This window comes from Entelurus aequoreus, linkage group LG02, assembly GCF_033978785.1.
Source record: "Entelurus aequoreus isolate RoL-2023_Sb linkage group LG02, RoL_Eaeq_v1.1, whole genome shotgun sequence".
Lineage (NCBI taxonomy): Eukaryota > Metazoa > Chordata > Actinopteri > Syngnathiformes > Syngnathidae > Entelurus > Entelurus aequoreus.
In genome coordinates this window covers 65196551-65340729 of record NC_084732.1, presented here as the reverse complement: position 1 = coordinate 65340729, position 144179 = coordinate 65196551, and the positions used below count along the sequence as shown (strand labels likewise).

The 144179-nt window shown below is 40.4% G+C and overlaps 1 protein-coding gene and 1 long non-coding RNA gene across 2 annotated transcripts; one reads left to right on the top strand and one right to left on the bottom strand.

Moving 5' to 3' along the window:
- Nucleotides 1–23025: 23025 nt before the first annotated feature.
- Nucleotides 23026–110033, bottom strand: c1qtnf4 (C1q and TNF related 4). The gene is made up of 3 exons (XM_062030576.1): nt 109908–110033; nt 37857–38220; nt 23026–26074 (listed from the first exon to the last, which is right to left on the bottom strand). The coding sequence occupies exons 1-3, from the start codon at nt 110012–110014 to the stop codon at nt 25274–25276; spliced, it is 1272 nt and encodes a 423-aa protein (XP_061886560.1). The 5' UTR covers nt 110015–110033; the 3' UTR covers nt 23026–25273.
- LOC133638215 (uncharacterized) lies at nt 35690–36116 on the top strand. The gene is made up of 3 exons (XR_009823598.1): nt 35690–35741; nt 35818–35904; nt 36000–36116. It is a non-coding gene; the product is annotated as an uncharacterized LOC133638215 (long non-coding RNA).
- Nucleotides 110034–144179: the final 34146 nt, after the last annotated feature.

Genomic DNA, 144179 nt, shown 5'->3' with positions numbered 1-144179 from the left:
GTGTAATTAAAGCCTCGCTCTTCTATGACCTAGAGGGGGAGAGGTTACTAGCACAATCACCCCTTATGTGTGTTACCTCGTTAACACACACACTAAAAATGAGTCGTTTTCTGCTCCCGTTCTTCTTCAGATGCCTCAGGCTCAAAAGGCGCTGCTAGGGGGTCGAGTGGGGCAGATGTAGTGGCGATGTCAGCAATGACATCCGCTGGTAATCTGTCAGGTTCTTCAGCAGGAGTGTAGAGGGAGAGGTGGTACCAGGTGTCCCTTTAACCAGCCAACCGAAGGGAGTGGGACGTCCGTTCCACGACCTTGAAGGGACCAGTCCACCCGGGCTCCGTCCACTTGCGTTTGATGACCTAGATCTTGACCCTCTCAGCGGGCGGAAGGGAATCTGGAGTGGCGGACTGTCATCCTCGTATCTGTACAGAAGAACTGGCACACAAATTCTGCATTTTTTGTGTTAAAATACCATTTTGGTTTTACGCTGAGTCCTCCTTCCATGGGGGGCTGCTGGTCCTGTGAATGGCTGACCTGTATGCAGCTCATAGGGTGAAAAACTCAAAGGGCGGTAAAACAGTTTTATTCACGGACCTTCGAATGATCATTAACGCTAATTGCAACATATAAATCCAATTAAATTTGGTCTGTGCACAGATTTTAGCCAATTAGTTTTTAATGTTCTGGTCCATCCTTTCAACCTTACCTTGGGACTCAGGATGGTACCCCAAACCTGTGTTCTAGTCCGAAAGCCTTTTCGACCAAGGCTAAGTGAGTATTTTTTTTTTTTAATGGTTGCCGTTGTCTGACCTAATCTTTTTGGGGAAACCATGTCGGGGTACTAGGTCATTCACAAGTCATTTAATTACTGATATTGCATCCTCTTTTGAGGTTGTTGTTGCTTCCGGCCAACCACTGTGATTGTCAACACAAGTCAGTACGTACCTTTTCCCTTGTACCGTATTGATCATATCAGTGAAATCAAAGACTACACATGGTTCACCCTCACCTCCTCCACATTCTAAATTTGATCTACTAAACTACTATCGATGTGTAAAATCGTTATTTTCAAATTAAAATTAGTTATAACTTCTTACCCACGGGAAAAATGTTAAAACTATGGAATGTGTCAGAGTCGGATGATTGTCGATTTTGTTCCAAGGAGTCTGTATCCACCCTCACTCACCCCCTTCTGTTTCTGAAAAAGGACTGTGTTAGTCATACTATCACTTTCAGAAACATCTAAGAAAAAGGTCAGCTAATAGTCAAGTAGCGGAGGGCAGGTCATGTTTGAGGTCAATGATTGTCTCTTTAGCCTCTATGGTCCACTGGGGGGTGTTGTTAGGGTAGGGGACCCCTTAGCAATATCACAAATAACTCAAACTCAACTAAACCCTAACTTTTATGTAACTTATTCAATATGGTGAAAGTAACAAAATATGCTTATATTTATATTGTCACCAATACTAGAAAAATACTACCCTTATGGCGGATGCTTTATCAATAGTATTTTGAAATTTTACCACACCTGGTGGCCCCAATAATTGATTAGGTCAAGCTCATGTTGTAGAAAGTCGAATGATGCGGACACATTTGTTACTGAATACTTTCTATCAGACGTCTGCCATGGCAACTTTGTGTATGTAATGAGCAACTATAATTATTTGATATGCTTAAATGTGTAATGTGTCGTTTTAGCTCAGCTGTTGTGTAGCTGCTAGCTCCTCGTAGCCTACAGGGGTCTAAAGTGCAGCCCATAGTTATGTGTTTAACACAACTATGTGCTAAACCTCAACAATTGAAAATGTGGTATTTGGGTGTCGGTGTAATGTTTGGCAGCTACGCCGTGTCTTATCATTGCACCTAAGTTCTTTGGTTTTGTAGGCAAGACAGAGAGCAAGGGAACAATGTGGGACACTATTGTGTCCATCTTATACCATGCTAGCTGTTGCAAAGATAGGTCAACATGAGCAGCCACACCTTGAGTTCCAACATATATAAATAATCATAACATATGGCGAGTTGGGTGGCAGAGCACACGGAAGCATCTCAGTCAGTCAGGGTTTTCACTGTTAGAGCAGTTGGATGTCAGCCATTCCTGTTGTTTCAGGCTGTGGTATGAGCTCATGGAGGAGCCTTGGTAGTGGTGTCGCAGCTTGGTGGTTGAGCCGTCAGGTAACACCAGGAAGGTTCCTTCTGTGCGATATTGAATGTCAGGGTACAGTCTGTAAAGGAGGTCATTACCAATCTGGCAGGGTGTGTGCAGGTCAATCACGAAGGGGTGCTTTAGTGTGTGTCCCGCAATCTGAACCGGAAGTGGTTTGGTGACAGGTAACCTTCTTGTGACCCCAGCGAAGCCTTCGACCTTTAAAGAGGAAGCACACAGTTTCTTTGGTACCTCTGCATTCAGAATCGAATGGGTGGCGCCAGTGTCAATCACGAACTGATAACATTGTCCGTTGACACTCATGTCCAGCAGGGGGCCAGTCTGTATCTCCTGCTGGGGCTCCTGCTGTGGGCGTCCTTTGCCACGCTTTTGTGTTCGTTTGTTGGCACTACGGAACATTTCCTGTTCGGAAATGTTCGGACAGTCACGACTCCAGTGACCAGGCTGGTCACAGCCGAAACAGTTTCCACCCCGGACTGGCTTTGAAGCACCGTGTTGTCCACCACCCGAGTCCAACCGTCTGGTCGCACGTCTGTTGAGGATTCTTTCCTCCACCTGTTGGAACTCAGAAGCAAGGTCACCCAGTGCTGAATATACCCTAGCTGATTTTTTACTAATTAGTTCTTTTGACCTTTTATCTTCAGCGATCTGTAAATTAAGGAGTCGTTTCCTTGTTGCTCTGTCATTAGCCCTATTTTGCATGGGATGAATAAAATGTCCTGCCATATATTGTTTTTGGCACCGTGTATATCAGTGTTAACTTTGTCCAAAGTGTTTGGCCAAAGGTTCCCTCCCGGAGGTACAGGTGGGAAAGCAAGGTCAACAATGGCTTGCATGTATGCATCGGCAAGAGACTTATATTGTAGTATGTCCAAAGTGTTAATGTCATGTGTCAAAAATGTCTGCCGGAGAAAATGGTCAGACGTGTACAAGGGGTTAATTTTCGGAGGCAGGATTAAATTTAGAGGGGCCGTGTTAATACCTCCTTCTCTTGTCACTGGAGTAGGGGGCGGTGGCCTAGTCAAAGTCTGGGCGGGTCGTTTGAATTGTCTTGCGCATGCGCGGCAGACAAAAAACCAATCAGTCAATTCTGTCATTAATCATCGGTTCTTTTGCTGCATTTCGTTTTTCCACGTAATCCCCGTTTACTTTTATCATACGCCAAACTCTTAAATTCTCTCCCTGAGTGTTCCATTTTCACCAGCGCACACACACACACACACACACGCACACACACTCAGCAGCACACACACACACGAGCATGCGTAAACACTCCCGCACACACACACACTCAGCAGCATACACACACACGAGCACGCGTAAGCACTCCCGCACACACACACACACACTCAGCAGCACACACACACACGAGCACGCGTAAGCACTCCCGCACACACACACTCACAGCAGCACACTCTCTGCGTTTCACTTTACTATAAAACTTCCAGTTACTTTTTAAAAAAAAAAGTTTTATTTTATTTTACCAGACGTTTGAGTTCACGACTTTTCGAGTATTATACACTCCCTCTTAACCCTTTCAAGCAACGTTCTCCTTTTTTTTAAATATTATTTATTTTATTTTTTAATTTTTTCCCCTCTACCTGCTAGTTCCATTGTCGACAACCGTCCATTCAATTGATCATTACACAGTAATGATTAATCACATTCTCCCCAGCCGCCATCACATTCTTGTCTGTCACACTCCTTGGCCATTGTGTCCATTTTTTTTTTCAGGGGCCTCGAACCCCTGAGGGCCTTTAACCCCCAAACCATACGGCGGCCTTTAACCCCGTACTTTTATTATACAATACGCAGCTAGAGCCTCTAACTCTAACCCGTGCAATTTATCGTACAATACGCAGCTAGAGCCTCTAACTCTAACCCGTGCAATTTATCGTACAATACGCAGCTAGAGCCTCTAATTCTAACCCGTTACTCTTTTAGGCGGCGACCAACTACCCAGGGTGAGCCACACCCGACTATTTGCTTACTCGTCAGTGAAGCAGCCCGTCACGGTAATCTTGACACAATGACGTGAGTGGTATTCACAACTTTTATGCAATGGTGGCTACGACAAAATGCAAACAATCTATCAAAATGCAATCAATCTATCAAAATCACCACTCTGTGTCTGGGGTACAATTCTGTGTTTGACTTACAGACCTCAGGACAGACTCCTAATGCAGATTTTATCTAAAAAGAAAGGTTCTGCTTACCTTGAATTATGTTTTGGCCATGTGAGTCTGTCCAGAAGATTGCAAGAGAAGGTCCAATTGTCAGCGTGTCATCCCGGACAAGCCCCCAAATTGTTGCGTTTGACCAGATGTTCCTCCAAGTGGGATGTAAAACGCTGGTCAGTCCCAAGTTCCTTAGATGACATAGAAACTGAACTCAAATGTACCACCAAGCACAGGACAGGTATTTTGTAATTTATTTTCAAATATTTGAGAATAGAGACCAGCCTCGAACAACACATACAAATGCATAGCCCAAGTTGATCCGACAACATCCCGGAATGCACTCTCCTCTTCAATATCTCCCCCCCCCCCCCGCCCTCACGGCCGCACAGATGCCCATTGTGTCCGTTATCTCAAGTCGGCCCGAGAAGGGAAGCAGGGAGGACTCCTCTTCTCTGCCTCCTACTTCAAGGCCGTCCACAGTGCAAGCACTTTGTCATGAGACGATCAAAACAATGAAAAGAGTACAAGATGGAACATTAGCTATTTAAAATATGACTATAGAAATATAGAAAGAAGTAACCCTTAATTATGGATAAATGTGGATATATGCATCCGTCAGTAATCACAATAAAAATAAATAAATAAATAATAGTAATAATTTAACAATAATAATTGGTGAAGTAAGTCATATTTCATATGATGCGATAAGTAAGATTACTTTAAGAATGAATGAATGAATGGATGAAATAAATTGAGAATGTTTGTCATGGTTCTTCTTCTTTGTACTTTGTAAACACTTTAAGTATGAAGAGTTTCTTGAAGTGGATCATATTAGTACATTGTTTGATTGCTTTGCTTAATCCATTCCATAATTTAACTCCACATACTGATATACTGAAGGTCTTAAGTGTTGTACGTGCATACAAATGTTTTAAATTATGTTTTTCTCTAAGATTATATTTTTCCTCTTTTTTTGAGAAGAATTGTTGTATATTCTTGGGTAGCAGGTTATAGTTTGCATTGTGCATAATTTTAGCTGTTTGCAAATTCACTATGTCATGGAATTTCTGTATTTTTGATTCAATATAAAAATAGGGTTTGTATGTTCTCTATATCCAACATTATGTATTATTCTAACTGATCTTTTTTGTAACACCGTTAGTGAATGAAGTGTACTTTTGTAGTTATTTCCCCATATTTCTACACAGTAGCTCAGATATGGTAACACTAGCGAGCAGTAAAGAATATGAAGTGATTTTTTGTCTAGAACATGTTTTGCTTTATTCATTATTGATGTGTTTCTCGCTACTTTATGTTGTATATTTTTTACATGAGATTTCCAGTTCAATTTATCATCAATTATTATACCTAGAAATTTGGTTTCATTTACTCTTTCAATTTCTACTCCATCTATTTGTATTTGTGTTTGACTTTCTCCTCTATTGTTACCAAATAGCATTATCTTAGTTTTACTGAGATTCAACGATAATCTGTTTTTGTCAAACCATCTTTTTAATTAGTTCATTTTTTCCGTTATTATTTGTATTAGCTTCTGTGTGTTCTCTCCTGAGCAAAACGCTGTTGTATCATCCGCAAATAATACTAACTTTAAATCTTTTGTAACTTTACAAATGTCATTTATATAGAGATTGAATAATTTAGGTCCTAGTATTGATCCCTGAGGTACACCACAGGATATATTTAGCGTTGTAGACGTGTGTTCGCCTAGCTTCACGTATTGTTTCCTGTTTGTTAGATAACTACTTATCCAGTTTAAGACTAACCCTATGATGCCATATCGTTCTAGTTTTTTGATTAAAATATTGTGATTAATTGTGTCAAATGCTTTAGTTAGATCCATAAAAACCGCTGCCGCACATTTTTCACTATCTATTGCATTGGTAATTTCTTCTGTAATTTCAATTAAAGCCATTGAAGTTGAAACATTAGCTCTGTATCCATATTGGTTCTCTTCGAGTATTCTATTTTTATTTATGAAACTCTCTAATCTGTTATTGAACAGTTTTTCAATGATTTTAGAAAATTGTGTAAGTAAAGAAACAGGTCTATAATTTGTAAATGGATGCTTGTCTCCAGTCTTATAAATTGGTGCAACTTTAGCAATTTTCATTTTGTTTGGAAATGTACCTGTTTGAAATGATAGGTTACTAATATACATTAATGGTCCTGAGATCTCTTCAATAACCCTTTTTATCGTTTCCATATAAATTCCGTTGCAATCAGTTGAAGTCTTAGATTTACATTTTTTCACGATTGTAACTATTTCCTCCTGTGTCACATTACTGAGGAACATGGAGTTGGGAATTCGCTCTATGGTATCATTATAGTCCTCCATTGAAACTGGGTCTGGAATCCTTTCTTCCAATTTTGGTCCAATGTTTACAAAATAATTATTGAAGCTTTCAACCACTTCCTTTATGTTGTCATTTTTTTTTATTTCCTTCTAAGAAGTATTGGGGGTAGTCCCTCTTAGTGCCATTTTTAATAATGCTATTGAGGATGCCCCATGTTGCTCTCATATTATTTTTGTTCCTGTCCAATAGTTCACTGTAATATTCTTTTTTACATGATCGTAGTGTGTATGTTAACTTGTTTTTATACTTTTTGTACTTAATTTCTGCCTCTGTAGTTCTTTGTGCTATACATTTTCTATATAGTGTATTCTTCTTCTTACAAGCATTTTTTAATCCTTTTGTCATCCATGGTTGATTATTCTTTCTCTGCTTATTACTGAGTTGTATCCATGGATAATGTTTGTCATAAAGTATTATGAACTTGTTTAAGAAATGTTCATATGCTTCATCAACCTCTTTTTCATTGTACACATTGTCCCAATCTTGCTTTTGTAACTCGATTTTGAAAGCAATCATCCTCTTTTCTGTGCATAGTCTTCGAAATGCCTTTTTGTCTTCCATGTTCTTCTTGTAGTTTCCATCAAATATTGTAAAAACTGGCAGATGATCACTAACATCGGTTATAAGTAGACCACTTGTAGTGTTATTATCAGAATCATTGGTAAAAATATTATCAATAAGCGTGGCACAGTGTGCTGTGATTCTGCTTGGCTTTGTGATTTTAGGATATAAACTGATGCTGTACATTGTATCAATGAAGTCATCAATAGACCTTTGCTTGTTAGGGTTCAATAAGTCAATATTAAAGTCACCACATAAGTAAATTATTCTTTGACCATTGTCCATGTAAGTAGCCTTGATCCATTCTTCAAATGTTTCTATACTTGACTTAGGTGATCTATAAATACAACTGATGAAAATGTTTTTGCTTTTTTCCTGACATATTCCAATGGTTATACATTCTAAGATATTATCTATAGCAAATGACATGTTTTTTACCACTTTGTACTTCAGGTTCTTCATCACGTACACAGCTACTCCTCCTCCATTTTTGTTGGTTCTGTTGATGTAGTTTAGTTCATATCCTTCCAGATCAAAATCTATTCCTTTTTTATCATCAATCCATGTTTCTGTGACCGCAATCACTTTGAAGGGTTCGTTGATGTTTTCCAAAAAGTTCTTAATGTTGTTGTAGTTTGCATACAAGCTTCTGCTATTGAAATGAATAATTGACAATTTGTTATCACATGTAATGTTGCTATTATATTGATCATCTGTACAATAAAAACAATTATTACTGATGTGGGAGAAAACATTTGTATCTGGATCTATATCATTTTCCAATTCCTGATTTTTGTGATCTTCGATGCAGAATTTTTTTAGTTCCATATTTTCTTGTTCAACAATCTTTGATGTTGTTTCAATAATCTCTATAAGTGTAGGTGGATACAATCCTGAATCTAGGTCCTCTTGTTTAGTCGTCTCTTGGAACATAGTACTGTCGATGCTGAATTTAGGTGCTTGTTTTCTGTCAGAGTCCATTATCATCGTTGTTGTGGAAGCTGTGTAAACTTTAAAAATTGTCCAGGTCCTTGATGTCATGGACAGCTAGTACTCTTGCTTCTGGACCTCCATTCAGCTTGATGTAGATTTTACAGTTGATGCTCCAAGTTCCCTGGATTTTTTCCTGCTTTCTCAAGTCGCGTGCTTTCTTGGCGATTCCAGCATTACGTTTTGTGAGATGCTCATTCATGTACACATTTGTTCCCTTCGGCTTCTTTCCCTGTCTCTGCAATGCCATTTTAGATTTTCTGTTTACGAGTTTCACGAGCACGACTGGAGTGGCGTTGTTGTTTCTTCCGTTCAGTGGGATGCATGTTTCGATGGTATTAATGTCAATTTCAATTTCTTTTGATTGCAGAAAGTTGACCACTTGCTGTTCTGCTGAGACCATATCCATTTAATCTGGTTCACCTTCATTATTCACAGCTTTTGCATAGGATCTTGGTTTAATTCGGTGCCCTGTCACGATGATATCATTAATTTGTTTGTCCTGATCCATTTCATCTATGATATTCCTCAGCATGTTGTTGTCTTCTTGAAGGATCTTCATTTGTTTGCTCATTTCAGTGGCTTCATTATTTCTGGTGTTATTCTGAGTTTGCAGACTTTCTATATTTTGCTGCAGACTTTTCACATCTTGTTTGTATTCTGTTGTTGCTTTTCTCAGATCTTTTTTCATTTCTTTAATTTCTTCTTTCATTTAATTAATTTCTTCTTTCATTTCTTCTCTCCATTCTTTAAATTCTTCTTTCATTCCGTTAAGTTATTGTAGTATCGCCTCTTGATTCCCATCATGTCCTGTGTCCAGCCTCAAATCTTGTTCCCAGTTGTGTTCTGTCAGCTGACCCCGAACGTTTCGGGATTTCAATCTTTCTTTTAGCTTTTCGCATCGCGGCAGTCGCTGACGTCAGTGCCTCTTGTATCTTAACGGCAGTTACTTCTTTAGCAAATTGCGGCACTATTAACTTGTTTTTTCAACAATTTCGTACCTTGCGCCGTTCAGAGATCAATTTGAGGTGTCAGCCTGTCAACTTATATCACTCTGCGACGTCGGAATCACTTTAAAACAGCTGTAAACTCGCCGTAGCTTTTGGTTGTTAAGCAACCGCTTTGAACTGCGGCAAGGCGCCGTTGGCTTGAGGCTAACGGCTCTTCCAACTCACCTTATTTCAGCGTATCAGTGCCTCTCAACTGATCAAAATCAGATCGAAGATGCCAGGTGACTCTCTTGTGGCTGTGATCGCAAATCAGTGGTCAAAATCTTCAGATTTAACAAAAACTCCGGTAGCAGAAGCGGAGCCTTTTTCTTTGCGTCCTTTCTCATTGACAGGAAGTGAATTTTACTTTTACTTGAGTATATTTATAGAGAAGAAATGCTACTTTTACTCCGCTCCATTTATCTACATTCAGCTCGCTACTCGCTACTGATTTTTATAGATGTGTTAATGCACGCTTTGTTTGTTTTGGTTTGTCAGACAGACCTTCAAAGTAGGATCTATGGCATGCCTGCGTTTCACCAATCACATGCAGTCACTGGTGATGTTTGACTCCGTTTCACCAATCAGATGCAGTCACTGGTGACGTTTGACTCCGTTTCACCAATCAGATGCAGTCACTGGTGACGTTGGACCAATCAAACAGTGCCAGGCGGTCACATGACCGTCACACGTGGTCCCCGACTTAAACACGTTGAAAAACTTATTCGGGTGTTGCCATTTAGTGGTCAATTGTACGGAATATGTACTGTACTGTGCAATCTACTAATAAAAGTTTCAATCAATCAATCAAAAGTGTGAAGGAAAAAAGACACTTTTATTTCAACCTTACCTCTCTCAAAAGCCTAAAGACTGACCGCACAGTTACTGTTTTCACAATAAAAGTCCCACTTCATCGCGCCTACGCTAACAAAATAAGAGTCTCCGAAAGCCAACGCAAACAAGCTAGCAAGCTACGGAGTTTGCCGCCAATGTATTTCTTGTAAAGTGTATAAAAACGAATATGGAAGCTGGACAAATAAGATGCCAAAAACCAACCACTTTCATGTGGTATTAGACAGAAAGGAGGAACTTATTTTCTCCTCCATTTGAAAACGTGGACGTTATCAGCACTACTGTCTGATTCCAATCAATGCAAGTCATCAGAATCAGGTAATACACCAACTTATATTTTTGTCTTCATGAAAGAAAGGAATCTATATGTTAAACATGCATGTATATTCATTAAAACACCTTTAACATGTGAACAAAAACGGCAAAATAAATAAATATAAATTATATACTGTATATATAAATGTATATATATATATATATATATATATATATATATATATATATATATATATATATATATATATATATATATATATATATATATATATATATACTGTATGTGTATATATATATATATATATATATATATATATATATATATATATATATATATATATATATATATATATATATATATATATATGATATGTGTGTATATGTATATATGAGGTAGATCACCTCGACTTGGTCATTTATTAAGTAATTGATTAACGTTGAAAAACTTATCGGGGTGTTACCATTTAGTGGTCAATTGTACGGAATATGTACTGTACTGTGCAGTCTCCTAATACAAGTTTCAATCAATCAATCAATGAATGCCTACAGAGCCTATGGTGCTGTTAAGTTATTGTGGCTCAATTTGCCTTAATTTTTTGTATCTTAATATATTATTATTTAATATATATTATTGTTTTAGTTGCTTAAGAGATATACCTGGCTCTGAAATTGCTCATTGCTATTTTTATGTTTTTGTGCATTATTTGTTGCCGTCATCATTAAACGAACAGGTTACTCATCAGTTACTCAGTTCTTGAGTAGTTTTTTCACAACATACTTTTTACTAGTAAATATTTGGGTGACTACTCCTTACTTTTACTTGAGTAATAAATCTCTAAAGTAACAGTACACTTACTTGAGTACAATTTCTGGCTACTCTACCCACCTCTGTGATGTATCATGTTGTATGCTTGCATGTTCGAAATAAACTCAAACTCAACTCAGCTCAACTCATATTACAAAACTGTTGTATATACTAATTCACAGATATTTTATTATAAAAAGGTCAGTAAATTATGTATATATTTGTAAACGCTATGAAGTGGGAAAGGGGTAGGATTAAATAAGCTTTACTTCTTCCTACTCCTGTAAAATGAAATGATATGAAACTGTGATGTATTATACTGTAAGTGTGTTCATGTTCCACTTGCAAACTTTGTAGTGGTGTAGGCTACAAGATACCGTTAACGTTATCAGACACATACAAAAAGGCTAACGTTAACGTTACCGTTAGCCACTGACTATGCTTAGGTAACGTTAGTCTAGCTAACATTACTGCAGTCCTGGTTGACATAAGAGGCAACGTTACTACAAGTGAGCAGATATGGAAATTAACCGGCAACAGTTAACGTTAGATACTCACCGGCGTCACCGCCACTGTAACTGGGACTGGGGCAGCTGGCAGAAGAAGAGGGCCGTTCTTCGTTGTCTCTGTCGCTGCTTCTCCATGTGTGGAAGACACGACACGGTTCTCGAACTTTCAGGTTATGCGCAGCCTGAACATCTTTCAACATGCTTGTTGTGCTTCCCCCCTTACACGATAGCGAAGCCTGGCAATAATTGCATATTGCCGTTTCCTCGTTGTATTTTTTTGTGAAATGAAGCCATGCCTTGGAGCGCTTTTTACGGTCCATTGTTTTTCCTGGTTCCCCTATCCGCGCCTAATGACTGAGCTATGTGACGTCATTTCTTGTGATGTCCCACGGGGCATTTCTTGTGGGACGGGATTCGGTCCCAGGGATTCGAATAAAGAACCAACTCTTTTTCTTTACTATAGTGGCATCGATAACGGGTACCGGTTCTCAAAAAGGGATTCGAGTCCATGGAATCGGTTATTTTCTTATCGAACAACCGGGAGAACCGGTTTCCAACATCATCCCTATATATATATACATTTAAATAAAATAAATACTTGAATTTCAGTGTTCATTTATTTACACATATACACACATAACACTCCTCTCTACTCATTGTTGTATTTGAAAGTGCAATGCTTTGCAGCCAGTAACACAGCCTTTGAAGGAGCGTAGGTATGGGCAGTGTAATATTCTGGGTTGGAGTCAATAACCAGGCGAGGTGACAACGTTACGTCTCTTTACTTCATACTTCAGAACCGACTCCCACGCTTGCCGTCAGGGTGCGCAATACAACGTAAACGGTTGGCCAACCAAAAAGTAACCACAGAACACTATTGTTCTGTGGTTACTTTTTGCGGACGTGACGACAGGCTGTCCTCACTCAGGTCCGCAGGGACCTGGAGGGGGCGTGCCTTAAGTCCGGCTGGAAATCGGGAGAAATTCGGGAGAATGGTTGTCCCAGGAGATTTTCGGGAGAGGCACTGAAATTCGGGAGTCTCCCGGAAAATTTGGGAGGGTTGGCAAGTATGCTCCCTGATCAGCCACAGGTGTGGGGTTGTGCTGTGTGGTGGTGTGCTGCCATTCTCCACCAGATAGGGCCAACACTCTTCCAGCTTGGAGCCATCTCAGGGAAATGTACTTCCCCTCCAGGACACAGCCTTTTCGTGATGTCACAATATTATTTGGTTAAATTCAGATAAAACTACTTTCATATCAAACATGCTTGTGCTCTGTATTGTAACTGATTAAAATCGATTATTTTCTTAGCTTTCCCATGAATCGGTCAAGCCCCACCTTAGCCCCAAAAGAGAAAACATTCTGGAGCCGTCCCTGCTTGAGCTTGTGACCATAGGTGAAGGTATGAGTGTGGATTGACCGGTAGTTGGGAAGTTTGCTTTCTGGCTCAGCTTTCCCTTATCTCCAAGTACGACGGTCCGTTACAGTGACCGCATTACTGCAACTCCTGCTTTGATGCATCAGTCAAAATCAATCTTTCTCTCACTCTTATACAAAATACTCAAGATAACCAAGGAATCTCCTCTCTAGCACTCTGAAATAGACTCTTTGAGGGAAGGTGAATATAGTGTGATTTCCCTTAGTAAGACAACACTCTCAAGTCCCCCTTAGTAAAAAGGGAGCGAACCAAATAAATGTCTTGCCCCCTCAAATCAAAATGTTTAAAAGTTGAGAAAGTACATTTTCTTATACCCACAAAATGTATATATGACAAGTTGCCAAAAAAACCCCAGTGTTGACGAATTAAAAATGAGACGAAGAGTTGTCAGAAACAAAATACAATCATATTTTGTTTTGCAAATGCCCATCCATCTATTTTCTACCGCTTGTCCCTTTTGGGGTCGCTGGTGCCTATCTCAGCTGCATTTGGGCGGTAGGCGGGGTACACCCTGGACCAGTCGCCACCTCATCGCAGGGCCTGTTTTGCAAATGGGTGATACACATTCGGAATACGTCCAATGACAGTTCTTTAATAGCGTACAATACGGGAGAGGGTGGGAGTTAGCGACGAAGGAGAGCCAATAGATGCTTTTTCCGTGCGATGAAGAAGACGGATTTCTCACTGGCGGCGGCAAAACAAAAAGGTGTGCATTTAACGTGTTCTACATTGCAATATGTGAACACCTGGGAGAAAGTGAGTGGGACACATTTTATTTTTGATACTATTGTTATGGTTACTACTAAGGGGAGGTGACGGCAAAAAGACACCAGGGGACAGTATGTACAATTATTTATTATATATGTATAATATATAATAATAATAAACAATACAACTAAACTAAGGAAATGGAGTGTGAACTAGAATACGATTGTGTGTGGTGTAAGACTATGTGTAGAATTTAACTGAAGTGTGTGTTACCAAAGTGTTGAACGAGAGACGAGGAAGTCCAGTCCTTGTGCAATTGAGAGTAGTGTAATTTAAAGTGCTAATTTTTATGACTCTGACTTGTAAGAAGAAGAGTTTTGGTCAGAGTTTGGATGGAAAAACATTTAAAGACTCATACCAAATGCGATCCCAAAAACCAGGAGCAACCTTTGAAAGAAGAAAAACTGCAGAGAAGAGCTGACCCAAAACGCTAGTATTTTATTCTGCGTTCTCTTCAACTGAAGTTTTCCTCATAAAGTTGAAAGAGTATGAGGAAACGAGGAAATGGTGATTCTTTTATATTTGTTTGCTCATAATGTTAACCATATCAGTTTTGAAGTAATCATGGACCAGGGTGACAAAACATGCAATTAAGTGATCAAAATATTAGTTTTTCCTGCCTTTATCCACACTGTCTGTGCAGGGAAATGGGCTACAGTTCTGTAGGTGACGTCACACCAATGGGGGGCAGCATATCAAGTCTGGTGATGGAAAAGGGGCAACCAAGTACAGTTATTACTCAACAAATTATTGATATTACGGGAAATTACAGCCAGATTAATTTTTGGTGGCAAAAAATACAATATAACTTGTTAATGAAATTTCAGCCATCTGGATGATACCCAGCAGCCACAATAAATTAAAACAACGTTGAGAACTTGTTGAATTAGGTCCTGACGTTGAGCAACTCAATCCTAACGTTGGGACAACATGCGTTTTGACGACGTTCATTCAATGTCGGGTTCTGACGTTGATTTGACCGTTGAATTTTGGTCATTTTCTAACCAAAATTTGACAACACAAATAGAACGATGAAACAACATGCTTTTTGACAACGTTTATTCAATGTCAGGTTGGGACGTTGATTTGACAATTGAAATTTGGTAATTTCCCAACCAACAACGTGGATCTAACGTTAGCTTTCTCACTGGCACTCATTGAGGGTGGACGCTCCCCTTTCCTCTCCCTTATCTCTCCTGCTTGCTTCTTTTTTTGTCTTGTCTTAACTTTCTTGTTGCCTCTTTTTGCACTGCTCGTCAAATCTAAACGTTGGAACTAATTAACTGGCCTCAACAAAATTGACAAGATCTTGGGTTTGGGGGAACCTGCTTGTCTTTACGGAGCGGTTGTTGCTGGACACACGACGGACTCTTGGGAGAAGAAGGAGTGCCGAGTGCCTGGCGACCCTTTCAGTCGAGGACGTGAATATACCCACCTATTCGCAATTGTGACAACAGGACATCTGCTGATTGGAGTAAGCGTTGCTCTGGTTTGTCGACAAATTGGAAGTTGCTGTCAGTCTTCAAAGTACCCCAAAGCTGCCACAAATGATTGGAGGATGCGGGCAGAACTGTGGACACTCTTGTAATTTGGATAACATCGGACTGTCTGCCCTGCAGGATGAATTTGGGGACCAGTAATGGAAAATTTAAAGTGAAAAGCAAATTTTATTTTCACTCGCATACAAAACATTCTAACTTGGATTGTTTCCCTGGCTTTGAGACTCTCCCGAAGAACAGTGCGGCGAAGACACAACACACTCCCTTCTTGTGTCTCATGGACACACACCTGTTGTTGTTGACTTTGGACTGACCGGCGGCTGCAAGAACACCAAGGCCGGCTTACACACACACATGCATCCACAAAAATGATACGCCACACACACATACCCCACCACCCATCCAACGCCCTTGAAGAGCTGCAGCCTGCCACGTAACCCCCACTCCCTCCCCTCTGTTGCAAGTCTCGAGTTGTATGTTGTAATATGTATATGTGCTATGGAGTTTTTTTCCCACTCTAGATTGTATTTTTTTACTCATCCTCCCCCAGCGTTGACCTTTTCCCCATCTTTTACGGGGTGACTTGTGGCAACCCATCAGCGTTCCTGTTCTGTAACCCTGTACACTGTTTGTTTGTCCAATCTTGAAAGGGTTTGTCCTGAAAACAAAGTTTTGTTGTACTTGTGCAATGACAATAAAGACTTACCTACCTACCTACCTACCTAGACACCAACGTTGTCTCAATTTACAAATACAACTCTTTTGCAACGTTGTTTCAAAGTTAGTTGAAGGACATTTATGTATAATCAACATTGTATCAATGTCTTGTCCCTGCTGGGTATGGGTCTTTTACTGGAATATAATTCACTTGCTGGATTCATTGGCCGACGACCACTCTTGACAAGGCTCTATAAACAATTTCTGTATTCTTCCCAGTAAACCAAACATTCAAGTCAGTTTGATTGAAGACTCTTGATTACCACAGATGACATGGTTGACGTTGTCTGTCCAACAGAGGGCGATGCAGAATCAGTTATCAGTTTGGAAATAAGTACTTAAATACATCTGCCCGGGTTTTATTTTTTTCCAAGATATTTTTCTGTGACAAATGACATAACCAACACATGTTTTTTCTTTATTATTTTGTAGAACACTAAAATCAGTGAATTCAATTAACATGAAATAGTCAACGTTCTCATGACACAAGCCACATTATCAAAACAGGACATGGTAAAATGCACACACCGAATGTATGTACTCTGTATATTTTATCAGGTCAATTTAGTTTTGAGAGGGTTTACTTTTGGACCATTTTAAGTACAACATTGTAACTAATACACAGTAATAACCCTTTCATCATGAATAAATATAGAACAGCAACATTCAACACATCAGTAAGTGAACTCGACTTTTATAAAAAAATACAGTAACAGGCTTTGGCTGGGCCTGTGATCTTTTTAATTCATTGTATTTTCAGTTATATGCATGCACCACATGCTGCTGGATGTTTTAAATGACAGCGGTTAAGTCACTTCACACACTATGATTTGTGCCGAGGCGTGATCATGAGGTCCACTGTGGATGTCTTTTTTTAAGTGACTGGAGTGGAAAAAGCACAGACGTTAAGACAATAACAGACAACATGATTGGGTAGAATGTGCTTATGGTGTTATTTCTTTAAAAAGGTACCTATGGCAAAAGGTTCATTAGGACCATGGAAGGGGAGAGAAGTGATGTGGGAGTGTGACACAGGACACTCATCACATATTAGTTTTCATCAAATGTGTCTGGTTAAAATCCCTTGTGTGACAACAAGAAACTGTGTGTGTCCACAATCAACTCTGAGCATGTCGAATATTATACTTGTCACGCATACTACACACACGTGTCCACCTTTGTCTGTATTGCCTATTTTATTTGTAACTATGAACGCTATGAACATATTTTTTCCAAATATTGTTTACGCACCAAACAGCAGTTCAGAGTACCCACCCTTTTTGGATACACTCGAGGGAGTACTGGAAAGTGCTCCCCCGGGTGATTCCCTTGTCCTACTGGGTGACTTCAACGCTCATGTTGGCAACGACAGTGAAACCTGGAGAGGTGTGATTGGGAAGAATGGCCGCCCGGATCTGAACCCGAGTGGTGTTTTGTTATTGGACTTTTGTGCTCGTCACAGATTGTCCATAACGAACACCATGTTCAAGCATAAGGGTGTCCATATGTGCACTTGGCACCGGGACACCCTAGGCCGCAGTTCCGTGATCGACTTTGTAGTTGTGTCATCGGATTTGCGGCCTCATGTTTTGGACACTCGGGTGAAGAGAGGGGCGGAGCTTTCTACCGATCACCACCTGGTGGTGAGTTGGCTGCGATGGTGGGGGAGGATGCCGGACAGACCTGGCAGGCCCAAACACATTGTGAGGGTCTGCTGGGAACGTCTGGCAGAGTCTCCTGTCAGAGAGAGTTTCAATTCCCACCTCCAGAAGAACTTTGAACATGTCACGAGGGAGGTGCTGGACATTGAGTCCGAGTGGACCATGTTCCGCACCTCTATTGTCGAGGCGGCTGATTGGAGCTGTGGCCGCAAGGTAGTTGGTGCCTGTCGTGGCGGTAATTCTAGAACTGGTTGGTGGACACCGGCGGTGAGGGATGCCGTCAAGCTGAAGAAGGAATCCTATCGGGTTCTTTTGGCTCATGGGACTCCGGAGGCAGCAGACAGGTACCGACAGGCCAAGCGGTGTGCGGCTTCAGCGGTCGCGGAGGCAAAAACTCGGACATGGGAGGAGTTCGGCGAGGCCATGGAAAATGACTTCCGGACGGCTTCGAAGCGATTCTGGACCACCATCCGCCGCCTCAGGAAGGGGAAGCAGTGCGTTGTCAGCACCGTGTATGGTGCGGATGGTGTTCTGCTGACCTCGACTGCGGATGTTGTGGATCGGTGGAGGGAATACTTCGAAGAACTCCTCAATCCCACCGACACGTCTTCCTATGAGGAAGCAGTGCCTGGGGAATTCTGTGGTGGGCTCTCCTATTTCTGGGGCTGAGGTTGCTGAGGTAGTTAAAAAGCTCCTCGGTGGCAAGGCCCCGGGGGTGGATGAGATCCGCCCGGAGTTCCTTAAGGCTCTGGATGCTGTGGGGCTGTCTTGGTTGACAAGACTCTGCAGCATCGCGTGGACATCGGGGGCGGTACCTCTGGATTGGCAGACCGGGGTGGTGGTTCCTCTCTTTAAGAAGGGGAACCGGAGGGTGTGTTCCAACTATCGTGGGATCACACTCCTCAGCCTTCCCGGTAAGGTCTATTCGGGTGTACTGGAGAGGAGGCTACGCCGGCTAGTCAAACCTCGGATTCAGGAGGAACAGTGTGGTTTTCGTTCTGGTCGTGGAATTGTGGACCAGCTCTATACTCTCGGCAGGGTCCTTGAGGGTGCATGGGAGTTTGCCCAACCAGTCTACATGTGCTTTGTGGACTTGGAGAAGGCATTCGACCGTGTCCCTCGGGAGGTCCTGTGGGGAGTGCTCAGAGAGTATGGGGTATCGGACTGTCTGATTGTGGCTGTCCGCTCCCTGTACGATCAGTGTCAGAGCTTGGTCCGCATTGCCGGCAGTAAGTCGGACACGTTTCCAGTGAGGGTGGGACTCCGCCAAGGCTGCCCTTTGTCACCAATTCTGTTCATAACTTTTATGGACAGAATTTATAGGCGCAGTCAAGGCGTTGAGGGGATCCGGTTCGGTGGCTGCAGGATTAAGTCTCTGCTTTTTGCAGATGATGTGGTCCTGATGGCTTCATCTGGCCAGGATCTTCAGCTCTCACTGGATCGGTTCGCAGCCGAGTGTGAAGCGACTGGGATGAGAATCAGCACCTCCAAGTCCGAGTCCATGGTTCTTGCCCGGAAAAGGGTGGAGTGCCATCTCCGGGTTGGGGAGGAGACCCTGCCCCAAGTGGAGGAGTTCAAGTACCTAGGAGTCTTGTTCACGAGTGAGGGAAAAGTGGATCGTGAGATCGACAGGCGGATCGGTGCGGCGTCTTCAGTAATGCGGACGCTGTATCGGTCCGTTGTGGTGAAGAAGGAGCTGAGCCGGAAGGCAAAGCTCTCAATTTACCGGTCGATCTACGTTCCCATACTTACCTATGGTCATGAGCTTTGGGTCATGACCGAAAGGACAAGATCACGGGTACAGGCGGCCGAAATGAGTTTCCTCCGCCGGGTGGCGGGGCTCTCCCTTAGAGATAGGGTGAGAAGCTCTGCCATCCGGGGGAGCTCAAAGTAAAGCCACTGCTCCTCCACATCGAGAGGAGCCAGATGAGGTGGTTCGGGCATCTGGTCAGGATCCCATCCGAACGCCTCCCTCGGGAGGTGTTTAGGGCACGTCCAACCGGTAGGAGGCCACGGGGAAGACCCAGGACACGTTGGGAAGACTATGTCTCCCGGCTGGCCTGGGAACGCCTCGGGATCCCCCGAGAGGAGCTGGACGAAGTGGCTGGGGAGAGGAAAATCTGGGCTTCCCTGCTTAGGCTGCTTCCCCCGCGACCCGACCTCAGATAAGCGGAAGAAGATGGATGGATGGATGGATAAATAATTATTCAAAATAATTATTTATAAGGTAAAAACTTGTGAAATATTACTAATTTTGCCAGGTAAATTATGTTAAACATTAAATTCCCCTTGTCACATACTTTGCTCACAAAAAGTTACAAATATTTGTCCATTGGGTGAAATTTCAGTATATTATTGTTTACGCATTTGAATATTACATATTTTTCCGAATGCTGTAAAAAAAAAAAAAAAAAAAGAAGAACATTTTTTTAAAATTAAAGATAATAATTTAACGTGCCCTGCGATGATGTGGCGACATGCGTACCCCGCCTTTCGCCCATGTGCAGCTGGGATAGGCTCCAGCACCCCCACGACCCCGTAAGGAGCAAGCGGTAGAACATGGATGGATGGATGGATAATTTAACGTAAAATTTGCGGTGGGTTTTTACAGCGTATTGCTATAAACGGAATAGAAAAACAGTACCTTTATTTTTTTACGATAAAATTCCTAACTGAGATGCCATTTTTTTTACCGTAAAGTCTATGATTGTTGGTTTGATAATGTATTACTGAAAAAGGAAAAACGGTACCAAAGTTGTTTTTACGGTAAAAAAAACAAAAAACAGATAGCTAAATTGCCAGAATTTCTATTATCATTTTTACTGTTTACAGTTTGATTGATAACTTCCTTTTTGAAATCATGAGTCAAACAGATATTTATGGGGTTTTTTTAAACAATGTTTTGGAATGCAGGAAGAAAATATATTTTGCTGCTTTAATAGATAACAGTAGATAATATTAAAGTTTAAAAGATATGCATTTGCCTGTAATATGTGTATTTTTTTAATGTCAAAATGCAAAGTACAAATACATTTACATAAAGTACTTTACGTATCATTTCCAGGCTTTTGCGGGCCACATAAAATGATGTGGCGGGCCAGTTTTGGCCCCTGGACCTTGAATTTGACACGTGTGGTTCAATGTTTCACAACTTGCTGTTATTTACAAAGGGACTGAACAGCACAATTCATAAAGATGTGTGATCCTTGAATGGATGACAATACATGTCCTGGTAAATGTTTCAACAGTGCTGTTGCTTATTAAAACAGGACCACACCAAACAATCCATCAACGGTACTTAACCATTGAGAGGCTTCCAACAGGATGTTCTTAGAGAGAATTGGCCACTGAGCTTAGAGTGTTGCTGAGTGTAATCAGCAGGTAGCAACTGATGTACAGAGAGACTGGAAAAGTCACAGGATTGCAGAATGTATGCCATTCTGTGAAATTGTAAAAACAAAAAAGTCACCTTCTGTGAATTTGCTGTTGGAGAACAAGTTCTGTAAAAAGTAGAGCTGTCAAACACTACATTAATTGTAATTAATCACGATTAATCACTATAGATTACATGACACATTCAATTTCATTGTCAGGATGTCATACAATAAATTTAAAAGGTTTTACTTCAATGCACGTCCTTTATTGCTTTAGTAGAAGGGGCACAGGGTCTACTCAGTGTTGCCAAAATAGCTATTGGCTGTCATAAAATTAGCTAGAAATTGCTTGATGAAGCCATCGCCTTATTTGCGGAATTAATTGCAATCGACGCGTCGTGGGAGTTTAAAATGGTTAAAACTGCAAATTATCTTTCTTCTGTTGAGCCTTAGATTTAAATTTAAATACATTTTGTTCTGCTTTATTAAATGTTAGAGCATCAAATGTGATCAAAACACTAGAGGGTTGTGAAATTCACAAACTAACCGAATCTAATGACTGGCTCATTAACATGAGCGATGGGATATTGCAGTGATTCATTTTAGTGTGACATGACAGTGAAATAACATTTACATTTATAATTTGCTCTGTAAGCCAAGGCTGTAACAGCGGTAGCTTTACACATTCACATTTCATTTGCAGTCTGGATGCGCAGGGGTCTTCTCTCTGCTCTGACAACAGCTGGGACAGCTGCGCAAGGCAACTGTCAACCTCACCTGTGATTATTAATCATCATGTTTGTACTGAAGAAATTTCTCCATGACTTTTGTTCTCGACTTCTTCCGATTTTATGAGCTTGTCATGTGTCATTCAGTCAACTGACAGAGGCATTATTGCCTCAAGTGGTGGAAATGGGTATTACAACAAAGTACCACTGCAGGCCATACTGACCACAGCTAAGAAATATATTTCTGGCAGACTTATAAGGGACGCTAGCGGCCCTAGGCCCTAAGGTTAGGAAACACAGATCTTAATTCCGCTCGTGGAGTATTTTGAAGCCAATTTTGCCAGCAAACACACCAAGTAGGGTCTCCTCAGTTATCTTTGTACTAACGTATGCATTGACCTTTGTAACAACCAGAACCGCCTTTCAGTAAGGTTAAGGTAAAGTTAAAGTTAAAAAGTAAAAGTCCCAACGATAGTCACACACACACCAGGTGTGGTGAAATTATCCTCTGCATTTGACCCATCCCCATGTTTACCCCCTGGCAGGTGAGGGGAGCAGTGAGCAGCAGCGGTGACCACGCTCGGGAATCATTTGGTGATTTAACCCCCAATTCCAACCCTTGATGCTGAGTGCCAAGCAGAGAGGCAATGGGTCTCATTTTTATAGTCTTTGGTATGACTTTGGTATGAATCAGGGTTTGAACTTACGACCTTCCAGTCTCTGGGTGGACACTCTAACCACAAGGCCACTGAACAGGTCAGGAGCATTTGCTGTCAAAAACAAATTTTACAATGAATCTACGTTTATACATAATTAATGCCATTATGTATGTGAGATTAATCATATGCATTGACGCGTTAACTTGGACAGTAGTGGAAAAAAAAGTAGTGGCACAGTTGGACATGTGAACTCGAAAACCTAGAGATTAATTGAAATTCACTTATAAAGGTTATGGTAATTCTAAATATATGTTCATGCTGAAATTTTACTTGAAAGGCCAAATGTTTTTGTCCTTAGTAAATATTGATTCAACCATCCATCCATCCATCCATCCATCCAACCACATGAACGAAATGTGACATTTATTTTGAAAACTGTTTTCAAATGCGTCCATCATGTATTCTTTGAGTAATAGCTAGCTATTTCTTGTGTTCATACAAATATATATATATATATATTGAAATAAAGGTGTTCTGTTACCTCTGATAGTTTCAGCTGTAGCGTCAACCTTCGTCAAAACTGCCACTCCTTCCTGGAAACTGGTTTCCTGCGCAAACATAGGAAATCTCAAACGGGTAACGTTTTCGATGGCAGTTACTGCAGACTCATTTCATTTCCTTCCCCGCCTGACGCTAAATGTAACTTTTTAGAATCTGCGCTTATAGTTTAGTCGCTTAGAAATACTGTCTGTGTAATATATATTATTTTGTTTTACTGTTAAAACGTCGACATTTTGGTCCACTGAAACTGTTCTCCCCTAAAGCAGAATTACTTTAGCATACCGTTGACACCGGAAAATGTTTAATCAAAGAAAAGCGACATTTCGCATTGTACTTCTCAGAAAATGAAAGTCATATCATAAAGTCGAGGGTCATCACAATTTCCAATTTCTCCCCGTGGTGTGAAATGAAACCGACATGCATATTAAAGTGGCCTTGAAGAGGAAATTCAATTTCCCCCTTTCTGTTCCCTAACTTAGGAAATAAATTAAACGCTGCCTGGATTTGAAATCTAATTATGGTGCACAATCATGCAGGCTCGGAGATGCCGTGTGGTCAATAACACCCTTAGGATGAATATAGAGTTGGAACTTTTCCCTAAAAAAATATGTTATTTTTATCCTCTGCTGCCCCTGTGTCTCGCTTCATGAGAAAGACAAAGAGCCATTTTGTCAACAGCAAACACACAGTTCACATAGTCTTTTGGACTTTAGTTGAGGCAGAAAATTGATTATAAAGACTCTTTGAAGTCTTTGAATGTTGAATGAAAAAGATGACCACTACATACAAGCTAAAAACACCATATGCAGACCACAAATGGATATAATGGAATGCTATAACTACAGTGAACATCTTCTCCCTACTTATTTATGATGCTGAGGGACACTTAGGCTCGTTAAAATTCTGCTACACACTGTTCACACTCGTTATGAGAGACAAGAAGACCGATATATTTTTTTTTTATGCATTCTAACACATAACTAAAAGTCAGTGTACAATGGAGTCAATGGGAGGTCCTCATAAAACACAATAGATAATCATCCAAAAAGCACCAACAATACTCCCTTTGCCATTCGTGACCTGAATATTAACATAGTATTGGTGATATTGTTATCATAAGCGCTAACGCAGACAATCTATTCTTAGCGGCGCCGTGATCAGAGAGGTAACTAGCTTGTGCTGACATATTGACATCATAAGCTGGTGAGCTGCTTTTTCTCCTGGGAGCTCTTGAAAGTTTATTGTAGATCATAAATAATGCCTCTCACCTTGATAGTAGAAGGATGAAGGCATAATCTGGCAAATTGATCAACTTTGTCATCAACTTTAGACCCGGGAATGGTGAGAAATATATTAAATGACGCTAGGTTTCTTTGCAAGGATTATTAGTCATCTAAATTGGAATATATCAACATCCCATCAGTCGGCACTACGGTGACAGCCGACATTGTACAGTACGTGATTATTAGTTATGTTTTTTGGCTGTTATGAAGTCAGTTTGCAGTGAATAGTAATCAGTGATGATGCACCGCCGTATGCTTAAAATTAGTATAATACCTAAATATTAAATGCTATTATGAATGTGCCTGTCACTACATCACATATGTACTAACAGCATGTATTTAAAATGATGATGGAAGTGTTTGAATGTTTTTTAGAGCACTTTGTTGACTCTTCTAGGCTCCATTGTAAGCAAACTTTTGCTCACTTTTATTTGCTAGTTAGAATGCATAAAAAAAGAAAAACATTTGTGTTATTGTCTAACATAAAGATTGTGAATGAAAGTCAAAATTCCAAAACAAGTGCAGTTTCCCTTTAATGATGTTGAACTAGAGTTCAAACCTAATTCAGCTGTGCTGTTTAATTTGGGTGTGAGGTCAACTGACACAGAAGTGCACAGATAGCTTGGATTCCTAATATCGTCGTTAAACAGTGATAGCAAACCAATGTTTGAGTTTGATCAGAAAGGATTAGGTCACATTTGGGGATTTCTTTTGCTGGAATTGAAGTAACTAGGCATTGAATTCTCACTCAGTGCAAGGTCTCAGTGACATTACAAAGACATTCATATGAAGTGGATGCGTGGAAGAACCATGTAGAATCATTCATGCCCACCAGTTTGCATGAATTCCACCATCAACATTTAGTCTGTAGCCAAGATGTGGCGACTAGGGCTTCTTATCTGTTTGTGACTGACTCGTAACATTAATTTTAGTCATAGGAGACATTTCTGGGTACACAAGGAAGCCGGTGAAGGTGATGTATTTGGCATGGTTGCTGTAAGCTCCGAAACCATCTCTCTGGTGGGAGTACAACCACACGGTGTCGCCTGGTTTCAACGACAGCATCAAACTCTGACTCTGCAGCGCTTTCTCTCCGTGACTGTCGTCGTAGATCATTGCCTGCACTTCGAGGTGGTTCTTCATCAGCTTGACGGAGAGAGTCTTCTGCGGAAGCTTGCCTACGTTGAAGGAGAAGTAGTAGGCGCCAGGAATGCGACAGGTGAACATCCCCTCGGTCACGTTGAAGTCCTCCCCGATGTTCACGAATGCAGTGTCAAAGCTGACTGGCTGGTGCTGTGGCACTCCTACTTGATTTACTCCGATTATACTCTGAGTGCGGCCAGCTGAGAATGCAGATCGTGGATCAGCCTCCTCCTCCTCGTCATCCTCCAGACGTTGCAGCCCCTTCTCACCCATCGGGTTCCTCAGTTCAGACCCAACGTCTACTTTGGCTTGGTTATCATTCCACAGCGGTACATTGTCCTGCTGGAGTTGCTGTGGTTTGTAAGCAAGATGGTGCTGCTGCTGGTGTGTCTGGTAGTCGTAGGTGTCGGGGTAGACGAGGTAACCATTGAAGGTGGTGTAGTGTCCAGTGTTGCTATAGAGGGCATAACGAGGATCGCCATGAAGACGCAGCCAAATAGTGTCACCAAACTCCAGTTGCAGCATAACACTCTGGCTCTGTACCTGTAAGGAATGCAAGCAGGTTTTACATTGACTTTAGATTAAGGAATCTGGACTGTAGCAACCGTTGTTTCCACTGTCCACCAGAACACAACCCCATAAACCAGACCTCGGCAAATTATGGCCGGGGGACATTTTTTAGATCTTTAAGAGCGAAACTGTAGCTGCCATTATGATGTGCAGTGATGTTTTCAAATTACCGTAAGTCTTGAACTATACAAAGTATTTCAATGGTTGGAATCTGCGCTTTTGCATGATATACTAGTGACTATGGTAATCTAAGTCACAGCATCTAAGATGAGGCACCAAGCAGTGTGGGTGGGGAACGTTTCCACAGAGTGTTTCCAGAGCGGCCAGCCTGGGTGTCAGGAACAGATGCGGAAGGAGATTTTTACAACAAAGTTCTAAAGCTTAGTGATATATCAGATTTTTCATTTTTTTATTTTCTCCATTGCGTTCATATTTGGCTGTTTGTTGCGTTTCGCTTGATTGTAAAATATGACGATCGAGAGGGGGTGTGACATTCATATGTTGTTAATATTCAGTGCTTTATCGTTCATAGTTAACATTGTAAATCCCACATTCTTTATTTTCATGTATATTCTGGGTGTCTCAGTCAGTAAAAAAAAATAAAATTCCGTTCTATTTTTAAGGCGGTCTGTCATAACATTTTTAGCATTCAATTATTAAAGTTAAAGTTAAAGTACCACTGATAATCACACACACACTAGGTGTGGTGAAATTATTCTCTGCATTTGACTCATCCCCTTGTTCCACCCCCTGGGAGGTGAGAGGAGCAGTGAGCAGCAGCAGTGGCCGTGCTCGGGAACCATTTTGGTGATTTAACCCCCAATTCCAACCCTTGATGCTGAGTGCCAAGCAGGGAGGTAATGGGTCCCATTTTTATGGTCTTTGGTATGACTCGGCTGGGGTTTGAACTAGAGATGTCCGTATCGGCCGATAAATGCTTTAAAATGTAATATCGGAAATGATCGGTATCGGTTTCAAAAAGTAAAATTAATGACTTTTTAAAACGCCGCTGTACGGAGCGGTACACAGACGTAGGGAGAAGTACAGAGCAGTTGCGTCTCCCAGTCAGCAGCCCCTCCCCTCTCCCCTCTCCCACACACAACACAGGAGTTGCAGTACGACTGCAGCATGAGAGGTTTTCTGGCGACGCTTGATGACCTCATCAAACTGCCGCGAGCGGAGCATAACAACAACAAGAGTGTGTTTTTGCCGGTGCTGTAGCCTGGCTAACAAGCGAGCTCGCTCAGTGACTGACTAACGACACCATGTCTATGGTTTGGGATTATTTTAAAGTGTGTCTGACGGATAAAAAACTGGCAATTTGCAATGACTGCAAAAAGTTTGTTATGCGAGGAGGAACCAAGACGTCTTCCTTTAATACGAGCAATTAGATCTCCCACCTCTTCAAGGATCATAAGGAGATACACGATGAATACAAGCGGAAGATGGATGAAAAGCAAACACGGAAAAAAAGTAGTACCACACAGTTGTCGCTTAAAGACAGTTAAAAAACAAAAATACAACAAAAAACACCCCAAGGCGAAAAACTCACGTTGTGGTCTGGGACAACGCACGCAGTATGGCAAAAGCTACGGTGGAGTTTGGTGTGGCTAGTCTGCCCTGCATGGCGCACACTTTGCAGCTTGCAGTGAACGGAGGTGCTCTGTCTCAAAGCAGCATTTCAGAAGCTCTGGCTGACTGGTAGGCCACTTCAAGCACTCACCACTAGCATGCAGCACATTTGTGTTACTCATACAAATACGTTAGAGCAGGGCAGATTGAGCTCAGTTTATAATTTCCTGTTATACAGTATGCCAGGCAGTCTTGCACTAAATGAGGACTATGTTATTGTTTACTTTATTATCATCTAGTACACTCTGGACTGAAGCTGTGTGCCTTCATTGTTTTTGTAGCTGTTGTTTTGAGGCATGTTAAAAAAAAAAAATCACTTTGTGAAAGTCAAAGTATAGTATTTCCCAAAGTTGTAGTGGGTATCAGGATTATCTCAGGGAGAGCATGTCCCAAATTCCAAGCTGCTGTTTTGAGAATTGTTAAAAAAAATAATGCACTTTGTGACTTCAATAATACATATGGCAGTGCCATGTTGGCACTTTCTTCCATAACTTGAGTTGATTTATTTTGGAAAACCTTGTTACATTGTTTAATGCATCCAGCGGGGCATCACAACAAAATTAGGCATAATAATGTGTTAATTCCACGACTGTATATATCGGTATCGGTTGATTTTGGAATCGGTAATTAAGAGTTGGACAATGTCGGAATATCGGATATCGGCAAAAAAGCCATTATCGGACATCTCTAGTTTGAACTCACGACCCACCAATCTCAGGGCTGACACTCTAACCACAAGGCCACTGAGCAAACCTCACACATTATTGTGAGTCTTTGTATTACTGTTCCTAAAAATCAGATATACCGGCCCCCAGACACATTTTTTTCTCTAAATTTGGCCCCCAAATCAAAATATTTTCCCAGGCCTGCCATAAAACTAAGAACACATGGCTCTACTCAAGAGTTTTGACATAAGAAGACCAGGGACGTTTTAAAGGAAAGTGATGGTACTAATGTGTCTGATGTGTTTTCTAGTACAGTCTTTGCTCGCTACGTCACGCTTCAAATATCGCGGCTTCACCACGTTGCAGATTTAAAAGAAATAAATACCTTTTTCGTATTTTACGTATTTTTTACCTAAATTAAGTGTTCAATTAAAGGGGGTGTCTGCAACCTTTACACAGATGCCAAATGGGCACTAACTTCTCCAATGTGTTTTAAGTATTATACTTAAAACCACTTACGGCTCTTTAGATGTAATGACGCACACTATGTACATACGTAACATATTTTAGCTTTGTGTTTTGTTAGCTTATAATAGCGATTTGGATAGCTAATGTTCCTTGTTTGTATATTCTGTCATAACAACAACATGACTGCAAATCCTCCATTGCTTCTCTTAGACTGCCTTTGTATATGGGCACGCTATCCAAGCGAAGCGACAGTATGAGTGACAAGCCTCAACCTCCAACAATGTCTTTGACCGGAAGTGTTTTTTTCATTCAATATACGGTACATTTTTAAAACTATGGATATTTTAAAAATATTTATGTTCTCTGTCTATCTGTGTTGGCCCTGTGATGAGGTGGCGACTTGTCTAGGGTGTACCCCACCTTCCGCCCGAATGCAGCTAAGATAGGCTCCAGCACTCCCCGCAACCCCGAAAGGGACAAGCGGTAGAAAATGGATGGATGGCTGGATGTTCTGTTAAACCACTAAAGGTAACATAAGCTAGCCGGTCATGTTCTTGTTGGATTTTTTGGTTTGTGAACAAGTTGCAAACATCACCTTTAAGTCTTACTAACATCTTAGCCTTACGTTTCCCACCTAGGCCTTCAGTGATGTCCGACTTCAACGATTACCTCTCAAAATACCATAATTGATGTCACCACATGACCATTGCTGGATAAATACTATATACAGGAACACATTTACGCACTACTGCGCATTGAATGACCTCAACAGTGTACAAAACAGGTTCTTTTCTGGTGCATTTAAAAATAAATTAAAACGCATCAGCAATTAAAACATATCTTATGTGGTACTGTCAAAATTAAAATTGCAGAAAAACATACTAAAAGTGAAAAAATAAAATATGTGAACTCACAATTTGTAACACTATTCGACGCTGTATATGCCAGTGGTACCCCTTGTCGTCTGCTTATTTGAGTAGAAATTTCATCGCCAGAACAGCTGAGCTAGCTTCCGGAGTTGGCCGACATCGTATCACTAGATGTAGTTTCTTTTTAAATATCCTTCTTGAAAATGGCCTTGCAAATATATATATGCCACTTAATCAACGTTCTAGCTACGGCACAACACTTCCCGCTTCCTGCTAAATTGAAACTTGTGATTGGATACTCACTTTGGAATGACAAGTGAGTATCCAATCACAGTCTCGTTAACATCAGGTTACTTAGATAGGCTACTGTCAACAACTTGTGATCTGATTGGCTATCCCAACTGTCTCTCAACTCTATGTGTTCTGAAATTAATCCGCTAACGGTCCCAACGAGTATCCAATCACAGGACACGTAAATGTCACGTTCAACGTGAGGCCATCTAGAAGGCCTTACTGACAACAACTCGTGATCTGATTGGCTATCGCAACTGTCTATCATCTGTATGTCCCCGTTCGCTTACAGTGCACAAACGCCCGTATTGGCGACAGCATGGCAACATAAGCTAGCTGAATTCTGATTGGATACAAACTAAAACTAAAAACAACAGCACTGGAAGGAGCATAATATGACATGAAGAGAATATGAATACTTTTAGATATTTAGGGAAAGTAAATAAAAAAATAATTGTATCTTTAACCATGATCATGATTTCTGGTTATGTTTGGCCAGCATAGAAGGCCTCGCTGGCCCTGACGGCACACCACTGCATTTTAGGTTATATGTAATACAGTATTACAGTGCAGTTTTTGTCTTATTTTTGATTATTATGTTGTGGCGATTGATTAAGATAGATACCAGACAGGACTTGTGTTTCCAGGTTAGGGTTGAACGCTGCCAACAACATGGGTGCTAATGTCGGCGCTACAGTATCTTTGCCGCGACAATCAAGTTGACTAGCTTTTGGCAGGCCAACATTTTGATGCACTTCATTTTCGACTCCTGCTTCACCCTTAAAGGCCTACTGAAATGAAATGTTCTTATTTAAACGGGGATAGCAGGTCCATTCTATGTGTCATACTTGATCATTTCGCGATATTGCCATATTTTTGCTGAAAGGATTTAGTAGAGAACATCGACGATAAAGTTCGCAACTTTTGGTCGCTGATAAAAAAGCCTTGCCTGTACCGGAAGTAGCGTGACGTCACAGGTTGTGGAGCTCCTCACATCTGCACATTGTTTACAATCATGGCCAGCAGCAGCGAGAGCGATTCGGACCGAGAAAGCGACGATTACCCCATTAATTTGAGTGAGGATAAAATATTTGTGGATGAGGAAAGTGAGAGTGAAGGATTAGAGGGCAGTGGAAGCGATTCAGATAGGGAAGATGCTGTGAGAGGCGGGTGGGACCTGATATTTAGCTGGGAATGACTACAACAGTAAATAAACACAAGACATATATATACTCTATTAGCCACAACACAACCAGGCTTATATTTAATATGCCACAAAGTAATCCGCATAACAAACACCTCCCCCCTCCCGTCCATATAACCCACCAATACAAATCAAACACCTGCACAACACACTCAATCCCACAGCCCAAAGTACCGTTCACCTCCGTAAAGTTCATACAGCACATATATTCCCCCAAAGTTACGTACGTGACATGCACATAGAGGCACGCACGTACGGGCAAGCGATCAAATGTTTGGAAGCCAAAGCTGTACTCACAGTAGCGCGTCTGCTATCCAACTTAAAGTCCTCCTGGTTGTGTTGCTGTAGCCAGCCGCTAATACACCGATCCCACCTACAGCTTTCTTCTTTGCGGTCTTCATTGTTCATTAAACAAATTGCAAAAGATTCACCAACACAATTTTGCGATGAAAACAGACGACTTAATAGCTGGCCACAATGGTGTCCCAATACTTCCGTTCAATCCGTGACGTCAAGCGCAAACGTCATCATACCTAGATGTTTTCAGCCGGATATTTCCCGAGAAATTTAAAATTGCACTTTATAAGTTAACCCGTATTGACATGTGTTGCAATGTTAAGATTTCATCATTGATATATAAACTATCAGACTGCGTGGTCGGTACTAGTGGGTTTCAGTAGGCCTTTAACACACCTTCACATTGGTGAACCTTTGATGCGATCGATGTCAAAAGACTCATATACCGGCACACCACTAAACCGCCTAAAGCCTGCTGAGGCCCATGATATTGGTTAGCTATTTATATTTAAAGCGGTAACCTGTTTGGATTAAGTTTGCCCTCATCCTTTGATTCTATTGGCATTTGAAAAAAATATTTTTATTCTCTATCAAGATTTCGTGCCGACCACAACTCTGAAAGGCCTACATTTTCAATGTAGCTTGAGTGGTTTATGAGTTGTCGAATCTCCAAGCAAAATCTGAACCTTGTCCCGAAGCGGTCACGTGGTACAGCCCTGTAGCGAGGCTTCACACGTCGTAATTTCCTGCTCCTCCCCTACATGAGGCAAGCCTCGATACACGCTTTGCGGAAAACGCCCCTTTCAGTACTCGACACACGCCCCGAAGCCTCGCTACATTTCGTCCCATCACTAACATAAATACAGCATTTAGAGTACATTAAATTGTTACGGAATTTAGTGGTTACATACGCACTTTTTATTAATACTGTACAAAAAGAAAAAGACCGTGTTACGTGCCAGCGGTGAAAGAATACAAAGGCAAAGTAAACCGTAGTCACCGTCTCTATTGTTCTTTTTGCTTAATTTTCTGCCTTTTTTTACGACTCCCAACCGTAAAATATGCTCTGAGGAGAAGAGAAGTGAAGAAATCATCATTGGATGCATGCCCGGACGTCCTCCTCCCTACTGCGGGGTTATAATCTGTGACCTCAACGCCTTGAGCTTCCCAGATGGATGGCAAACACTCAATATGGTTGCTGTTTGTTTACCTTTAGCAGTGCAGGTGTGAGCGTATTTCAAAGGTTTAGTGGCGAATATACAAGCCAGTTATCATCAAAAAAGCTGAATGTGTTGAGGTGGATCCATATAGACCAGACCTGGGCAATTATTTTGATTTGTGGGGCCAAATTTGGAGAAATATATATATGTATATATAAATATATATGTGTAAGCTGTGAAAATCTGCTGTACAGTATGTGTGTATGTGTGCGTGGGTCCTATTTTTAGGAACCCTAATACAAAACCTCACAATAATGTCTGATTGAATGCTAAAACCGTTATGACAAACCGCCTTAAAAAACGGAATGTAATTTTACATTTTTTTACTGAATGAGACACCCAGAATGTACATGAAAATAAAGAATGTGGGATTTACAATATTACCTATGAACGATAAAATACTGAATATTGACAACATATGAACGTCACACCCCCTCTTGATCGAAATATTTTACAATCAAGCAAAACGCAAAAAAAATGCAACAAATACAGAAATATGAACACGAATGGTAAAAAAAAAACCCCACCTACGATCTCATATATCTGACATATCACTAAGCTTTAGAACTTTGTTGTAAAAATCTCCTTCTGCGTCTGTCCCGGACACCTGCATTTCAGGCTAGCTGCTCTGGAAACACTCTGTGGAAACGTTCCCCACCCACACTGCTTGGTGCCTCGTCAGATCTGTTGTGACTTAGATGACCATAGTAACTAGTATATCATACAAAAGCGCAGATTGCAACCATTGAAATACTTTGTGTAGTTCAAGACTTATGTTAATTTATAAACACCACTGCACATCATAATGGCAGTTACAGTTTCCATCTTAAAGATAAAAAAAATAATAATTAGGTATGTCCGGCGGGCCAGATTGAAAAGCTTAACGGGCCGCATGCAGCCCCCGGGCCTTAATTTGCCAAGGTGTGATATAGACTCTTAATAATAAAATGTTTTCTATCAGGGGTGTCCAAAAGTTTAAATCTGCAGGGGCCGCTTTGTACTTTTTTGTACATTCAAAACCCTAAAATATGTCATGATCTCACCCGACACTTATTATCAGTTTTTTGTATTTGTATTATTTCCAGTCAAGCACGCTTATTTTTCGGTCCACATTCTGTTTGCCTCCATTTGCTACCACTCTAATTAGTCTGGCTCCGTCACCTGTACCTGCTTGGCAATCAGGGAACACCTGTCCCTGGTTGCCAATCAGAATGCTTTTCGGAACTGGATTATTTTGCTTTGCACCTCAACGTTTTACCTTTGCGCTTCATACGCCCATTTTCCATTTGAGCGCCTGCCTTACCTTAATAGAGAGGCCTGTAGTGTCTGCATACAAACAATGAAACGTAACAAAAAACAATGCATTGTTGTTCAATCAATTCTTAATAGTATTTTTATGTATTTATAATAGTATCATCATTACCTTATAGGGCTTTAGCAAGAAAATTGTACATATGCTCTAAAAACACCATGTAGAAGACGCACAGGTCAACACAATTTTGGTTTTCGGGCCCCATTTTTGGGGCAAATTGGGCTGATTCCATTTTTCTTAATCAAAAATGTATTTTGTCTGTGTAAAAAACAAGCTGCGGGCCTGATTTAAATGATCAACCAAAGTTAGCTTTTCATTTTATCCGGTTGACCACACTTTCTACACTTGCAAGGAGAAAAAGTACAAAAGTATCTGGATGTTACATATATTAAAAGGAAAACTGCATTTAAAAAAAAAATTCTGCCCGTCGTCCACAATCCTTATGTAAGAAAAAAACACATTTCTTTCCCTTTTCTGTGCAATCAAAAGAGTAAAAAAGGGCTAGCACGAGGCGGCTAACAATGCATGTAATGGGGATTCCCCTATTTTGCCTATAAAGCTCTCTTAAAAAATGCCAACATTACTCTACAAACATGCAATGACCTGTACATATTAACAAAAGCATAGCGACATTGTTATCGTAGGAGCTAAATCCGAGGAACTACTTTTCTGGCGTAGTGACACAGCGTCTTGCTCAAACTGCTTCTGCTACTGCTGCTGAATCACCTTTGAGCTTAGAAAAGTTTTACACTTAGATGTTCCACAACCAACTAACCAACACAACATTTGGAAAGACCGTAGCAGTGAACACCGGCTCTCAACTTAACTAGACAACATCACCAGGCTCGGCAAGACGCTCGTTTGCTCCCAGCATTTTTCACCCAAAGATTATGCTGAATTCACCAGCTAAAACAAAGAGCACAAGTCTTGTGCTGAAAGATACAACCATCTCACCAGTTGGCATTCCAGTGAGAGCGGCCATAGTAAGTCACCGTTTAACTAAGTTCGTATTTAGTTTAGCAATAGTGCGACATGATGGCTTAGTGTTTCACTATAGCATCCAGCTTCTAAAAAACTGTAGCTCATCCTCCACATATTCAGGCTCAAAAAGATACGGTTCTGGATCATCATTTGACCCAAACTAGTCGTCGCTGGCTCTCACAAAGTCTGCCAACATTAGCAGTAGCAAACACAACATGCGCTCTCTAAAGTTAAAGTTAAAGTTAAAGTTAAAGCCATGCTATTGTTGTTGGCGAAAGTAGCGTTATATTGCTATGGAATCCTTGCCTGTTACTCCATCACATATATAATTACAGCATAACTATAAAACGTTGGAGTTAGTTTTTTTTTAACCTTTTTTTTAGAGGGTGAATTCCCCTTACCTGTATTGTTAGCTACCTCATGCTAGCAGTTTTTTACTATTGAGAATGCATAGAAAGGAACATGTGTTCTTGTTATGTTTCTGTTGCTCGCCTGCCTTCCCTATTATTTTGTCCCCACTGTTGTCTTTTGTTTCTCCTCCTCAGTGCTCCCTTCCTCGGCGGAGGATGGCCTAATTGGACACACCTGGTCCTAATTTGTCACTGGGCTATTTAGGCAGGGCACTGACAGCTTGTCCTTGCTGGTGAATTGCTTCCTGTGCCGTCCACAATTCATACCTAGCTCCCACGCTTATGCCGCGGGTCAGTTTTGATTTGTTTTTATTTTATTTATTCAATGTTTAAACTCTAACCCCCATTTTTTTGTTGTCCTCCCCAGAGGTTGAGAGTTTAAACTGAACATTCCCAGTGTGTCCTGGCCATTCTCTAGTCTAGCCGATCGCCTCATTGTGGACTAGATTTTATGGTGTGTACTTTTGCCCCATCTCATTATTTTTTTGGACAATGTTTATTTTATGGTGTGCATTTTTGGCCCGTTACCTTTTGTTTGGATTATTATAGGTACTGCACTTTTAGCTACCTTGCCTCATGTCTCTGCATCAAGGGATCTACTATTGACTGAGCCATGGCACTTGTCTCACTTAAGGATTGTGGATGATTGGCAAAATTGTAAAAGTGCAATTTCTGTTCAAGCATTAAGTCATGAAAGATGCACAGGGCGGGTCAAAATGACCGTGGATCTTACGAATGCAAGCACCTTCGAAGTATCACAATAAATGTGGCAGCTTTAATTCTTCCATTCCATCTTTTTATTACTGTATTTTAAGTTTTGAGTGTGTTCTGTGTATAGTAGGGTTGTACGGTATACCGGTTTTAATATAGTACCGCAATACCAATGAATCATATTCGGTACTATACGGCCTCTGAAAAGTACCGCGCCCCTGTCGTCGTCACGTCGTGTCATTGCTGGTTTACGAACAAACGAGCATGTTCGGCAGCGCACAATCACGGAGTACTTACAAGCGGACAAGATGTGTAGACAGAAAAGTTGAAACCAGACGCATTTTGACTTAAAAAACGATAAAGGTGAAGTTACAACACTGAAACGCCCACCGGAAGAGGTGCTTTAAGACATGGCTAGCTAGCTAGCGGCTAAAGTTCAGCCGCAGTCGGCAGTGTTGTAGCTACTTCTAAATCACTAATCCTCGCCTCCATGGCGATAAATAAAGTATGTTTCTTACAAGTATCATCCCTGTAGGACGAGGAATAGCTAAACATGCTTCACTACACATCGTAGCTCACTGGCGTCGAAATGTAAACAAACGCCATGGGTGGATCTACACCTGACATCCACTGTAATGATACCGAGTACAGGAGCGTATCAAGTCGATACTACTATGATTACGTCGATATTTTTTGGCATCACAACATCTTTTTTCGTTCTTTAAAAATGTATATTATGTTTATAAACTCAGGAAATATGTCCCTGGTTACATGAGGACTTTGAATATGACCAATTTTTGATGCTGTAACTACTTGGTTTTGGATTGATACCTAAATTGTGGTATCATCCAAAACTAATGTAAAGTATCAAACAACAGAAGAATAAGTGATTATTACATTTTAACAGAAGTGTAGATAGAACATGTTAAAAGAGAAATTAAGCAGATATTGACAGTAAATGAACAAGTAGATTAATCATTCATTTTCTACCCCTTGTCCTTAACAATGTTGACAAAATAATAGAATGATAAATGACACAATATGTTACTGCATATGTCAGCAGACTAAATTAGGAGCCTTTGCTTGCTGTACAAGTTGTCTTGTATGTTCACTATTTTATTTAAGGACAAACTTGCAATAAGAAACATATGTTTAATGTACCCTCAGATTTTTTGTTAAAATAAAGCCAATAATGCAATTTTTTGTGTTCCGCTTTACTTAGAAAAGTATCGAAAACTACCGAAAAGTATCTAAATAATTTTGGTACCGGTACCAAAATATTGGTAGTGTGATTGACTTAAGTGTTAATATATAGCAATAATTTAGTTTTACATTTTGATTGACAGTAAACCAATCTGTGGTAGCCCAACAACCAGCTGTAAAAGTGAAATACAATTTCCAATGTTGCGTTAGTTATCCGATAAAATTTGTCTGTAATACAGTAATGTAATGCATTACAGTAATGTCGATAGTCACATTCCAGGTGATGTATGTAATCCAAAAGTAAAGCAAAGCAGGCATTATTTTTTCATGTAACTGGTAATGTGTATTGATTACTTTGTGTGTGGGTGTGTGTTTGTGTGTGTGTGTGTACATGTTTCCTCTCTCTTGGGGAGTTGCCATTGTTGTTGAATGCTACAGTGGGCTTTGTATACTACACAAGAACGCTGCTGCAGTAACGCAGAGTTGACCTACCTTTTTCTCCTCGCCGGCATTCTCCTCATACACAATAGCTTGCACCTCGTTCCTATTTTTCATCAGCATCACGGACAAGTCTTTGTGGGGGAACTTTCCCACCGTGAAGGAGAAGTAGTAAGCCCCTGGGATTCGGCAGTGGAACAAGCCTGTCTTTGGGTTGAAGTCCTCGCCGATATTGACATAGACTGCGTCGAAGGTCACGGTCATCTTGGGCCCACCTTCCATACTGTTGGTTCGTGCCACCGAGAAAGCCGACCGTAGTTCAGCGTTGTCCAGCAGACGAGCAAAACTCATCACCACGCCTGCATTGCTCAGACATAGTAGGCCAATCAGCATGCTCGCTGGGAGCAGCATCTTGTCTCTAGAGAAATGGACAAAATCAGAAAATGAGTCAAATCATTGTGCATGTGATCAACAACACTTAAGTTACCATGAATACCGGATTAAAAGCTATTTTTTTCCTACGCTTTGAACCCTGCGGCTTATAAAACAGTGCAGCTATTAAATGGACTTTTTTTTTGCAAATAGTTTAAAAAAAGAAAAACAGGCACACACCGAAGAGGTGTGTTATTGTTTGAGCTATGGCGCCATCTTTTGGACGAGGTTGATCACTGCAGGCGCTGCAGTGCTCTTCTTTTCTTCTAGCCGCTTTCAGCGTCACTACTACTATGGATTTTTCATCACTCCAAGCCGCGTTTTTAAGTTTTACAATATAACTAAATCGGTTTATACTTACTAAATTGTCCCATGTTTTATGTCCTTAGGACGGTTTTCATTCATATTTGTACAAGCTATCGTAATGTAATGAAGCCAGCTAATATGTTAACACGTTTACGAGTCTCTGTGCTGGTATTATTAACTTACAATGGCATTTTTTTTGTATTGTTTCACAAATTTAATTAAATCAAATTGTCAACCCAAGAATTGGAATCGAATCGTGGGTTGTTGTAAGAGTAACAACCCTAATGCAAACAAAAAAAAATCTGATTTGACAGTAAAAAACCTTAGTGGAAGACAGCCCTATTACTTGTAAAAACACAAAACTACACAAAACTTCTACTACTATACAACTGCTCTAACTAGTTTGTAGGTGGCTGTAAAGTGCTCTGCTGCTGCATTGAAAGCTTGAGTCGTAAAGGCTGTGAACTACTATCTGCAATATATCTGTTGCCAGGCAACCAAAAAACCTGCTTTAAAAAATCTAAATGCACTATATTCATGAATACTGATATGTGTATGAATGCTGAGCTATTTAAATTTTTAGAAAAGGCATACAGTATAGTTTAAGCAAAATTTCAACTTCACCCTTCATCTATTATACACATGTATTGCCTTTGAGGTTTAGCTTTATATTCATGTCAGACATCCAACCAACACTAATATTAAATCTCTTTAAACGGCATCTGATCAGTAACTGTGGCTTCCAGTTGATCAGATTGTCCAAATGGAGGTTTGTTATTTTCAAATATATTTTCCAATTTCAGTAAATGTATAATTTTTGGGGGAAAAAAATCAGAATTAAAAAAAAACGTTTACTATATTTTTTTCCCCCTTGCTTCTGCTGGCAAAATAAATCATTGCCTTTCTTCATTTGTGAGTCTAAACATATTAATATCATATTTTTGTTGTTTCTTTGTATGGGGTGCTGAATGTAACATTTCAATCTGCCATGTCTGTGTGATCATGTTTTGTTTTAGTCATGTCCTGTTTGGTTTTGGTCACTTAGTTCCTGCTTTTTCACTCCCTTGTTTTGTTTCCATGGTTACCCATTAGTTTCACCTGTTCCACATTTGGACTCACACACCTGTCACCAATCATGTCACTGTTATTTAAGCCTGTCTTTTTCTGTTTGTCGGCCTGGCGACATTAACTCTGTTTGACTTCTGCTACCCGGATGGGTCAAATGCAGAGGACAAATTTCACCACATCTAGTGTGTGTGTGACAATCATTGGTACTTTAATCTTTAATCTTTAATGTTACCCATGCTACCATAGTTCCATGCCAAGTGAGTTTTTTCTATTTTTATGTTCCAAGTAAGTTTTTGTTTATTGTCCATTGATTTGCCTTTGTGGTAGTTTTTGTTTCTTAGCCAAGTTTATCTCCGCCTTGAGCGCACTTTTTGTTTGTACCTTTTGTTAGTGTTAAAATAAAATCATGTATTTACCTCCAAGCCATGTCCGATCCAACTTTACTTGCATCTCGGGAAAACAAGCACCCCATAGTCCACGTCGTTATGACAAATCACACTTTTCTAGCTGGTATATTTTAAATATTTAGCTGAATTTTCCCACATTTGGCTTGTCTTCACATTGCAGGTATGGTGAATTTTAATGTAAAATTGTATATCTAAATTTAAATGTTATATACAGTTGGAGTTGTCCCGATACCAATAATATACCAGAATGTATATTGATACTTTTCGATACTTTTCAAAATGAAGGGAACTACAAACAATGTCAATATTGGCTTTATTTTAACATAAAATCTTACAATTCAATAAACATGTTTCCTATTGCACTCAAAGAACAATTTTAGAAGGTTAAAATATAATTTAAAGGACATTAAACACATTGGGTTCTTCCTGTTGGACTGAAAGAACAATTTACAGTTTTCCATGTTACATATAATCTGCCGTAATCAAGGATTAGGTTAGAATATATGACATATTAAATTATGCATGATTCATGGTTTCCACTCCTGGTCTGTGCTTTAAGAAAAATAAGATTATTAGTAAGTACTAAAAACAAAACTATGGATAAATGTACAGATATAAGCCATGTAGCAGGTAAAACACACGTGTTAAAAAACCCCCACAAATTGTAGCAATTTGTTACAATATTATTATAATTACTTTATTAGTACCGGTGCACCATTCAACCCTATATACAGTACATGTTAAATATACTGTAAATATTGAATGTTATATGTACGTTAAATATAAGTGTCTAAATGGTAAATGTTAAATTAAATTGTAAGTGTTCCATTCAAATCTAAATGTTAAAAAATATAAAAGTTAATTGCTAAAAGTCCTCATTGGCGTGGTGAAGGCGTGTTTGTGTGGGCCGAGATGCGAGAAAATGGTAGCAATTTGTTACAATATCATTATTATAATTATTTTATTAGTACCGGTGCACCGTACAACCCTGTATACAGTATATGTTGAATAAAGTATCAAATGTTATATATGTATGTTAAATATAAGTGTCTAAATGGTAAATGTTAAATTAAATTCTAAGTGTTCAATTCACATCTAAATGTTAAAGAATATAAAAGTTAATTGCTAAAAGTCCTCATTGGCTTTGCACATCCGCATTTGCGCCACCAGCTGTCAGAGGTGAAGGCGTGTTTGTGTGGGCCGAGATGCGAGAAAATGGTGAAATATTTGCACTTAGCAAGACATTTAGATTCAACATTTATATTTAACATTTAGATTTGCCATTTTTATATTAAGATATACAATTTAGATTAAACTTTTACAGTATATTTAATATTGAGAATTAGATTTAAAATTTTGATCCAACATTTATTTTATATTTGACATTTTGATGAACATTTACATTAAATTCATATTCACCATTTATTGTATACCTCAAATGTTAAGAACATTTTCTAAATGTGAGAAAAGCAAGCTGAATATCTAAAATACTTTATATCAGATAGAAAAGTGTGCTTGTTTCTTTTGTTTTTTTTTACAACCCATATGTTTAATTGTTTGAAAAATTATAAAAAATTGTAACACATTTGTGCACTGCACAAAGGGCTGAATAAATATAAGCCAAAAAGACTAGATTTTAGGAAAAAAACACAAAAAACTAGAGAAATTATCTGTCCATGCAGCTAGTTAATTTTACTTGATAAAACATCCTAAATTAGGATTTGTATATCTAGAAATTTGCAAGACTTTTAAGATAGAAATAAGTATTTATTTCTGGAAAAACGAGCGATACTTACAGTTCTTAAATAAAGCATCCTCGGGATGTTGTGGAATCTTTAAACAAGATTTTCTATGTGAGGAAAACCAAAATATCTTATTTAAATAGTTATTTTCTCGAATTTAAATTTTTTTAAATAGACTAGATAAAATGTCATTATTAATGCAAAAATTAAGATTATGCTATAGAGCAGTGGTGTCAAACGTACGGCCTGAGGGCCGGAACAGGCCCGCGAACAGGATTCATCCGGCCCGCGGGATGAGTTTGCTAAGAATAAAAATTAACCTGAATTTTTTTAATGAATGGAACAGCTGTTCTAAATGTGTCCACTGGATGTCGCAATAGCAATTCTTTGTATCTTTGTAGATGATACTACATATGTACAAAATAAACTACATGATGTTAGTACATCAGTCAAGGAAAATGATCAAACTACATAAATAAAACCCTGTAATTTGATTTTGAGACAATTTTTTTATCTTGATAGATTGAAAATTGACACCAATGAGTTGACTGATGAACATTATCACATAATTTATTCAGAAAATATAAATAACGACAAATAATTAACCGCAACATGTAAGTGTAAAAAAAACAAACCCCAACAACATTATGATTTGTACATTTGTGCTTGTTCTATTTTTAAACAAAGAAAACAGTCTGAAGTTGTCTTTATTTTTAAGTTATCGTGCCGTGATTTTACCAGTCCGGCCCACTTGGGAGTAGATTTTTCTCCATGTGGCCCCCGATCTAAAATGAGTTTGACACTCCTGCTAAAGAGTCAATGACTAAAAATAGGTCAATAGCTCTTAAAAGTAAGAACATTTCTACAAATAACATTTTAAAGGCCTACTGAAATGAATTTTTTTTATTTAAACGGGAATAGCAGATTCATTCTATGTGTCATACTTGATCATTTCGCGATATTGCCATATTTTTGCTGAAAGGATTTAGTATAGAACAACGACGATAAAGTTCGCAACTTTTGGTAGCTGATTAAAAAAAAGCCTTGCCTGTACCGGAAGTAGCGTGACGTCACAGGAGGAAGGATTCCTCACAATTCCCCGTTGTTTACAATGGAACGAGAGAGATTCGGACCGAGAAAGCGACGATTACCCCATTAATTTGAGCGAGGATGAAAGATTTGTGGATGAGGAACGTTAGAGTGAAGGACTAGAGTGTAGTGCAGGGTGTATCTTTTTTCGCTCTGACCGTAAATTAGGTACAAGCTGGCTCATTGGATTCCACACTCTCTCCTTTTTCTATTGTGGATCACGGATTTGTATTTTAAACCACCTTGGATACTATATCCTCTTGAAAATGAGAGTCGAGAACGGGAAATGGACATTCACAGTGACTTTTATCTCCACGTCAATACATCGACGAAGCACTTTAGCTACGGAGCTAACGTGATAGCATCAGGCTCAAAGGCAGATAGAAACAAAATTTAAAAAAACCCTGACTGGAAGGATAGACAGAAGATCAACAATACTATTAAACCATAAACATGTAAATACACGGTTAATAATTTCCAGCTTGGCGAAGTTTGACAATTGAAGCTAACTTAGCTACGGAGCGGCGGCGGGCGTTGTAGCTTTCGACGACACCCCGGCCGCCATCAGTCGGCAAGAAACATATATTTCCCCAAAGTTACGTACGTGACATGCACATAGCGACACGCACGTACGGGCAAGCGATCAAATGTTTGGAAGCCAAAGCTGTACTCACGGTAGTGCGTCTGCTATCCAGCTCAAACACAACACAACCTCCTGGTTGTGTTGCTGTAGTCTGCTGCTAATACACCGATCGCACCTACAACTTTCTTCTTTGCAGTCTCCATTGTCCATTAAACAAATTGCAAAAGATTCACCAACATATATATATATATATATATATATATATATATATATATATATATATATATATATATATATATATATATGAAATACTTGAGTTGGTGAATTCTAGCTGTAAATATACTCTCCTCTTAACCACGCCCCTAACCACGCCCCTAACCACGCCCCCCGCCCCAACCACGCCCCCACTCCCACCCCGACCTCCCGATATTGGAGGTCTCAAGGTTGGCAAGTATGCCTATTAGTGACTTTTCTGATCCGTTCCCTCATTAAAGTTTCATTAAAAAAGTGTAGTTTCTGCAACTTTACTTTAGATGTGTGACAAGAAACTGCACAGTAGGTAGCATATTCACCTCACAGTCAGGAGGGTTCCAATTTGTGTGGAGGACATTTTCACCGCCTGTGCCGTTTGCATTGTCATGCACATGTAAGTTAAATTAATTGGAGACTCTAAATCAGGAGTGTCCAAAGTGCAGCCCGGGGGCCATTACCGGCCCATAGCTTGTTTTTTCGTGGCACAACCATTAGCAGGGCTGCCAAGCGTCATGCTTTGAGTGTGACAGTAATGCAATTTAACCCTTTCTCACACCAAACACGTCAATAATGAATAAAGCAAAACATGTTCTAGACCAAAAATCACTTCATATTCTCTACTGCTCGCTAGTGTTACCATATCGGAGTTATTGTGCAGAAATATGGGGAAACAACTACAAATGTGAGCTTCATTCACTAACTGTGTTACCAAAAAGATCAATTAGAATAATACATAATGTTGGATATAGAGAACATACAAACCCTTTATTTATTGAATCACAATTATTGAAATTCAACGATTTGGTGCATTTGCAAACAGCTAAAATTATGTACAAAGCAAACTATAACCTGCTACCCATGAATGTACAACAATTCTTCTCAACAACATAGGAGAAATATAACCTTAGAGGAAAATGTAATTTAAAACATGTGTATGCTCGTACAACACTTAAATCCTTTAGCATATCTGTATGTGGAATTAAATTATGGAATGGATTAACCAAAGAAATCAAACAAAGCACCAATATGATTCAGTTTAAGAGACTGTTCAAACCACAAGTGTTTACAAAGTACACAGAACAAGAATTATATGGTAAATGGGTTATACTTGTGTAGAGGTTGCCCTCCAGTGGGTTCTTCAGACCACCACAGACTGGAATTCAGGATATAACACTGTTTTATTTTCCTTCAATGGTTCAAAGTCTTTTGCTTTTCAGCACAGTGTCTTTTCTGTGTCCGTGTCTCTCAGCAGCACCTCCAACTCCAACTACTCGTTTCCTCACGGCTGCTGCTAATAAAAGCGACAGGTAACAAGACCCACCTGGGCCATCTACGCACCTGTCGCTGTCTTTGGGGCCAGTCCTGACACACCCCGTTCTGCAGCAGGCCCACAGGCCACACCCCCCCCACCCCAAAACTTGTATAGCGCTTTTCTACCTTCAAGGTACTCGTCGCGCTTTGACACTATTTCCACATTCACCCATTCACACACACATTCACATACTGATGGCGGGAGCTGCCATGCAAGGCCCTAACCACGACCCATCAGGAGCAAGGGTGAAGTGTCTTGCTCAAGGACACAACGGACGTGACGAAGTTGGTAGAAGGTGGGTATTGAACCAGGAACCCCAGGTTGCTGGCACGGCCACTCTCCCGAACGCACCACGCCATCCCCCTTATGAACAACTGGAACCCTTTTTTTTTTGGAGGTAAAGATTATTTATGTATTTAATATTTATTTACTTACTATGGTATATTATTTATTTATTATTTATTTGTTCACACTTCTGTTACAGAGAACAAGGAAATGGGATACAATTGCTATGGTATGAAAAGGGGTCGGATTAAATAAGCTCAGCTTCTCCCTACTCCTTTTCGGACGTGCTATAATGAAATAACTGGAAATATGTGATGCATTACATTGTATCGTATGCATGTTTGAAATAAACTGAAACTGAACTGAACTGAACACTTGCCATTTCTCACGCATATATTTCCCCATTCACTACACCATATTTTATTTTTCTTGGTAATAGAATTAGGCCTTGACTGAGTTGACCAATCTCATCAGTCCCTCGAGCCTGAATCTAACCAACCATGAAAGCATCACACAACATTAACCAATCAGAAACATTGTAAGGTGGGTCTTGCCTGAGTTTTGGCCAGCCCTTTGTTGCGTAGAGCAGTGGTCCCCAACCTTTTTGTAGCTGGGGACCGGTCAACGCTTGAAAATTTGTCCCACGGACCGTTTTTTTTTTCATAAAGAAATACAATCATGTGTGCTTACGGACTGTATCCCTGCAGACTGTATTGATCTATATTGACATACACGTACACAATATGTATATATTGTTTTTTATGTTGATTTAATTAAAAAAAAAATATATATATATATAATTTTTTTTATTTTTTATTTCTTGCGCGGCCCGGTACCGGGCCACGGCCCGGTGGTTGGGGACCACTGGTGTAGAGAACTGCACTGGTGGTGGCCACGCCTGTCATGCCTACGATCCGTGAGTGTATTTACTTGAATCTTTTGCCGGTAAGGCATAGTCTGATTTGGGACTGGATCGAGATGTAAGGGGATAGTGGCGGGATATCAAGTACTACTAAAATGCAGAGAAAAAAAAAGAAAAAAAAAAAGAGTTTTGGATGGATAATTGGAGATGTATAAAACATATCTAATTTATAATATTATACCAATTCCTGGCATATGTACGACATCCCAGACGTGGATATGCAATTATAACAAATTGTAAGTTTAAAGCATTATCAGATAGAAAAATATATTGAGGAATAGCATTCAGAATATGTAAACATACATACACATGTGTATAAAACTATAAATAATAAAGTAGGAACTTCGGCAGTTATTCCACAAGAGAACATAGATTTCAATAAAATAATTAGTGGCACGTTATACATTTTTATGGGGGAATTATTATAAATTTGCATTGCAGTTAAATGGAAATAGGAAAATTAAAGTAAGTAAAGTTGTGTGCTCAGACTGCAGCAGTGCATTAATCATCACAAAACAATAAAGCTTCAGAAACAAGACAGGATTTAATACATGAAATACTTCATACCATGTTTTGAATAAGTAAATAAGTCCAGAGGAGTGTAGGAGTAATTAGAGGAGGTAATAGAACTAGGAAATAAGACCATATCACTACTAGACTGAGGTTATGATATAAATATCTAAATAGCTCCTTAACTTTAATAGGAACACATAACACAGGGCTGTGTGGTTATTGTAATCAAATAGAAAATGTAGAGCATCTATTCATACTGGAGGTGGGAATCTTTGGCCACCTAACGATTTGATTACCATTTAGGAGCTAGAATTCCATTAAAAATCAATTATTGATGCAGTTTTACTTTTCTTTTTGTTTCACTAATTAAGCATTCATCACTTGCAACTTTTAAACACAGTGCATTTGTAATCAGGAACAGCTGAATTAATTCCCATTGTATTCATTAGATTAATGGAAAGGTGTGCAAAACTGGAACATAAGTGCTCTATAATAAAGGAGCTGGTGGGATTACTTGGTGAGGTGTCTGCATTACTTTATTTACAGTAAATAAATCATTGATTGTTGACATTTACTAATTAGTTTTACAATCGCCGATGTCCGAATTGCAATGCATCTAAAAATCGAATATTTTCCCTACCTACAGTCAATACAGTGTAGAAAATATAATAGATAGGGAAATGATGAAAAATAAGTTAGTGAATGACGCTGGGGATGGGGACTTAAATCTAAAGATATAAATCGACGTTAAAATAGGCCAAATCGATGTTAAAAAAGGATAACACATTTTCGAATGCATCATGACACTAAAGTATCGCTCTTGTCATTTTCTAAAACTTAGCAGCCCTGATCATTAGCATCCTAATATTAACATGCTAGCTTTTTTTTTTTTGCCATTTTAGCAGGTATACACCTAAGTATCAAATATTTTGTTACTTGACAAATGATACATGGTAGCATGTTAGTATGCTATCTTTTTTATTTTTTTATTTTTATTTTTTTAGCTAATTTTGTAGGTATACACCTCAGTCACATTTTGGTACTCAATGCACGCTAACGTTAGCATGCTAACATTTTAAAAACATTTTTCAGGTACACATCTCTGGGTAGTATATATTGGCACTTGATGCATGTTACAGTTAACATTTAACATGCTAAGTTGATTACATTTGAGCTATTTTTTAACTATTTTATCAGGTATAACCCTCAGTGTCATATATTTTGGCATTTTATTAAATATAACTGTAAGCATGCTATTGTTAGCATAGTAATGTTATCATGTTAGCTTTCTAGCTCATTTTGCTCATATTTTTGCTAAAAAAAATGTTTCAATATTCTAAACGCTTTCCTAGGATCTTTTACTTTGTGCGCCATGGAAGCCAGTTTGACAATATGGGGAATGATATAATCATATTCTCAGTGAAGGAGCAGGAGGAAGCTAGGAATATGTTTGCGGTAACATTTTTACATGAAGCGCTCTGTCATTCATACATTTACATTTTACATGTGTTTCTTTATGCCAATCGGGGCCCACCACAGATCATGGGGCCCTACGCACAGCCTGCAATCTGCGTATAGCGGTAATAAGAGGGTTATATATTTTTCTTAATTTTGTTGATATTGTTACATTGTCTTATATTGTTGTACTAAATATTGATCATTTGAGCAAATTAACAGCATGGAAATCACAAAATCTTTCAATGATCTGAAAAATGTCGATATTGTATTGGCGATACAGCCGCTGTATTTATTTGCTATTGGCTTGATACTGACATCTGTAGTACTGCCTACCTCTACCACACAGAGTCAAAATGTATATTGTAAATCATTCCACTATGGAAGAACAACAGTTCAAATGAATCCTCAAAATTCCCAAACTAATAAGACATTCAAGCTCAAGCATGATGAGTGTATGTACACTTTTGACCACAACTGCACATATTATTTATTAATGCATTCTAAGCTATTTGATTATATGCATATATTCTGATACAACAACAACTTTGCCTTCAGATAGATGAATAGATAGATATAGAGATAGATAGATAGGATAGATATGAGCGGTAGATTGTTGATAATGATGACTTATGTTAAATGAAGGATACTTTGGTATTGTAAGGCATAAAGACACACTGTTGTGCCTCATAAGGTTGAATTAATGTCAGCGCAATGATAAGAATGTCGAACAAACAGCAATCTTGTCAATTAGGTGTTTAGAGAACAAAGTGTGCAGTCTGACAAGTCAGTCCCTGTTGAGTCATTTTACGGCGTCGATTGTCCCACACAAGTTAATGAACCTCTTGGCAGTGTTCGCACAGTTGTCAAATCAGGATTTATTCATCTAACAACTACTGTCTGCGCTGCAACCCCATAGTCTGTTTGTCTTCTACACGTACAGAATGTACTCCTGTTGTGTGTTTACTGTACAATCTTCTTAACTGGTTCTCAAGCTTTTTATTGGATACAAGATTTTTTCTTTATAACGATAGTGTATGTTATGTTGTGTTATGTTAATGAAGGAATTAAAGAGGTACATTCACTGAAAGTCAATTTACGAGTCTGTATATAAATGCAATTATAAAACATCGGTGTCAACACAAAACATACAGCATGTATTATTATTTTTGTAGGCTGTTAATGAGTCATTCTACCAAATTGGTGCTATTGCATCCCCAGGAAAAAAATACATTCTAATTATTACTATTTTTTTTTTTTTTTTTACCAAAAATTGATTTGACCCTATAGTTATTACATGCATTTTGAAAGATTAATTGAAACTGCCTTAAATTCTATAGAATGTACTGCCTGTCCCTGTTTCCTAAAATTTGACTTTGCCAAGAAATACAATAATTTAAATTCTTCAGGAATGTTATAGTTTTTACACGTACCCCAGACTTCACAAAAGTCACAATTTTATAAGAAAACTTTAAAACTTTGGCATTATTATAATAATAATCGGAATTTTACTCGGCAAAATTATGCCAAAAGTCATAATTTTACTCAAAAAATGTCACTATTTTACAAGAACAACAAAACATTGGCAATATTGTGATAAAAGTCAGAATTTTACATGACAAATGTCACCATTTTGCGTTAAAAAGCAATAATTTTACATAAAAAAGTAGTAATTTTACGAGAAAATATTGCAATGTTACAGAAACAAAAAAATATGAGAAATTGTTACCAATTTTATAAGAAAATATTCAACTCATTCTAAAAAAAACCCTGATTTTAGTAAATTGTTTTAATTTTTTTATGTTTTGTTTGTAATTGTTTTTTAATCGTAATTATTTACTTCAAGCTATTACAGTATGTCTCTTTATACATTTATTTTTTTAAATTAATTTTGGCCAAAGGGGGCACATTTCAATTTCTTACACACACTTGTTATTTCATATGTTGACCAGAGTGGGAGCACTTTTAAAAGCGACACACTGTCAATTTTAAAAAATCCCTCCTTTTTAGGACCACCCTAAATTTGGTAGATTTCACCACCAGGGGTGCAAATGAGACATTCTCTATTAGATGCAATGGTTTTCCGTATTGGGACCATGATTTCGGTCCTAACTTGTTCACCAATCCTCATATGGAAGGTACTTTTCCTTGTTGATGTCTCAAGAAGGGCAGAAATACAAGAACACATATATATATATGTACACACATACATAGACACACACACACACACACACACACACACACATACACACATATATATATATATATGTATATATATATATATATATATATATATATATATATATATATATGTGTGTGTATATATGTGTATATATACATATATATTGCTTATTTATTATTTATGCACTCCTGACTAGTGATGCATCAATAATTTGGCTGCCTTAAAAAGTCTTTGATCACCAAAACAGCACTGCCTAAACAGGATGATGTGATGATGTAAGCAATACACGTGATTGTCTGGAGCGGAGTCAACATTCCTGCAATATAAGTGCACTTTAATACTGTTTAAGCCGAGATATACCTGGGGACAGCCATCTACAAAATGTGCAATGAGCAAATATTAAGAGGGCAGTGGTGGCTTTTAAGGAGAGAAAATGCAGTTGGAGCAGGAACGTGTGAAGTCAGGCTCACTGCAGCTCTCTCTGATCATCGCGGACAGACGAGTCTTTAAACATGAATACAGTCTCCAATAACACCACAAAAAGATGCTAGATTTGTTGCTAGTCGTTTTTAATGAGTAAAAGGTCCTTAAAAGTATTGGAGAAATCTCTCGAAACTTGAAAAATTCTCAACAAAGTACATTGTTGAATAAGCAGCAACAATGGAAAAATAAAGCGAAATATATAATATACAACAAATTATATGTTAATACTAATGAATAATAAACGTTTGTTTTTAAATGTATTTATAATTTTTTTTAGCCTTTTTACAAAAATATTTGCATTATCAAAGATTATGCAAAGTTTATGATGACGTCATTTTGACAACGCACATAGCCACGCCCCCACAGCAGCAATTATTTTGGCAGTCTGGTGTAAACCGGCTTACACGTGCCTTTGTCTGAGAAATATTTGCATATGCATTTTTCATTTGCATTCTTTTTAGTGTTCCCACACTGGGCGTTGAATAACACTGCTCCTCGAGGTGGTATTTGTGGCTCTTTGAAGGTCGTTGAGGAGTCGTTCCTTTAAAATAGCCGTTCAAAAGACAGGCTCGTTGTTATATTTATTTATTTAAGTAATTTGTTTTTAACAAAGAATCAATCACTCATGGCAGTAATAAGCTAAAAGTTTGGTCGAAAAATCAAAAAGTATACATTACACCAGAGGTCACCAACCCATTGATTACGAACGACCAGTCTATCTTTGGGACTCTACTGGTCCCATATGTGATCATAATATGGTGAGCTTGGGATTGTAATGCAAGAATGTGCAGAGGTTGGAAACCCAAAAGAACTTGAATAATTTTTAAGAATTGACAGCAGTGACACCACCTGAACTCATGGTGTCAACTAACACATAATGCAGTGCAAGACACATTAACACATTACACAGCCCCCAACTAACTGGTTAGCTGTCCCCAGCAACCCATGTGTCCATCACAAAATCCCTAAAATGTTGGGGAAGCTGCCGCTGCCGTCAAGCTCGCTCATGTGGCTCCGCAGTGGCTTCTGAAGGTACAGTGCAAACCCAAGGCTGGTTTCCTGTCCCCACTTCAACCGCCAAAAGGGCCAGCGGTTGGTAGGGAGTCAACCGGTCCCTCTAAAGCACTACCACGTGATTCTTCTTGACCAGCCGCTTCTACAGCACCATACAGTGGGTCCAGTGGGTCATCTGCTTTGGTGAAAGGCCCTTTGTCCTCTTAGGGTTGTAGACCCAAACCTGTGTCCCTGCTGTGAAGTCCTCTCCCCTACAACGAGTGTCGTAGGCCCGCATCTGATGAGACGGAGCATCCGCCGTTCTAGTTAAGTCATGAACCTCCTTAAGCCTCTTTCGAATATGGAAGAGATTGTTCAAACTGAGACCACCCATTCCTTCTGTCTCAGGGGGAGAGCCGAACACCAAGTCCACAGGGGCCTGGAGCTCATGTCCAAACATGAGGGCCGCAGGGGTGCACTGCAGTTTCAGGTCTCAGTCTCGCTGCTAACGACTGGTCAGGATAGCAAGTTGAGTGGCTAGGGTGCAGTTAAACCGCTCAACCGCTTGTCACTTTGAGGATGCAGCGGTGTAATTTGGGTCTTGTTGACGCCCAGCCTTTTACAAACCTCAGCGAAAAAATGAGCCTCAAAGTTCCACCCCTGGACGCTGTGCAGCTCCTCTGTTATTCCATTTGGTGAAAAAGTCCTTGGGTATCAGAATGTAGCGGTTATCCCATTCCATGGTCGGAAAGGGGCCCAGGATGTCAACTGCAACACACTCCATGGGAGCCCCCACCTGGTACTGTTGCAGAGGCAATGCTAGCTCTGGTTTGGCCCCTTCTTTGCAATGTAGGTGTCACACCGATTAAAGTAGAGCTCCACATCCTGGCGACAGCCTGGCCAGTAGAACTGGTACCGGAAGCAGTGAAGGGTCTTGGTAACCCCAAAGTGGCCTGCTCCCACCGAACCATGAATAAACTGGAGCACTCTAGATTATAGTTTGTGGGACACCTGGAGCTGGACAATATTATTTCCGCCTCTAGGGTCTGCAAGCGGCGATGTAGAAAACAGTCACAGCTGAAGAGACTGGACCACTGAGAATAGAGGGCTTTAGTCTCAGGGTCTAAGGCCAAAACTGCCGACCATGCTGGTCGTCCTCACCCAATTCTGAACATAGGAATGGACAGGATCTTGACTCTGGTGGCACTGAAGTTGGTCCGGGTTGATGTCCTAGGGGTTGGGGTCATGGTTTCCAGAGTCATCAACTGAGGTAGACTGTAAAGCTGCTGCCAGAGCAGCCGCTCTCTTCTGTTCTTCCAAGCGCTGACAGTACCTGCACTTATCCTCCTCACAGGGCCGGTGAGATAGTGTGTCTGTGTTGACCTTCCAGTTCCTCAAAATTGAGGAGCCAGTCGAGGGGTGCATGGTCTGTGCGGAGCAGTAACTTCTGCCCTTAGACCGAGGACAACAGCCAACAGCTTACGACATGTGACGCAGAAGTTTCTCTTTGCTTTGCTTAGGGAGCAGCTGAAGTAGGCAATGACCTGTTACCCTTTCTCTCCTTCCTGGGACAGCTGTCCCAACACCTACATTGTCAGTGTTTAACTATAAAGGCCCGAACAGGATCGGGGTAGGCCAGCATGGGAGCCCTCACCGGTGCTGACCGGAGCTGAGCGAAGACATTGGTGTGGTCCTCACTCTACCAGAAAGCCTGTCCCTTTTGAGTCAGCTGGTGCAGAGGGCTAGCAGTGATGCGAAGTCTTTGACAAATTGGTGATAGTTGGAGGCCATTGCTGCTACTTTTGCTGGATCGATGGATACTCCTGCTGCGCTGACCACATGACCCAGGAAAGAGGTGTCTCGCCGGAAAAAAGGTGACATTTCTTAGGGTGGAGGCACAGACATTCCTTAGGGTGGAGGCGCAGACTTGTCTTGCGGACGGAGGGAAGACTTCCCTTAAGTTTCAGCATGCACGAAAAGGTCATCCAAATACACCACACAGCGTCTCCAGGGAGTGTCAGTCAAAACGCTCTCCATAAGGCACTCAAAGGTGGCCGGGGTGTTGCAAAGGCCCAAACTGACACAGCCCTTGGCCAATGGAGAAAGCAGTCTTTAGATGTGCTTCCGGTGCCAGCGCCACTTGCCAGTAGCCGCTCCGCGGTTCGGGGGAACTGTACCAGCATACGATGTAGTCAAGGGCCTCATCCACTCTGGGCAGCAAGTAAGAGTTCTTGGGTATTTGTAGTCCTGCTTTAGGAGTACTTGCATTAGGAGGAGAGGAGCTACACTTCCCTGTTTAGATAGCAGTTTCACACATTAATAACACAAAATATGGATTGTTACGATCATGCTTTGATTGTTAAAGATGTTAGGTGATTGTTTTGTTCTACCTTTATAAATGTTTCTGATATTCTGTACTTTACATGTTGTACACGTTAGTAGTAGTAGTTTATTTAGATGTAATTGATTATTATTATTATTATTGATATATTTGGGACGGCGTGGCGAAGTTGGTAGAGTGGCTGTGCCAGCAATCGGAGTGTTGCTGGTTACTGGGGTTCAATCCCCACCTTCTACCTTCCTAGTCACGTCCGTTGTGTCCTTGGGCAAGACACCTCACCCTTTGCCTCTGATGGCTGCTGGTTAGCGCCTTGCATGGCAGCTCCCTCCATCGGTGTGTGAATGTGTGTGTGAATGGGTAAAATGTGGAAACACTGTCAAAGCGCTTTGAGTACCTTGAAGGTAGAAAAGCGCTATACAAGTATAACCCATTTATCATTTATTTATCATTATGGAGACGTGCTTTATTTTAGTGCTTCATCTAAATGCCTCCAGTCCTTGGACACTGTTTTTCATTCAGCACGAAGATTTGTTACTGGCTGTCGTAGTCTCACCCACCATTGTCAACTGTATATGAAGTCAGACTTATCTTCATTGAGTGCACGCAGATACACACATAGGCTGACTATCATTTATAAGGCTCTTTTAGGTTTAATACCTCCATACTTGTGTACTCTGTTACAAAGAAAAAGCAGCTCTTACGCATTACGTTCTAACAATTTGTATGTTTTAACTGTTCCTCATGTACGGACTGAATTTGGCAAAAGAGCTTTTGGCATTGCTGCCCCTATGGCATGGAATGAATTGCAGACGAAATTGAAACTTACAGAACTACTTCCATTTGGAGCCTTCCGTTCTGTCCTGAGGGACAAACAGCGAGAGACGTTTGCACAGTGCCTGTGTTTTTAAAGATGTAAATCTCTGTTGTTTTACAGTTCTCTTATGTATTTTAAAATGTATGTCTTAATGTATTATTTTTGAAACTGCTCTGTGACATGTGCTGTTGACCTCTTGGCCAGGTCACCCTTGTGAAAGAGATCTTGATCTCAATGGGTTTTCTTATCTGGTTAAATAAAGGTTCTATTTCGGACATGTTAAAAACAAAGCAAAAGAAAAAATAATGAGAAAAGGAAATCATCTTGATTAAATTACAGTAAGGAACAGAAATAGAAACAAATATTTTACAATGAAAACACATAATAAAATGGTAACAAAACATAATGGTTTGGTTTTTTCATATCGAAAAAGGAATGGGAAGAAGTGAATCTTATTTATTCCGACCACTTATTTCATTAATCAAATAACTAGCTTTCTTATCATCATCATTATTATCATACATTTACAATATATTATCATTAATCTTTTACCCACTTGACTCACTTTTCTTTGGCACAAAAATACAGTACATACGTACAATATACACATACTGTATATAGTCACATGACTACAAGTACTAATTGATAGTAACTCCAACCAATAACAAGTAAATAACTACCCAAATAATTATAAACTTCACTTCAAAATACACCTCAAAAGGACTTCAGATAAAACTGTCACCAAGATTTGAGCATATAAATGACAGGTATTCAAATAAAACATTTATAAAACAAATTGTATATGACATTCTGACAATAAAATTACATTTCTGTCCAACAGTTGTTGTTTTAAGTTTATTTAGATTATGCAAGTGAGTAATAACCTGTGATTGATTAATCATGATTAATCCAAGTTCACAAATGTGATTGAGCTGATTAAAAATGTAAATTATTTGACAGCGGTTTCTTCATGTGGAAACGCCTGTATTGAGACGCACACAAACACTCACTCCTACAAACAAGTGTGCATAGGACATAGAGAGTGTAAGAGAGTGTAACAATGATTAATGTGCCCTGTTAAAATGTTAAATATATCTCATAATAACTCCCTTCCCAGTAAGAAAGACATTGGTAACAAATTGGTATAGTCACACGCAAATACATTGCTATTGGAATAAAGAGGCTTCAAAACATCAAGTTTTTGAAAATGCTGCCACAAAATGAGATTTAGGCTGCAACAATAAAAATAAAAATGTGCTTAAAATCCTGGAGAGTTATATTTACTATGGTTAACTGGAAGCTAAATAATTTTTCTAACACTTATATCATCAATTACCATATAATTATTAAAGGAGCCCTGACTTTACAACGCACTTGCGTAATTACTGTGATCTGTTTTTATATTGGCTTCTTGTTTATTGTGCAATATGTGTGTTAAGATAATGTTTTTGTTTTATTATTTATGTATAAATATTGCAATTGTTTTATGTGCAATATGTATTATATATTTTTGTTTGTTTGTTTTTCGTTACATTTTACTTTTGTTACTGTATGTAAAAATCAGCACTGCAACCACATAACTGTTCCGTTGTCAGCTAAATCAAGTTTATTTTATCCTATCCTAAAAGAAAAACAATATTATATTGAATACTAGTATATATAAAATAACTTTCAACAAAAGAAAAACAATCCTGGCTTTTGGTAATTTTTGTAAAAATAGCTGTATGACTTCAATAACACATATACATTATATTTATCATATATACATGTTGTCCCCTGTACATAAAGGCCTCTGGAAGCTACCATCACAAAATCAAAATTATGTTTAAAACCCGTGCCACCTCTCAAAGCTCTCATTCAATGAAATTTGGAACATGTCTTGTAAGTCTGCTGTGGTTGCTTCCCATTTTGTAAACACAGTAGAAAAATGACAAACCATGAAAGCACCGCAACTGCAAGTCCAGTGTGCATTCGCCTTTTGTCTTCCCAGTGTCTAAAGTCAATAGAGCATCATAACAGATTTGTGAAGTCTGTTATCAGTATCACCTCGCTATCAAATAACACTCCACCTCAAAGTATCTGTGGCATCTGTGCTGCATGGCTCTGTTTGTAGCTCCCTGAGATGTGCCGTGCATCTAAAAATAGAGCTCTGGAGACAGATCAATAGCATGGTTGACAAGGAGGAGGGAGAAAAAAAATGATGCTTAGTGGAAGGATGAAAACTACCAAATGTGAAATTAGTTTTTAATGTTGGTACAAAATGTATATGTGTGTGTAAGTTAGCGCTGTCAAAGTTAACGCTTTAACCCATGTGATTAATCACAAACATTATCATGAATTAAATGTACAGTATAATTGCACAATCTATGTTGACCGAACATGCTTCTTTAAAGGGGAACTGCACTTTTTTTGGAATTTTGCCTATCGTTCACAATCATTATGAGAGACATGACGACGGATGGATTTTTTTTTAATGCATTCTAAATATTAAATAAATGCAATCAAAAGTCTGCTTACAATGGAGCCTATGGGAGCTGTTCAATCATACCTATAAAGCCCTAAAAAAACATACAAACACCTCCAATAATGTGTTTTATCTATGATGTAAGTATATGTATGCATACGTAGTAACAGGCACATTTATAATAACATTTAATGATTTTAAGCATACGCGGCGCATTAATTTCAAATGCACATCGCGTTTGCTTTTTTTTAAAATTCATCACTAATTACTACTAACTGCAAACTTCATGCGAGCCAAATATTATAAAACATCACCTACAGTATAATGTCTGCTGTCATTAGAGGATGTTCATATATTCCCACTTACATGAAGAATGCGTCTTATCGTGTCGTTCTTGCCAGTTCCGGGTCCTAAATGGTTGTCAAAGTTTACCAACTTGACGGATTACATCCTCAGCCATCTACATTCCAGGTGAGAGGCATAATTTATGATCTACAATAAACTTCCAGGGAGCAGGGAAGCGAGGAAGCAGCAGACCACTCGGCGATGTAAACTTAGGGACACACGGTAGTGATCACGTCGTAGCTATAAATAGTTTGTCTGTGTTAGCGCTTATAATAACAATATCACTAATATTCAAATCACATAATGTAAATGTCAATCAAAGTTTATTTATACAGCTCTTAATCACAAGTGCCTCAAAGGGCTGCACAAACCACAATGACATCCCCTAATTTCAAGGCCATTTGGGATGCGGCTGTGTTCCATCCTTCTGACATCATCTGAGGATGGTCAAGAAGCTGCTCATCCCAGCTTGTTGCAGGACTTCTGTGTTTGGAACATTGTCCTGCCAACAGATGTGCAGGATGCGCAAAGGTATATTGAGGGGAAACTGTTGAGTCTCCTCTCCAGCCTCTCGTAGGTGGCCCACAACTCGCTGTTGTAGTGCATGCAGGCCTGGTACACGCTTAGCTTGGTCTTCTCCGTGAAACTGGGGTTATTTCAGACTCTATGGCGTCGCTACAACTGCTGTGGCCTTAATATTCCTGCTGCTCACTTCTACGTTAAGCGGGAGCGAGCTCGAGATGGTGGATCCAAGGTAGGTGAAGTTGTCAATAGCCTCCAGCGTGTTCCCTTCGATGATGATGGTTGGGTTGCGGTCTGTGCCCTGTGCCATGACTTGTGTCTTCTTAAGATTGATGGTCAGTCCGAACTCCTTGCTCTCGTGGGAGAAGCGACTGAGAAACCGTTAGAGGCCGTCTTTCGTGTGTGATGACAAACAAGGTTGCTTCATCCTTAAAGAAAATCTCACGGTAACCTTGGCCTGTTGCTCTCTTGGTGCACTTGTACATCCCTCTGGCGTTGCGTGTATCTTCTGCAGTCTGAATGCCTCTACTGAGGTTCTGCCAGTAGGTTTTGGCGCAACGGCAGGCAGTATGTTGGGATGCTTTCCTGACAGCCTTCTGTGCAGCAAGAGTGTGTGGGTTGAGTGCAGCCTTGTATGTCAGTAGTGCCCGCCCTCGGTCAGGCGTGCCAGTGGGCCTCAAACCAGTCAGCATTCTTGCGCTTCTTTTTCCCATGGGCATATATGGCTGCATTGTACATTGTGTCATGTAGGCAGGCCCACCTAGAGTCGGTGGTGTCATCACCTAGCATCCTTGGTGAGGGTTTCATTAAGATAACTCAGGAACTGCTGGGTCCTCACTTGGTCGCTGGTGCTGCAGACGTTTCTTCTTTAAGTGGTGCATATTTTGTGGAGCGACGCACACCTTATTGATGACGAGGGAATGGTATTTTCTGCAATCCGCACTTTTGTACGTGTAGATGAGAAAGACACTAGCAAGGTCACTTTATCTGGTAATGACCAGGTCAAGCTGGTGCCAGTGGCAGGAGCGCGGGTGTGCAGCAGAGTTCCAACAAACGTTGGCTTTTGTCTTTGATTTTCCCATGTCCGTAAGCACCAAGGGATGTGGGCCAGGCCTCGCGGTCAGCCTCCACTATAGCATTGAAGTCAAACATTAGTTTGGAGAATGCTGATTCTCAGGTGGTTAACTGACAAGTTAATGTTTAATCGGGTAAATATCTTGCAAGTTGGAGTTTGGCCTCACTGGCTTTAGTGTTTCGCATCAAGGATATTTTTCAAGTGACAGTTAATCAAGTGGCTTTTCATATTACGCGTATTCCCCCACTCGTAGACGTCATGGTGTACAGAGTTGGATCACCACTCTCCCACATGAGGAGTTACGCTAAAATCAATCAATCAATCAATGTTTATTTATATAGCCCTAAATCACAAGTGTCTCAAAGGGCTGTACAAGCCACAACGACATCCTCGGTACAGAGCCCACATACGGGCAAGGAAAACTCACCCCAGTGGGACGTCAATGTGAATGACTATGAAAAACCTTGGAGAGGACCGCATATGTGGGTAACCCCCCCCTCTAGGGGAGACCGAAAGCAATGGATGTCGAGTGGGTCTGACATAATATTGTGAAAGTCCAACACATCAGCGAAAGTCCAGTCCATGGTGGGGCCAGCGGGAACCATCCCGAGCGGAGACGGGTCAGCAGCGTAGAGATGTCCCCATCCGATGAACAGGCTAGCGGTCCACCCCGGGTTGGGAGCAGAGTAGAAAAAAATAGAAAAGAAACGGCAGATCAACTGGTCTAAAAAGGGAGTCTATTTAAAGGCTAGAGTATACAAATGAGTTTTAAGATGAGACTTAAATGCTTCTACTGAGGTAGCATCTCTAACTTTTACCGGGAGGGCATTCCATAGTATTGGAGCCCGAATAGAAAACGCTCTATAGCCCGCAGACTTTTTTTGGGCACTGGGAATCACTAATAAGCCGGAGTTCTTTGAACGCAGATTTCTTGCCGGGACATACGGTACAATACAATCGGCAAGATAGGCAGGAGCTTGACCGTGTAGTATTTTATACGTAAGTAGTAAAACCTTAAAGTCGCATCTTAGGTGCACAGGAAGCCAGTGCAAGTGAGCCAGTATAGGCGTAATATGATCAAACTTTCTTGTTTTTGTCAAAAGTCTAGCAGCCGCAATTTGTACCATCTGTAATCTTTTAATGCTAGACATAGGGAGGCCCGAAAATAAAACGTTACAGTAATCGAGACGAGATGTAACGAACGCATGGATAATGATCTCAGCATCGTTTGTGGACAAACTGGAACGAATTTTAGCGATATTACGGAGATGAAAGAAGGCCGTTTTAGTAACACTCTTAATGTGTGACTCAAACGAGAGAGTTGGGTCGAAGATAATACCTAGATTCTTTACCGAGTCGCCTTGTTTAATTGTTTGGTTGTCAAATGCTAAGATGGTATTATTAAATAGATGTCGGTGTTGAGCAGGACCGATAATCAGCATTTCCGTTTTCTTAGCGTTGAGTTGCAAAAAGTTAGCGGACATCCATTGTTTAATTTCATTAAGACACGCCCCCAGCTGACTACAATCCGGCATGTTGGTCAGCTTTAGGGGCATGTAGAGTTGGGTGTCATCAGCATAACAGTGAAAGCTAACACCGTATTTGCGTATGATGTCACCTAGCGGCAGCATGTAAATACTAAAGAGTGCAGGGCCAAGAACCGAACCCTGGGGAACTCCGCACGTTACCTTAACATAGTCCGAGGTCACATTGTTATGGGAGACACACTGCATCCTGTCAGTGAGATAAGAGTTAAACCAAGACAAGGCTAAGTCTGACATCCCAATATGCGTTTTGATACGCTCTAATAAAATATTATGATCAACAGTATCGAAAGCGGCGCTAAGATCAAGAAGCAGCAACATAGATGACGCATCAGAATCCATCGTTAGCAATAGATCATTAGTCATTTTTGCGAAGGCTGTCTCCGTAGAGTGATTTGCCCTGAAACCGGATTGAAAAGGTTCACAGAGATTGTTAGACGCTAAGTGTTCATTTAGCTGCTGTGCAACAATTTTTTCGAGGATTTTGGAGATAAACGGAAGGTGGGACACTGGCCGGTAGTTTACCATGAGGTCAGGATCGAGGTTAGGTCTTTTGAGTAGAGGATGAATAACCGCTTTTTTGAATGCTAGGGGAACAGTGCCAGAGGAAAGTGATAAGTTTATAATATTTAACACTGATGGACCTAATAATACAAAAAGCTCCTTGATAAGTTTCCCAGGAATTGGGTCAAGTAAACATGTTGTTTGTTTTGTCCCATTTACACATTTTAACAATTCCTCCAATGTTATTTCATCAAAGAGAGAGAAACTATTTTGGAGGGCGGTGTCCGTCGTATATACAGTCGTATCTGTGTTAATAGAACCCAGTTGTAGCTGAGATGCATTGTCTTTAATCTCTTTTCTAATGACTTCAATTTTCTTATTAAAGAAATTCATAAAGTCATCTGCTGAGTGGGTGGAGCTACTGGGAGGAGTCCCTTGTTGGGTTAGCGATGCTACTGTACTAAACACAAATTTAGGATCATTTTTGTTGAGGTGAATGAGATTTTAGTAATATTTAGCTTTAGCTGAGGTAAGCATGCGTTTATAAGTTATTAAACTATCACTCCATGCTTGATGGAAAACCTCAAGTTTAGTCGCACGCCATTTGCGTTCCAGCTTTCTACATGATAATTTCTGGGCTTTAGTTTCTTCTGTAAACCATGGGGTACGCCTTTTAGGGGCCCTTTTTAGCTTTAGCGGTGCTACACTAGCAATGGTGTCGCGCAGGGCGTCGTTAAAGTTGTTAGTGAGGTTATCAATAGAGCCCACATAATTTGGGAATGGTGCCATTACCGAAGGCAGTAGGTCAGTAAGAGTCGTCGTTGTGGCAGCATTAATGTTGCGGCTGCTATAGTAGTTATTATTATTATTATTAGTTTGTTGACAATGAGTCAGAACTTCGAATTTTATAAGGTAAATGATCGGACATTACTTTAGTGTACGGGAGTATCGTAACTTTGGAGGTGGTGACACCCCTGACAAGCACTAGATCTATCGTATTACCGTTGCGATGCGTGGGTTCATTTATTATTTGTGTAGGACCACAGCTATCAATTATAGTCTGGAGCGCCACGCATGGAGGGTCCGATGGGGTATTCATATGGATGTTAAAGTCTCCCATTATGATTATATTGTCGGCGTGCGTCACTACATCAGCAACGAACTCTGAAAATTCATTGATAAAGTCCGAATAGGGCCCTGGGGGGCGGTAGATGACAGCCAGGTGCAGAGGCAGCGGTGTGACAAACCTCATAGTAAGCACCTCAAACGAGTAATATTTATTATTTAGGTCCGAGGTAAGGCTAAAGTTTTTGTTGTATATTAGTGCAACACCCCCAACCCTTTTAATGGGACGGGCAATATGCGTTCCCGTATAGCCAGGAGGAGACGCCTCACCCAGCGCAAAAATTCGTCTGGTTTGAGCCAGGTCTCGGCTAGACCAACAACATCAAGATTGTTGTCTCTAATGACTTCATTAACTAATAACGTTTTGGAAGACAATGATCTTATGTTTAAAAAGCCCATATTATAGGTAGTGGGCTGTTTTAAGGAGTTTTTGTTGAAAGTATCCGTAGTAGCAATATTAATAATGTTACGTTTATTATGCGTAGTGCACTTTAAATAATTTCGACCATATCTAGGAATTGATATGACAGGAATTTTTAGATTGTTTGCCACCTCAGTAAAATGCATGTCCACCTCTGACGCAGAAAAAACATTATGTGAGTTGTATATTATTCTAAGAGAATTGCTATGTGTGCAGGGATTATCCAGCCTGGCACTGGCTAGTTCTAGCTTAACAGACTCCTTATTAGCACTTCTTTGAGGATTAGCATTTAGCTTTTTTGTTAGCCCCGCTAACAACAACGCCTTTAGCTTTGTTTTTAGCCCCCGCTTCTGCTTCCGAGCACACCGCTTACGTCTCTTTCGTTGACGGTCCCCGCTGGTAGTGGACCCCGCTGCTTCAAAGGCCACTGCTGGATGTAGCTCGCGAAGAATTCCCAAGCTAGCGAGTAGGTCCACCGTACACGCATCTTTCAGCCCAAAATGGCACGATCTCTCCACATCCAGAATCGTAAGTCGGTCGTAAGTGATCACGGAGTGAACACGCTGTGAGCCAGCCATGAAATTGACTGAATTGACGGGTATTTTTGCCAAATCGGTCTACACTTCCAAGAGCGCCTGCAAGAAGCTGCCGCCGTGAAGCGCCACCATCTTAAAAGAAAATTAATACTTGTCTACTTATTCATCGAACCGACGAGAGACTCCAACATCATGTGCTTATTGTTGTGCCACAAGGGTAGAGGTGTGTACTATTACACTACCGGGGATTAACAGGTGAATTCTGCTATTTACTTCTCTTTTTCCCTCTAGGGATAGGTTTGTTGTAAAAATCAATGCAGTGTTATTCATTATATTTACACTGACATTTAACAAACAGGTTTTTAATAAAGTCAGTCCTTTTTAAGCTTAATAGCATGATTTTCATCTAAATATGGGACGTTTTTGTTTTTCAAGTAATGGTTGTTTGATGCCAATACACATTAGCCCAGTGCTTCTTCTCCAGGGAACTCTCGAGTCGTACCCCCCACCACACTCTGCGCCACGACTATAAACAATATAATTTGTCCATAAAATTGTTTTGAGTACACCTCTGCATAACGTTGCATCCTTATTAGCATTAAAGAAAACAAAGATACAATAAAGAAATATAGATCAACTTCCAACAAAGAATACGTTTATTAGCATTGTTTGTTTGTCAGTAACAGAACGGATTTAGCGTGCATGAATTTGTCTTAAATTTAAAAAAATCCTTATTTAAACTGAAAATATTTTTTGAACGACATTAACCATTTGCTTCTATAAAATTAATCCAAATTAATTCAATTAATAATAATACATTCAAATTGATGAGCACCAATTTGGGCAGCGTGGCCCAGTTGGTTGAGCTACTTGAGGGTGCTCAAGGGTCTATTCCAGCTTCTGCCTATAGTCACTGCCTATAGTCGCTGCCTATAGTCACTGCCTATAGTCACTGCCGTTGTGTCTTTGGGTAAGGCACTTTACCCACCTGCTCCCAGTGCCACCCACACTGGTTTAAATTTAGCTTAAATGTAGATAATGGGGTTTACTATGTAAAAAAGGCTTTGAAGAGAAAAAGTGCTACATATATATATATTTCACTTCACTTCACATTAAAATATAATAAAACAATTTGTGCTGACTTTTATTTAATCAAAATGACTAAATCAGGATTATTGGCTACAATAAGCATGTTTGGTAATGCACAGCTTTAGAGGGGCCTGCTCCACTGTTTGAGAAGAACTGCATCAACACGAGTTACATAACTGACCAAAGTTGTAGAAGCTGGTGTTTGCTTATTTGAAGATATTGTTGCGAAATACTGCACATATTTGTGAGACTTTACTGTGTTTTGCAATGGAGTCATGAGACTAGTAATAGTAAATACTAATTCTAAATTAATTGCTGAAAAATATGATACAGTACAGTATAGCCATTTTAAAGATCCCTCATATTTGACATAATATAAAGAACAGTCTCTTATAGAATTGTTACTAAATTATACTGTGGCTATAAGCCTGTAGTTTTTTTTATTAGATTAAATATTGGCTTTCATGTTTCTCACGTACTGAATTTCTTTGGAGGCTCCGCGGTGTGAAACACTTGAAGGTCAACACAGGCTGCAGTGACAGATGTTGCTCAGCAACCAGAAAAACCTGGAACGGGAACATCTGCTCGAGCCGAATAAATAGACTTTGACCCGCGAAGGGTGCAGCATTTTCGCATATATCTACTCTTCAATCAAAAGTTGTGTTTACTTATGACTATGACTGTTTATCTGTACTTATAGTACAGATAAACAGTGTTATCTCTCCAGGGACAAGCACACAACGTAAACCGTTGGCCAACCAAAAAGTAACCACAGAACACTATGTGTTCTGTGGTTACTTTTTGGTTGGCCAATCGGACGTGACGACAGGCTGTCCTCACTCAGGTCCGCACGGACCTGGAGGGTGCATGCCTCAAGTCCGGCTGGAAATCGGGAGAAATTTGGGAGAATGGTTGTCCCGGGGAGAGGCACTGAAATTCGGGAGGGTTGGCAAGTAGGAGATATTCTCAATTATTTTCTTTTGTCGAGCACAAAGAAAAGAACACTTTAGTTAAATGTAAGTTGTGTCTTGGATCAAAGATCCTGTCTACTGCCCAAAACAACAATTCAAATCTGCCTGGTTAGACTTTGTTTATGTCACGTGTGCCTTCCTTAGGTGAAGCCAGGTTTGCAGCTATGTTGTTATTATGCTGTTTGTTACTTATGTATGTTATGTTGCAGCTATTTAAATAGTTTTGTCAATTTGTCATGGCCAGAAATACGAACCCCGTTTCAATATGAGTTGGGAAATTGTGTTAGATGTAAATATAAACGGAATACAATGATTTGAAAATCATTTTCAACCCATATTCAGTTGAATATGCTACAAAGACAACATATTTGATGTTCAAACTGATAAACATTTTTTTTTTTGCAAATAATCATTAACTTTAGAATTTGATGCCAGCAACACGTGACAAAGAAGTTGGGAAAAGTGGCAATAAATACTGATAAAGTTGAGGAATGCTCATCAAACACTTATTTGGAACATCCCACAGGTGAACAGGCAAATTGGGAACAGGTGGGTGCCATATGAGTTGGGAAATTGTGTTAGATGTAAATATAAACGGAATACAATGATTTGCAAATCCTTTTCAACCCATATTCAATTGAAAGCACTACGAAGACAAGATATTTGATGTTCAAACTCATAAACTTTATTTTGTTTTTGCAAATAATAATTAACTTAGAATTTCATGGCTGCAACACGTGCCAAAGTAGTTGGGAAAGGGCATGTTAACCACTGTGTTACATGGCCTTTCCTTTTAACAACACTCAGTAAACGTTTGGGAACTGAGGAGACACATTTTTTAAGCTTCTCAGGTGGAATTCTTTCCCATTCTTGCTTGATGTACAGCTTAAGTTGTTCAACAGTCCGGGGGTCTCCGTTGTGGTATTTTAGGCTTCATAATGCGCCACACATTTTTAATGGGAGACAGGTCTGGACTACAGGCAGGCCAGTCTAGTACCTGCACTCTTTTACTATGAAGCCACGTTGATGTAACACGTGGCTTGGCATTGTCTTGCTGAAATAAGCAGGGGCGTCCATGGTAACGTTGCTTGGATGGCAACATATGTTGCTCCAAAACCTGCATGTACCTTTCAGCATTAATGGCACCTTCACAGATGTGTAAGTTACCCATGTCTTGGGCACTAATACACCCCCATACCATCACAGATGCTGGCTTTTCAACTTTGCGCCTATAACAATCCGGATGGTTCTTTTCCTCTTTGGTCCGGAGGACACAACGTCCACAGTTTCCAAAAACAATTTGAAATGTGGACTCGTCAGACCACAGAACACTTTTCCACTTTGTATCAGTCCATCTTAGATGAGCTCAGGCCCAGCGAAGCTGGCGGCGTTTCTGGGTGTTGTTGATAAACGGTTTTCGCCTTGCATAGGAGAGTTTTAACTTGCACTTACAGATGTAGCGACCAACTGTAGTTACTGACAGTGGGTTTCTGAAGTGTTCCTGAGCCTGTGTGGTGATATCCTTTACACACTGATGTCGCTTGTTGATGCAGTACAGCCTGAGGGATCGAAGGTCATGGGCTTGGCTGCTTACGTGCAGTGATTTCTCCAGATTCTCTGAACCCTTTGATGATATTACAGACCGTAGATGGTGAAATCCCTAAATTCCTTGCAATAGCTGGTTGAGAAAGGTTTTTCTTAATCTGTTCAACAATTTGCTCACGCATTTGTTGACAAAGTGGTGACCCTCGCCCCATGCTTGTTTGTGAATGACTGAGCATTTCATGGAATCTACTTTTATACCCAATCATGGCACCCACCTGTTCCCAATTTGCCTGTTCACCTGTGGGATGTTCCAAATAAGTGTTTGATGAGCATTCCTCAACTTTATCAGTATTTATTGCCACCTTTCCCAACTTCTTTGTCACGTGTTGCTGGCATAACATTATAAAGTTTATGATTATTTGCAAAAAAAAAAAGTTTATCAGTTTGAACATCAAATATGTTGTCTTTGTAGCATATTCAACTGAATATGGGTTGAAAATGATTTGCAAATCATTGTATTCCGTTTATATTTACATCTAACCCAATTTCCCAACTGATATGGAAACGGGGTTTGTAGTTACTGGTTTTCAGTAACTAACCCAACACTGTATATCTGTATATACCTGTATATATATATATATATATATATATATATATATATATATATATATATATATATATATATATATATATATATATATATATATATATATATATATATATATATATACACACACACACCGGTATAGCTCGGTTGGTAGAGTGGCCGTGCCAGCAACTTGAGGGTTCCAGGTTCGATCCCCGCTTCCGCCATTCCAGTCACTGCCGTTGTGTCCTTGGGCAAGACACTTTACCCACCTACTCCCAGTGCCACCCACACTGGTTTAAATGTAACTTAGATATTGGGTTTCACTATGCAAAGCGCTTTGAGTCGCTATAGAAAAAACGCTATATCAATAAAATTCACTTTACTAAAGGAATTGAAATTAGCCATCATAAAAGGATCAGGCAGTGGAGCAGGGGTACCCATTTGGTTGACCGTGAGGCATTAAAAAAAATAGACCTAGAAATTACCAATCATCAAGCTTCACTATGACGTCACTTTCGTCACTTGATTGACACTCACTGCACCCGAGGATCTTGTGAGATGACGCTTGCTGCTGCGAGCTTAGTATGAAGAAAAAGTTAAAAAAAAACAGCTGTAACGCAGGAAGCACTTTTTATTTCAACTCTCTCTCCGTACTGGCTATCAAAAGTCTCACCGCGCTAACAAAATAAGGGTCTCAGAAAACTAGTGTACACAAGCTAATGAGCTCCAGAGTTAACTCCAATGTATTTCTTGTAAAGGGTTTAAAAACGAGTATAGAAACTGGACAAATAGGAAACTAACAAACCAACCACTTTAGAGTGGTACTGGAAAGAGAGGATGACTTTTTTTCTCTCCACAATGTAAACCTGAAGTTTTGGATCTTATCAGCACTACTGTGAATCCTGTCTGATTCCAATCAGTGCAAGTTATCAGAATAAGGTAATACACCAACTTGTATTCTTGTCTTCATGAAAGAAGGGACTCTTTATGAGTTAAACTACATTTGTAATTGTATTTTTATCAAACACCTTTAACATGTTAACAAAAAACATATGATAAATATGTATATGTATATATATATATTTTTGAAACTCCTTAGAAGCCTGTCTTTAATCCCAAGAGCCTTTACAGTATATAAAGTGTGGAATTGTTCAGCCTATTTTATTCCTGTTTTTTGGGGGGATGTTGTCACGGTCCGGGCACACGCCTGCAGCAAGCAGCTGCAATCAATCGCCAGCAATCAACACACCTGAAGCTGATGATGAGACCTGCCTTCATAAGCCGGCACAACCTGCTATCCCGGGCCAGAACGTAGTTTCCTGTTCAGTACAGTAAGCCGAGATGTCAAGCTCTATGCGCACTCTTTGCTCTCTGTGTTTTCTCCCCCGTCGTGTTCATTGTCTCGTGTCCTCCTTGTTGCCTCTCTGTGGCCTGCCTTCGTTCCCACGTCACGAGCAGTGTGTCTCAGCTCCCCCGCGTTCCTTTTGGTTCCCTGGCTGCATCTTGGATCTCGACCTCCCGCCTGGACACAGACTCTGACGCCCCGCTAGTACCCCTGACTACGTGCCTGTCTCACGGACCTTCGAGCCTGCCTTTCCCCTCCGGGACTTCCGCCCCTCGCTCAACCCTCCTGGTAACACACTGCAGTTAATTCACACAGTTAATCGCACACAATCCACTTTTGGATCCGTCACACTTCATTTCCCTTTTTTATTAATGTTATTATTTCTTATATATATACAGTGGGGCAAAAAAGTATTTAGTCAGCCACCCATTGATTGTCAATGGGTGGCTGACTAAATACTTTTTTGCCCCACTGTATATATATATATATATATATATATATATATATATATATATATATATATATATATATATATATATATATATATATATATATATATATATATATATATATATATATATCAGTGGCGTGCGGTGAGGTTCATGTCAGGTGAGGCACTGACTTCATAACAGTCAGATTTACAAACATATGAACCCTAAAGAGTATCTTATTCACCATTTGATTGGCAGCAGTTAACGGGTTATGTTCAAAAGCTCATACCAGCATTCTTCCCTGCTTGGCACTCAGCATCAAGGGTTGGAATTGGGGGTTAAATCACCAAAAATGATTCCCAGGCACGGCGCCGCTGCTGCCCACTGCTCCCCTCACCTCCCAGGGGGTGAGCAAGGGGATGGGTCAAATGCAGAGGACACATTTCACCACACCTAGTGTGTGTGTGTGACAATCATTGGTATATTTAACTTTGACTTTACACTTACAAACTGTAGCACACAAAAAAGCACATTTAATAATAAAAAACGTTATTATGGTCTTACCTTTGCTTATAAGTGCGGGAGCAGTGGTGTTCATGTTGGAAGAGTTGTGAATGAATGAAATATGAAATCCGCGCTCCAGTCTGCAGGTGTACCTAATGTTGTGACCCTGTTCACGGCTCCTCCGGCGCGCCGCGCAAGCATTGTTGTTTTTGCACTTTTTAGCTTCTTGTTAAGTGACTTTTTTTGGTTGGATTCGGTCTTGCACGTGGAGGGTTTGGGTGCGGGCTTTGGTTGGTGTGGCGCTCCCGTCGGGCGGTGCATTCTGCGGCAGAGGTGCTTGGCACCAGGAGGCGGGGTTATGAGACGAGCCTCCAGTTTTATGATCGCTCAGCACAATAAATACGTTACACACATACAGTTGTTGACAAAATACACTGTACATTATATACCTCAGCTAACTAAACTATGGAAATGTATAATATAATTCATATAGCAATACAGTCTCACTGCACAGCAGGCCAGCAGTTAGCCGAGTCATTGCGCACAATCCATGTTGAGGCACAAATCAGTGACGTGCCTCAACTGGCTGCTGATCACCGCACCGTCTCTTCTCAGTATTTGAACGGCAAATGTGAAAATAAAAATAAAAATAATCTAAAACTGGTGAAGTTAAATGTAAAATAACTTTAGTATAATCACTGGATACATATAACAATTTAATTCTTTTTTTTTCTTTTTACTTTTTTTCTTCTTTCCATGATGGCAGGTGAGGCCGTGCCTCCCCTGCCTCTAGTGACTGCATGCCACTGATATATATATATATATATATATATATATATATATATATATATATATATATATATATATATATATATATATATATATATATATATATATATATATATATATATATATATAAATAGAGCTAATACGACGTCCCTGTTGTCTGTGCCGTCTCCTTCCTCCTGTACACATAACAGATGCAGTCTTTCTATTACTGTATTTTATAAATCATTTGTGTTCTTTGTACAATGTGATTAACTTAAGTGTTACATATAGCTATAATTTAGGCATACATTCAGACTTATACACTAAAACCTTGTCTATTTGTAACTCTTTCTAACAAAAGACTTCAATCTCAGGATATGGTCTTCATTCTCCTAATTGTATGACTTTATTGCCACAATATTCGGTTCAGTCTGCTCTGAATACTTTTTTAACTACAATAAAACAAGTGTTGTTGGCCAAACTATAAAAGTATCATCAGTTCATTAGTTTCTCTTTCATGTCATTCAAGTGCGATACAAAGATACCACTACCACAATCATAGTGTTCACGTCTGTCATAAATCATCTGAAGCTACAAAGAACAATACAGTTGCTATTTCTCATAAAGGGTACAGTGTGTGCAATGCTTTGATGCTGCCCTGCTTGGCCTTCTACCTGAGAGGTCCACATCAAAGTATAGTATGTGACCCTCTCAAATAAGGCTTTTTTTAAAAAAAAAGCAGGAGTAACATATCCATCTTGATGTCAATACACATAAATGTCCATTTTAGCGATGCATGGCTGTGCAACCCGTACCAGCCACGTATACTACCTGTTTGCCCTTGATTGATATGAACACATTATAATGCACCTGGTCTGCCAGAGCATAAGAAGATGGAGCAAGAGGGACCGGTTTTGTCAACTTAGCGACTTTGTTGCTAAATTTAGTGAGTAATCAGACCTCTCTACATTCTCTTTTTCAAAAGTTAATGAGTCTTTTGGAAAATCTGACAAGAATTGCTGATCTCATTTAGCAGTGGGTTCTGCTCTTGTGGGCACCTCTGCCATTTTGACTGTGATTACAAAAAAAACGACACGAAACGACAAAAGACTTTTAAAAATAGTTGTCTTGCTTATAATTTACTCACTTTTTGGGACTGCGCTATGGCCAATTATGCACATTTTATGATTATATTGCAGTTTTGTGGGAAAGTTTACTGTTTTGTTCAGTACCAATATTTGCCCTATTAGACTAGACCAGTGGTTTTCAACCTTTACTGTCAAAAGAACCATTTTTCCCATCTTACAGTACAGAAAAATAGAGAGGAGCCACACAACATAACACAACGTACATCTTTTGAAAGCTTTAGACTGCACGGATGATGTATAGGCTTATTTTTTCAGAAAATGCAGTTTTGACTGTTTTAAAAGTGCAAAACATTTGTGTTGTTTTATACCAAGCACACGGTTTAGCTTAGTGAGGAAGTCCAAGAAGCCGACTATCATCTCATCATTCGATCACCAGTCAGAACTCAGCATGGATGCATTAAGGCCCAATCCCAATACACCCCCTCACCCACTACCACTACACCCTCTAAATGAAGTAAAAAGGGGTAGAGCTTTATAATCTTCCCTAGGAACTGGGACACCACTTGCTACGTCACTGCATAGTTTACATTCGGGCACGTAAGCGACTACATTGTTACGTTTGCACATATGTCCCACCTAGAGTTGTACCGACACCAAAATTTTGGTACCAAAACGTATATCGTTATCTATGTCAATACCTTTATGAAATTAATGATCAAACTTATGATTAAACATATGTTTCTTATTTCACCCAAAGAACAATATTATAATTAAAATTAAAATGCACATTAAACACATGGGCTTTTCTTATTGCACTCAAATAACAGTTTACAATTATTTTAAATATTAGATAAAGCCTGCCATAATCTAGAATTAGGTAAGAATAGAATTGAAAGCTTTAGTGACATTGTTTTAAATGCTTCATGACCTGTGCTTTAAAACAAATACAATAATTGGTAAACACTGAAAACAAGGCTAAAAATACACAGATAAGACCAATAGCATGTAAAACACACATCGTTAAAGATACAAACAAATGGAAAAAGTGAAAATTTGTTACGAAATTCAGTCAATTCACTTGTATTATTTTATATTATGTGGGCGGTTTGGACTACTCTAATAATTTTCAACAAGCCAACCAGCTGTATGCGTGTCTCGTATCTACTGTATATGTGCACTGGGGAAGCTGTTAACTATATTACCTGCCACGCTTTAAACTCCTTGTGCAGGTCTGAATGTTCGTTATTTAAATGTTTACCTAAATTTGAAGCAAGGGTGGTAATGCTGTATTGACACATTTGGCGAAGCATGTTTTAAAGCAACGCTTGCAGCTTCCGTGTTTAAAGCGTCATCTTTATTGACAGTTCTGAAGCCCAAATACATTCATATTGCCTTTCACGCACCCTTTTTATTAACCAGTAGAATTGCTGTTATTTTGTCATTATTCCTTTGGACGGTTATTATGATTGTATGCGCTCAGCGTGTGCGTTTTGTAGGAAGATATTTGTGAAAAATAAAGTCAGTAGTCAGGAGGCAGGCCAAGAGGCAAAGTGTGCCTGAGTGAACAGCAGAGAGAGAGATGCTGTGTTTGCACTGACAGACAAGAGGAGACGCTGCACTTGCATGAACTCTGAGGAAAAGCAAGTAATTTGCTATACGTACAAACGACAAACTGAGACAAAAGTATCAATATCAGCAAGCTAGTATCGATCTGATACCAATACCCACCTTGATGTCGATACTATCGATATTCGATATGCCCACCCTTAGTGAACACAGCAATTACACAAACTTAGAAACTTTGTTTTGTTTAAGGCAGAGGTGGACACCTAAAAACATAACAAACACCTGAGCTCATGTTTTTTTATTGGCCCTCGGCATATTGTATTGTAAAAAGAAAATAACTGCACTACATCTGATTTTACATGTGAATAACTATTTGCTTTGTCAACTACAACACACTATCAAATACCTTATTTTTTTAAATGTATTTTTTAAAAATCTAATCTAATTTAATTTTATTTTATTTTATTTTTTCATGAATTTATTAATCAATTCAACAAAATACCTTAACGCAAGGTCCTCAATCTTTTTGACTCGGGGCCACATTGGATTAAAATAATTATTTTTTTTTGTATATACTGCGATGAGGTGACTACTTGACCAGGGTGTACCCCGCCTTCCGTCCGAATGCAGCTGGGATAGGCTCCAGCCACCCCCGCGACCCAAGAGGGACAAATGGTAGGAAAGGATGGATTGTATGTATATATATATATATATATATATATATATATATATATATATATATATATATATATATATATATATATATATATATATATATATATATATATATATATATACTGTATATATATACAGTATATATATATACAGTATATATATATATATATATATATATCATACTTGCCAACCCTCCCGGTTTTACCGGGAGACTCCCGGAATTCAGCGCCTCTCCCGATAACCTCCCGGAAGAAATTGTCTCCCGATAAACTCCCGGAATTCAGCCGGAGCTGGAGGCCACGCCCCCTGCAGCTCAATCCGGACCTGAGTGGGGACAGCGGCGACAGTCTGTTTTCACGTCCGCTTTCCCACGATATAAACAGCGTGCCTGCCCAATCACGTTATAACTGTAGAATGATCGAGGGCGAGTTCTTGGTTTCTTATGTGGGTTTATTGTTAGGCAGTTTCATTAACGTCCTCCCAGCGCGGTAACAACACACAACAACAGCAGTCACATTTTTGTCTACCGTAAAGCAGTTTATCTGCCGTAAACAGCAATGTTGTGACACTCTTAAACAGGACAATACTGCCATCTACTGGATAGCCTCCGGTTCACTGAAATTCAAGTATTTATTTTATTTATATGTATAATAAAATAAATAAATATATATATATATATATATATATATATATATATATATATATATATATATATATATATATATATATATATATATATATATATATATATATATATAGCTGGAATTCACTGAAAGTCAAGTATTTCATACATATACAGTATGTATATATATATATATATATATATATATATATATATATATATATATATATATATATATATATATATGAAATACTCGAGTTGGTGAATTCTAGCTGTAAATATACTCCTACCCTCTTAACCACGCCCCCAACCACGCCCCCCACCCCCAACCACCCCCGGCCCACCCCACCCCCCACCCCCCACTATATCATAGATAGTCTGTCATAATCAAGGATTAGATTAGACTATATTTAAAGGCTTTATTGACATTATATTAAATGCTTCATTATTTATGGTTGCCACTCCTGGTCTGTGCTTTAAGAAAAATACAATTTTAGTAAGTACTAAAAACAAAACGATTTATAAATGTACACAGATAAGCCATGTAGCAAGTAAAACACACATTGTTGAAAGATAAATTGCAAATTGTAGCAATTTGTTACAAAATCCAGTCATTTCACTTGCATTAGTTGACATTAGATGAGCAGTTTTAACTCTACTAAGCTAATATTTGGCATCAATCCAAGCAGCTGTATGTGCGTCTATGTATCTACATGTTATGTATCTACATGTTATGTATCTACATGTGCACAACAGAGGAGCTGGTTAACTTATGAGAGTAGTGTGTGTGTGTTTGTGAGAATGGCAACGTGTTGGCTGAGTGACATCAGTGAGTTTGTGGGCGAGTAAAGAGAGAGAGAGAGAGGTAGCGCGTGCACTGCGCAGTAGAGGGATGAACAAGTCCGGTTGTGTCCTGCAAAACTAATAATAAAGCAACCAGATTGTCATGAATCGGCGGCCTTGTCATTTTGACCCGAAAGCAGAGCTTAGCAGACCGATTGACGTGAAGTGTGTTACCCCCGACGAAAACATCGGCCCTGGAGGGAACGTCTGCCATGTGCTCCTCTACTTTGGTCTGCACCGGAGCCGAACCACAGGACAGGTGTAACAACTGCATTATTAAATATCTGGATAAACTCAACAAATGCTGATATTGTAGTCTTATCTGAAACTTGGCTTAAACAATCTGTGCTTGATAAATATATTTACATTCATGGCTATAATGTCTTTCGTACTGACCGACAAAGAAAAGGTGGTGGAGTGGCCATATATATTAAGCAGAGGTTTGATGTTAAATTGGTGCTCTCTGAATCAGTAAGTAAAGAACTTGAACTGTTAGCACTTGAAATTGAATTAGCTAGAAATCACCACATAATGGTAGTGGGGTGTTATAGGCCTCCATCTGCCCCAAGTAATTCCCTATCTACTCTAGTGAAGCTTCTGTCTTAACTGAAATACAATGAAATAGTGATGGTTGGTGATTTGAACTGGGACTGGCTCACATCTGTGTCTGACTCTTTGAAAGAACAGTGTGAATCTCTAAATGTAACACAATTAATTAACTCAGCTACAAGACCTAATCCTAAATGCCCTCAAAAAGCTACACTCATTGACTTAAAGGCCTACTGAAACCCACTACTACCGACCACGCAGTCTGATAGTTTATATATCAATGATGAAATCTTAACATTGAAACACATGCCAATACGGCCGGGTTAACTTATAAAGTGCAATTTTAAAATTCCTGCCACACTTCCGGTTGAAAATCTCCTTTGGATATGATTTATGCGAGTGACGTCATAAAATGCACGAAACTGTTTGGGCCCTATTGGACACAATACACAAAGCTCTGTTTTCTTCGACAAAATTCCACAGTATTCTGGACATCTGTGTTGGTGAATCTTTTGCAATTTGTTTAATGAACAATGGAGGCTGCAAAGAAGAACAATGTAGGTGGGATCGATCGGTGTCTTAGCGGCTAAGTACAATACTTACAGCAACACAACAAGGACTACTTACCCTGATAGAAGACGCCTAGCTGATGCTTGCCGCCAAACCCACGGATGAAGTCCTTCGTCGCGCCGTTGATCGCTGGAACGCAGGTGAGCACGGCTGTTGATGGGAAGATGAGGGCTGGCTGGCGTAGGTGGAGCGCTAATGTTTTATAATAGTTCTGTGAGTTACAGCTGCTAAGTTGCTAAATTAGCCTTAGCGTCATTAGCAACAGCATTGTTAAGCCTTACCAGGCTGAGAATTTTTAACCGTGTAGTTACATGTACATGGTTTAATAGTATTTTTGCTCTTCTGTCTATCCTTCCAGTCAGGGGTTTATTTATTTTGTTTCTATCTTCATTTGAGAACGATGCTAGCACGTTAGCTCAGTAGCTAAGTATGTCACCGATGTATTGTCTTGGAGATAAAAGTCACTTTAAATGTCCATTTCGCGTGCTCGACTCTCATTTTCAAGAGAATATAGTATCCGAGGTGGTTTAAAATACAAATCCGTGATACACAATAGAAAAAGGAGAGAGTACATAGTTCTGTGAGTTCCGGTTGCTAAGTTGCTAAATTAGCCTTAGTGTCGTTAGCAACAGCATTGTTAAGCCTTACCAGGCTGAGAATTTTTAACCGTGTAGTTACATGTACATGGTTTAATAGTATTTTTGCTCTTCTGTCTATCCTTCCAGTCAGGGGTTTATTTATTTTGTTTCTATCTTCATTTGAGAACGATGCTAGCACGTTAGCTCAGTAGCTAAGTGTGTCACCGATGTATTGTCTTGGAGATAAAAGTCACTTTAAATGTCCATTTCGCGTGCTCGACTCTCATTTTCAAGAGGATATATTATCCGAGGTGGTTTTAAAATACAAATCCGTGATACACAATAGAAAAAGGAGAGAGTACATAGTTCTGTGAGTTCCGGTTGCTAAGTTGCTAAATTAGCCTTAGTGTCGTTAGCAACAGCATTGTTAAGCCTTACCAGGCTGACAATTTTTAACCGTGTAGTTACATGTACATGGTTTAATAGTATTTTTGCTCTTCTGTCTATCCTTCCAGTCAGGGGTTTATTTATTTTGTTTCTATCTTCATTGGAGAACGATGCTAGCACGTTAGCTCAGTAGCTAAGTGTGTCACCGATGTATTGTCTTGGAGATAAAAGTCACTTTAAATGTCCATTTCGCGTGCTCGACTCTCATTTTCAAGAGAATATAGTATCCGAGGTGGTTTAAAATACAAATCCGTGATACACAATAGAAAAAGGAGAGAGTACATAGTTCTGTGAGTTCCGGTTGCTAAGTTGCTAAATTAGCCTTAGTGTCGTTAGCAACAGCATTGTTAAGCCTTACCAGGCTGAGAATTTTTAACCGTGTAGTTACATGTACATGGTTTAATAGTATTTTTGCTCTTCTGTCTATCCTTCCGGTCAGGGGTTTATTTATTTTGTTTCTATCTTCATTTGAGAACGATGCTAGCACGTTAGCTCAGTAGCTAAGTGTGTCACCGATGTATTGTCTTGGAGATAAAAGTCACTTTAAATGTCCATTTCGCGTGCTCGACTCTCATTTTCAAGAGGATATAGTATCCGAGGTGGTTTAAAATACAAATCCGTGATACACAATAGAAAAAGGAGAGAGTACATAGATCTGTGAGTTCCGGTTGCTAAGTTGCTAAATTAGCCTTAGTGTCGTTAGCAACAGCATTGTTAAGCCTTACCAGGCTGAGAATTTTTAACCGTGTAGTTACATGTACATGGTTTAATAGTATTTTTGCTCTTCTGTCTATCCTTCCGGTCAGGGGTTTATTTATTTTGTTTCTATCTTCATTTGAGAACGATGCTAGCACGTTAGCTCAGTAGCTAAGTGTGTCACCGATGTATTGTCTTGGAGATAAAAGTCACTTTAAATGTCCATTTCACGTGCTCGACTCTCATTTTCAAGAGGATATAGTATCCGAGGTGGTTTAAAATACAAATCCGTGATACACAATAGAAAAAGGAGAGAGTACATAGTTCTGTGAGTTCCGGTTGCTAAGTTGCTAAATTAGCCTTAGTGTCGTTAGCAACAGCATTGTTAAGCCTTACCAGGCTGAGAATTTTTAACCGTGTAGTTACATGTACATGGTTTAATAGTATTTTTGCTCTTCTGTCTATCCTTCCAGTCAGGGGTTTATTTATTTTGTTTCTATCTTCATTGGAGAACGATGCTAGCACGTTAGCTCAGTAGCTAAGTGTGTCACCGATGTATTGTCTTGGAGATAAAAGTCACTTTAAATGTCCATTTCGCGTGCTCAACTCTCATTTTCAAGAGGATATAGTATCTGAGGTGGTTTAAAATACAAATCCGTGATACACAATAGAAAAAGGAGAGAGTACATAGTTCTGTGAGTTCCGGTTGCTAAGTTGCTAAATTAGCCTTAGTGTCGTTAGCAACAGCATTGTTAAGCCTTACCAGGCTGAGAATTTTTAACCGTGTAGTTACATGTACATGGTTTAATAGTATTTTTGCTCTTCTGTCTATCCTTCCAGTCAGGGGTTTATTTATTTTGTTTCTATCTTCATTGGAGAACGATGCTAGCACGTTAGCTCAGTAGCTAAGTGTGTCACCGATGTATTGTCTTGGAGATAAAAGTCACTTTAAATGTCCATTTCGCGTGCTCAACTCTCATTTTCAAGAGGATATAGTATCTGAGGTGGTTTAAAATACAAATCTGTGATCTACAATAGAAAAAGGAGAGAGTGTGGAATCCAATGAGCCAGCTTGTACCTAAGTTACGGTCAGAGCGAAAAAAGATACGTCCATCACTGCCTCTCAAGTCCTTCACTGTAACGTTCCTCATCTACGAATCTTTCATCCTCGCTCAAATTAATGGGGTAATCGTCACTTTCTCGGTCCGAATCTCTCTCCCTCCATTGTAAACAATGGGGAATTGTGAGGAATACTAGCTCCTGTGACGTCACGATACTTCCGGTACAGGCAAGGCTTTTTTTTATCAGCGAGCAAAAGTTGCGAACTTTATCGTCGATTTTCTCTACTAAATCCTTTCAGCAAAAATTTGGCAATATCGCGAAATGATCAAGTATGACACATAGAATGGATCTGCTATTCCAGTTTAAATAAAAAAAAATCATTTCAGTAGGCCTTTAATTCTAACAAATATGCCCTTTAAATTTGTTGCATCTGGTGTTTCCCCTAATGATGTGAGTGATCATTGTGTGATTGCAGTAGTGCAAGACACAAGGATTCCTAAAAGCAAGCCTCGTCTTGTTGAAAAACATAATATGAAATTATTTGAGACGCAAGCTTTTTTACATGACTTGCATCTTTTTAATTGGGATAGAATTGCTATTTTTAATAATGTTGAACTGGCTTTGAAATATTTTCACGAAAACTTATTGAGTATAGTGAACAAACATGCCCCTTTTAGAAAATTTATGGTTAAAGGACGTGACAATCAGTGGTTTACATCGGACCAGTCAGATGTATTGCATGAGCGTAATGTTGCTTGGGCCAGGGCACGCAAGTCAGGGTTAGAAGCAGATTGGTTGAATTTTAGACAATTAAGAAATCAATTTACCTCTCTCCTTCGGAAAGTCAAATCTGAATTTTATTTCTCCACAACAACTGAAAACCTCAAACACCCAAAGAAGTTTTGGAAAATCATCAAATCTTTGTCCGGCTGCTGCAATTCAGTCAATTTCCCACCTAGTATACTTGTTGATGGTGTCAGAGTAAGTGACAGAAGAGAAATTGGTAGTCATTTTAATAATCATTTTATTTCCTCTGGTTTTCTCTACAATTCTGACAACTCTAGTGAAGTTCCGCTAACTCCTGAAATAACCGTTGAAAATACCCAGGTTTTTAACTTTACGCCCTTTACCACATCAGAGGTCATGAGGGCTCTAAAACGACTTAAACCTAGAAAGCCAGCTGGCTCAGATAAGTTGGAGCCTTTTTAAAGTTAGCAGCTGAAATTCTAGCTGAACCACTGACTCACATTTTTAACCTTACTCTAATTTCAAATTAAATCCCTTTGGATTGGAAATCTGCCCTTGTAATCCCTCTATTAAAAGGAGGTGATTCTAGTAATCTAAATAATTACAGACTGATCTCTAAACTCTCTGTTCTGGCAAAAGTGCTTGAATCCCTTATTAGTGAACAGATAAAATACTTTTTGGACACCAACTTTATTCTGTCACCATTTTGGTCAGGTTTTCACAAAAATCACAGTACTGTTACTGCTGCTATGAAGTTTATAAATGATGTAACTGAAGCTCTTGACGACAAGAAGCAGTGCTGTCTGTCCCTCTTTATTGACTTTTCAAAGGCATTTGATACTGTTGATCATGTCATTTTAATCAAACGTCTTTCAGCTATTGGTTTTTCTCAGCAAGCAGTTGGATGGTATTCACTATTTACATAAATAATCTTGGACATAATATTCCGAACTCAACTTTCCATTTCTATGCTGATGATACTGTCGTATACTCTGAGCCGGCACAAGGCATAAGCGTACTAAGCGCTTGCTTAGGGCCCCGCGGCCAACAGGGGGCCCCCAAATGCAATTAACAAAAAATTCTTATTTTTTATTTTTTGCATGTACGTGTCTGAGTCAGACTCGTACATGGCAGTGATTAGTATTAATAACAAAGTCGGCCATCAGATTTCTTACAGTGATGTCATAAATGACTTTGCCTCCAGAAAAGGCAGGAAGCACAGGTTTTAAGGAGTGGGTGGAGTGGTGTGGGTGGTGAAGAACAGAGGAACAAAACTGTGATGTCATGGTCAAATGTGTGAATTAAGGACCTTAATTTAAGGTAGTTTATTTGGATTTTTTCCCCAAAAATTTTTTGCACATCGTTATGTACATTTACATAGTTTTAATATGTAGTAACTTTATATTTGTTTATAAACCGTTATGTTACCTTGTTTCTAGTAACTCTGTTCATTAATATTATTTAAGTATTTGCTTGATATTTAATTTAATTATGTTGTTTTTTGTACAATTGAATTTGTTCCTTTTTATATATATTTAAGTGATTTTATTGTTGCACTTTATTGTTTTTCTTGCACTACGAATTATTTTTGCACATTGCTGTTTAAGGTTTTTGTTACCAAAAATAAAAAAGTGAATCAGAATCAGCTTTATTGTCCAGTTATGTTTAACACACATGGAATTTAACTTCAGTAGACTGCGCTATCTTTGTACAAAGTAAACATTAAATATGAACAATTAACTAAAAATGAAACTAGTAATTAAAGACTAATATGTACAAGACTGATGAGACAAGATGACACTTTTACTGTAAATACAAACCTTTATCACTTGGACTGTTCAACCCCAGGCCACTCTTGTAGCTGAATGTTTTCTACATTTTAAGATTAGGAACCATATGTGGCACTCTGGACATCATTTGTTCATTCATTGGTATTATTTATGTTCTTAACTGGGCCACCCCCATATCTTTATAAATGACATGTCATTTGTAAAGATATGCCAGGCTGACAATAGGATAATGTAAACAATACTGCCAGAGCCGCAATGAGTTTATAGTAGGTGTGTGGATGATCAACAATCAATATTATTGGCAGAAATAGAGGGCCCCAAAATCAAATTTTGCTTAGGGCCCCATGGAGGCTTGGGCCGGCACTGCGTATACTGCACAGCACCCACTCCTGCTGAGGCCTTTAAATATCTACAATATGCATTTGACAGAGTACAAGAACAACTTTGCTATCTTCAACTGGTTTTAAATGCAGAGAAAACAAAGTGTATGGTATGTTCTTTACCACATCAAAAACTGTAAGATCAGCACTGTGTGAGAACATTTTAACAAGAAATGGGCAACAAATTATGTTAGTATCTGCTTTTAAATAAAAAGGATTTTTAATTGATGACTACTTGAGTTTTAAGGAGCACATTCAGTATGTTGTAAAAAAAACTGAAACTTTTACTGGGATTTTATTATAGAAACAAGTCTTGCTTTTCTTTTACTGTGAAACAGAAATTGGTGGAAACAACCTTTTTACCTGTTATTGACTATGGAGATGTGTTGTACATGAATGCTACTGCTGGTTGTCTCCACACGCTGGATAGTGTGTACCACAGGGCACTGAGATTCATACAGCCCTTTGAGACACTTGGGATTTAGGGCTATATAAATAAACATTGATTGATTGATTGATCACCAACTGCGTTCCCCTTACTCACCATTGCGTATTATACTCAATGGTTAACTGGACATATTTATGTGGTTGACACCTCAATCTTTGGTATGTTTTCATCTACAAAACCATTCTGGGTATCACTCCATCTTATCTTTCTTGTCTTTTAACAAAGAAACAAGGAAGTCACAATGAATGTTCTGCAATTTGTCGTCCCCAAAGTAAGAACTGAACTGGGCAAGAAAGCATTTAGGTTTTCAGCACCGAAGGCTTGGAATAACCTACAATCGAATATTAAACTTCAAACCCTTGTTACGTTGAATGAGTTTAAAGCAGGGGTGGGCAATTAATTTTTGCCGGGGGCCACATGAGCAACCCGAGCACTGCTGGAGGGCCACATCGACAATATTTCAATTAAATTTTGCTCAATATTATTTTTGATATATACCGTAAGTAAAATAATAATAATAATAATAATAATTAATAATAATAGTAATACTTCAACATAGTGTGTGTAACAGCATTCCATGACTAATATAAATAAATTAACATTAATAATAAATGACAGTAAAATAAGCACACGTATGACTGAGGAGTCATAGTGTAACTTTGTGTGGTGTTTGAGTTGTCCGACTTTTTGTGTGGCCATAAACGCAGCAGTGGTTTAGTGCTATGCGTGTTGGTGACAAATGACAAGTTGGTTTTGGCCTGGTTTGTACGGCAGAAAATGACTAGTTTTTCGAGATAGAATTGTTTTACTCATGTTTTTGGTGTGGTTATGTCCGAATATAAACAGTTTTGCTCAATAAAGTGATCGATATAATTCCTGTCCTCGAAGCATCTCGATAGACGTTACAATAATTGAACGGTGTTCAATTGAACGGTGTTGACGAACACCGTTAGGGCCGCTTGTTGTCACTGTCACTCAAAGTTGCATTGCAAAATTACATAGAATAAATATGTTTATTTTGTTTAGAATTCAGATGGGATTTGATTTGGTGCGCAGCATATATTTGCTGCGCGCAGCAGACGCTTGAGCAGTGCGCAATTGCGCAGGCACGCACCTTAGAGGGAACGTTGCTTTGCAGTCCATGTCTTGTTGGAAACACGGCATTCTTCATCAACTTTTCTCTTTTTAGCGTCTCGGGTGTAAACCGTGCATCACTTGTCGCTGCATGTGCACCTTCACTCGCAGGTTACACACGGACACACGCCCATAAATAATACTTTTCAAAATAAAAGCAACACAGTTGTATTGCGCGCACGACATAGATGTTTTTTCAACTTTATTTTGTAATTAATGATTGCAGCTGTTCACATTCACTCACAATCACGCACACGCATACGTCCACACGGAAGTAATACAAATAACGATTTTCAAAACAAAAGCAGCACCGTTGTATTGCACACTCGACATAGATACTTTTTAAAATGTATTTTGTAATTTATAATTGGCCTCACGCGGGCCGGACAGGGACGCACAAAGGGCTGGATGCGGCCCGCGGGCCGCAGAATGCCCAGGTCTGGTTTAAAGCTTCTGTGAAAGGATTGCAGTCTACCTTGTCTGTATGTACATGTGTTATGTGAGCAAGTTTTGATGTTGTAAATGTGATGTTTTATGTGTTGTTTACTGTTTTTTAATGTAACATTGCTGCTGCCCTCTTGGCCAGGTCTCCCTTGGAAAAGAGATCTTTGATCTCAATGGGATATTACCTGGTTAAATAATGGCTAATTAATTAATTAATTAATTAGTTAAATTACCTGTCACTCTTTATAACTCCTTGTGCAGATCTGAATGCTTATATGTTTACCTACGTCTAAAGCAAAGGTGGTAATATTAATCGACACATTTGGCAACCTCCCTGATTAAAGCATCACCTTTACCGTTAGTTTTGAAGCCCAAATACCTCCATATTGCGCTTCACCACCCCCTTTATTAACCAGTAGAATTGTCTTTATTTGCCATTCTTCCTCTCCACGATTTTATTGCTTGTATTCACTTTGTGTGTGCATTTTGACACACTCAACATAATGCGACTCAGCTCTGTAGTCACTGCCGCACATGAAAGAACAGTACCGGTACTTTTTAAAGGCAGTATTGTACTATATACATATACACAGTACATTTCATATTTAATTCGTCATGTCCCCACTTGTGTCTCAATCTGTCTTATTTTTTTTCCCTCCTTTCTATCCCCTCCTGCTACAGTCCTGCTCCACCAAACACTAAATATATCCAAACATTTAATAAAGTCAAATACAAATACAAATTCCTGGCCCGGATGTGGGTTCAGACCAGTGATGTCATTGTGGATTGTGCAACCCTTCAAGGCACCCCTGATTAAGGGCTATATAAATAGTGTTTCATTGATTGATTGATACAAATACTGTCATGGCCCGGGCGCACGTCAGTGCGCATTCATCTGAGTGCAGCTCCGAGAGCACACAAATCGTGCGCCAGACCGGCCGCAGCCGGCAGCTTCAATCATTCATCGGAAATCAGAGCACCTGAAGCTGATCATCAGAAGACTGCCTTCAAAAGCCTGCTCAACCTGCTATCCGGTGCCAGAACGTAAATCAGCTGTTCGATTACAGTAAGCCACATCTTGCTCTATACAACCTTGCTCTCCCTCTCTTTGTGTTTTTCCCCTCCGTGTTTCATTGTGCGTTTTCCTGTGTTGTTCCCGTAGTATCCTCAGTCGCCTTGGAAGTGAGCTGTGCGCCTCACTTCCCTGGACCCCCTCTGGATTCTGACTGCCTCCCTCGATCCTCGACCCCCGCTCTGGACACGGACCTGTTGACGCCTCGCTATACCCCCTGGACTACCTGCCTGTCTCACGGACCACCGAGCGCTGCCTTGTCCCTCCTCTCGTTCAACATTACGGTAACACTCAGCAGTTAATTCACACACATAGTCTCACACACACACATTTGGATTTGGTCACACACCATTTTCTAGTTAATTAATATTTTTGGTTGTTATCATATATATATATGGCCTATATATATATAATAAATCATAGAGCTATTACGCCCCCTGTTGTCTGTGCCATTCTACTCCTCCTGCAAACATAACAAATAGGGCAACAATGGGTTATACTTGTATAGCGCTTTTCTACCTTCAAGGTACTCGCTTTGACACTATTTCCACATTCACCCATTCACATACACATTCACACACTGATGGCGGGAGCTGCCGTGCAAGGCGCTAACCACGACCCATCAGGAGCAAGGGTGAAGTGTCTTGCTCAAGGACATAACGGACATGACTAGGTTGGCAGAAGCGCGGGATCGAACCAGGAACCCTCAGGTTACTGGCACGGCCACTCTCCCAACTGCGCCACTTCGTCCTCAAGAGAAAATGGCCACGCCTCTTTCGTAAAGTAAATCTGTACAGCAGTAATGGGAATCTACATCAACAATATGATTTGCCTGAGCGGCTAGACAGAAGACATTTAAAAAAATAAAATAAAATAATAATAATAATAATAATAATAACAATAATAAAAATAATAATAAATATAAAACTTTATAGAAAAAATATATATATATTTTTTTTAACTTGGGACCACTGCCTTATATTGTATTGGTTTTAGCATAGCAAATAATCTAAGTGATCCCGAGGTGACACCTGATAATTTAATTTGTTTTTGAGCAGGAAAACACCCGGAACTCATAACTTAATGGCATCCTCTCAACTGCCTTCTGTCTTATGCTTTGTATCCCATCCCTCTGCTGGCCAAATAATTTTACTAAGTAAATATTTTCTCATTATACTTCACAAATACTGTAGGTTAATCAATCATGAAACAAGTTAATGAACATGTTTGAACTTAGTCTGCACTCAATCAACCAAGCTGCACAGTAATACCCAGTACTCTTGGTGACAACGTTTCAAGACCCCAGTGAATGTTGGAACACCTCGAATAATGGACTGACCAAACAAAATGCCCCTTTTTGATGCTCTGAACTAGCAGTCAGCAACTTTACTTTTAAAAGAGTCATTCCATAAAGGAAAATAGCCTAAAATGTACAAATATAAAACATGTATTATTTATTTCTATTTTATAAATAACATACTCAAGAAGCTGATGTCTCTTTCACTTCTCTCTCACACACACACACACACACACACAAACGACCCTGTTCTTTTCCTTGCCATACTCATGCTAATCCAATCACCACTCAAGACTCAGCATGTACGCTTTCACGGCCTCATTGACAGTCAAAAATGATAGAATTATTTTTTTAAATGCAAATTTGTGAAGGGAGTCACAACAAGGAGGCAAAAGAGTCATGTGCGGCACCGGAGCTGTGGGGTGCCGACAACTGCTCTCAAACCTATAATCTACCTCTCACAGTTAAAAAAAACGCATTATTAAATCCATTTTTACACAATAAGAAATAATTCCAGGTATAAAGTGTTGTCCTTACAAAACGTGCAGTTACACAACATCTTGTAAAAGGATCTTTTAGTGCTGGAAAACGTTGAGTGAATGGACTTGTGAGACAGTGCCCTCACCACTATGTGTGTGAATAGTGTCATCAAACCACTTTCTAATTACGATACCATTGCAAAATAAAAATAAAAAAGAAAGTGTTTACTGACAATTCAAAGCAAAAAAATGCAATTTACAGAGCATGAAAGTGTACTTTGTATGATCACCTCTGTTGTGTCTGAGAGTCTATTTTAGAGAAGTATTTGATCTTGGGTTTACAATCCTCCATATTGGCAGCCAATTCATTCATTCATTTATTCATTCATTCAGCAGGGTATTAAAACATACATTGCATCTGAAATGAAAAACAACCCACACACACTGGCTTCCTTGCTGATAAAATAAAGTAGCGACATGCTCAAGATCGCACCCACTTCTCACAGTGTGTTGAATCCCACAAGAGGCACTCTAACACAGTACACGCACCATCTTTTTTCCCCTTTTTATAGTCCGATTATCAAGAATAATGTCTCACTTATTAAACAAAAAACATGTAACATGAAACATGAATGCATTGTACAGTATACAAAGTAGAAATTCATAGTGGAAGTACCAATGATTGTCACACACACTAGGTGTGGTGAAATTTGTCCTCTGCATTTGACCCATCCCCTTGTTCACCCCCTTGGAGGTGAGGGGAGCAGTGGGCAGCAGCGGTGCCACGCCCGGGAATAATGTTTGGTGATTTAACCCCCAATTCCAACCCTTGGTACTTTCCGGACTATAACTCGCTACTTTTTCCCCATGTTTTGGACCCTGCGGTTTATAAAACGGTGCGGCTAATTTAGGATTTTTCTTTACCATAAAGTTTTGTATTCCACAAATAGTTCTCATATAACACCGACAGAGACACTGAAAAGGTGTGGTATTGTTTTTGCTTTAGCGCCATCTTTGGGACGAGTTCGCTCACTGCAGGTGCCGCGGGTTGAAAATGTACTTACTGTTTTGTGCCTTGAACCGGAAGTATAACTATTGAAAGATATATGTATATCTTCATATATCCATATTTTGTGTTACTTATTAATTTTCATAGTCATATTACATATAGCTAATGTTCCGTATTGTACTCTTTGCTTTTCTTTTCATCTCATGACAAAGTGCTTGCACTGGGGATGGCCTTGGGGTGGAAGGCAGAGAGGAGGAATTCCTCCTTCCTGTGCTTCCCAGGCCGACTCAAGATAAGAGACAATGAGCATGTGTTTGAGGTGAGACAAGTGAGGGCGGGGGGAGATACTGAAGAGGAGAGTGCTTTCCGGGAAGTTGTCAGATCAACTTGGGCTACGCATTTGTATGTGTTGTTCGAGGCTGGTCTCTATTCTCAAATATTTGACAATAAAATACAAAATACCTATACTGTGCTTGGTGTATATTCGAGATCAGTTTATGTGTCATCTAAGGAACTTGGGACTGACCAGCGTTTTACATCCCACTTGGAGGAACATCTGGTCAAACGCAACAATTTGGGGGCTTCGTCCGAGATGACACGCTGACAATTGGACCTTCTCTTGCAATCTTCTGGACAGACTCACATGGCCAAAACATAATTCAAGGTCAGCAGAACCATTCTTTTTAGATAAAATCTGCATTAGGAGTCTGCCCAGAAGTCTGTAAGTTAAACACTGCTTCGTACCCCAGACACAGAATGGTGATTTTGATAGATTGATTGCATTTTTGCCGAGCCTGCCATTGCATTAAAATTGTAAATAAGTGGTCAACTCACGTCATTGTGTCTCGATTACCATGACGGGCAGTTTCATTGACGAGTGAACTAATAGTTGGGTGTGGCTCACCCTGGGTAGTTGGTCGCCGCCTAAAAGAGTAACGGGTTGGATGCCCATCATATGGTACAGTAAATACTCCCCGGTTGTGAGATCCCTGTTGACATTTTTATGTGCACACAAACTAAGGATGGGTTGGAGGCCATTTGTAAAGTACAATAAATACTTCCTGGTTGCGAGTTCCCTACGGCATTAACGTGTGCGTTAAAATTAAGAATCGTACGGGAGGAGGCCCTTCTGTACCATATGATAAATTCCACGGCTGGAGGCCATTTGTAATAAATACAATAAAGATTCCCCGGTTGCGAGGTCCCGGCGACACTTTAGTGTGCGCTAAAATTAAGGAAAAATAGACACAATGGCCAAGGAGTGTGACAGAAAAGAATGTGATGGCGGCTGGGGAAAATGTGATGAATCATTACTGTTTAATAATCAATTGAATGCACTGTTGTCGACAATGGAATTAGCAGGTAGAGTTTAAAAAGAAAAAGAAAAAAAAAAAAGAAAAAAAAAAAAAGAAAAGAGAACGTTCCTTGAAAGGGTTAAGAGGGAGTTTACAATACTCGAAAAGTTGTGAACTCAAACGTCTGGTAAAATAAAAAATACAATAAAAAAGTAACTGGAAGTTTTATGGTAAAGTGAAACGCAGAGAGAGTGCTTACGTGTGCGTGTGCGTGTGTGTGTGTGCGTAGGGCTGTAGGCACTTGCTTGTGTGTGCGTGAGTGCTTACACGTGCATGTGTGTGTGTGCGCTGGTGAAAATGGTCAAGAGAAAAAAAAGAGCAGGGTTGGTGCTCGAGAATTTAAGAGTTTAGCGTATGATAAAAGTAACGGGGATTACCTGGAAAAACGAAATGCAGCAAAAGAACAGATGATTAATGACAGAATTGACTGATTGGTTTTTTGTCTGCCGCGCATGCGTAAGACAATTCAAACGACCCGCCCAGACTTTGACTAAGCCACCGCCCTATGACGTAAAGCCGGAGGCGTCTTTATACCCACTTTTGACAGTCACAGGAGGAGCCCTGGTGGTCGAAACAGAAACAAAGCTCTCTGGTCCACCCCCTACTCCTGTGACAAATGAGGGCGGTGCTCACACAGCCTCTCTAAGATTGAACCCTCCTCCAAAACTAACGCTGTCTCCTGAGTGTAATTCACCTCTGGTGCCTAAGCCCCAAAATAACATCCACCCAGCGGAAAACCTCCCGAATATGCCTAATCTTACTAGACAGCAGATAATGCATGAGTCAACGCAAAACTCCTCACTTTACACGCCAGACCATTTTGTTGCCATAAAAAAATGCCCTCCCCCAGTAGATGACAGCCTCTCACGTGCACATCAGACATTCTTGAACAACACACAACAGAGCCAGACTTTGTGGTCTCCTGTAACTGTTAATGGCTCAATGGAAGGCTACATTGACCAACACCCACATGAACCACATGCATACAACACACGCTTAAAAAAAAAAAGCTGGAGGGACACGCATATCCACTTTTTCCTGATAAAAGCGGCAGATTTCAATATAAGCCTTTTGCTGTGGCAGACTTTAGAAGCATTTTGTATCGTTGTGTTTCCACACAAGATGGCAAAAATACAGAACAACAAGCAGGATTAATGGCTGAATATTCGACCTCACCGTTAACACCATACGTTACAAACATAGCTACTGCTATGCGCAGTCTCTTTCCTCAAGATGAGGATGATAAGGCTAATGACAGAGCAGCAAGGAAGCAACTCCTTAATTTACAGATCGCTGAAGATAAAAGGTCAAAAGAACTAATTAGTAAAAAATCAGCTAGGGTATATTCAGCATTGGGTGACCTTGCTTCTGAGTTCCAACAGGTGGGGGAAAGAATCCTCAACAGACGTGCGACCAGACGGTTGGACTCGGGTGGTGGACAACACGGTGCTTCAAAGCCAGTCCGGGGTGGAAACTGTTTCGGCTGTGACCAGCCTGGTCACTGGAGTCGTGACTGTCCGAACATTTTCGAACAGGAAAGGTTCCGTAGTGCCAACAAACGAACACAAAAGCGTGGCAAAGGACGCCCACCGCAGGAGCCCCAGCAGGAGATACAGACTGGCCCCCTGCTGGACATGAGTGTCAACGGACAATGTTATGAGTTCGTGATTGACACTGGCGCAACCCATTCGATTCTGAATGCAGAGGTACCAAAGAAACTGTGTGCTTCCTCTTTAAAGGTTGAAGGCTTCGCTGGGGTCAACCTGTCACCAAACCACTTCCGGTTCAGATTGCGGGACACACACTAAAGCACCCCTTCGTGATTGACCTGCACACACCCTGCCAGATTGCTGGACCTCCTTTACAGACTGTACCCTGACATTCAAATCGCACAGAAGGAACATTCCTGGTGTTACCTGACGGCTCAACCACCAAGCTGCGACACCACTACCAAGGCTCCTACCACAGCCTGAAACAACAGGAATGGCTGACATCCAACTGCTCTAACAGTGAAAACCCTGACTGGCTGAGATGCTTCCGTGTGTTCTGCCACCCGACTCGCCATATGTTATGATCACCAGTTAGACACTCATACCAGGAGACCTTTAACTCCTCTGTATATTTATATATGTTGGAACTCAAGGTGTGGTTGCTCATGTTGACCTATCTTTGAAACAACTAGCATGGTATAAGATGGACACAATTGTGTCCCACATTGTTCACTTGCTCTCTGTCTCGCCTACAAAACCAAAGAACTTAGGTGCAATGATAAGACACGGCGTAGCTGCCAAACATTACACCGACACCCAAATACCACATTTTCAATTGTTTAGGTTTAGCACATAGTTGTGTTAAACACATAACTATGGGCTGCACTTTAGACACCTGTAGGCTACGAGGAGCTAGCAGCTACACAACAGCTGAGCTAAAACGACACATTACACATTTAAGCATATCAAATAATTATAGTTGCTCATTACATACACAAAGTTGCCATGGCAGAAGTCTGATAGAAAGTATTCAGTAACAAACGTGTCCGCATCATTCGACTTTCTACAACATGAGCTTGACTTAATCAATTATTGGGGCCACCAGGTGTGGTAAAATTTCAAAATACTATTGATAAAGCATCCGCCATAAGGGTAGTATTTTTCTAGTATTTGTGACAATATAAAATATAAGCATATTTAGTGGAGTTTGAGTTATTTGTGATATTGCTAAGGGGTCTCCTACCCTAACACCACCCCCCAGTGGACCACAGAGGCTAAAGAGACTATCATTGACCTCAAACATGACTTGTCCTCCGCTACTTGACTATTAGCTGACCTTTTTCTTAGATGTTTCTGAAAGTGATAGTATGACTAACACAGTCATTTTTCAGAAACAGAAGGGGGTGAGTGAGGGTGGATACAGACTCCTTGGAACAAAATCGACAATAATCCGACTCTGACACATTCCATAGTTTTAACATTTTTCCCGAGGGTAAGAAGTTATAACTACATTTTAATTTGAAAATAACGATTTTACACATTGATAGTAGTTAAGTAGATCAAATTTAGAATATGGAGGAGGTGAGGGTGAACCATGTATAGTCTTTGATTTCATTGAAATGATCAATACGGTACAAGGGAAAAGGTACGTACTGACTTGTGTTGACAATCACAGTGGTTGGCCGGAAGCAACAAGAGCCTCAAAAGAGGATGCAATATCAGTAATTAAGTGACTTGTGAATGACCTAGTACCCCGACATGGTTTCCCCAAAAAGATTAGGTCAGACAACGGCAACCATTTTTTAAAAAAAACCTCAACTTAGCCTTGGTCGAAAACGCTTTCGGACTAGAACACAGGTTTGGGGTACCATCCTGAGTCCCAAGGTAAGGTTGAAAGGATGGACCAGAATATTAAAAACTAATTGGCTAAAATCTGTGCACAGACCAAATTTAATTGGATTGACATGTTGCAATTAGCGTTAATGATCATTCGAAGGTCCGTGAATAAAACTGTTTTACCGCCCTTTGAGTTTTTCATCCTATGAGCTGCATACAGGTCAGCCATTCACAGGACCAGCAGCCGCCATGGAAGGAGGACTCAGCGTAAAACCAAAATGGTATTTTACACAAAAAATTGCAGAATTTGTGTGCCAGTTCTTCTGTACAGATACGAGGATGACAGCCCGCCACTCCAGATTCCCTTCCGGCCGCTGAGAGGGTCAAGATCTAGGTCATCAAACGCAAGTGGACGGAGCCCAGGTGGACTGGTCCCTTCAAGGTCGTGGAACGGACGTCTCACGCCCTTCGACTATCTGGAAAAGGGGACACCTGGTACCACCTCTCCCTCTACACTCCTGCTGAAGAACCTGACAGATTACCAGCGGATGTCATTGCTGACATCGCCACTACATCTGCCCCACTCGACCCCCCAGCAGCGCCTTTTAAGCCTGAGGCATCTGAAGAAGAACGGGAGCAGAAAACGACTCATTTTTAGTGTGTGTGTTAACGAAGTAACACACATAAGGGGTGATTGTGCTAGTAACCTCTCCCCCTCTAGGTCATAGAAGAGCGAGGCTTTAATTACACACACATAATTCTATAGCCCAGAAGACGACGCTGAGAGAGAGATTTTCTACCTATATTACTCTTTTTAACTTCTATATTGTATATCCTTATTTGAGACCAGCCTTTATACTCGAAGTTGTCCAATTTCTCTTGCTTGTTTTCAGCATAACTATCTGTGTCGTTATATTAAGTGAAAAGTTTGATGTTTATCCCCGTTTTGTTACCTAAATTACTCTGATATTGATAGACGAAAGGCAGGGTGTTACACCCGGTAGTGTTCCCTGACGGACTGGTGCTTGGGCGTGTTCTACTGTTTTTGTGTCTCAGTTCATCCTTCCTGACGACAGTGACTGACAAGTGTCTAAGAACAAACAGCGGACTTTAAATAGACTGGGTGAAAGGGGATAGCAAGACTTATTTTTTGACCTGTGCAGTGTGATTAATTACGGGGGACACAATAGCTATTACCGTGGTAATAACCTCTATATTTGTGACGACTCAACCCTGAACCATTGGTGTCGGATGCAGACAACATACTATGGTAAGTGGTGCCCATCGTCCCTTTTATGTTGTTTTGGGGGTTGACCTGACTGATACAGACTCTAAAGGAATTATTAAAATTAATGTCCTTGAGAGGGCGTTAACTACCTCTACACCCTCTGTAGCACCTAAAGTACCACCCCACCTTGGTGGTGTTTCAAAGGCTCTCACATCTGTGCGTGCTAATGACATCACCACCGAAGGCCTGGTAACTTTGACCTTAGGAGCGGGTACAGGTAAACCTGTGGCTCAGGTGGATGCCAAAACCTGGGTGACTGTGTTGCTTCTTCCGCTGGACGTCCTTTTCCCCACACTTACCCCGCCCCTTTTAAGTTGACTGACATAAATGGCTCAAACTGTCGTATTTCCTTGTTCTCTGAACCCACGCCACCAGGGTGCGATTTGTTGGCTAGTGTGTACCCTCCTGTTGACAATTCCACCCGACTTCTTCCATTTGTGGCCCAAAAGCTGAATTACACGTGTTTTCAATTCAAAGGACCCTCTTCGTCCCCCAACAAATTGGGTGACATTAACCCTTCCTGGTGCACCACACTGATAGATGGCTCAAGGATAGGCTCTTGGGCACGAGCTGACTTATTCTGGTATTGTGGGGAGCACAGATTGTACATTAGAATCCCAACGTTATCCGTAGGGCTTTGTGCTATGGTTAGACTGGTGACCCCACTCACCCTAGTGGGTACCAAATTAACTCCCCTTTTAACTCCTGTCTCAGCGGCCTCTCTAACTTCTCGCCGACGCCGCCATGTTTTATCTCGGAGGAGTGTAAAGGGCTCCTTTGATCTGATGAGAAACCCTGATGGTGTTTACTTTGATGCAATTGGACAACCAAGAGGGGTCCCCTCACAACACAAATTGTGGTGTGAATCCTGTGCAGGTTTCGAGAACCTTCCTATCATTGGTGCTATTTTCCCTGTGACTGCTACTAAAAATGTAGAACGCATTAACTATGTTTTTTATAATCTGTTGAGACTGACCAACCTGACTCGTGACGCCGTTGAGGGACTTGCTGAACAACTTGCCCCGACCTCCCTCATGGCCATCCAGAACCGCATAGCCCTTGACCGCACCCTAGCCAAGGAAGAAGGTGTGTGTGTGCAATGTTTGGTGACCAATGCTGTACCTTCATTCCTAACAATGCTGCCCCCGATGGCTCGGTCCAGAGCGCCTTAGAAGGCCTCAGAGCCTAAGAACTTACTGAAGTTTCCGGTGTCTCTGACCCCTTTAAAGATTGGCTTCATAACACCTTTGGCAGGTGGTCTGACCTAATTAAGTCGGCCCCGGTCTCCATTGGAGTTGTCTTGGCCGTCATAACCTCATGCGGATGCTTTATTGCCCCTTGTGCTAGGTCTCTATGCACCCGCATCATTGTTAGAGCTGTCAAAGGTCAACCCCACCCTGGTTCTGGGCTTGCTATGTCACTGAAGGGGGTCAAGCATAGTGGCGACTTTCAGGGACTGTTAGTTTCCTTCCCTGACAATGACGACATTGACGTTGACTCCCTCCTTCTCTCTCCCATGTAACTATGGTTTGATTGTTTATCGATAGCTTACTCGAAAACCAAAACAGCACCTACTTTAATGTAGGGCGTGCTTTAGAGGTGTTGCTCTCGTAGGAGAGATCTTTTGGATAAGATCTGAAGGGGGAATTGAAATATATATATATATCTTCATATATCCATATTTTGTGTTACTTATTAATTTTCATAGTCATATTACATATAGCTAATGTTCCGTATTGTACTCTTTGCTTTTCTTTTCATCTCATGACAAAGTGCTTGCACTGGGGATGGCCTTGGGGTGGAAGGCAGAGAGGAGGAATTCCTCCTTCCTGTGCTTCCCAGGCCGACTCAAGATAAGAGACAATGAGCATGTGTTTGAGGTGAGACAAGTGAGGGCGGGGGGAGATACTGAAGAGGAGAGTGCTTTCCGGGAAGTTGTCAGATCAACTTGGGCTACGCATTTGTATGTGTTGTTCGAGGCTGGTCTCTATTCTCAAATATTTGACAATAAAATACAAAATACCTATACTGTGCTTGGTGTATATTCGAGATCAGTTTATGTGTCATCTAAGGAACTTGGGACTGACCAGCGTTTTACATCCCACTTGGAGGAACATCTGGTCAAACGCAACACTATCTATAGTGTTTCTGTTCAAAAGGATGACTCAGTCATTACTCCAAGCAACGTTTGTAAGTTTTACAATATAACTAAAACAATTCTTACTTACTAAACCGTTGCATGTGTGATGTCTGTAGGAGTATTTTCATGCATATTTGTGCGTGCTATAGTAATGTAACCAAGCTAGCGTCGTTAGCATTAGCAAATATGCTAACACGTTTAGAAGTGTGTGTGTTAGTATTATTATTTTACAATGACATTTTGATTCTTTTGTTCCAGTTGCATAAATTCACCAAAATGTCACTGCGGAGTTATTTGTTTCGCTGATTGGAGAGCTCACTTCCGCAGCCAGTGGGTCCATGACAATGTCTTTGGTTTTGTTTCATCGGCCATTTTAAAATTGGGGGGTATGGTTTAAATACTCTTGTGCTAAAGCTAAAATATGGTTATTTTGGCGACATTCTGACATGCAGATCAGCCAGTAAGCCACACCCTCATCCTCACAGGCAGGAAGGAAAAATGGCCTCAAAGACCTAGAAGCCTCAGGGTAGGCTTGTGTCCAAATTAAGTGATTTTTACTTAAGTAAATGTTGAAAAAAAAAAACGATTGTAGTCAAGCAGAAAATACATTTATAAGACAGTTTAATGGACAAATGTCAATATCTATTTTTAGTTGTATTATTCCTTTTTTTTTTTTTTTACATCATGACAAGCCTACAGCCCTGATGTAGAGCGTACTGTATGTCGGATCAGAAATAGACAGGGGTCTACTGTATTCTAAATAACCAACAGCCTGACCGCTTCTATGTTAGCTACCTCTCTTTGTTTATAATATATATTTTCTGCTCGATCTACTCTTTATTTTATGCTGCCCTTTTTTTTTGCCGCAGCTGTTACATATACTGTAATATTGTACATGATCATTGGGATTTGTTATTTATGGTATATAATATATAAACATATAATATAATATAATAATATACTATATCAGTATATATTATATACTGCATATATAATATGTAAATATTACATACACTATATTGCCAAAAGTATTTGGCCACCTGCCTTTACTCACATATGAACTTGAAGTGCCATCCCATGGAATTGTCCAAAATGTTTTGGTATCCTGGAGCATTCAAACTTCCTTTCACTGGAACTAAGGAGCCAAGCCCAACTCCTGAAAAACAACCCCAAACCATGATTCCTCCTCCACCAAATTTCACACTCAGTACAATGAGGTCAGAAATGTAGCGTTCTCCTGGCAACCTCCAAACCCAGACTGGTCCATCAGATTGCCAGATGGAAAAGTGTGACTCATCAGTCCAGAGAAGGCGTCTCCACTGCTCTAGAGTCCAGTGGCGACGTGCTTTACACCACTGCATCCCACGCTTTGCATTGGACTTGGTGATGTATGGCTTAGTTGCAGCTGCTTGGCCATGGAAACCCATTCCATGAAGCTCTCTGCGTACTGTACGTGGGCTAATTGGAAGGTCACATGAAGTTTGGAGTTCTGTAGCAACTGACTGTGCAGAAAGTCTTTGCACTATGCGCTTCAGCATCCGCTGACCCCTCACTATCAGTTTACGTGGCCTACCACTTGGTGGCTGACTTGTGTTGTTCCCAAACTCTTATCTTTTCTTATAATAAAGTTGACTTTGGAATATTTAGGAGCAAGGAAATTTCACGAGTGGATTTGTTACACAGGTGGCATCCTATGACAGTTCCACACTGGAAATCACTGAGAGCGGCCCATTATTTCACAAATGTTAGTAGAAACAGTCTGCATGCCTGAGTGCTTGATTTTATACACTAGGCCAAATGATTAGTACACCTGATTCACATCTTTTTGATGACCAAATACTTTTGGCAATATAGTGTATATGTTGCATTTTACATTGCTACTATGATACATTTAAGTCTACTTTATACCTGCATTATCCTTTCCATCCTTATCCTTTCCATTCTTTGTAACTGAGCTACTGTGTGGAACAATTTCCCTTGTGGATCAATAGAGTTTGTCTAAGTCTAAGTCTGAGACAACAGACTGATCAGAAATGGTCATGTGTATAAAAAAGTTAAAGTTAAAGTACCAATGATTGTCACACACACTAGGTGTGATGAAATTATTCTCTGCATTTGACCCATCACCCTTGATCACCCCCTGGGAGGTGAGGGAGCAGTGAGCAGCAGCGGTGGCCGCGCCCGGGAATCATTTTTGGTGATTTAACCCCCAATTCCAACCCTTGATGCTGAGTGCCAAGCAGGGAGGTAATGGGTCCCATTTTTATAGTCTTTGGTATGACTCGGTTTGAACTCACGACCTACCGATCTAAACTATACAAGGCATGCACTTGCGCCAGAAAAAACACAACAATTGTTTGTTTGTTATTATTAATTCTTAACAATGGATCTCAGCCTCATTGCATTAAAAATGTATTTAAAAAAAAAAAAAAAACTAGAAGATTAAGGAATCCTAATAACGTAATTTTTAGTTCGGATTTGACTTAAATACCACCTTTGGCTTTTTGATCCATGCAAGGTTTTGCAATGGCTGCCTGTTCCTTGTGTGAACCAAGAAGCCAAGGATGTCGAATAAACCTCACATACAAGCACAGGATGTCGGAATCCGGACATTTGAGACATATCAAAGACTCAGGGGTGCTGTTATCTAGAGGTGCACTGACAGAGCCCTGCTGCTACTATCCCTCTTATAAGTCTCTCTTCCTCTCTCCCCTTCCCCGCCTCTCATCTTCAACACTTGTCAGCGAGCTGTCAGCTGCCAGCTCAGCTGCAGTCGTAGAGCCAGCCTGGGGACTGGATGGACGTCAGAGACGGGAAGAGTGAAAGAGGACATGCCAGGTTCGCCATCTGAAGGTGGACAACAGAAGAGATCTATTTCTCAGAGCTCTAATCTGTCCGGTAAACATCTGCTATCTCGTGCTGCAGTCTGACAACAAAAAGAAGTACAGCAGCTAGACTGCTGCTCTCTTACCTGATACAACTACCGATAGTCACACAAGTGGAGGATGGAGATAATGCGGCTATTGCAGCAATCTACGCCCTATCGATCCAATTCCAACTGCTACTGAATTAACTCAACCTAAATACAATGTATGTAGTAATCCCTCGTTTATCGCAGTTAATTGGTTACGGACATGACCGGGATAAATTAATTTTCATGAATCAGGAATAAATAATTATAGTAAATGGTTTGTATTTACATAGCGCTTTACTATATACAAACCCCGTTTCCATATGAGTTGGGAAATTGTGTTAGATGTAAATATAAACGGAATACAATGATTTGTAAATCTTTTTCAACCCATATTCAGTTGAATATGCTACAAAGACAACATATTTGATGTTCAAACTGATAAACATTTTTATTTTTTGCAAATAATCATTACCTTTAGAATTTGATGTCAGCAACACGTGACAAAGAAGTTGGGAAAGGTGGCAATAAAAACTGATAAAGTTGAGGAATGCTCATCAAACACTTATTTGGAACATCCCACAGGTGAACAGGCAAATTGGGAACAGGTGGGTGCCATGATTGGGTATAAAAGTCGATTCCATGAAATGCTCAGTCATTCACAAACAAGCATGGGGCGAGGGTCACCACTTTGTCAACAAATGCGTGAGCAAATTGTTGAACAGTTTAAGAAAAACCTTTCTCAACCAGCTATTGCAAGGAATTTAGGGATTTCACCATCTACGGTCTGTAATATCATCAAAGGGTTCAGAGAATCTGGAGAAATCACTGGACGTAAGCAGCTAAGCCCGTGACCTTCGATCCCTCAAGCTGTACTGCATCAACAAGCGACATCAGTGTGTAAAGGATACCACCACATGGGCTCAGGAACACTTCAGAAACCCACTGTCAGTAACTACAGTTGGTCGCTACATCTGTAAGTGCAAGCTAAAACTCTCCTACGCAAGGCGAAAACCGTTTATCAACAACACCCAGAAACGCCGTCGGCTTCGCTGGGCCTGAGCTCATCTAAGATGGACTGATACAAAGTGGAAAAGTGTTCTGTGGTCTGACGAGTCCACATTTCAAATTGTTTTTGGAAACTGCGGACGTCGTGTCCTCCGGACCAAAGAGGAAAAAAAACATCCGGATTGTTATAGGCGCAAAGTTGAAAAGCCAGCATCTGTGATGGTATGGGGGTGTATAAGTGCCCAAGACATGGGTAACTTACACATCTGTGAAGGCGCCATTAATGCTGAAAGGTACATACAGGTTTTGGAGCAACATATGTTGCCATCCAAGCAACGTTACCATGGACGCCCCTGCTTATTTCAGCAAGACAATACCAAGCCACGTGTTACATCAACGTGGCTTCATAGTAAAAGAGTGCGGGTACTAGACTGGCCTGCCTGTAGTCCAGACCTGTCTCCCATTGAAAATGTGTGGCGCATTATGAAGCCTAAAATACCACAACGGAGACCTGTTGAACAACTTAAGCTGTTCATCAAGCAAAAATGTCTACTACTTTCTAAATACATTTGTCAACATTGAACACATGAAATAACTCTCTTTAATCACCTTTACACTCTTCTAATTGTCACGGCCCAGGCGCACTGAGGTGCGCATTCATCTGTGCGCTGCACTGGGCGCACCTCCAAGAGCGCACCTGCGCGCGCCACTCCGGCTGCAGCAGGCAGCTGCAAGCAATCTGCAATCTGCACACCTGTCGTTGATGAGCTCCCTGGGCTTCTTAAGCCAGTGCAGACCTGCGTTCCGGGCCAGAACGTAGCGATCTGTTCCAGTACAGTAAGCCGACTCATCAAGCTCTATGCATACTCTCTCTCTGTGTTTCTCCCCCTCCGTGTTCATTTGTCTCGTATCCCCCCTTGTCGCCTTCCAGCAGCATACCTTCGTTCCCGCGTCACAAGCTGTGTGTCTCGTCTCGCCGTGTTCCCTCTGGTTCCCTGGCTGCATCTTGAATCCCGACCTCCCGCCTTGACACAGACTTTGACGCCTCGCCCCTGCCCTTGACTTCACGCCTGCCCACAGACCTCCGAGCCTGCCTTGCCCCCTTGGACTTCCGCACCTCGCTCAACACTTCCGGTAACACTCATCAGATAATAGCTACATATAGTCAGACACACACACATTTGGATTTGTTTCACACTCCATTCTATTGTAAATATAAAATAAATATAGAACTAAATGACGTCCCCGCTGTCTCTGCCGTCTTCTTCCCCTGTACACCATAACATTCATCCAATTTATTAATGCTGCTTAAGGCTGAGCCAATCAGTGGCCACGATACTGAACAGCGTTATCGGATTTGTTTGGTCTCATATAGTGACCAATACTACTGTAATATTGATAATTTTAGGTTATTTAGCTGTTTATATGCTAGAAAATGCTCAATTGAGGGAAACTATGTTGTAAAATGTGCTTAAAAAACCTTCATAAATCTGCGACATACGAATGTATATATTTTTTCTACCGAAATTTGTTCTGAGGTTGCACATACTTCATACAATTCAGTGTCATGATTTAAGAAAATGATTGACTGTATTTTCTGTGATTCTACAGATGAATGAGTGTAGAAGAAGGATGGGAGAGGTGGGCAACGCGAATGCCACTTTCGTACTTTGCTCCGACTTTTTTCTTGAATTCAATAGTAGTTCTCACCGTTTTTTTTCCCAAAAAAACTGGCAACGTTCCTTTATGTTGCAGTCGTACTCAATTAAAAAGACAAAACAGAGACTTAGTTACCAATGTGAGGTCCTTGTTTGGGCACGTGATTCCGCTGAATGATAAGCGAGAAAACTGTAACCTACTGTCGTTTGTTAGGCACAATGTTAAGATGACATTCAAAAATTGGGACATTTTGAGTATCTTTCACATACGGTACCAATTTTCGTTACATGGGAATCTATGATTTAACATTTACTATTGAGCTACTAATAATAACTGTGCTGTCCAGTTCTTTTATCGTGTTTTTTTTACACTGCTGAGTTTCATTAGCAAGTGACTTTGTATGTATTTGCAATTCCAAGACGTTAGATGGCAGTAGGGTAAAGACTATGGTGTATTGATTAGCCAGTAAGTAGTCTTTGTCATTAAGCTGAATATCTAGGCTTTTGTTGAGCTTTTGTTGAGCTTAGTTGTATTTATACTGTAAATGTTGAATTTATTACACACCATCTGTTTGATTGTAACATGCATCTTAGTTGAAGTTTATTACCAAATTTGGTGGTGTTGAAAGCGCCATGTAAAATTGCTATTACTAATTAGGAGCACGTATATGGCACAGCCAATGTAAATTAGCATCCACCTAGTGCATTTTGGAAAAGTGGAGCCGTAATGTATGTTCGAGTGTGTTCTAGCAGGCATGTTTGCTTTGTTTGCATGAAACAATTGCAACATTACTTAAGAGGCAGTCCAGCTGACTCAGGCCTGTGTGCTGCTTGAGTGCTCGTTTCCCCACCAAGTATTTAAGCCAGCGGCAAGTCTGCAACCGGATGTGAAAACAAAGGTATCGAAATATGGAACCGTTTGATTTTAAATGAATCGATACCCCGTAGTGCCGGCAGAATTCAGTCGTGCCTATAGAACAGAGGTGTCCAAACTTTTACACTTTGCATGTAAAGTAACAATGTATATACATATATATAGTAACCTGTATATATATATATATATATATATATATATATATATATATATATATATATATATATATATATATATATATATATATATACAGGTATATACAGATATACAGTGTTGGGTTAGTTACTGAAAACCAGTAACTACAAACCCCGTTATATATATATATATATATATATATATATATATATATATATATATATATATATATATATATATATATATATATGTATATATATATATATATATATATATATATATATATATATATATATATATATATATATATATATATATATATATATATATATACATATATATATATATATATATATATATATATATATATATATACCAAATACATTTGTATTTAGTCAAATGTATTTGACCAAATACATTTATTTGGTCAAGGTTTCTGTGGTTTATCCGTTATGCAGGGAAACCTGCGAAACAGGCTTGTAGGGATGAAATAGCCTCTGTGTAAAGGGAAAATAAATGGGTGTAATTTTTAATTATGTGTTGTGATTGGACATTTTTTTAATAATAACAACAAAGTTCAGTGAGCAGGTTGTGTTATATGTCACCATGTGTGTTGACTATTTGTGTTAGTTTATTTGCGCCATGAGTGTGAAAGGTTGTTTGGATTGTGTTATATGTATAAAAATGCTGTGCTGTGTACACTTCAAATTACAATTCACGGCAATTACCCTGAATTACTAATGGTGGCCGTAAAATGGTGACAAAGTCGTAACAAGTATACTGTCAGATATTTACAATAAAGTTGGAGGCACCCTGTGGGCCAGTTTCCTTAGTAATTCAACTTGTGACGTTTCACAGGTCAAAATGAACATGCCAGCAGGCTGCACTTGGCCCGCGGGCTGTAGTTTGGAAACCGCTGCTATAGAAGTACTGAATTCAATACCCATCCCATCTTGTCTCTGTGTTGCTATGGCAATTGCTCAATATAAATAAATGTACCTCAGCATAACTAAAAGAAGGTCATCTAAAAGCTAAACGTAAAACAGAAGACATTTCAAACCACACACACTTATATGTCAATAACAAGCGAGTAGTTGGAGACCAGCATATGTCACGAATAATTTACTGAAACAAAAGATTAATGCCACAAAGGTATCACATAACACTTAAATGGTAAATGGGTTGTACTTGTATAGTGCTTTTCTACCTTCAAGGTACTCAAAGCACTTTGACACTATTTCCACATTCACCCATTCACACACGCATTCACACACTGATGGCGGGAGCTGCCATGCAAGGCCCTAACCACGACCCATCAGGAGCAAGGGTGAAGTGTCTTGCTCAAGGACACAACGGACGTGATGAGGTTGGTAGAAGGTGGGGATTGAATCAGGAACCCTCAAGTTGCTGGCACGGCCACTCTCCCAACCGCGCCACACCGTCACCACTTAGCTTAGTTTATTTTGGTGAAACGATGGCGCCACAAGCTGGCTGGTGTGAAAACGTGACAGGCTTGCTTTCATGCTACTTGAAACTTTAATAGGATTTCTAAATTTAATCTCCAGGTATTTTCCGACTACGGTGAAAAGCAGAGGAACTTGAATGATGGATCTCACCAAACGCTGCTACTGTGTGTCCACCACTGAGTGCCACCAGAAGGCGTACAAAGCATGTTGTGACAGTGACAGGCAGTCGTCGTAGTTTTTTAAAAGAGACATGCAAAGCTATCATCAGGCACCTGCCTCCCAAATACAACCCCCACTTATACCTTGCCTTATCACAACATCAAATAGTATTAGCAGTATGTATATATATAGCAGTATTTAGGTATTTTACACCCAAAATGCAAACTCTATTCATATTTTAGTCTCATATTATTAATTTTATTAGGTGACGTACTTCTGTGGCTGCCATTTTTCTCCATCTGCTCGGATGTTACACACATTGCAAGCTCCTGACTGCACATGTACTACATGGATTTTGTGGTGTTTTAAGGTTTTTCAGTGGCAATGAATACATGCTGATAAGAAACTACTATACGTAGAAGGATACCTTTTGGAGAACAGGAAACATTTTCTTTAATACCCAAGAGCTATTTGTAATCTCAATAAAATGGGCGGGCAATATGTCAACAGACACATGTTTATGCACAGGTGTTTTTCTATAATCTATAGTTGAATAATGGAGGAACATTTATTCTATACCTAATTCTATTTTTCTTGTCTAATTTCCTCTGCACCTGTTCCAGGTACAGTATATGTTCTTACCTCTGCCAGGAGAATGTTCATGTTTTTAAGGGCAGGCTTAAGACCCATCTTTTTGATTTGGCTTTTACCTGATATTAATTATTTTATTGAAGCCATTTGTATTTAACTTTTTTATCCTATTAGTTATGCAATATTTTATTTAGTTCTATTTATGTATTATTTATTTACTGTATATATATATATATACCGTATTTTCCGCACCATAAGCCGCCCCGTGTTGTAAGCCGCACCTTCAATGAATGGCATATTTCAAAACTTTGTTTACCTATTAGCTGCCCCGGGTTATTAGCCGCACCTACGCTACGCTAAAGGGAATGTCAAAAAAACAGTCAGATAGGTCAGTCAAACTTTAATAATATATTACAAACCAGCGTTCTAACAACTCTGTTTATTCACAAAATGTAATGTGCAAATGTGCAATCACAAAAATAGTAACACTCAAAATAGTGCAGAGCAATAGCAACATCAATAACTCAACGTTGCTTGTCACACAACACACAAAATAAACATTTAAAGCTCACTTTCTGAAGTTATTACACATCCACAAATTCCTCGAATTCTTCTTCTTCGGTGTGCTTCACTTGTTTTTTGACACCATCTGTGATGTGGACGCGCATGCAGTCATAGATCAACAGGGACGGAGCTGCGTGAAAAAAGTCACCCGGTCTCTCCGCTCATCTTTTCTTCATCCATCCATCCCTTCGAGTTAGCTTTTATGATGACGCCGGCTGGAAAGTTCTCTTTTGGCAAGGTCTTCTTTTTGAATATCACCATGGGTGGAAGTTTCTGGCCGTTAGCATGGCAAGCTAGAACCACAGTGAAGGACGACTTCTCATTCCCTGTGGTGCGAATATTCACCGTACGTGTTCCCGTTGTATCCACAGTGCGGTTCACATGAATATCAAAAGTCAGTGGAACCTTGTACGTGTGTCTCTTAGTAGGAGACATTTTGTGGTCTTTACAGAAACACACAAATGAAATGAAACGTAATATCCGCACGCTTCTTCTTCTACGGGGGCGGGTGCTCACCTTGGCGGTTGCTTACAGTAGAAGAAGAAGCGCTTCCTCTTCTATGGGGGCGGTTGCTTACCGTAGAAGAAAAAGCGCTTCCTCTTCTACGGGGGAAAAAGATGGCGGCTGTTTACCGTAGTTGCGAGACCTAAACTTTATGAAAATAAATATTAATATTAATCCATATATAAGGCGCACCGGGTTATTAGCCGCACTGTCAGCTTTTGAGAAAAATGTTGGTTTTTAGGTGCGGCTTATGGTGCGGAAAATATGGTATATATATATATATATATATATATATATATATATATATATATATATATATATATATATATATGTTTAATTTGTTTTCTATTAATCTTCATATGTCTTACTTGTATTTTAATATTTATCTCTACTCGTGGTTCTTACTATTTTACAGGTGTTATTATTTTTATTTTCCAACATTCCTCAGATGAGCCATCTGCTTCAGGGGTTATCGGCCTTGCTTGTGGGGGTGCTTTTGTGTCAGCGTCCTGGTGGCCATGGTCTTATGACCTCCTGGTGCAGATGGCTCCTGTGATTGTGTTTACTCACATGTCTCCTCTGTACTCAGTCATGCAATCATTTGTTCATATAGTTGCATATGTGTGTATGTTGTGTGTGTGTGTTTGTGTTTGGTATCTGTGTCCGTGCGTACATATGTGATAATGGGTATCTGATAATGGATAATGATAACTTTGTAAAGCACTTTGCGTTGCATTTCTTTTATGTATGAAAAGTGCTTTATAAATAAAGTTTGATTGATTCATTGATTGATGTCATTTTGCCATGATTTGTCTTTCAGTTGTAGTTAGTTATACCATAAAAAACATTAATAACTTAAAAACTCTAAAAGTTAGACCAAACATGTTTGCAGCACAAACGCAGAACAAACTTTTGGGACTAGTTTGGGGATATTTTGAGAAGGGTGGTGGGGCTGGTTATGAATCACGATTTGTTAATAACTTAAAAACTATAGGGGATATTTTTACATAGTCAAGGCGAAGGGAATTACATGTGAATAACATGAAAATAAATGTTAATAACGTGAAAACCGTAATGGAACAAACAAGCATTTTTGCCGCACTAGCCAGCACAAACACAACTTCACACAGGTATTTAACTGTTTGTTGTTGCACAACTGTATTTTTTATTTTTATCATTTTTTTTTTTTTTAGCAAACCACTCTGGAGAGAATCATTTCCTATCAGTTGCTGGAGAGAATAATTTCCTATCAGTTACCGAGCATCCTGTTGGCCAACGAGTACCACGACACCAGCCAATGGACTGTACATTCAAACGGTGTGCTGTACTGCGTGCTTGTCTGTATCAGGTTTGAACTGCAAACACTTTCTACGTGGTGGAAATGTACTGTCTGGAATTCATACAACCACACAATACTCACAAAATAGTTAAATGTTCTTAAATTTTCTTTTTTGAAATATTGTACTATATTCTAAACAAGTTTAAATCCATACTTTACTTTGATTTTGCATGACATTCAATGTTCCCTGTCAAATACAAATAGACAACATAGACATATACTACAAACGGTGGCAAGAAATAATTCAATGTTGACTAAATCTAAATATGTTCTGGACCAAAAATCACCCCGTATTCCCAAATGCTCGCCAGTGTTACCATATCTGAGTTACTTTGTAGACATATGGAAAATAACAAAAGTATGCTTTATTCATTAACTGCGTTACAAAAAAGGTCAGTTAGAATAATAATTTGGGTTATAAATAATATTTAATAAACCTTTTGTTTATTAAAACAAAAATGTATTGAAAATATTCATTCATTTAGTGAATTTGCAAACAGCTAAAATTATGCACAAAGCAAACTATAACTTGCTACTCAAGCATGTACAGCATTTCTTCTCAACAAAAGAGGAGAAATATAACCTCAGAGAAAAGAATAACTTAAAACATGTGTATGCACATACAACACTTAAAACCTTTAGCATACAGTATCAGTATGTGGAATTAAGCTATGGAATGGTGTAGGGCAGGGGTCGGCAACCCGCGGCTCTAGAGCCGCATGCGGCTCTTTAGCACCGCCCTAGTGGCTCTGTGGAGCTTTTTCAAAAATGTATGAAAAATGGAAAAAGATAAGGGGAAAAAAATATATTTTTTGTTTTAATATGGTTTCTGTAGGAGGACAAACATGACACAAACCTCCCTAATTGTTATAAAGCACACTGTTTATATTAAACATGCTTCACTGATTTGAGTATTTGGCGAGCGCCGTTTTGTCCTACTAATTTTGGCGGTCCTTGAACTCACCGTAGTTTGTTTACTCCGACTTTCTAGGACGTGTTTTATGCCACTTCTTTTTCTGTCTCATTTTGTCCACCAGACTTTTAACGTTGTGCATTAATGCACAAAGGTGAGTTTTGTTGATGTTATTGACTTGTGTGGAGTGCTAATCAGACATATTTGGTCACTGCATGACTGCAAGCTCATCGAGGCTAACATGCTATTTAGGCTAGCTATATGTACATATTGCATCATTATGCCTCATCTGTAGGTATATTTGAGGTCATTTAGTTTCCTTTAAGTCATCTTAATTCAATGTATATCTCATGACACACTATCTGTATATAATATGGCTTTTAATTTTTTGCGGCTCCAGACAGACTTGTTTTTGTATTTTTGGTCCAATATGGCTCTTTCAACATTTTGGGTTGCCGACCCCTGCTTTAGGGAAATAAGTCAAACACTGCACTAATATGATCCACTTTAAGAAACTGTTCAAACTCAAAGTATTTACAAAGTACAAGGAAGAAGAATTTTGAACCTTATCAAAAAATGAGATCATCTTATACATTTTATGATGCAAAAAACAACTAGTTATTTATTTGTGTTACAGATTGAGCACAATAAGTGCACAAATAAATGTCTTAGCAATTGCTATGAAACGTAAAAGAGGTAGAATTAAATAAGGTCTGCGTCTTCCCACTCCTCTTCAGGCATGTTGGAATGAGAAACTAGGAATATGTGATGTACCATATTGTAACCGTACGCATGTTCCAATTTAAACTGTTGTCATGGGCAAAATACTAAAGCACAACTAAACACACACTAGAGACACAAACGCAGGTAATAATACAGCAAGTACTGGTTTTCTTGCAAAAAGGTTGCACTTTTTCTCATCAGCAGCCTTATTCACATCACATCATCCTGTTGCCTCTGGGACCTCCAGTGTCAGCGCCACAATTAACAAGAGATATATGCATCCTTCCATGCATACTAGTGATATTCAAAGTGATGGTACATACTAAACACATGCCTTCTTCTGTTGAGGTATCACTGTTTCACAGTGGATAAATAATGCATATCGCTCAAATGCGGCATGAGCGCTAAATGCAGAATTCCCCCAGAATTCATCACTATAAGGCACCATCTGGTATTTTTACAATGTTCAAAAATGAAGTCTTAATCTGTTGTATTTTACGGTGGTCCGTCAGGACGCCACCGCCGCCACCCCTCCCACCTCAGGTGGTGCATCACTGTTTACGTTGCATGCCTGCAGACTCTGAACTTGGGCTGGTCACTGTTCACTGCTTGCACACAGCTCTCACATTCACGCCAAAACACTGATGGAGACCCGTGGATGTGATCATGCTGATGGTGATGATGAAGAGCCATCTCACCTTTGCATGTGTGTGAGCTTGGATCGCTCGTCCTGCTTGTGTGGGAAGCGTGGAGCTGAAACTTCCGACTCTCCGGTGCCGTTTGTCGAAACCTCCCCTCTCTTCATCTCTCGCTCTCCCACTGCTCCCCCTCCTCTTTTCTTTTCAATCTGCTCTCCCCCTCCTTGCTCTTTTGCCCATCACCCATTGTTCCATCTGCTCTTTCTCTCTTTTTCTATCTTCTGTTCACACACCTCCACTCTCCCACCCTCACCCTCACACGATATGCTATGGTGGGTTGTAATGTGATTAGATGTTCATAGAGGTGCAATGCGCATACTGCAGTGATGCTCCTGTTTTAATGCACACACATACTCCCAGTCTGTGTGCATGTTAGAGAGAGTGTTTGTTGCAGCAAACTTCCTTCTTCTTTCTCATCTCAAGAAGTCATCATCTTCTTTTACTTGTCGTGACACAGATAGAAAATATATGTTATGCATTTGAAATGAAATCCTATCCAACCACTTTTCCCTTCATAATCATATTCAAATTTGACAGTCTGTTGCAGAGTCACATGCATGAGCACTGAACCCCTCCTGTGCTTTGCTTTTTAGGGGGGCTGGCATTTAGCAGACTGCCGCGCTCTTTTGCATCTGATCTTACCGCAGGCTTTTAGGCAAACTGCTGTGCTTTGTGTTCCAGCCAACACACAGAAATAGATTTAAGGAGTGGGCAGCGCAGCTCCGCAGTAAGGCTAAACTGTCACGATCGGCTTAGCCGGAGTAGGACCCGAACGCAGAGCAAAAATAATAACAATAATAACAAAAGGCAAACTCCAAAAGGAGTGAGGGAAAATAACTAAGGATGCACAAAATAGGTGTGAAGAAAGAAAAATTGCACACAAAAGGTGTGGATAGGAAACATTTACCACTCCACAGCAATGCATGGACAGAGCCACAGGAAAACGAAACGCATGAGTGGAGCCAAAGCAGAGAAGATGAACACGTTCGTAAGGGTGAACCATCAGGAATCTACTGGCGCTGAGTGAACTGGAGAGCTTAAGTAGACAGGAAGAAATGAGTATCAGGTGTGTGCCACAGGGGGCTCCGCCCCGCGACCCAGAAACCGGGCACTGCAACAAAAAGCAGACAGGTGGCAGCAGAGCTGCCAAATCATGACATAAATCGCTGTGCTGGCAAAATGCATCTGCTCTCGACAAGGAATAAGGAAACCACCACAAACTGACACAAAGTTGGGACATTTTCATGAATTTTTCTTGGTGTTGATCAACACGATCAAGAAATCATTGATCTTCATTGATACATTTGGCTTGATCCAACAGACAGCATGGATGACAAAGACGTTGGTTAATAACACTTGCAGCAACAGAACAGGTGGCAGAGAAAACTGACTGATCACCAACTAATAATAGAACCTGGATAAGACTAAGGCTATCAATGTTTAGGCAATGGAAAGCAATTGTATCCACACTCAGCAGTGTATTTGTCTATAAGTAGCAACTACTAGAGTGACATAGAAGTTCATTAAATCATCCATGATACCACAATTTCCTCATCACCAATCCCTAGTGCTTGATGTCTGGTGAGTGCGAGACTGATAGCACTTGAGTTCTTTTAATGGATGTGCCGATCGATTGGCCACTGATCAATATCGGCTGATTTTCTTGAAAACGTATGTGATTACGAAGGATGTATTACCTTGTACCAGTTCCTAATTGGGTCGGTTCAGGAAGATCATTAAGATTTTGGACTAATCATTAGCATTGTTAAGCCTATTTTAGGGGGGCTCAAGCCCCCCTAAAATATTCTTAAGCCCCCCTAAATAATTTGGTGTTTAAAAAAAAAAAAAAAAAACTTTTTTTTTTTTTTTTACAAATACATGCCGACATTTTCATTATAGTGGCCCGAATATGAGTTTAAATAAATAATCATATAACATGTCATTATTCACTCAGTTTCCCCTCACTTCATAGCGTAAGGTAGAGAGCCCCTTTAGTGCGTATCCAATCCATTCCACTTGTTCATATAGAAAATGCCCACATCACTCAAAATCCAGTCTGCATTTTTCTCTGTGACATTGCTTGCGGTCCTTGGACTTGTTCATGTAGAAAATGCCCACATCATTCAAAATCCAGTCCGCATTTTCTCTGCGACCTTGCTTGCGGTCCTGCAGGTGTACGAAGCACATTAGCACACATCACTGCAGAACAAGAACGTGAACGGATGCAAAATGGACATAAGAAACTTTTTCAAGAAAGTAAGTATTAATCACTGCTTGTAGTAAAATGTATTAGCTCCACTTTACACCAGGTCTGTGTTTGACAAAAAGTTATATTCCCGCTCTAAAACAATGCTGCTACTTAGTTAGCTAGTTAGCCTGAAATGCATCATGAAGGTCCTGGTTATTTATAAAGTTAAATGCACACTCTTTTTTGCCATTTGCTATCTTTGGGGTTACTTCCTTCTGGAGCATCAGCTGTGTTTCTCACTTTACACATGGAGAAGAACAGGAGCTGAGCTCATTCACGTATGACTATCATCAGTAGATAATAATAATAATCACTCCACAACCCCTATTGACCTGTAGGAGTCAGGGAAGAGGAGCACAGAAAGTGAGAGGGGAGAGGCCTCTACTGGAAAGGTGAGTAGGAGAATAATGATACATATAAATAAATATTAAAACAATTTTTTTTTTAAATGGCTTATCGATAAGCCATTTGTTTTATTTATTTCTGGGTGGATCATGTTGACTATTGGTCCTCCTAATTGTCAATCATTCTGGTGATGTTACGTAAGGACACACATATATATATATATATATATATATATATATATATATATATATATATATATATATATATATATATATATATATATATATATATATATATATATATATATATATACATATATATATATATATATATATATATATATATATATATATATATATATATACATATATATATATATATATATATATATATATATATATATATATATATATATATATATATTTTATTTTTTTTATTTTTTATTTTATTTTATTATTTTATTTATTTATTTATTTATTTATTTATTTATTTATTTATTTATTTATTTATTTATTTATATAATAGATTGTATTTGTAATCTACTTTACATTTGATTCCATATCTCAAAGTGCTACAAAATTACAACCATTGGCGTTGTTAGGCCTATTTTGGCGTTGTAATAAAGAAAGAAATAAAAAATGGCTTATCGATAAGCCATTTGTTTTATTTGATATATATATATATATATATATATATATATATATATATATATATATATATATATATATATATATATATATATATATATATATATATATATATATGTATATATGTATATGTCCTTACGTAACATCACCAGAATGATTGACAATTAGGAGGACCAATAGTCAACATGATCCACAATATCCTCTAGTATACCTTTAAGTCTTTCATATATATACACTACCGTTCAAAAGTTTGGGGTCACATTGAAATGTCCTTATTTTTTAAGGAAAAGCACTGTACTTTTCAATGAAGATAACTTTAAACTAGTCTTAACTTTAAAGAAATACACTCTATACATTGCTAATGTGGTAAATGACTATTCTAGCTGCAAATGTCTGGTTTTTGGTGCAATATCTACATAGGTGTATAGAGGCCCATTTTCAGCAACTATCACTCCAGTGTTCTAATGGTACAATGTGTTTGCTCATTGGCTCAGAAGGCTAATTGATGATTAGAAAACCCTTGTGCAATCGTGTTCACACATCTGAAAAGAGTTTAGCTCGTTATAGAAGCTACAAAACTGACCTTCCTTTGAGCAGATTGAGTTTCTGGAGCATCACATTTGTGGGGTCAATTAAACGCTCAAAATGGCCAGAAAGAGGGAACTTTCATCTGAAACTCGACAGTCTATTCTTGTTCTTAGAATTGAAGGCTATTCCACAAAACTGTTTGGTATATATATATATATATATATATATATATATATATATATATATATATATATATATATATATATATATATATATATATATATATATATATATATATATATATATATATATATATATATAAGAAAAATTCAGACACCATCTTTGTAGTCATTTTTCTCCTGTGTGGACTTCCGTCTTCCTTTACAATGAGTGAAGCTGCACGGAACCTTGTGTCTGCAATTGTAAATCATTTAGTTTTTAAGTTTTGTGTTTCTTGTAGAATCTATATAAAGTAATATACATTAGCCTATTGTTAAAGTAATGAAAAAAATATCATAAAATAATGAAAAAAACATCATTAAATATATTTGTTTTATTGTATTGTTACATTAATAGCTGTTGTATTATTTTAGGATGGCTTGTTAAATATTTCATAGGATTTTCAGAGGGAGGAAAAACCAAGACATTTAATATAAAATGTAAAATGAATAAATACATAAAAAGAAAAAGAAAAAAAATGGTTAAAAGCCATCGTCCCGGGGAGCATTTCATTTCGTCCCGTGCATTTTTTTTACCGTCCCCGGGACGACGGGACTACATTAATCTCAAGCCCTGGAAGTTACATTTTATTGTTTGCATTATTTGTTTCAGCATTGCACTTTGAAGATGGTCCCTCAGCTCTTTGACAGCTTTGGCTCTTTTTCAGATCAGCAGACGGACTCTAAGTCTTTCTTATTTACAGTATATATAAACGTTTCTCATTTCTATTCAGACTTCCATATATATTTAATTTCCTTAACGGCTTGCCATAATATATATATATATATATATATATATATATATATATATATATATATATATATATATATATATATATATATATATATATATATATATATATATATATATATATATATATATATATATATATTATATACAAGCCAAATGATCCCGATCCAGATATTACTTTAATTCAAGTAATTAAGTAATATTTCCAGGGCTTGAATTTACAACCATTTTAGTCACATATGTGCCCAAAATGTAATCTGTGCAACTTCAAAATATTTGGGAACAAACAATTATTGTATTGTGAGCGAAAGTCGTGGCATTAGCCTTTATGTTGTGAATTAATAACATAGAGAGGCTAATGCCATGACTTTCATTGTGTTTCAGTGTATCTTGAAGGATCATGCAAGTAATTGTTTCTTGTTGATGCTGTAAACAAAATGTCACTGTGCAAACCCATGTTTGTTGTTGTACTGAACACAGATTGAAAATAAACCCACTGAAATAATAATAATAACAATGAATAATTTCTAAGTCTTTGTTAGCTGTTTGTGAAGTTTTGTGCTCGTGCGCTACGCTCGCTCGCATCCCGTGCATCTCCTGGGGGCTAAGCCCCCCCTGTCCTTAAAAGCTAGTGACGCCCCTGGGACTAATGATACTGCTATTGGTATTTATTTTATCCAGCTGACTGTCGTCATTATGACATACTGTCACATTCCGTTCAAGTGTCGCTACTATGCACGGATAGATGATAATTGTCTTGGAATGATCCCAAATAAGGAAGCAGCACCTCACACAAGTTTGTAACACAACAATATTTCTAACCCTAACCCTAACCCAAAAGGCACGCACGCTAATAAGAGTTTGTGTCAGTTTGAAGTGAACGCCTCTTAACTCACGACCGTTAGTACTAAATGCTTCATCAACCATCCTCTATGCAATCCAGTAATCCACAATTCAATAATTATCCACTATTATTTTAAATGTTATTATAAGGGCAAGCAATACAAAATGGATGGATGAGTATGCTGAGTGTAATTGTAATGAATAGAAACTGTGTGGGACTTACAAGACAATGACATAACAACTGCATCGCACCTTGCACATGCAAACATAATTGACTTGTATAAAACAGAAAAAGCAGGTGTTGATAAAATACTTCCCTGCTGTGAGATGTTATATCATGATGTTCCTGCTGCACAACCTCTTGTGCTAGCAAAAATGCAAATAAAAAATGCATGTTTTCACTTTACACAAATGACATATAGAACCGGTTAGAGTACTGATTAATACCGGTATTGATCGGGAATATCGACACTGGTATCGATAAAATGTTAACGATCTAGATCACTAGTCCTGGTCATGACGTTAAAGTGCATCTGGCAGTGGAGGCTCCTTTATGGGGTCTTGGGGCACTAGGTGGTTAACCCCTTTACTACTGTTACCCCAGTTGGCCCTTGGCAAAGGCCTAGTACCTGACTGCCCCCTAGCCAGGTACATGGTGAAGACCTCAACGGCGGAGCAGACGGAAGACGGTAGATTTAAAAACTACCACAACGACTGCGATGGCGGAAGAAGGCTGCAGCAGAAAAGGGTCCCCAGTCGTCTTGGACTCCATGCCACTGGACCCTGACCCGATTCTGTCAAGGATCGTCTGGTGACTGTATGTGCACCAGTCTCCCCACGTTAAACGAAGTCACGCACAGGCATCCTCCATAAAGGGATACACCCCTACCAGGAGGATTGTCATACTCGTTCGAGTGACCGCCGATGATTACTATTGCCAATTAATGCCTTACTTGTGACAGTGCTATGGAGAAGTAGTGAAGTGAAGTGAAGTGAATTATATTTATATAGCGCTTTTCTCTAGTGACTCAAAGCGCTTTACATAGTGAAAACCCAATATCTAAGTTACATTTAAACCAGTGTGGGTGGCACTGGGAGCAGGTGGGTAAAGTGTCTTGCCCAAGGACACAACGGCAGTGACTAGGATGGCGGAAGCGGGAATCGAACCTGCAACCCTCAGGTTGATGGCACGGCCACTCTACCAACCGAGCTATACCGCCCCAGGGGGGACACAGGACGATGAGCACAGAGGAGGGGAAACACAGAGAGACGGCACTGAGACAAGGGCATCGATAGTTTGAGACGTGTTTATTAAACACAAGATAGTGGAGTGTGTAATTTATCCAAATAAGTATGGTGTGAATATGTGTTGTGTTTAACTGACTGTTGCCAAGAGTTGTTGAAGATGCGTGTTGAGCGAGAGGCGGAAGTCCAGGGGGGGCAAGGCAAGCTCGGAGGTCCGTGAGCAAGCGAGAGGTCAAAGGCAGGAGCGAGGCGTCAAGGTTCGTGTCCAGGCGTGAGGTCGAGATCCAGGAAGGCAGCAGGGAGTCCAGAGGGGATCCAGGGAGACGAGACACACAACTCGAAACCAGGAAATGGGGGAACGCTGCTGGATGACGAAACAGGACACAGGACGATGAGCACAGAGGAGGGGAAACACAGAGAGAGCGAATGCACATAGAGCGAGCTAGAGACGTGTAGGCTTACTGTACTGAGACAGGTAGCAACGTTCTGGCACTGGAACTCAGGATGAGCTGGCTTATGAAGCGAGTGGAGTATTCATCAGCGTCAGGTGTGTTGATTTCAGATTGCCTGCAGAGGCGCGGCCGCGGTAGGAGGGGAACGCCAATGGGTGTGTCCAGAGGCACGCCCAGATGAATGAGAGGCGGCAGGAGTCTGAGCCGTAACATTACTATGCCGATTACAAATGCAGATCTTCTCTTGTATTTATTTATATTCTCCCAGCTGACAAGCTGGAAGCCAATTGCGTGTTTTCACACGCTGTGGAGCTGTGCCACTAAGTTAATAATAATCATCTCCATTACGGCAAATAAACCACATTTCTTGATATCTTAGGTAACCATCACAGATGGACGAGGGTAAACATGTTACACACTGAGAAAATGCAGGAGCAGGCATTGTAATTGCTAAGCTAGCCACTAAGATAGCTAGAAAAAATAGAATAAGTGAGTTTGAGTTTGAGTTATTTCTTTAAAAATTGTAGCTGTAATTATGTTGCAGCAGAAAGTAAGCAGTTATTAACAGGAAATCAACAAGTACATTAATAAGAGTCTGGAGGGAGGATAATGTAACAACAGCTGTCGGTGTGTCAGCATTATTGCGGTCAAAAGAGGGCAGCTCCATCCATAAATTGGTGGTAATGGTGGTATATCAATATTATGTTAACAAACTTAGAGAATACGTTTCTGGACACAGCAGGACTTTTAACGGCTAACAAGATTTCAATGAGTAATCTTTTAATAACAGTAATAGTAACTTTTGATTTTGTTCAGCTGTTGCAGTGCAATAGTGCATGCCTTTGCTAAGTCATGCACTATTTACCTTGTTTTGCTCAAATAATTGTAAGTAATAAAAGAGAATAAGTGTTAAATATTGTGCTGATATTGTTAAACTGTCATTAGCATAAATAAATGGAAACATTTGCAGTTAATACGTGTGAACGGTATCTGTATTGGTATCGGCCGATCTCCCAGATGGATGACTGTATCGGAATTGGCAGTACTGATCCCTGATCAAAACACCCCGAGTGTCAGTGGGTTTGTTTTGCATTACATAGCAAGAACATTTGCTGAAATTCATGTTTTTGTCCACAATTTGTGCATTGTCAAATGTCATCTAGAATAAAACGTAAAGGGACCTATGATGATTCTAATCTACATTTAAAGGGGTCATATTATCTTTGTTTTTTTCTACTTTTAAAGCACTTCCTTGTGGTGTACATAACATGTAATGGTGGTTCTTTGGTGAACATTTTTCATTGGTTATGTTTTACTGACCGTTTTCAAGTTGCTTTCTGACCGTCTCTTTAGGATGGGCCGTTTTGTGAGCGATCATATTTGCGTGCCTCCACTTCGTCTGCGTCTTCACTGCGTCTTCTCCCCGTCAGCCAAGTTGTAGTTTTTAGCGCTTCCGTATGGAGTCTACTGACCAGGCCTGGAATTTTGTCATTTTAGGGGCAAGGCCACTTGGCCTTTGGTGTCGTCAACATTTTGAGGGCACAAATGTCAGGGCAAGAAGGCGGTCAAATAAAACAATGATTCAAAGTTCACGGTCATATTTGATGTAGCTTAAAGGTTAAAGGCCTACTGAAAGGATTTGTTTTCATTTAAACGGGGATAGCAGATCTATTCTATGTGTCATACTTGATCATTTCGCGATATTGCCATATTTTTGCTGAAAGGATTTAGTAGAGAACAACGACGATAAAGATCGTAACTTTTGGTATCTGACTAAAAAAAGCCCTGCCCCTACCCGAAGTAGCATGACGTAGTCAGTTGAACATTTCCGCAAAGTTCCCTATTGTTTACAGTGATGGCGGCCAGAAGTGAGAGCGATTCATACCGAGAAAGCGACAATTTCCCCATTATTTGAGCGAGGATGAAAGATTTGTGGATGAGGAAAGTGCAAGTGAAGGACTAGTGGGGAGTGGAAGCGATTCAGATAGGGAAGATGCTGTGAGAGGCGGGTGGGACCTGATATTCAGCTGGGAATGACTATAACAGTAAATAAACACAAGACATATATATACTCTATTAGCCACAACACAACCAGCCCAAAGGACCATTCACCTAACCCAAGGTTCATAAAGCTTATATATTTACCCAAAGTTACGTACATGACACGCACGTACGGGCAAGCGATCAAATGTTTGGAAGCGTGCGGGTAGGACCTGATATTCAGCTGGGAATGACTACAACAGTAAATAAACATAAGACATATATATACTCTATTAGCCACAACACAACCAGAATTATATTTAATATGCCACAAATTAATCCCGCATAAAAACACCTAGGTGTTTGTTATGCTAGCTCCTAGCTCCTAGCTCCCGTCCATATAACCCGCCAATACAATTCAAACACCTGCACGACACACACAATCACTCAACCCAAAGGACCGTTCACCTAACCCAAGGTTCATAAAGCTTATATATTTACCCAAAGTTACGTACATGACACGCACGTACGGGCAAGCGATCAAATGTTTGGAAGCGCAGCTGCGTACTCACGGTACCGCGTCTGCGTCTGTGTATCCAAATCAAAGTAATCCTGGTAAGAGTCTGTGTTGTCCCAGTTCTCTACAGGCGTCTGTGTATCGAAGTCAAAGTCCTCCTGGTAAGAGTCTCTGTTGTCCGAGTTCTTCGATCTTGACTGCATCTTTCGGGAATGTAAACAATGAAACACCGGCGGTGTTGTGTTGCTGACTTCCCTCGCAAAATACTCCGCTTCGCACCGACAACTTTCTTCTTTGCTTGCTCAGCTTCTTTCTCCATAATGCAATGAACAAATTACAACAGATTCACCAATACAGATGTACAGAACACTGTGGAATTATGAAATGAAAACAGAGCTATTTTGTATTGGCTTCAATGGGGTACCGATACTTCTGTTTCACTGGCTACGTCACGCGCATAAGTCATCATCCAAAGGAGTTTTCAACCGGAAGTTTAGCGGGAAATTTAAAATTGCACTTTATAAGTTAACCCGGCCGTATGGTATGTGTTGCAATGTTAAGATTTCATCATTGATATATACTATCAGACTGCGTGGTCGGTAGTAGTGGGTTTCAGTAGGCCTTTAAGGATCAGTACATTTTTAATATGCATTACTTTCAATTACATTAATGCAGCTGTTAATTTCACAGAATTGTTTGTCTTAATAAATAACATTAATATATAAGTAAATAATCTTAATAAATAACATTTGTTTATTTTAATGCTGGATGAAAAAGAAAGTAAAGGCGTGTGAAGTTGGTAGAGTGGCTGTGCCAGCAATCGGAGTGTTGCTGGTTACTGGGGTTCAATTCCCACCTTCTACCTTCCTAGTCACGTCCGTTGTGTCCTTGGGCAAGACACTTCACCCTTTGCCTCTGATGGCTGCTGGTTAGCGCCTTGCATGGCAGCTCCCTCCATCAGTGTGTGAATGTGTGTGTTATTTGGGTAAATGTGGAAATACTGTCAAAGCGCTTTGAGTACCTTGAAGGTAGAAAAGCGCTATACAAGTATAACCCATTTATCATTTATTATAAAGACAGTGCTCTGGCTTTTTCTGCCTTTGGAACTTCTCTGTTACGGCTCAGACCCCTGCCAACGCCGCTCATGCGTCTGTGCGCACCTCGGGACACGCCCACGGCCGCGCAAATCCAGGGATGCGCCGCGCACGTCTCCGCCCTGCTGCAGCCGCCAGCTGCAAACACTCACCGGCTATCTGCACACCTGAGACTGATTAGGGTGAGCCGGATAAAGGCAGGGTGGACCCAAGGATCGGAGCGGGAACTTAGTTTTCTCATGGTGTACCGTAAGCGTCAATGTTTATGCTCTATTCTTGTTTTCCTCTCAGTGGCTTGACTTGTCCCTTGTTTTCTCCCGTGTCCCTGCAGTACCCTCCGTCGCCTGGAAAATGAGCTGTGCGTCTCACTTTTTCCCGGATCTCCCCCTGGACACTGACTGCCTCCCTCGATCCTTGACTTCCCTCGCTTGGCTCCCCTCTTCCCCTGGACTTCCTCATTTCTCGTTCAACACTTGGTAACACACACACTTCAGGTAACTACACACATAGTCTTACACCACGCACTCTTGTATTCTAGTTCACACTCCATTTCCTTAGTTTAGTTGTTTAGTATTGTTTATTATTATTATATATATATGTTGTCTATATATATAATAAATCTTTGTACATACTTCCCCCTGGTGCCTGTTTGCCGTCACCTCCCCTTTAGTCCAACACAACAGTAAGTTCCCGCCAAATTATATTTAAGGACCAGACGGCACAGTTTTTCTTTAGTTCGTCCCCCAGTGACTTTAGCTCCGCCCCCAGTGACGTTTTTTTTCTTCCTCCTTTCTTTTTGCCCCTCTCACGATGGTTTTTTCTTTTCAATCCACCTGGGACAATTTTTCTAGCCCACCTCAGCAAATTCATGGACTGTTTAGCAGTGCTGTAGGGATGGAAGAATTTTCTCGTCGCCTGGACACCCTCCTCCCACCCTTAAAGACTGTTCCTCAGTCAGCAGGAAGCGTCTGGCATCCGCTTTCGGAGGGGGAGGGATAGTACTGGTGGCTGTGCTGGTGTGATGGCGCAGCTGCAACCAGACAGACTTCCCTCTGCCAGACTTATTCCACCTATGTTTCGCTTTTACCAGCCGCAGCCACCAGCCCCTCGGCTAGCCCCTGAGCTAGCACCAGCCCCTCGGCTAGCCTCCAAGCTAGCACTAACCCCCGAGCTAGCACCAATCCCCAAGGTAGCCTCCGAGCTAGCACCAGTCCCGAGGCTAGCCTCCGAGCTAGCACCAATCCCCAGGATAGCCCCTGTGTCTCCACCAGCTCCCAGGCTGGCCCCGACTTCCGCCCCTTGGCCAGCAGCGCCGACCTTCGCCCCTCGGCCGGCAGCGCCGACTTCCGCCCCTCGGCCGGCAGCGCCGACTTCCGCCCCTTGGCCAGCAGCACCGACTTCCGCCCCTCGGCCAGCTCTGCCGCCTTCCGCCCCTCGGCCAGCTCCGCCGCCTTCAGCACCTCGGCCAGCTCCTCAGCTGCCCTCCCCGTATCCGGCTTTGACTTCCGCTGCCGCTTCCACGCCGCCGAAGACGTCTGCCGCTTCCACGCCGCTGAAGACGTCTGCCGCTTCCACGCCGCCGATGACGTCATCCTCTTCGCTGTAGACGTCTCATCCTCGTTTCCGGCGAGACTCACCATGGCGTCGCTCGCGTCCGCCTTACCGACGGCCAAGATGGTGGCCGTTCCTGGGTCGCCCGTCTCGCCGACCTTGGCGGTGAGTACCAGACTCTTGGGCCGGCGACCCACCACCAGTTCGCCCCTCCGCCCTCCCTTGACTGTTGTTTGGGGGGTTCTACTTCCAGGACATCTGGAATCTGTCCATAGGGGGGGGATACTGTTACGGCTCAGACCCCTGCCAACGCCGCTCATGCGTCTGTGCGCACCTCGGGACACGCCCACGGCCGCGCAAATCCAGGGATGCGCCGCGCGTCTCCGCCCTGCAGCAGCCGCCAGCTGCAAACACTCACCGGCTATCTGCACACCTGAGACTGATTAGGGCGAGCCGGATAAAGGCATGGTGGACCCAAGGATCGGCGCAGGAACTTAGTTTTCTCATGGTGTACCGTAAGCGTCAAGGTTTATGCTCTATTCTTGTTTTCCTCTCAGTGGCTTGACTTGTCCCTTGTTTTCTCCCGTGTCCCCGCAGTACCCTCGATCCTTGACTTCCCTCGCTTGGCTCCTCTCTTCCCCTGGACTTCCTCATCTCTCGTTCAACACTTGGTAACACACACACTTCAGCTAACTACACACATAGTCTTACACCACACACTCTTGTATTCTAGTTCACACTCCATTTCCTTAGTTTAGTTGTATTGTTTATTATTATTATATATATATGTTGTCTATATATATAATACATCTTTGTACATACTTCCCCCTGGTGCCTGTTTGCCGTCACCTCCCCTTTAGTCCAACACAACATTCTCTTAACCATTAAACTATTCGTTCTACAGGGACAAACAGTATCGGAAGCAGTCATAAACAATTATTTAGCCCTAGTTTAACCCATTTAGAACTGGGAAAGCATCTGTCATTTTAGATTTTACTTGGCTAGAACAATGCAGATATACACTACCGTTCAAAAGTTTGGGGTCACCCAAAACATTTTGTGGAATAGCCTTCATTTCTAAGAACAAGAATAGACTGTCGAGTTTCAGATGAAAGTTCTCTTTTTCTGGCCATTTTGAGCGTTTAATTGACCCCACAAATGTGATGCTCCAGAAAGTCAATCTGCTCAAAGGAAGGTCAGTTTTGTAGCTTCTGTAACGAGCTAAACTCTTTTCAGATGTGTGAACATGATTGCACAAGGGTTTTCTAATCATCAATTAGCCTTCTGAGCCAATGAGCAAACACATTGTACCATTAGAACACTGGAGTGATAGTTGCTGGAAATGGGCCTCTATACACCTATGTAGATATTGCACCAAAAACCAGACATTTGCAGCTAGAATAGTCATTTACCACATTAGCAATGTATAGAGTGTATTCCTTTAAAGTTAAGACTAGTTTAAAGTTATCTTCATTGAAAAGTACAGTGCTTTTCCTTCAAAAATAAGAACATTTCAATGTGACCCCAAACTTTTGAACGGTAGTGTACAATCTCAAAATGTCATTTTGTGCCCCACTAGAAACTTGTATACCTGCTATTTTTAACATAAAATAATAAAGTGTTTGAAACTAGCCTACAGAACATTCAAAATAGAACCCATGCTGAAGTGTTCCTTTTGCCCACGATAAGAACACTTCCAGTCATAGTACACTCAAAAAGAACTCATGTTTAGGCTAAGCGTTCCTTTTGCCTACAATGACGATAACATGTGAAGTTAATTATTTTTATATAGCACTTTTTTTCAAGAGATTCGAAGTGCTTTACATAATGAAATCCATTATCTACATCTTAAGCTACATTTAAACCAGTGGGGGTGGCACTGGGAGCAGGTGTCAGGCTTGGGCGAATGAAGGGACTCAGATGCAGAGATGGGAGGTTCTAAATAAGGCTTTTATTTTGAAAATAACTCTTAACCTCTAGAGCAGAAACATTTACAATCACTATGAGGTACTACTATGATATCAAAATAAACGTTTCCAACAAGGGAAAGAACCAAAAATCACTCCAACGGAGGAATTGACAAAAATAAGACAAATATTACTAGCAACGAATCTGCTATAAAATTTTTTAACAAAAAGCGCTCCAAACGGAGGAAGAAATAAAGGACTATGAAAACTTACTACACTCACAATTATTCTAACAATTATATAAACAAAAAATCACTCAAACTTTGAGGAAGGAAATGTTAAGGAAAAATCATAACTCACCACTGCGGTAGAAAAAAGTTAAATAACGAAGGTCGCTCTGAGGGAGGAAAAAGTTAAACTCAAAATTACAGCTAGACAAATGCTGGATTAACAAACGTGGTCGTGGGACGAGGCAAGACAAGAACATGAGCTTGGATGCAAGACAGGCACAAAGGATCGAGACAATCTGGCACAGAACAAGGGGAGGGATGGGCTTATATGGAACATGAGGGTAATGGGAAACAGGTGGAAACAATCAAGGGTCAGGGATGACATCAGACTGGTGACACAAGAGAAAGGGCCCGTGATCTGAAACAAGAGGAGATGCTTTTCAAAATAATACATTCAAATCACAAGACAGAAAAAACCAAGACAAGACTCTCCTCACCGCGGTGTGACAGCAGGTGGGTAAACTGTCTTGCTCAAGGACACAACGGCAGTGACTAGGATGGCGGAAGTGGGAATCAAACTTGGAACCCTCAAGTTGCTGGCACGAACACTCTACCAACCGAGCCACGCGGATTTATATTATTTAGTGCATGGCCAGGGGTGTTTTCTTTATGTGGTTTTCATTCACGTTGAAGTAGCGTGGTCGAGTGGGTGAGAGTAAACTGCAAAACCCGTTTGGGAACTGAGGAGACCAATTTTTGAAGCTTTTCGGCTGGAATTCTTTCCCATTCTTGTTTGATGTAAAGCTTAAGTTGTCGTATTTTACACTTCATAATGCGCCACACATTTTCAATGGGAGACAGGTCTGGACTACTGGCAGGCCAGTCTAGTACCCGCACTCTTTTACTACGAAGCCACGCTGTTGTAACACGTGCAGAATGTGGCTTGGCATTGTCTTGCTGAAATAAGCAGGGGCGTCCATTCATCCATCCATTTTCTACCGCGTGTCCCTTTCGGGGTCGCGGAGGGTGCTGGAGCCTATCTCAGCTGCATTCGGGCGGAAGGCTGGGTACACCCTGGACAAGTATGTATGTACAAAACCAGTGAAGTAGGCACGTTGTGTAAATCGTAAATAAAAACAGAATACAATGATTTGCAAATCATTTTCAACTTATATTCAGTTGAATAGACTGCAAAGACACAATATTTAAATGTTTGAACTGAGAAACTATTTTTTTTTTTTGCAAATAATCATTAACTTAGAATTTAATGGCAACACATTGCAAAAAAGTTGGCATAGGGGCATTTTTACCACTGTGTTACATTGCCTTTCCTTTTAACAACACTCAGTAAATGTTAGGGAACTGAGGAGACCAATTTGTGAAGCTTTTCAGGTGGAATTATTTCCCATTCTTGCTTGATGTACAGCTTAAGTTGTTCAACAGTCCAGAGTCTCCGTTGCCGTATGTTACGCTTAATAATGTGCCACACATTTTCAATGGGAGACAGGTCTGGACTACAAGCAGGCCAGTCTAGTACCCGCACTCTTTTACTACGAAGCCACACTGTTGTAACACGTTTGGATGGCAACATATGTTGCTCCAAAACCTGTATGTACCTTTCAGCATTAATGGTGCCTTCACAGATGTGTAAGTTACCCATGCCTTGGGCACTAATACACCCCCATACCATCACAGATACTGGCTTTTGAACTTTGCACCTATAACAGTCCGAATTGTTCTTTTCCTCTTTGGTCCGGAGGACACGAAGTCCACAGTTTCCAAAAACAAATTGAAATGTGGACTCGTCAGACCACAGAACACTTTTCCACTTTGCATCAGTCCATCTTAGATGAGCTCGGGCCCAGCGAAGCTGGCAGCGTTTCTGGGTGTTGTTGATAAATGGCTTTCACTTTGTATAGTAGAGTTTTAACTTGCACTTACAGATGTAGCAACAAACTGTAGTTACTGATAGTAGTTTTCTGAAGTGTTCCTGAGCCCATGTGGTGATATCCTTTACACACTGATGTCGGTTTTTGATGATGAACCGCCTGAGGGATCGAAGGTCACGGGCATTCAATGTTGGTTTTGGCCTTGTCGTGATTTTTCTAGATTCTTTGAACGTTTTGATGATATTACGGACCGTAGATGGTGAAATCCCTAAATTCCTTGCAATAGTTCATTGAAAAATTGTGCTCTTAAACTGTTTGACAGTTTGCTCATACATTTGTTGACAAAGTGGTGACCCTCGCCCCATCCTTGTTTGTGAATGACTAAGCATTTCATGGAAGCTGCTTTTATACCCAATCATGGCACCCACCAGTTCCCAATTAGCCTGTTTACTTGTGGGATGTTCCAAATAAGTGTTTGATGAGCATTCCTCAACTTTCTCAGTCTTTTTTGCCACTTGTGCCAGCTTTTTTTAAACATGTTGCAGGCATCAAATTTCAAATTAGCTAATATTTGCAAAAAATAACAAAGTTTACCAGTTCAAACGTTAAGTATCTTGTCTTTGCAGTGTATTCAATTGAATATAGGTTGAAAGGGATTTGCAAATCATTGTATTCTGTTTTTATTTACACAACATGCCAACTTCACCGGTTTTGGGTTTTGTAGTTCTGCTGAGATCGTATCTGATAATATCGGAATCGGCCAACAATCAAGGCTCCAATATCAGTTTCATATCGTGACATCCCTATAGTTGACACAATCATTGATGGCATGTCCACAAGGCTAACTACTTGCCATTTAACATTTTTATAACAACTTTATTGTTTACATTTAGGGGATTTTGGGGGGGTACTGTGCCTATTGTTCACAATCCTTATGAGAGACAACAACACATGTTTTTTTGTTTTGTTTTAGCAGTCGTATTTATAATAATCAGATTGTTATAGCAATGCAGCTAACGTGAACAATCCGTTCTGCTTCTAAATCCCTTGAAGAATGCACCCAAAAACCACCAACCATGCTTTATTTACGTTCTGTAACCTGTATAATAACCATGCTGTAGTGGCATTCTTTTTGTAAAAGCTTACACTTTGATACTGTTTAATGTGCCAAGGATATATGTCATTTTAATGCTTAAAATGACCAAAATATGGTAAATATTGTACGTTTGTACATATTACATATTGTTATGAATGTGTCTGTTACAATATATGCTTGTAGTATGTATACAAAACAAGGAAAATCAGCTATGTACCTGTCAACACTAGCCAGATTAACATAAACCCAGTAATTCATAACTAATACAATAAATACTCTTTGAAGAAACAAACTAAACAAAAAGACTCTGATAAAGTACAATAAGAGACAATGAAACAATTTCACATATACTTGTTTTATAATCTATTAATTGGAGGACGTTGTTTGATTTTTGGACATACAACTTCTTAGTATTAACATACAAACTGTAGACGTCTTTACATGTGTTGAAAGAAAACATCCAATATGTAAGTCAAACATATAAGGCATATTCCAAAGAGATGCTCTGTTCCCGCTGCTGTTCTGTATATGCCTGAATCTTCTCAGTCAGATCATAACCAAGAGTGGCTTCCCTGATTTACCTTCAAGAATATACAACAATGCCATCGAAATAAATAAAGTGTGGGCCAATGATATCCAGGCGAGGGAAGATTATCACAACTGAAGAGGTTGAACTACCTGAGGGCAACAAACAGAGGTACAGGACATCTACCTGGGGATCCCACAGGCCAAAATAAACCACTGGACTCTGGAACAGATGGACTAAGCAAAAAGTGAGTGTCACAGACACTATACAAGAGAAATCAACAGGCCAGGAATACATCAATATTATGATCCCCAGGGACCACCTGCTGAGTGAATGCCTCAGGCAACGAAAGCCCAGTAAGGAACAGAAACCAGGCGAGCTGTCATGGAAAGAAAAAGCCAATGCATTGCATGTACCACTAACACATTGAAGAAGAAGAGGATATCAAGAAAACATACCAGTGGCTAGAAAAGTCTAGACTGAAAGACAACACAGAAGCAAATATCATGGAAGTGCAATAACAGGCCCTAAACACAAGGCCAACCACACTAGACAATACACCAGGTGCAGGCTGTGCAAAGAAGCCCCATAGATAGTGCAGCGCATCACAACAGAGTGTAAGATGCTGACAGACAAGGCATGCATGGATCGCCATAACCAGTTAGCAAGCATAGTGTACCGCAAGATATGTACCATGTACTTTTGTACATGGACTGGAGGTCCCAGAAACAAGATGGCATAATTGAGAACAATCAGACCAAGATCCTGTGGGACTTCCAGACTGACAAAATGGTGAAGGCCAACCAGCCTGCTTTGAGTTAGGAAAAGTTAATGCGAGATCATTAAACATGCAGGTCACTTGATAAGTAGAAGGTTGTGGCACCTAGCTGAGAAGTTGGTCAACTTTGAAATTCAGCACGCTACCAATTTGATAATATACAGTATGTCTCTCAAACTGGTGCTATTGGTTTTGTGCCAAAACCACAGGCAATTGCTGTAATGGTGCACTGGAATGAACCAGCCGCAAGAAATGCATGTTGCAAACATTTTTTTAAACAAATATATTAATAATAAGATTGGACTGACACTAAAACTTGACTTCTAGGAACGTCTAGGAACACAACGCGTTCATAACCGGAGGACAAACTGTATTCACCTTTCTTTTCGAGGCGAATACTGCACATAAACAAGATGCTTGTGGGACCAGTTTTATTTAAAACCGAGTTTCATACAGTATATAAAAGTAGGGGGTCCCTGGCCTGGAAAACATTGAGGACCCTTCGTTTACAGAATGTTTTGTGCACTGTGCTTGTATGCTCTGTGCAGGAATACAAATCAATAAAGGCAACCTTTCTTTTTTTTTTCTTTTTCTTTTTTTTTTTTTGTTGTCCTTTCCAGCTTCTCAGGCAAATCATATAGTTGATGTAGATGCCCATATCGGCTGTTCAGATTTACTTTACAAAAGAGAAGTGTAGGATACTTCTCTTGTTGCCTTATTTGTATTTGACTTTATTAAATGTATTTATGTTATCATTTGGTGCAGCCGGGCCGGAGCAGGAGGGGATAGAAAAAGAAAAAAAGGAAGACAGAGGGGGGAATTGTGGGGACAAGAGGGGGATTAGACATAGAGACAAAAACAACAACAGCAAACACAACAACAACAACAACAACAATAGAGCAACATCAGCAAATACGACATGTACAAATATGATGGTAAAAGTAATAGCAAATAAGGAGTTAGCGAAAATAAAAAATAATACAGAAATGACAATGAGCATTATTACACTAAAAATGGAGCAATACAAATACCAATAGAAATAGCGCTATTGATAATGAACAATACCAATACTTTACCTTTATTATCAACAATACAGTTGTTCAAATGTAGCAATACATATACGTAATGATATCTTGAGATGTGAAAGAATGCAGAAAAATGGGGGGGAAGAAAGAGAAGCAACCTACATTAACCTTGTAGATTGTTATAGTACAATTAGGTTAAGCTTTGTCAGAGTGCCATGTGTTATACCCAGTTTATCCCAGGGCAACAACATTAATATATGTTTGATGAAACGTGATTATGTGCATGAGTGTATGTGTGCATATGTACTTGTATATGTACAGTATGTGTATATGTGTTTGTACAGTGAATGTATATGTACAGTATGTGTATATCTGTGTTTGTACAGTGAATGTATATGTACAGTATGCGTATATGTGTGTTTGTACTGTGAATGTATATGTATAGTATGTGTATGTGTGTGTTTGTACAGTGAATGTATATGTATATGTATGTGTATACAGTATGTGTGTTTGTACAGTGAATGTATATGTACAGTATGTGTATAGGTGTTTGTACAGTGAGTGTATATGTACAGTATGTGTATATGTATGTTTGTACAGTGAATGTATATGTACAGTATGTGTATGTGTATGTTTGTATAATGAATGTGCGTGTGGATGTATGAACTTTGAGTGTGTAAATATGTACTGTATTTGTATATGTATGTGGGAGCGTAGGTACCTATGTATGTGTGTATGTATGTATGTGAGTATATGTGAATTTGTGTGTACAATACATTTGACTCCCAGTGTGTGTGGGAGCCAGAGTACGGCCCCAGCCTCCCCGAGAGCCCAACCCACAAACAGTAGGTGTGGTGCCCAGGGAACCAGGGAACCAGGGACCACCGCCCCCACGCAGCTAAGCCGGACAGTGACAGGAACCCCAGAGCCCGGCCCACCGCGCCACCCACAAGGGCCAGCAGCGGGCCGCAGACAGACGCACCCGGCAGAGGACAAGGCACAAGAAAAGCAGGGGACAGCCAGACCCCAAGCCAGCGAGAGACCACACCCCACACGGGCAGAAAGGCGGGACGCCCCGCCCGAGGGGCCCGGAGACCCCCCGCAACCGGACGGGAAGACCGCCCCGCCCCACCGGCAACCGGGCCCCCACGAGCCCCCTCCCCACCCCCGGAGAGTGCGGCGAGGCCATCCCCCGGCCACCCCACCCAAGTCGGCCGCCACAGGACCACCCAGCACGGGGCAACGGGAACCACCCACCCCACCCGCAGGGACCCCAACGATGGAGATGGAACAACCAGCAACCGCCCCGCCGAGTCCCCCCCCCTGAGGTAGGGGGAAAATTAAAAAAATAAATAAATAAAATTAATAAAATATATTAAAAAATAAATAAATAATTAAATATATTTAAAAAAAAGAATTAAAAGATCACAGACATGCTGACACACAAGGTCACTACCCCCACAACTGGCCGACTCGCAGCACCTCGGAAAACCTTGCAGCACCAAGCTACCACAGTAGACGCAGGGACTAGACCCAGCAGGCCCCAACCAAGACGGGCACCCGGAAGGAAAGGCAACCCTTCTAACGTTTATTAGATTGTTTTTATTTATATTTTAAAATGGATTAATTTATTTATTTTTACACTTGTATGACTTAACAGCAAATAAACAAAGGGCAGATTAAAATTATTTTTCAAAATACACATACACTAACTAACAACTGTGGTTGGCATGTTGAGTGTTCAAATCTCTGTTTAAACAATTTTTGTGATGAGTTTCCATGTGTTTCTGTTGCTTCCTCCCACATCCAGTAATCTAAAACTATGATTGCTAGGTTATTTGGAGATTGTAAACATTGTATATGGGTGTAAATAGTTGTTTGTCCATATGCGCCCTACGTTTGGCTGCCAACCCCGTACCAAATGGGATAGGTTTTTGCTCAACCAATGCCCCAATGAGGACAAGCGGTGTCGAAAATGATTAGATGGATACAGTAGATCAGTGATTTTCAACCACTGTGCCGCGGCACACTAGTGTGCCGTGAGATATTGTCTGGTGTTCCGTAGGAAAATATGCAACTTAACCTAATTGGTCCAAACAATGTTTTTTGCAAATCAATAATCCTAATTATGTGCTGTTGTCTAGTGCCTGTGCTGTGTAGAGCTTGACAGGGTAATCTTGTAATACTCCATACCAGTAGGTGGCAGCAGGTAGTTCATTGCTTTGTAGAAGTTGGAGCGCGTCAAGGATGGTTTGTCGTGATCCCAATATGCAGAGCACAGCGGAAGACAGTGTGCAGGTAAAAAAGGTATGTAACGCTTAAACCAAAAATTAACAAAAGGCAAGTCCCGCTAGGAAAAGGCACTGAAGCATAGGGATGGCTATGTAAAACAAAAGTAAATCTGAACTGGCTGCAAAGTCTACAAAAACAGAATGCTGGACGACAGCAAAAACTTACAGCGTGTGGAGCAAAGACGGCGTCCACAAAGCACATCCGTACATGACATGACAATCAACAATGTCCCCACAAAAAAGGATAGCGTACGCACAACTTAAATAGTCTTGATTGCAAAAACAAAGCAGGAGCGGGCAATAGCACTCAAAGGAAGGCGTGAAGCTGCTACAGGAGAACACCAACAAAACAGGAAGGGTCACCAAAATAACAGCGCAAGACAGGAACTAAAGCACTACACACAGGAAACAACAACAAACTCAAAATAAGGTACGACAACCTGGTGGAGTTTAATTTTTTAACCTTTTCTGCTGGTGGTGTGCCTCTGTATTTTTTTTATGAAAAAAATGTGCCTTGGCTCAAAAAAGGTTGAAAAACACTGCAGTAGATGAACAAGAAAGTGTCTTATCACTGAAGTTACATTAAAAGCTGCAAGGAGTCTGTTTTGTTTGGCACAACTTTTTAAAACAGAGTTGCAAACATGTTACTGACACATACAAAAAAATATAGGGCTCTTTGTTTGTGTAGGAGGTGGTGGTATCGTAGCAACAGTACATTTAGGAAGGACTGAGCAGGATTGGAACACACTAATATTTAAACATGAAAATCAAATACGATACTAATAGTACAGTAGGGGCCTGATTTACTAAAAGTTTGCATGTACTAAAACACGCGCAAGCTTGATAGCACACGCAAAGCTGATCAACTCTACGTATGCACGGAGGATTATGTCTCTTTAGTGAAAAGAGTAAGGAGCGCAATCCATTGTCTTCATGAATATGCAGCATAGGATAGAGTAGGTCTGTATATGCTGATCATCAGAATGCCAACAATATAGGGAGGAGAAAAGGCAATACACAATAATTAATCTGCACACGCAATTTGATTTATCAAGAATAAATCTCAACTGCGAACCCTATTTTGCTTATTTTTTTAGCACGTCTTAAAAGTACGTACAAACTGACCCAGTAACACACATGGCCGGGAGAAAGGAGGCAATTGCGCAAGAGCTCCATCCGTGTGTGTGTCAACATATATGGACTGTCAAAAAGAAAAATGTCAGTCATTTTGTCTATTCTGCAATATCATTTTATCATTTTATAGCTGCTGGATGAATGAAGGGGCTGATTTTTTTGAAATATTTTTTGGTGTCTGCTGGCATTTTTTAAATGACGTTAGTTTTTTCAAATGGAATATATATTATTAACATATCCCCTACGTTAAAAAAAAAACGTATTGCAATATATATGTTCTTGCATATTATTCACATTTGCAGTCCTCTGTGTGCAAAATATTAGGTTTAATTTACAAACCCCAAAACCAGTGGAGTTGGCACATTGTGTAAATTGTAAATAAAAACAAAATACAATAATTTGCAAATCCTTTTCAACCTACTGTATATTCAATTGAATAGACTGCAACGACAAGATACTTAAGGTTCGAACTGGAAAACTTTGTTATTTTTTGCAAATATTAGCTCATTTGGAATTTGATGCCTGCAACATGTTTCAAAAAAACTAGCACAAGTGGCAAAAAAAGACTGAGAAAGTTGAGGAATGCTCATCAAACACTTATTTGGAACATCCCACATGTGAACAGGCTAATTGGGAACAGGTGGGTGCCATGATTGGGTATAAAAGCAGCTTCCATGAAATGCTCAGTCATTCACAAACAAGGATGGGGCGAGGGTCACCACTTTGTGAACAAATGCGTGTGCAAATTGTCAAACAGTTTAAGAACAATATTTCTCAACGAGCTATCGCAGGGAATTTAGGGATTTCACCATCTACGGTCCGTAATATAATCAAAAGGTTCAGAGAATCTGGAGAAATCACTGCACGTAAGCGATGATATTACGGACCTTCGATCTCTCAGGCGGTACTGCATCAGAAAGCGACATCAGTGTGTAAAGGATATCACCACATGGGCTCTGGAACACGTCATAAAACCACTGTCAGTAACTACAGTTTGTCGCTACATCTTTAAGTGCAAGTTAAAATTCTACTGTGCAAAGAGAAAGCCATTTATCAACAACACCCAGAAACGCTGCCGGTTTCGCTGCGCCCGAGCTTATCTAAGATGGACTGATACAAAGTGGAAAAGGGTTCTGTGGTCTGATGAGTCTACATTTTAAATTGTTTTTGGAAACTGTGGACGTTGTGTCCTTCGGACCAAGGAGGAAAAGAACCATGTGGATTGTTAAAGGCGCAAAGCAAAAGCAAGCATCTGTGATGGTATGGGGGTGTATTAGTGCCCAAGACATGGGTAACTTACACATCTGTGAAGGCACCATTAATGCTGAAAGGTACATACAGGTTTTGGAGCAACATATGTTGCCATCCAAGCAACGTTATCATAGACGCCGCTGCTTATTTCAGCAAGACAATGCCAAGCCACGTGTTACAACAGCGTGGCTTCATAATAAAAGAGTGTGGGTACTAGACTGGCCTGCCTGTAGTCCAGACCTGTCTCCCATTGAAAATGTGTGGCGCAATATGAAGCCTAAAATACCACAACAGAGACCCCGGACTGCTGAACAACTTAAGCTGTACATCAAGCAAGAATGGGAAATAATTCCACCTGAAAAACTTAAAAAATTGGTCTCTTCAGTTCCCAAACGTTTACTGAGTGTTGTTAAAAGGAAAGGCCATGTACCACAGTGGTAAAAATGCCACTGTGCCAACTTGTTTGCAATGTGTTGCTGCCATTAAATTCTAAGTTAATAATAATTTTCAAAAAAAAAAATAGTTTCTCTGTTCGAACATTAAATATCTTGTCTTTGCAGTCTATTCCATTGAATATAAGTTTAAAAGGATTTGCAAATCATTATATTCTGTTTTTATTTACGAATTACACAGCGTGCCAACTTCACTGGTTTTGGGTTTTGTAATTACACCGCAGGATTACTTCTAAAATGCCAGTAAAAAGTGGTACATGTCTGCTGCATGTTTGAAAAAACATAGCAAAACGTCACAGGTAGAAGCATGATAACATGATTGTGCAGTAAATGATTGTGTGTCTGTACTGTACATACAAAAACCTCATTTGAATAAGGCGGTCTGCACTTTAAAAACAGTACAACACGCAACCTGCCCACTAATAGTACATACAATGTTATTGTTTGCACGTGCTGTTTATCACATAGTATTTAGATCTTAGTAGATCAGGCATTAGGTGGTTTAGGCCTCTCATTAAAGTTGAGTCAGTTTTGAAACGGATGAGAGTTTAATGACAGAATTAAATGTGTTTAACCTTCATGACCTTTATGAGTAAAAATATGGCATAATAATGTTATTGCGTCTGTCACATTTTCTACAGACCCACTTAGAATTCTTGTTCCTTTTAGAACTGTATGCACTTTTTACGAACGACCAGCTAGGGTAACGACAGGTTTTGAGGGCCTCCTTCTCCAGATGTAAAGTCCAAGTCAGTTTCCTATAGTAACTCAACAGAAGCTATGTCAATTTAAAATATTTCTGCTCATCCACCAGCACTCTTCACCAGCTGTCTTGGGAGTATGCTAGCATATAAAACTAAAAGTCATGGATATGGTGACTTATCCATGAAAAACATTCATTCATGGAATATACTGTAAAGCATGATCGTATAATACACTAATATTAGCAATAAATATTTCATGAAATTAATTTCCACTTCCTTTATTTTAAATTTAAATTGCAATTCATACAACAACAAAAAAATCCCTAGTAAACGGAAATGGAAAAACGAACCAGAAAAGATGTTGGGATGGAAGTGTGTTGTTGTATCGTGCGTCAGAAAGACCAGATGGAATTAATCAATATGGTTTTATAAATAAACGCAGCATACAACACCACACAGTTTTTTTTCCCTGTAGGCTAGTCTTGTCTTTGAATAGCAACTTCTGGTTAGTGTCGAAATATGAGAAAATATATGTTTTTGGTCTGGTTTTTATTTTTTTTATATAAAAAATAAAAAAATATTTGTTTTTCTACTTGTTGCTTATCGGTACGAAAAAAGAACACTTTGTTTTTCAATGTTATCTTTTTTGTTTTGTTTTTTCAACATGAAATTAAACTCATCAAACACAAATTCAATGACCAAATGATACTCTAAAACTATATTCAAATGTAATTCAAATGTATGTAACAGGACGGTGGCACAGGTGTTGGGTTGGCATGATATCCTATATATCTGCATAATAAAAAGCCTGAGGGAGGATTTTTCTGTTCCTCTGAGTCCAATTATAGCATGTGTGCTGTGTGAGCAAGCAGGCTGCAGCTCCAGCAACCCCTTTCTCTTCTCTTCCTTGCTCCAGCTCATTTAAAGACGGACGCACACATTGGCAGGACAGTAATGATCACTTCAAAGATGAACTGCATACTTTGATGGTTCACTTTGGGTACGGTAAATATGTGGCACTGTTGAACAACTGTGTCTCATATCATCAAGTGTTGAACTATTAACACCTTTTGGCACAATCCAACATGATAGAGTGGGATCAGAAGTCTGCATTTAGAATCAAGTTACAATCTATAAACTTTGTGTAGCTGGGAAATCTTGATGAAGAAAAAAATGGACATACTGTGAGAGAGAGTAACACATTTGATGACACATATACAGTATATCTGTGCTTGCCACCAAAGGTTTCTCCACCACATCATAAGTCACGTTTTGCTTGGGGATCAAATACTTATTTCACTGAACGAAATACAAATGAATTACTTGGCGTAAACATTACTCACATGTAATGTTTTTTCCTAGGTTTTTGTTGATATTCTCTATATTTGTATCCAATCCAATCCAATTCTTTTTAGCACTATTAGCAACAAAACTGTTTCCAGAGGTTGCTCATTAAACAAAAATACAAAAATAACACAATTAAAAGCATTTAAAAAAACAATAGATACATAAATAAAATAAATAAAAAAAATATGATGGTATACATCCATCCATCTTCAACCGCTTATCCAGAATCGGGTCGCGGGGACAGCAGCTCCAGCAAAGACCCCCAGACTTCCCTCTCCAGAGCAACATTTGCGACTTCCTCCTGGGGAATCCCGAAGCGTTCCCAGGCCAGAGAGGAGATGTAATCCCCCCATCTGGTCCTTGGCCTGCCGGGGGGCCTCCTCCCAGTGGGACGTGCAACGAGGACCTCCCTAGGGAGACGCTCGTGAGGCATCCGCACGAGATGCCCGAACCACCTAAGCTGGCTCCTTTCCAAGCGAAGGAGCAGCGGCTCTACTCCGAGTCTCTCTCGGGTGACTGCACTTCTCACCCTATCTCTAAGGGAGATGCCAGCCACCCTTCTGAGGAAACTCATTTCGGCCGCTTGTATCCGCGATCTTATTCTTTCGGTCATTACCCACACTTCATGACCATAGGTGAGAGTAGGAATGTAGATAGCTCGGTAGACCGAGAGCTTTGCCTTCTGGCTCAGCTCCCGTTTCGTCACAACAGTGCGGCAGAGAGACTGCAATACTGCCCCAGCTGCTCCGATTCTCCGGCTGATTTCCTTCTCCATCTTTCCCTCACTCGTGAACAAGACCCCGAGATACTTAAACTCCTCCACCTGGGACAGAGTCCTGTCCCCTACCCGGACTGTACAAACCATCGGTTTCCTGCTGAGAACCATGGCCTCAGATTTGGAGATGCTGATCCTCATTCCAGCCGCTGAACACTCGGCTGCGAACCGATCCAGTGAGAGCTGAAGGTCACGAACCGAAGGTGCCATCAGGACCACATCATCTGCAAACAGCAGTGACGCAACCTTTAGCCCCCCGAGACGTATACCCTCTCCGCCATGGCCACGACTCCGCCTAGAAATCCTGTCCATGAAAATCACAAACAGGATAGGTGACAGAGCGCAGCCCTGGCGGAGACCAACCCCCACTGGAAACGGATCCGACTTACATCCAAGCACCCGGACACAACTCTCGCTTTGGTTGTACAGAGATTGGATGGCCCTTAGCAGGGTTCCCCTCACTCCGTACTCCCTCAGCACCTCCCACAAGATCTCCCGAGGGACGCGGTCATACGCCTTCTCCAAATCCACAAAACACATGTAGACTGGATAGGCATACTCCCAGGCCCTCTCCAGGATTCCCGCAAGCGTAAAGAGTTGGTCAGTTGTTCCACGACCAGGACGGAATCCACATTGCTCCTCTTGAATCTGAGGTTCGACTATCGGCCGGACCCTCCTTTCCAGTACCTTGGCGTAAACTTTCCCAGGGAGGCTGAGTAGTGTGATACCCCTGTAATTAGCACACACCCTCTGGTCCCCCTTTTTGAAAAGGGGAACCACCCCAGTCTGCCACTCCCTCGGCACTGTCCCAGACTTCCACGCAATGTTGAAAAGGCGTATCAACCAAGACAGCCCATCAACACCCAGAGCCTTCAGCATTTCTGGACGGATCTTGTCAACCCCCGGAGCTTTGCCACTGTGGAGTTGTCTAACTACCTCAGTGACTTCACTCCGAGAGATCGACGTTGATCCCCCATCATCCTCAGGCCCTGCTCCTATCAGGGAGGGTGTGTCTGATGTATTTGGGTTCAGGAGTTCCTCAAAGTGCTCTTTCCAACGCCCTACGACTTCCTCACTTGAAGTCAGCAAAGTCCCATCCTTGCCGTACACAGCTTGGATGGTTCCCTGCTTCCCCCTCCTGAGGTGCCGTATGGTCTTCCAGAACAGCTTTGGTGCCGCCCGATAGTCCTTCTCCATGGATTCCCCGAACTGCTCCCACACCCTCTGCTTAGCCTCGTCCACAGCCACGGCCGCTGCCCTTCGGGCCCGTCGGTACCTTGCAACTGCCTCCGGAGTCCCCTGGGATAACATACCCCGGTAGGACTCCTTCTTCAGTCGGACGGCTTCCCTGACCACCACTGTCCACCAGGGTGTTCGAGGGTTACCACCCCTTGAGGCACCTAAGACCTTCTGGCCACAGCTCGCAGCTGCAGCTTTAGCGATAGAGGCTTTGAACATTGCCCATTCCTGTTCAATGTCCCCAACCTCCACAGGGATGGCAGAGAAGTCCCGCCGGAGGTGGGAGTTGAAGTCCTTCCGGACAGAGGACTCCTCCAAACGTTCCCAGTTCACCCGCACTACACGCTTGGGTTTGCCAGGTCTGTCCAGAGGTTGCCCCCGCCATCTAACCCAACTCACCACCAGATGGTGATCAGTTGACAGTTCAGCCCCTCTCTTCACCCGAGTGTCCAAAACATACGGCCTCAGATCAGCTGATACGATTACAAAATCGATCATTGATCTTTGGCCTAGGGTGCTCTGGTACCAGGTACACCTATGAGCATCCTTATGCTTGAACATGGTGTTTGTTATCGCAAGTCCGTGACTAGCACAGAAGTCCAATAACAATCCACCACTCAGGTTCAGATCAGGGAGACCATTCCTCCCAATCACGCCAGTCCAAGTATCACTGTCATTGCCCACGTGCGCGTTGAAGTCCCCCAGCAAGACTATGGAATCCCCTGCCGGCGCCCCATACAGGACCCCATGCAAGGTATCCAAGAAGGCTGAATACTCTGAACTCCTGTTTGGTGCGTATGCACAAACAACAGTCCGAGTTTTCCCCCCTCCAACCCTAAGGCGAAGGGAGGCGACCCTCTTGTCCACTGGGGTGAACTCCAACGTACAGGCACTCAGCCGGGGACTCGTGAGTATCCCCACACCCGCCTGTGCCCTCACGCCCTGAGCAACTCCAGAAGTGAACAAGGTCCATCCCTTGTCCAGCAGTGTGGTTTCAGAGCCCTTGCTATGCGTAGAGGTAAGCCCCACCAGATCCAACCGGTAGCGCTCCACCTCTCGCACCAGCTCAGGCTCCTTCCCCACCAGCGTAGAGACGTTCCACGTCCCGAAAGTCAGCCTCTGCTGCCCCGAATTGGTCCGTCTGGAGCCTCCACTTTCACTGCCATCCACTTGGCAGCGCACCCGACCCCACTGGTTCCGACCGCGGGTGGTGGGCCCACGTGGCAGAGAAGATGGTGTGTCCACGTAGCTTCTTCGGGCTGTGCCCGGCCGGGCTCCGTGGCAAGCCCGGCCACCAGGCGCTCGCTGACGAGCCCTACCTCCGGGCCTAGCTCCGGAGGAGGGCCCCGGGCTTCCTCCGGGCCGGGTAACGCGTCCTCTTTTAGTGTAGTTCATGGGGGGTATCGTAACCCTGATGGGGGGGGCATTCGGGTACTACACCTTGCCCAAGGGTGACCCGGAACTATGTAAGGCAGGGGCGTTCAACTCCCCTGAGGCTTAATACAAGCCCACATACCCATTGATGGTATACAATAAAATAATAATAATAAAAAAACACCAACAATGAGCAAAACCTAATCTATAAAATTCAATAAAGCAATAAAAGACACAGAGAACCACCCGACTCGCGCCGATTTAAAAGCCATAAAATAAAAGTGTGTTTTAAGACGAGACTTAAAACATTCAAAATTGGGGGCCAATACAGGGGTGACTGTAATGTTCCAAAAAGAAAGTCTGCTTTCTCCCAATTAGCCTTTTCATATCAAGCCATCAAGGAATGGAATGGTCTCCCAGAGAATCTAAAGAACAACTGTAGTTTTCACAGCTTCTCACAAGCAGTCAAAGACTGGCTTTCAGACCACCAGTCCTGCTTACATTAGTAATACCAGGCAGGCAGTTGACCATCTGATGATACCCTGGCGGGAGTAGTCTGATGGCCATCTGAGTACCATTTCAATCTTGTAACATCGCAAACTTTTTTATGTATGCAATATCAATGGGGTAAATGGCTATTGAATGATACCCTTATGGGTATCATCTGATGGCTACTGCACTGTATGTGGACTTTGATAAAAACTGCTGCACTTTATATACTTCTGCACTTTAAATGAAGCTGCTAAAATACTATAACTTGACCGCCCACTGATTTGTAATTCACATACCCTCTATGTACTGTACTTGTATTTTAAATTGTTTATCATCATGTAATTTTAATATTGTTGTGTATTTTCAATCCTGAGTAATTTTATAAAATGACTTCACGTGGAAATTAGCATGGTGCTAAATCTGGTGCAGCCATCTTCTTAATGTAACTGCACATTGTCCTTCAAATAAACAAATACAAACCTGACATGAGGGGGCAGAACATTCCATAGTTTAGGGCCCACAGCAGAAAACTCCTTAAAAAATAACTATTTAGCCTAAACCCCATGTCAGCCACACTAACCCATCATTTAAGGTTCCCCTCCTTGGATAATTTTTTACAAAGGTAAGTGCAACGTCTATTTCTTGAATCTCCAGCTCTTAGCTCTGTATGGACTCATTGATCGTTTATAAACGGAGTTTGGAGAGGAAGTGACGTCAGAAAGAACACACCACAACCAGCGTCATAACTCGGAGGTAACCACTAGAAAGATGATCATCCAGACATGCCCGTGTTTCTCCTTCTTCTACAAACCCCGTTTCCATATGAGTTGGGAAATTGTGTTAGATGTAAATACAAACGGAATACAATGATTTGCAAATCCTTTTCAACCCATATTCAATTGAATGCACTACAAAGACAAGATATTTGATGTTCAAACTCATAAACTTTATTTTTTTTTGCAAATAATAATTAACTTAGAATTTCATGGCTGCAACACGTGCCAAAGTAGTTGGGAAAGGGCATGTTCACCACTGTGTTACATGGCCTTTCCTTTTAACAACACTCAGTAAACGTTTAAGAACTGAGGAGACACATTTTTGAAGCTTCTCAGGTGGAATTCTTTCCCATTCTTGCTTGATGTACAGCTTAAGTTGTTCAACAGTCCGGGGGTCTCCGTTGTGGTATTTTAGGCTTCATAATGCGCCACACATTTTCAATGGGAGACAGGTCTGGACTACAGGCAGGCCAGTCTAGTACCCGCACTCTTTTACTATGAAGCCACGTTGATGTAACACGTGGCTTGGCATTGTCTTGCTGAAATAAGCAGGGGCGTCCATGGTAACGTTGCTTGGATGGCAACATATGTTGCTCCAAAACCTGCATGTACCTTTCAGCATTAATGGTGCCTTCACAGATGTTACCCATGTTTTGGGCACTAATACACCCCCATACCATCACAGACGCCTACTTTTCAACGTTACGCCTGTAACAATCCGGATGGTTCTTTTCCTCTTTGGTTCGGAGGACACGACGTCCACAGTTTCCAAAAACAATTTGAAATGTGGACTCGTCAGACCACAGAACACCTTTCCACTTTGTATCAGTCCATCTTAGAGGAGCTCAGGCCCAGCGAAGCCTACAGCGTTTCTGGGTGTTGTTGATAAACGGTTTTCGCCTTGCATAGGAGAGTTTTAACTTGCACTTACAGATGTAGCGACCAACTGTAGTTATGGACAGTGGGTTTTTGAAGTGTTCCTGAGCCCATGTGGTGATATCCTTTACACACTGATGTCGCTCGTTGATGCAGTACAGCCTGAGGGATCGAAGGTCACGGGCTTAGATGCTTACGTGCAGTGATTTCCCCAGATTCTCTGAACCCTTTGATGATATTACAGACCGTAGACGGTGAAATCCCTAAATTCCTTGCAATAGCTGGTTGAGAAAGGTTTTTCTTAAACTGTTCAACAATTTGCTCACGCATTTGTTGACAAAGTGGTGACCCTCGCCCCATCCTTGTTTGTGAATGACTGAGCATTTCATGGAATCTACTTTTATACCCAATCATGGCACCCACCTGTTCCCAATTTGCCTGTTCACCTGTGGGATGTTCTAAATAAGTGTTTGATGAGCATTCCTCAACTTTATCAGTATTTATTGCCACCTTTCCCAACTTCTTTGTCACGTGTTGCTGGCATCAAATTCTAAAGTTAATGATTATTTGCAAAAAAAAAAATGTTTATCAGTTTGAACACCAAATACAGTATGTTGTCTTTGTAGCATATTCAACTGAATATGGGTTGAAAATGATTTGCAAATCATTGTATTCCGTTTATATTTACATCTAACACAATTTCCCAACTCATATGGTAACAGGGTTTGTACATGTACAGATGCTTGTGGAAATCACACATTAATACCTTAAGAGAAGGAAACAAGTTATTTTGGATACAACACATCTCAGACGGCAACATAGCAATGTTAAGCAACGGTTTTGGATACGGCCTGGAAGAACGGCAGCCTGGTGGGGATGGTGTGGCGAAGTTGGTAGAGTGGCAGTGCCAGCAATCCGAGGGTTGCTGCTTACTGGGGTTCAATCCCCACCTTCTACCATGCTAGTCACGTCCGTTGTGTCCTTGGGCAAGACACTTCACCCTTGCTCCTGATGGCTGCTGGTTAGCGCCTTGCATGGCAGCTCCCGCCATCAGTGTGTGAATGTGTGTGTGAATGGGTGAATGTGGAAATAGTGTCAAAGCGCTTTGAGTACCTTGAAGGTAGAAAAGCGCTATACAAGTATAACCCATTTATTTATTTATTATATGTTTGTCAACAAGTGTGTAGTGCCAGAGGAATGGCAAGAGAACTTTCGAATGTCCAGGCCAGCTGTGATTCTACTTAGTGAAAAACTTAGTCCATTTGTCGAAGGGGAGACAACGAGAATGCAGGCTCATAAAAAACGTAGCGTGTGTGATACCTGGCCGACTGGGGAAGATTACGGAAAACAGCGGATGCATTTGGACTGGCAGAGCAAACTGTATCAGTTATTGTCTGCCATGTATGTCGAGCGATTACTCAACGTCTAGTTTCGTACTCCATAACTACTGTGAAGCTATGAAGTGGTTGCGGCTGTCGAGTACGACCGCCAATTTCAGCCTCAAAGCACAGGCAGGATTGCAAGAATGGACAATGAAGGTGAAGATAAAAGAGTGAGGAGTGTCCTGACTAGATATCTAGATCCCTAGATTGATTGTTGTAAAATGTTCTTCATCACATTGTTTACTTTCACACGTCCATTGAAGATTTGATTCATGTATGATGGCTCAGGTGTGATTCACTACAATAGGG

Excerpts from the sequence above, each read along its gene's own strand:
- c1qtnf4 (XM_062030576.1), bottom strand. The coding sequence starts at position 110,014 with ATGAAGAGAGGGGAGGTTTCGACAAACGGCACCGGAGAGTCGGAAGTT. Across the intron at positions 38,221-109,907 it reads AAGCTCACACACATGCAAAG|AGACAAGATGCTGCTCCCAG; the intron begins GTGAGATGGCTC and ends CCATTTCTCTAG. Across the intron at positions 26,075-37,856 it reads ATGCCGGCGAGGAGAAAAAG|GTACAGAGCCAGAGTGTTAT; the intron begins GTAGGTCAACTC and ends CATTCCTTACAG.